Source organism: Marmota flaviventris, chromosome 8, assembly GCF_047511675.1.
Source record: "Marmota flaviventris isolate mMarFla1 chromosome 8, mMarFla1.hap1, whole genome shotgun sequence".
Classification (NCBI taxonomy): domain Eukaryota; kingdom Metazoa; phylum Chordata; class Mammalia; order Rodentia; family Sciuridae; genus Marmota; species Marmota flaviventris.
Window position 1 is genome coordinate 58639279 of NC_092505.1, and position 117014 is coordinate 58756292.

At 39.4% G+C, this 117014-nt stretch overlaps 1 protein-coding gene across 2 annotated transcripts; it reads left to right on the plus strand.

Annotated features, from left to right (window-relative positions):
• Nucleotides 1-48353: 48353 nt before the first annotated feature.
• Nucleotides 48354-108684, plus strand: Gpr156 (G protein-coupled receptor 156). 2 transcript variants are annotated; one of them, XM_027936146.2, is made up of 9 exons: nt 48354-48449; nt 48626-48762; nt 87998-88127; nt 88386-88496; nt 92649-92774; nt 93607-93702; nt 96892-97128; nt 102992-103150; nt 107353-108684. In XM_027936146.2, the coding sequence occupies exons 1-9, from the start codon at nt 48354-48356 to the stop codon at nt 108682-108684; spliced, it is 2424 nt and encodes an 807-aa protein (XP_027791947.2). The 2 variants fall into 2 exon arrangements, with proteins under 2 accessions (XP_027791947.2, XP_027791948.2); XM_027936147.2 differs by having other exon boundaries at nt 92649-92762.
• The last annotated feature ends 8330 nt before the right edge of the window (nt 108685-117014 follow it).

The window sequence follows — 117014 nt, forward strand, 5'->3', positions numbered from 1 at the left end:
AATATCTTTATACTCAGAGACAAGCTCTCCTGAATCACTTTTCGGGTCAAAGCTGGTAATGTCAGTATTTTTCCATACAATATTGCTCTCTGTATCATCAAAAGCACTGGTAATATGACCTTTTCTAAAAGAAAGTTTCATTATTGTCTCTGAGATTTTTTTTTTTTTTCCAAAACTGCTGATATTGCCTTGGCAAGTTTTGATACCGTACTTTCTTGCTGTTGCCAGCAGGTGTCAATGGACAGTTTCAGATGGGTTTACATAGGTACAGGCAATGACGAGTGTGCTGTGACCTCAGCCAGGCCAGCAGCAACTGTCAGCTACACCCTGTGTTTAGAGATGTTGAAACATGAAAAAATATGTGTCATGGAGTTGGTGAAATATGGTAGTACTAAACCTTATTTAGGTTAATCTCACAAATGCAATACAGGCATGAATATTCTAGATACCATATCACCAATTAAAATTGTACAATGTATAAAGAATACTGACCTATAACCAGACCCTCACTTCTGAAGAACAGGTGGGCCACTAACATAGAGGAAAAAAATGCATGAAGATAGTTAAGTTATGAGTGCTCAACATCTGTTTTCAAAAGAAAAACAGTGTTTTTTTCCAGGGGCCTGGATACCTCAATTATAATCCTGGTTTAGTCACTTAGCATTCATGTGATGTGGATCAATCCAAGAAATTCCCTGGTTCTAGTATTTCCAAGTAAAAGAAGGACATACTCCAGGTCATTTTCAGCGCTGGTATTCTAGAAGTTCATGAGTCTGGGACAGTTTCTCAACCACCAATAATCCAGCCCAGGTTTTACCTAGGATCTTGTACAAATCAAATCCTTGGTTACTCAGGAAGAAAACTGGTCACACTGCCCAATAAATCTTCCTGCTCTTTAATTTCACACAACAGTACAGAGTCTAATCCCAACTCAGATGGAAATAAATAATTGCCAGGTTTCCCTTCCCAACTTATTCCAGACAAATATGCATGTCCTGGCTCCTTTCTGGATCCCCCATAAAAGCCTAGGTAGTCCTCCTCCGCAGTAGCCTTTGGTGAGAGTCACAGGACAAGGTGTTGAGCATGTTTTTACTGCCATCGAGGAGCTGCTCCCACTCTGAGCCACTCACTCTTCCTGCAATTCCTTCTCCTTTTGACATTTCTTCTATTTAAAATACATGTACAGGACCTGGGCTGTAGCTCAGTGATAGAGCATTTGCCTAGCATGCGTGAGGCACTGGATTGGATCCTCAGCACCACATAAAAATAAATAAATAAAATAAAGGTCCATCTACAACTAAAAAAAAAAATCGTTTTTTTTTAATATTTATTTTTTAGTTTTAGGTGGACACAATGTCTTTATTTTATGTTTATGTGGTGTTGAGGATCAAACCCAGTGCCTCACACATGCCAGGAGAATGCTGTACCTCTGAGCCACAATCCCAGCTCCTAAAAAAAAAACTTTAAAAAAATAAAATATGTGTGCATTTATTTACTTTCTTATTATGAATAGGCACACATAACACTTACCATTTTAATCATTTTTAAACACAGGATTCAGTAACATCAATTGATGTATGCAACCTATTTACTTTCTTTTTATTTTTATAAAACCCCACTTTCCGGGGCTGGGGTTATAGCTCAGCAGTAGAGGGCTCACCTACCACATGCGAAGCCCTGGGTTGGATCCTCAGCACCACATAAAAATAAGTAAATAAAATAAAGGCATTGTGTCCAACTACACCTAAAAAAATAAATATTAAAAAAAAACACCTTCCCTTAGTAACAAATTTAAACAGCACCTAAGGTGTAAGTGCAAAGTGAAAAATCTTACTGTCATGCTTTCTAATGAAAACTACTCTCAAGTTTCTTAGGGATCCTTCCAGCAATGTTCTAAAATTTATATATTAATATATATGTGTACTCTTGAATATTTATGTTGTATGAGCAGTTTCTATTTTTAAAGATTTGTGTGCATTGTGTTACCCCGTACCTTTTTTCAATAAAAAATTTTTTTAATAAAAAATCTTGGAGCTGTCAACACACACAGTTCTACCTCATTATCTTTATTGTTTTTAAATATGTGATTATGAAACAATTTATTTAACCAGTATCCTCCTGATGGAATTACATTGTTTCCAGTTTTTTTTTTTAATTTCTTACTGTTTTTACTTAGGCTTTTGCTATTACAAATACCATTCTTTTCCATCTAATTTGTCACACATTAGCTACTCTACCTGTAGTTTCAATTCCTAACTGCGGAACTGCAGAATTAAAGGGTATGTGCACATAACTGGTTTATTTTAAAGACTCTCTTCTTGGTGGAGCATAAATGTGATGTGGTTTTGTTTTGTAATCATTGCTTTCAACTATGTTATAGTGAACACCCTTCAGGCTCTTAAAGGAATCTTGAGCAAATTCCATAACTTTCGAGTGCATTAAAAACTTCAAAGCAGCCTTAAAGCTATTCCCTTCCCTTAGAGATGACAAAAACAGGGAATGGAGGTGGAGGGGAGGCAAATACCTCTTGAACTTAAATACCTTTTGTTGGCTATGCTGCTTCTCAGGCCAACGCAAAGAGGTGATGAAGTGATTTGTGTGGCAGGCACCAAGATTTTGAATTCTTTGGAAGGGTCTGGTTAGGGCTACTCTGTATTGCATAGTCACCTGATCTGGCTCCAGCTCAGTCCCTTCTACCCTATCTTTTCCCCCACTGGACCACTAGGGGCCACTTGACAACTGTTGCTGCCCACATGGGTGACCTTCTTGAATAAATAGTGCAAGTAAATCCAGCCCAGAGCACCTGCAGGATCCTCTCCACTCTTTCAACAGTCGACTGTCCTCGACTTGACTAATGCTTTCCCTTTTCCCAACTCTTTTTCCCATTTTAGGTGGCACAGGGGAAGATAAGCCTGTCTATGCCTGACCAGACCTCTGTTAGGAAATGACACATCTATCTCCCTTTCTGGTTGGCACCCCTGCTCTTTATTAATGGTTCTCTGTTCACTTAGATTCAAGGAGGGTAAATCATTCTTCCTTGTCTCTCCCTAAAAATTAAGAAAAAGTCTTTTACCATGATAACTAGTCTTTTCTTATAAGACCCCCACTGGTCAATACTCCCATTCTTCCCCATTCTTTTTTTTTTTTTTTTTTTTTTTTGGTACTAGGGATTTAACCTAGGAGTTTTTTACCACCGAGTTACATCCCTAGCCCTTTTTATTTATTTGTTTATTTATTTTAATTTTGAGACACCATCTCACTGAGTTGCTTAGAGCCTTATTAAATTGCTGAGGCTAGCCTCAAACTTGTGATCCTCCTGTCTCAGCCTCCTGGGCTGCTGGGATTACAGGCATGCAGTCTTCTTAAATGGACTCATCATGTTGGTGGGTGATGTCAGTGACAGTAGTGCCAATTTGCTTCCTTCTAGAGACCCTTGAGAGTTGTTCAACCCCATCTCTAGATCAATTCAAACTCTCCTTAAAATGTATACACTCAGTTTTTAAAAAATCTATTGTTCTGTGGCACCAGATTTGAATTTAAAATGCAATTGAAGAACAGAAGAAACTTCTCTTAATTCCTTTTTACATGCATTTATCTATTTACAAATTGCTCTCCAAAGAGTTGTACCAATGTACGTTACCATCAGCACATTTGGGAATGCCTGTTTGCCCAAACCCTTTCTAACATTCCCCTCCACATTTCTGAAGACTAAATTTTCTGGAAGAACTAAAATTCTCAGTTTTCTTAGTTTTCTAGAAGAAGAAGAAACTAGACTAGGAACACAAAGTATTAATTCCCCAGTTATCATATGAGTGTTTCCCTTGTAGATATTGGACTATGTGTGGGTATGCTTGACCCCTTATAATTATTTATAGAGTAGTATCTTGCCTCTGCCAGTCGAGAACAGCTATTACAGAGGCAATGGATGTATTGTGAATGCTAGGTCCATAGTGGTTTAAGGGAACCAGCACTCCTTGAAACCAATGGTGAATTACCTAGAGAGAAAACTCAGGGAGGGTGAGTAATAAAAATTTGTCTGGCTTTTGTGCCCGTTTCCTGGGAGATAACTTCCAAGTCCAGAGAGATAGGAGTGTCTTTGTTATTCATGGTGGTATTCCCAAATTCCATCTGATGGTTTACACTAATAAGGTGAGTTGTAGGGGGACCCTAGATAGGTATGCTAATGAAATAAGCCATGCCAGAAATATTACTATATGCTTAGGGGTTGAGGTTTAAAACAATGTGATGTCAGCTCCATTTTCAGAACAGGGAAGGAAGTTAGACTGAGTTCAACCACATGGACAATGATTCAATCAATCATGCCTATGGATAAAGCCCAAATAAGAACTCTGGACTCCACACTTGAGTGTGATTCCATGGTTGGATTGGCAATACTCTACATATTGTCACACATCAATGTGCTGCGTAGATAATGCATCTTTCAGGATAATAGGAGATTTACATTTGGGATTCTCTCTAACCTTGCTCTGTGCGTCTCTCCCTTTCGCTGGTTCTGATTTGTATTCTTTTGCCATAATAAAATTGTAAATCTAGTGTTTTTCTATGAGTTCTATGAGTTGTTCTAGTAAATAGTTGAACTAGAGAGGACAGTGGGGACCCCTAAGTTTATAGCCACCTGGTCAGAGTAAGTGTGGTCTGGGAACCCATGAACTTGAACTTGGTATATCAGTGAGGACAGTCTTATAGAGTTCTGTGCCTTTAATCTGTGATGTTTTGGCCAAACTCTAGGTAGTTGGTGTCAGAACTTGTTAAAGAGAGTTAGACTTTCTAGGCTGTGAAATGCAGCTGCCCCTACCCTCATGGAGAGTCTTCTTCCATAACACAAAGAGTTAAAAAAAATTAATTTCCAGCTAGGCTTATTATTGAAGAGTTGAATAACCCTGTGGCTTAACAAATATTCCTATCCACCTGGAATATCCTCACCTGTCTCTATTCTAAAACTTGGGTCCAACAGACTACTTCTACAGCCTAAGAGAAGATATAAGTAGATTCATCAGGGGCTAAAATATATTCAAATTTGTGTCCTTCTCTGAGAACCTATAGCAATGCTTCCCTATGATACATACTCAAAATAATAAATACTATAATACTAATTCAATAGAACTCAGGAAGGTCCACATATGTGGCCATTCAGCTTAAAAATTATCTATCTTTTGGCTTGAAAAAGAATATAGAACAAGCCAAAGCAATGAAAACCAAAAAGAGATATAATAAAAAGTTAGGAAATCATGAAGATGTGGATGAGGTAACCAGAGAGTACTTACCTTCCATTAAATTTCAAAGTATTTAAATCTTAGAGCAGGAAAATTTAACATAAGCAATATATACAATGAGAAAATCCATTTCTCAATGAAGGAGTGCAGGCTGAAAATATCAAAAAGCTTTAGAAGTGTTTGAGTCAGCTTTTGCATCTCTGTCACCAAAATACCAAAGAAGAACAATTTAGAGAAAGAAAAGTTTATTTGGGCTCACAGTTTCAGAGGTCTCAGTCCATAGATTGACTCCTTTGCTCTGGGCCCAAGGTGAAGAAGCCCATAATAGAGGAAAGACCCAGGAAAGGAAAGCTGCTCAGCTCATGGTGGGGTCAGGAAGCCGGAAGTGGGGGCGGGGAGGAAAGAAGATGCACTCTTCCAGGGCAGGCCCCCAGTGACCAATCTCCCCCAGCCATGCCCTACTGCCTGCAGTTATCTCCCAGTTAGTCCATTCAAACTAGAATAGAACTGATTAGGTTACAGCTCTAATATCATTTTACCTCTGTATTCCTGCATTAACAGGAGCTTTGGGGGGCTACCTTATAGCCAAACGATGACAAGAGGAAACTCAAGAGAGAGACACTCCAAAATAAAATTATTTCTCAAGGAAAAAAAATAAAATTCAGGTAATTTATGATAACTTTAGAAAGCCATGGAGCAGAGCCAAGCGTTCATACACTATGTGCTTAGGATTCACTCCAGAAGTAGAGCCCCTCAATGAGATGAATGATGCCTCAGTCTCAACTCCTAAAAAAGAGGAGACTTAATTTCATCAGATCTGGATCTGCCTGCTTAAAGTTCTATGACGCTCATTCAGTTGCTCAATCATGCTGCAACTCTTTGATCTGCCCTAAAATGTCAGTTTACACACCCCAAAGGAAATCATTTAGGTCCCTGAGGTCCTGACCCTGACAAACTTCGATTTCTACTGGCACCCTTGCTTACTTTGGTAGGACAGGATACCTACAAGTCTTGACAATCTATAATTATTTATTGAAGAGCTCCAGGCCAAAATCTTAAGTGTGATCCTCTAGCCCGACCATAGGCAATTACAAGGCTTTTCCTGGCAGGCCTCATGGAGGGGATACTAACTTCGCCATACCACATTTGTGCACTACCAGTGCACTGCAGCTTTCTGGAAGTTGTTTCAGTCAAGGACCTTCTTCTCCTTATCCTAACCAGCCATATTCACATAGTCACATTCCTAGCACAGGTGCCTCCACTCAGAGGTCTCTGTATTGGCTGGTGCATTTCTAAGACTCTTCCTCTAAGGCATCCTTACTGTAAGTGCTGAAACACTTTATGTACTTTTGTTCTAGGCGTCTTGTGGGTAACAGATTCCCTCCACTTGCACTACACTCACCTAAAAATTTTTCAAAATACATGCATTAACAACATAAATGGCTAGCAATAAGGACTATGCAACTAAAATTTGGTGCATGTCTGAGATAAAATATTCTGCAGATATTAAAAATGATAATGGACATAAATGAAAAAATGTTTATTATAAGTGGTTCAAAGTAGCATGTACTCTATATTTGCACACATGCAAAAAAATGCAAACAGAATAGTTACCAGTGCTTACCTCTATAATATTGCCAAGGATTACCTCTGGATGCTAAGGTTATGCACCTTTCATTTTCTTACCTATCTGTATTTCCTAATCTAGGATGACTATATATTATTTCTATAAGAAGAAAAATCATAGCTATTCATATTTTTAATATGCATCCTATTTGAGCAAGCAATTACATATATAGGAATCTTCTTAAAGATATACTTTTGAGCATGCATGCAAAGATTTATCTATAGTAATGTTTATTACAAAGCTGTTTATAATAATGAAATTTTATACATAATTTGTAGTGTTAAGGGATTGAGAAAATAAATTTTGATGTATACATAGATTATAATAATAAGCAGTTAAACTAAATATTTAGTGATCTGGAAAACATTTTGTAATATAGTAATAGGTTAAGAAAAATCAAGTTACACAACATATCCTTTGACCTGCAATTCCACTTCTAGGAAATGCTAGCACAAAGAAACAAGTGTAAACATTGATTGTGCCCATTTTAGTGAAAAATTAGGAACTACCCAAATTTTATCAATGGAGAATGCTAAAACAAATAGTGGCACATTCGTTTAATGGACTACTAACAACTGTTAAAAAGAATGAAATAGTTTGGCATGGTGATGCAAGACTATAATCCCAGCTCTCAGGACACTGAGGCAGGAGGACTGCAAATTTCGAGGGTTGGCAATTCATTGAGACCCCGTCTCAAAATAAAAATAAAAGGGCTAGGGATGTGGCTCAGTGATAGAGCACTTGCCTGGCATGTGCTAGGTTCTGATTCAATCCCCAGTACCTCAAGGAGAAAAAAAAAAAGAGAGAGGTAGAATGAAATGAATTTGTATGAGCAAACATATAAAAGGTCATAATGTTCTTTTCTTCTTTTCTTACTTGGTTAATCCAGTGCTGGGGATTGAACCCAGGACTTCCAGAATGCTAGGTAAGTGCTTTACCACCCCCCACCATGATATATATATATATATATATATATGTGTGTGTGTGTGTGTGTGTGTGTGTGTGTGTATGTGTAATATGTGGGTTTTTGTTTTGTTTTGTTTTGTTTTTGTGGGTGGACTGGGGATTGAGTGCAGGGGTGCTTTACCACTGAGCTACATCCCAGTCTTTTTTATTGTGAGACAGGGTTTCGCTAAATTGCTTAGGGCTTCACTAAATTGCTAAGATTGGCTTTGAACTTGCCATCCTCTTGCCTCAGACTCCTGAGTTACTGGGATTATGGGCATGTGTCACCTCCCTCAGCTCATAATATATTTTTAAGTAAACGTATACTGTGTGAAAGAATTATGAAGTACATTCTAAATCTAAATCTTACATTGCTATAGCTTTTCAGTTGCTTTACCACAAACGTATATAAGTTTTGTAATCAGAAAAAAAGATTTGTAAGTGTATGTAATATGACATTTGTACATATATTGTGCCTGTATGTGCCTGTGTATATAATATGCATAGCAAATACTCTGAAAAGATATTTATCAAAATGTTGGGATTGGTTATTTCTGAGTGATGAAATTAGAACTGATTCTTTAAAATTTTAGATCATTTATTTATTTATTTGGTACTGGGGATTGAGCCCATGGTTTTACCACTAAGCTATATACCATCGTTCTCCTTTGTGTTTTCATGACTGCCTACTCTAGGCACCTCACAGTAGTGGAATCATACAGTATTTATCTTTTTTGAGCCTACTGCCTCAGTCTCCTAAGTCACTCGGATTAGAGGCATGTGCCACCATGCCCTACTTGATTTTTTCTTATTATTTGCTATTCTATATTTGTTGAGATTTTCATAGTAAGTACATTATTTCTAAAATAAAAATTTAAACAGCTTTCAATTGTAAATCTGTCACTTTGTTTTCATTACTAATGATCTCAAATGCCTTCCCTGGCCAGACCTTGTCCACAGGTCCTGGGAAAGGCAGAAAGAAGCAACTGACTTAAAAGTTTAAAAAGAGAGACAGAGAGACACAGTGACAAAAGACCACATATTTTGTGATTTCAATCATATGAAAGCCCTAAATAGGGAAATCTATAGAATCAGAATGTAGATTGATGACTATTTAGGACTAGGGCCAGGTGGGGCTGGGGCTGGGAAAGAGACTAGAAGATGATAGCTAAAGGGTATGAGATTTGCTCTTCTCCTCACTTATTTTCTTTTATGTTTTATGACATTTTATGTTGGAGAGTCAATGCTATAGAGGTGTAACAGAATTTTAGGTTTCAGGAAAGCTCCACACATTCAGAAGTCTGCTGCTTTATGATTCCCATTTTCTGGATGAGGAAACAGAAAGAAATCAAAGAGAACAAGTAGACAGCCTGTTGGTCACATGACTTGCAAGTAGAGGCAAGAAAACTGTCTCCTCTGCTCTCCACACCCATTTTGCACTGCTCCTGGGACCTTTGATGATGCTGGAGACAGTCACAGTCTTTCTTCTCAACAGCCTATGGTGATGGCTCTTAAAAAAAATTATGATAAATATATAAATAATAAAACTAGTCATTTCAAGTGTATACTTCAGTGCCATGAAGTATACAAGTGCCATACCCTTGTTTATCCATTACGACCATCTTCCAGCAGAATGTTTTCATCTCCCCTAACTGAAGCTCTGTGCCCATTTTCTTCTCCTTCCAGCCCCTGGTAACCAGCATTCTCCTTTTTGTGTTCGTGACTTGACTACTCTAGGTACCTCACAAAAGTGGATTAATACAGTATTTATTTTTTTGTGACTGGCTTATTTTACCTAGCATACTGTCTTCAAAGTTTGTAGTATATGTTAGAATGTTCCTTCTTTTAAAGGCTGAATAATATTCTTTGTACACATGTATCTCCTTTCATTTATCTGTTTATCCATTAATGGGCAGCTGGGTTACTTCCAATTTTCACTGTTATAAATAATGGTACTGTGAATACCAGCATGCAGCCTCTCATCAATTCTCTGCTTTCAAATTGAAACTGATAGACTGATATGGCAACACTATGTGTTTTTTTTTTTTTTTTTTTTTTTTTGAGGAACCATACTATTTTCCACAGAAGACTACCATTTTACATTCTCACCAGCTTAGGCTTCTTTTTGAGGAAACAAAATTATTCTGAGATTGACTATGGTGATGACTACTCATGTCCATGAATATAATAAAAAAAAATCATAGAATTGTAAACCTTAAGGGGGTAAATTGTATGCTATATGAATGAATAAATATAGCTGTTCTTTTTAAAAAACAAAAAAGATACATGCTCAAGAGCACTAAGGCTGAATCCTTCTTTGATTTCCATCCCTAAAGAGGGCTTCCTAGCCTCAAAGAACTGTCAGTTTGCATCAGCTGTGTTAGATTCTGGATGTCTAGTTTCGGGAATTCTGGTGCTCTTGTTAAAACTCTCCCTCTGGCTGCATGGGACCACAGTGCTTAAAATACTTGGTGACGAAAGTGGGTTGGAGAATGTTCATTTTATTAATTTAATTATTCTTAATATAGTGTTTACTTCTGTTTCCCACAGGTGTTCTCCTCTGTATCTTGTTCCTGCCTGTCCCATGGTGCTTAAAGTCTGACAAGCAAGGCCTAGGAGACGGGGCCCTGCTAAGACTCATACTGGGAACCCTTTCTTACGGCTTCCCATGCATGCAAGCAAGCACCAACAAAAGATGTCTCTTCCTTTTTTAAAAGGCTTGCTAGGGGTTGAAAAGTTAACCTAAGAGCCATTTAGGTACATTACTGTAACATGAAAAAACAACCTAACAATAATCTGCTAATTACTGTGACTCAGTTCCTTTCACACAAGACCGGCACTCACACATGTAAGGACCAGAATCTTCCCACTCACTTTATAGGAAATTATTTGATTTGTGCTTGAAACAGTTCTCACCCGATTATGTTATTGGAATCCTAGAGGGTGTCTCCCTTCTTCTTTAAAGGTGATATTGTTGATGCTTTTGTTTTGGGAGATAGATTTCTCATATAGACAACATCTCTTATTTTTTAGGTATGTACCTAGTGTTCATATACATATTCACTTCATCTTTCTGAGCTTCTTCTTCATTTTAAAAATGAGGTTGAACTAGAATATCTCTAGGATCTTCGTCAGTTTTAATATTCTGTGATTGAATATTGGGTAAATTGTAGAGGAAGTCCTTTATTTTGGAGACACTTTTCCTTCTCTAAACCGTTTAGTCTCTGTTGGAACAACTCCTTTTTTTCTACTCAGAGTCACTGACACTTAGCCATTAGGCTTGACTGCCTCTACTTAAGACAGCAGGCAAGAAATTTCACACTGGTTCCAACGTACCTGTCCAGTTATCTCCTCTTACATCCCTACAAAGTCCCTTCAGTTCCATTACTTTGGGCATTCCTACCTCTGTGCCCTTGCTCTTGTTCTTTCATGGGGTCAATTTCAAAGTAAAAATTCTGGAACCTTGCTTTCAATTTCAAGTGGAACAAAATGGAAAGGAAATCAGGATAAGAATCCAAGAGGGTGGATAATGAGAAGGGATATCATGGGTGACAAGAAGGGAGACCTGTAAGACTGACCCTGGTCAGGGTATAACTGCTAATGGTCTAATCTTGTCTATTGATTCAGTGTTCTGGGCCTCAGGTAATAGCATGTAAGAAGTCTAAATTAAAAAAAAAAAAAAAAAGGTCTGTCTATACCAAAACATCTCCTCTGCCAGTCTGACACTGAAGTGCCTTTCCTTCTGATCTACCTTGAATTCTCCCAGTCCACTTAAATAAAGCCTCTAATGGCACAAAAACTCAGGCAAGAATTTTATCTTTGGTAAATTTCTGTTAAAATGTGGACAGGTGTATTCTCCAGTTTTCTTACAGCTCCCATTTTAGATCTCACAATTCATAATTCTGCTGTCTGCATGAGTAATTCCAGGTTATAAAACACTTTATAAGTTAGCATCAAGCAATGGTCCAAAGAGTGTGTTAAGACCTAAATTTAAAAACTCTCCCAACCTCTGTGAATAAAGATCTAAATTAAATTCAACATTCATTATCGAAAAAAAAAATTTAATGAAAACAAATTATTCAATAAAAGCAATAACAATTATTCTAACCATGGAAACTATTACACTATTTCCATTAAAATCAGGCATGAGGGCTGGAGTTACGGCTCAGTAGTGGAACACTCGCCTAGCATATGCAAGGCCCTGGGTTCGATCCTCAGCACTACATAAAAATAAATAAAATAAAGGTATTAAAAAAAAATCAGGCATGAAGCAAAGAAGTCCCTACAATTTTGTTGTTCACCATGGCTTTATATATTCTTGCAATACAATGATAAAAATATTTTAATTATTTTAGGTACCAGGAATATATTAACATTTATTTTCTGTAGATATGTCATTTATCTAGAATTTTCAAAATATTTCTTTAAAAATTATACAGTTAACAACAAATTGCAGAAGGTGACTATATATAAAATAAACTTTAAAATCTGATTGCGAATATGTATGTGTATATGTATATATGTATCCTCAAAAAGAGGGACAGAACCCATAAAATATTTAGTAACAATTTAACTAGAGAGGTAGAAGCACTTCCAAAAGAGCAGAATAAGGATCAACAAAAACTACATCTTCATAAATGAAATAAGAATACTGACAAAAAAAGTCAAAATTAACTTTTTTTGTCATGTAGAAATTAATCAAAGACCTGTGACAATCTTAAGGAGTTCTTCTTCAAATATAATACCTAAATCTTGATCAGAAGAGCAGACTCCATGTCAAAGTTAAGTTATAACTTGTTCTATTCCCATTTCCCTCTCCCTAGTTCTCTAGGACTCTTAAAAACCAAGCCTTGGGGCTGGAGTTGTGGCACAGTGTAGAGCACTTGCTTAGCATGTGTGAGGCACTGAGCACTGGGTTCAATCCTTAGCATCACATAAAAACAAATAAAGAAAATGAAGGTACTGTGTCCATCTACAACTAAAAAGAGAAAAAGACAAAACAACAACAACAACAAAAACTCAAGTCTCAAAATCGTGATAGCTGCAGGTAAGCAGCCTTGCAGCCACTAGAGAGAGAGCATAATGGATTTGGAGCTCCTCTAAAAGCACCATCCACAGAGAACTGTCACCATTTGACCTGTTTGGCAGCTTCCTGGAAAAGCTTCATTCATAGGGCTTGTCTTTATCTGGCATGATTCAGTGGTTGTCCACTGAAAAAGTTCTATCCCAGGGTAATTGTCAAAAATCATCTGTGACAATTGTTTAATATCACAGCTCCCTGAGGCAACATACCATTAGGGACAAATAAAGTGCTGGCCAAAAACTTTAAAAGAAAAATCTAGAGGATGAGGTGTCGTTAGGAGAATATGAAAAGCTATGTCACGTGCCTGGGAATGCAGAAGGGCAAGTGCAGTGCAAGACTGTGTTCATAAGCAGGAAAGACCCAAGGAGGGCCTGACTCTCACAATAGCTGATGTGGAAGCTTTGAACAGCAGGAGGCAAAGACTAATAAGACAAAGTTGTAAATTGCTGGAGCATCAAATGTGTGCCCCACTGAGTGTGTGTGTGTGTGTGTGTACGCGCATGCTGCACTGGTGCAGGGGCGCACACATATACACATCTTTAGTAAAGGGTGGAGATGCTATTGGTTAAATCATTAGCTAACTACTAAGCTAATGAAGCAGAAGCTCTAGTGGCTATAGAGGACAAAGACATCACAAAATTAGTTCAAGGTCACTAAACAAACTTACAAACAATAGCAGGAATTACAACAAAATAACAAAAAAAGAAATAATAGCAAACACTGGGGCTGGTGGAGAGGAATCGAATTTTCACAGTTGACACATTACATAATTTAAAATGTCCTATTTTTCAACAAAGCATGGTGAAACATACAAAGAAACAGAAAAATATGTCCCATATATGGAGTAAAGAGGGGAGAAGAAGTCAAAAAGAAACCATTTCTCAAGGAAGTCAGATTTTTTATTTATTAGGCAAAGCTTTTAAGTCAGCTATTAAAAATTATGTTCAAAAAACTAAAGGAAACTATGTGTAAAAATTTTTTTAAAAACTAATGAGAGGGCTGGGGACGTGGCTCAAGCGGTAACAGGCTGGCCTGGCGTGCGTGTGGCCCTGGTTCGATCCTCAACACCACATACAAAGATGATGTGTCCGCTGAAAACTAAAAAAAATAAATTAATTTAAAAAAATAATGAGAATAGTATCTCACAAAATAAAAAAAAATAATAAAGAGTTTTAAATCATTTTTAAAGGACCAAACAGAAATTCTGGAATTGAAAACTACAGTAACTGAAATGACAAATTTATCAGAGGGGCTTAACATCAGATTTAAAAGATTGAAGAAATAATCAGCAAAATTTGAAGGTAAGTCAACTGAGATAATTCAGTCTGAAAAAAACAGAAAGAAATAATACAGAAAGATGAAAACTCAAAGGCTTGTATGACACCATAATAAGCATAATAGAAATCTAATAATAGAAACAGGAGAGGGAGGTGGGGAGGGAGGGAGGAAAGGATGAAACAATATTTCAAGAAATAATGGCTTATCAAATTTTGTTTTTAAAAAATCCAAGAAACTCAGTAAACTCTAAGTATAATAAATACAAAAAGAGCCACACTTTAGTCTGTGCTGCTATAACAAATACCAGAGACTAGATAATTTATAAGTAATAGAAATTTATTGCTCACAGTTCTGGAGGCTGGAAGTCCAAGGTTCAGTGTCTGCTAAGAACCCAGCCTTCTCTTCTCTGTTGCTGTCTCCTCCAGGGGCAATGAACACTGTATACTTACATGGTAGAAAGAGAAAGGGCAAGAAGGCTTTTCCTTCAACCTTGAGTTCTTTTATAAGGAGGTTAATTTCATACTTGATGGCGGAGCCTGCTTGGTTTAATCACTTCCCAAAGTCCACATCTCTTAATATTGTTGCGTTGATATCAAAAGTTTGGTCCTTGTCTTCATGCTGATCTAACAATGGGAATGAGGTTCTGAGAAAAAGGAAAAATGTTTTATTGATTTGCTAGAAAATGAGATAACACAATGAACTTAGGTCTCATAGGCTACAACTCTACCTGCCAGGGGGGAAGAGAGGGCTTTGAAAAAAGGAATATAAGTGCTATTCTCCAGGTGTGCTGATCAGAAGATATAATTCAAATCCAGATGGTAGCCCTGTGGTTAAGGGGGTATATTTATTATGGTATTCCACAGGTTTAGATGTAGATACATGAAAGAAATTGACATGAAAAAATTAAGGAAAACCACATAATTAGTTGGGAGTAAAGGGCAGAGCACTGAGTGATAAAGTCATAGAAGAAAGGACTAGAACAGAAGGCACCTAAAAGAAAACAACATGGTGGGAGCTCATAACCCACTTGAATCAAAGTGTGAAATATGATATATCAAGAACTATGTAATGTTTTGAACAACCAACAATAAAAAATTAAAAAAAAAAAAAAAAAGAAAACAACATGGGGCTGGAGTTGTGGCTCAGTGGTAGAGTTCTTGCCTGGCATGTGTGAGGCCCTGGGTTCAATCCTCAGCACTGCATTAAATAAATACATATATACATTAAAATTTAAAAAAGATCCATTGACAACTAAATAATAAAAAAAGAAAACAGCATGTATGAAATAATTCCATATATGCATGCATGTGTACATAATGAGATGCATGAAATGCCATCACCGAAACATTAACAGTGGCCCTTTCAATATAGGGAGGTTTATTCCCTTTCTTATTATTTTATGTATTTTTGTGATAAGCATGCAGTTTATGTACAAAGAATGGTTATTTATCTAAAAAATCTGTGTGGCCTAATTTATTAAATTATTTATTTATTCTAACTTGTTATGATGGCAGAATGCAATTCATTTCATATTACACATACAGAGCACAATTTTTCAAGTCACTGGTTGTACACAAATTATTTTCACACCATTTGTGTCTTCATACATGTACTTAGGGTAATGATGTCTAATTCATTCTACCGTCATTCCTACCCCCTTGCCCCTTCCCTTCCCCTCCCTCCCCTTTGCCCTATCTAAAGTTCCTCCATTCCTCCCATGCTCCCCCCCCACCCATGGCCATTATGAGTCAGCATCCTCATATCAAAGAAAACATTCGGCCTTTGGTTTTTTGGGATTGGCATACTTCACTTAGCATTATATTCTCCAACTCCATCCATTTACCTGCATATGCCATGATTTTATCCTCTTTTAAAGCTGAGTAATGTGTGTATATATACCAACATTTCCTATCCATTCATCTATTGAAGGACATCTAGGTTGGTTCCACAGATTAGCTATTGTGAAATGTGCTGCTATAAACATTGATATGACTGTGTCCCTGTAGTATGCTGTTTTTAAGTCCTTTGGGTATAAACAGAGGAGTGCGATAGCTGGGTCAAGTGGTGGTTCCATTCCAAATTTTCCAAGGAATCACCATACTGCTTTCCATAATGACTGCACCAATTTGCAGTCCCACCAGCAATGTATGAGTGTGCCTTTTTCCCCATATCCTCGCCAACACTTATTGTTTATATTTTTGATAGCTGCCATTCTGACTGGAATGAGATGAAATCTTAGAGTAGTTTTGATTTGCATTTCTCTAATTGCTAGAGATGTTGAACATTTTTCATACATTTGTTGATTGATTGTATATCCTCTTCTGAGAAGTGTCTGTTTAGTTCCTTGATCCATTTATTGGTTGGGTTATTTGGTTTTTTGGTGTTAGGTTTTTGAGTGCTTTATAATCCTAGAGATTAGTGAGCTATCTGATGTGCTTGTGTAAAGATTTGCTCCCATTCTGTAGGCTCTCTGTTCACCTCACTGATTGTTTCTTTGCTGAGAAGAAGCTTTTTAGTTTGAATCCATCCAATTTACTGATTCTTGGTTTTAATTCTTGTGATATAGGAGTCTTATTAAGGAAGTTGAGGCCTAATCTGACATGATGGAGATTTGGGTTTACATTTTTTTCCATTAGGCGCAAGATCTCTGGTTTAATTCCTAGGTCCTTGATCCACTTTGAGTTGAGTTTTGTGCATGGTGAGAGATAGAGGTTTAATTTCATTTTGTTATATGTGGATTTCCACTTTTGCAAGCACCATTTGTTGAAGAGGCTACCTTTTCTCCAATGTACGTTTTTGGCGCCTTTGTTTAATATAAAATAACTGTAGTTATGTGGGTTAGTCTCTGTGTCCTCTATTCTGTACCATTAGTCTATAGGTCTATTTTGGTGCCAATACCATGCTGTTTTTGTTATTATTGCTCTGTAATATAATATAAGTCTGGAATATAATGCCACAAGCTTCACTTTTCTTGCTAAGGATTGCTTTGGCTATCCTGGGCCTCTTATTTTTCCAGTTGAATTTCATGATTGCTTTTTCTATTTCTATGAGGAATGTCATTGGGATTTTGATTGAGATTGCATTGAATCTGTATAGTGCTTCTGGTAGTATGGTCATTTTTATAATATTAATATTGCCTATCCAAGAACAAGGTAGATCTTTCCATATTCTAAGGTCTTCTTTAAGTAGTTTTCATTGTAGAGGTCTTTTATCTCTTTTGTTTATTCCCAAGTGGTTTTTTTTTTTTTTTTTTTTTGAGGCTATTGTAAATGGGATGGTTTTTCTAGTTTCTCTTTCCAGAAACATTTTTGCGGTATATATAGGTGGCCCAGGTGGAAGATGAAAATATTCAGTGCCTGACAACAGAGCTGTTGAGGAATACTGCAATCTGGAATGAGAAGATTCTAATATCTTACAGAACACAGAGGGCGCAATGAGAATACCAGGCTAAGAGCCTGGAGGAATTCTGAGATAAATCAAAGCTTTACAGACATCAGAAAAGCAAATTCTGAATCTTGAACCACAGAACCAAACCTCTGGTTCTGAACTCTGAAGTGACCCGTGGCTGAGAAAGAAGAACCCAGAAGCCTTCTCAATTGGAGCAACCCCCAAGGCAGAAGCTTCTAGAGACCTTAAATGAAAGGATCTGGCCCGGTACAATGTGAGATCTGGAAACCACCCAAGGTAAAATTTTGGACATAATTCATGTACCTGGGAAACCATCCCCCATTCCCTGCCCTTTCCCTTCTGTGCTGGGGATTGAACTACATTGAACTACATCCCCTGCCTTTTTTATTTTGAGACAAAGTATAGCACAATTGCAGCAATTGGCCGGGAAATTGTGATCCTACTGCTTCAGCCTCCCAAGTAGCTGGGATTACAGGCCTTTGCCAGATCTAGCTTGGGAACCAGTGTTGTTGCTTTGTTTGTTTGCAGTGCTGAACCTGGGGCCTTGTGTGTGCAAGGCAAACTCTCTCCCTCTAAGTTACATCTCCTGCCTAAAAAACGGTATTGTTTTACTCACTGTCATGAGTGAAAACCTTGGCCATCCTTTCTTCTTCATGTTTTCCTCCTCAGTATAGCCTTTTCTGTAAAAAGAAGCCTTTGAGTAACAGTGTGTACAAATATCTAAGAATGTCGCTATAGTGTGGTGGAAGTCTGGAGGCCTTAACTGCCGCTGCCCAGGCTGTGATCCCCTCAGGTTAGTCATTAAAACGCAGTATTTCTCAACTAGCACACATAAGCTGAGATTTTTAAATAAAATAAACGAGAATATAGAAACAAAATGGATCCCCAGGACCCTTTTCAGCTGTCTCAGGCTATGGCTTCTCCTTAAGGGTGTCCTAACTGAACACAGTTGCACACACATTTTTAAGGGGTGGATAGTGACTTGGGTGTGAATCTTATTTGTGGCCTCCTTTCTACACAACTGGAAAAAGTAAAGGTCTTGCCTTTCTGATTATAAAATAAACATAAACTCAATATAAAGAATCCAGAACCCTCAGAACATGTATGTCATACACACGCGCCCATACACACAAACACACACACACACACACACACAATATACTTACATATACTTTTATGTGTATATATAATTTATATATATACACTTGTGTGTATATTTATTTAACTCATGTATTTTCATTCACATATATACATTTGTGTATTTATATTTAATTCATGTACATACTTGTGTGGGCGCACGCGTATACACATATACACACAAAACCAAAAAATGGGTAACTCCAGAAATAAAAATGAATATTGGGGTGGGATCCCTCCAGCCTCATTACTGGGGCACCCGTGGAACCAGAGCTTAAGGCACCACGGCCCAGGGCCAGCTCCTAGGCAGCGGCTGGCGCCAAGCCTGGGCAGGGGCGCGGAACGGAAGGCGCCCACCAAGAGGTGCTTGGTGCGAGGCGGCCGAAGGCGGGGCTGCCCCGGGGGACTCAGGGCAGTAGGAATAGCTCCGCTGGGTCCCGTTGGCAGAGCCCAGCGCCAAGTTGGGACGCCGGGCGCGGGGCGGCGCCAGGGAGCACGGGCGGGGCGGCCCAGCCAGGACCGGGCCAGGGGCGGCCCCGCAGGGCAGCGCGCGCCGAGCACCCCGCAGAGGCCGGCGTCGCGGTCCCGCCGCCTCCACGCCGGCTCCCGGTGGGGCGATGGGCGCGAGTTCCTGTCCGCCCTGTCCCTCCGGGTCCCTCCGAGCGCTGCGAACACACGAGAGACCCGAGGACCTCGGGCGGCCCGCGGACCACCGCGTTGGGCGCTTCTCGGCGGTCCGGGACCCGGTGAGGTGAGCTCGGAGCCCTTGAGGATCCCATATTCGGGATTTTGTAGCACCTCTCTGTGGACACTATATTTCCACAAAACGTCGTATAGTTACAAAATAAAAAGTGGGAAGTGGGGCGGGGTTTTGTCTCTTCTCTAGAATCAGGGCGATTTCTTTGGAAACAGTTAAGAAACTTTCTTAGAAATTTGATGAAAGAGCGGGGTCCCTCCTCCGGGATGCGAGCGGACATCGGAAGGAGAGGGGAAGAGCGCTGGAATTTGGTGTGAAGAGGGTTTGGGCTGGTCTGATGTGTTGAATGGACGACAGGCTGTTGAAAACCAGAGGTCCAAAAACACTTTCCCACCGCCCCAAGATTTCCCAGCACCTCCTCGCAGAACGTATCCCCAAATCTATCTCGTAGAGGTGCGTTCACTCCCAGGGGACAGGACGGGACGCTTTTGAGTTCCCCCACGTAGACTGTGAAGTCTGAAAAGAGAAAATTTTATTGCGCTATGGGCAGTCATACTGCCTTGCTTCTGGGCACAGAGGAGACGTCTGGACACAGTAGCATCCTTGTACTCGGATAAGCAGCCTTTCCAAGTGAGCTCAATCATAAACCGCAGGTTTCTTGTTAGAAATCTCTCTGTATATAGGTGCTGCTGCAGAACAGGATCCTTAAGGTTGTCTTTAAAATCGAGTTATGTTCGTAATATTTCAAAATAGAAATCTGGGGAGGGAAGTCGTGGCGTGGCTACTCTTACCCTTTTGTTGGTTTTCTAGGTTCAAGCATGCATGAGTAATAGGCAAATTATGTTCTACCTTATAATAAAATGTCTTTCTTAATGTAGACTTTAAACAAGGATATAGTGGATAACAATACATTTTTGCATCCCTAGGTGAAAGGGAAAGATTTTCAAATAGGGGTTAAAAACTGGAAGAAAAAAACAAAACTGATGTAGTAGGCAGCAAGGCCTGCAAAGAAAAATTCATTTTTCTCTACCAGTGGCTAACTTCTGTACAGGGAGTCTCCCAGCAGTCTGGACAGCAGTCGCTAGTAAAAACACTAGATTCTTTCATTGTAGGTAGAGCAAATGAGTGTGCAGATAAGTGACTAAGAAAGCTCTTGTCTACGGTTTAGGCAATTTGCTTCTGGAGAATAAAGTACTTGGATAAACTTTGCTTGAGTTAGGGATCTCTCAGGAGAGACTAGAGGTGGCTCCCTGGTCCCCATATTTTGCCAGCTTAATTGCACTTCAGGGCCGCCACAGTCTCTGGGGTCTGCCCTTTGTTTCCCCTCTTCTCTTATCTCCAGCTTTTAGCTCCTCTCTGTTTCCCAAGTCTAGAGTTGGCCCCATCAGAGGTAGAATAATGGCAGGCTGGAGATAGAGGACCTTAAAGCTAGAGAAGGCAAAAAGGAGACCCCTGGAGAGGGTGGGATTAAGCAACTTCCAGCCTAGAAGGTTCTCCAGAGAAGGAGAGAATAACGATTGAAGGAAAGAGCATCTCAAAAAGAAAAGAGGCACTTAACAGTTTGTTTCCTGTTGAGGATTCCAATATTTACTTTTTTAAAATTTAATTTTATTTTTTTCCTGTTTGGCCATAAGAGCATTCAGATGGGGTTGGAAGAAGATGAAGTCTTCTCTGAGAACAACCTCCTCTATCCACAAATTTTATCCCATCCCTTCTAGGTTTTTTAGTTGTTTAGGGCCCTGGAGAGGGAAAGAGGGTCCAGACTCTGTTATGCCATAAAAATGATGAAGCATGGACTTATTTAGGCAGAAAAGTTTGATTTGAGAGTTCAAATTGATGTCCTACATTCAGTAAAAATTCAGAACCTGTATTTTACAGAAAGGGTTGAGAACCAAAATATTCATGTTTTAGTTGCTGATGGATTTGCTTGATAAAGGATGCAAAGCCCTAAGTCTCCTTTTGCCTCCAATGTTTTGTAATGAAAATTTTTAGTTATACAGAAAAGTTACCTGGCTCTCTTTTTATAAATTTATAATTATCTTAAAACATAAACTTGTTAATAAAACTCAGAATTAAGACTCCAAAAATAGGTGATATGGCCTTGGACAGAGTTTGAATCAGAAGGTAATTAAGAAATAGATGTATGAAGGATGTTAGATTTTGAGAAAAAAAAAAGGATCTTATTCTTCTGACTTTTCCACAAAAATTCTGGGCAAATCTCTTAAGTGCTTTTTCTTTTTTCCTCCTTAAAATATCAGTTGAAGCCAGACACTGTGGCTTCAACTGATATTTTATATTACACCTGTAATTTCAGCTAATCGTGAGGTTGAGGCAGGAGGATGAATGAAGCAGGAGAATGGTGTGTTCAAGGACAGCCTGGGTAATTTAGTGAGACCATGTCTCAAAATAAGAAGGGCAGGGGCTGAAGAGGTAGCTCATTGGTAGACCACTCAGGGTTCAATCCCCAGCACTGGGAAAAAAAAACAAAAACCAAAAAAACCCAAAATCTGTTGGATTATATCACTTTGCTTTGTAACACTCTCCAAGGGCCTCCTCTCACACTTCAAATAAATTCCAGCTCTCCTGGCTAAGGCCCTATGTGATCTGGCCCGTGTGGCCTCATTGTATCATGTCCTCTTACTCACTGTTCTCCTTTCTGTTCCCAGTGTCTGAACACTCTTCCCTCAGATACTTCACTAATTCAATTTCTCAGCTCTTTCAGGTCTTTTCAAAATGTGGCCTCCTCAGTGAGACTTCCTAGGCTACCTGATCTAAAACAGTCTTTTGTCACTATCATCTGACCCTGCTTTTACTTTCTACACAGCACTTATTACTACCTGATATTATATATTTGTTTCATTGTTAATTGAGCAGATCCCTACTCAGATGTGAACTCCATAAGGACAAAAGAGTTTTTAATTTTGTTTATGGTTGTGCCCCTATTTAGCATATTATAAACAATAAATATTATTGAATAAGTTAAATAATTAAATGACACAGACACGGCATTGTGTCCCATAAGGACTGTGAAACCCTTGATAAAATACTAGAAGTTCTTTTAGATGACTCAGTTAATCAATATTTTATAGGTAAATGATCTTGGAGATCAGTGGCCTCTTTTATCCTCACAAAGCTTCTAAGCTGAATCCTGTGTTGGAGGTTGGGCCAGTTTGAACAACTCATTCCAAACAAGATATAACAAATTTCAATCCCAGAAATTTCCCTCATGCCTCTTTCTAGCCCCCTGCACCATCTAGAAGTCGGAATGAAATCTTTGTTCTGATTTCTTTAAATATAATTTTGTGGCTTCCTAAACTTGGTACATGTGCAATTACACGCATGCACTCTTGTGTCTGGCTTCTTTTGGCTCTGCATAATATTTGTAAGATCCATCTATGTTGTTGAGTATTTTAGTAGTTTTTTCTTTTCTTTTTATACCAAGGTACTACTCATTGTCTGAATATCTACCGTGTGGTTCTTTGTGCTCTTACTGATGGACACTTGGGTTGTTTACTGTTTGGGCCTATTTTGAATAAAACTACCATGAACATCCTTCAATTTGAATGCTAAATACTTTATTTGAAAATCTTCCTTGTGCCACCAGTGCTGATAGAAGTATGGCAAGTTGATGGAGTCTGTGACTGATGTGGCAGTCTGCTGGCAGCCCCACCAGTAACCTCCCTATTCAGCCCCACTGGGAGCTGCCTGACCTCTATTCCAGGGAATAGCAATTGGAAAATGAGAGCCTATGCAAATTGAAGGAGCTTTCAGGTGCACATGAAATGTTCCTAGGTCCTTAGGAGAGACACGATGCCTCCTGCCACTGCTGTAGCATTCCCCTCCTCTCTCAGCTTCCCCATCCCACTACAAGTTGGCTCTAATCAGCCTCTGAGCATTATGCTACCCAGTGTTTAAACATTTATAAGCAAGAATCTTATTCAGAGCCTGATAAAATATTTATGTGTTTCCATGGGGCATTGGTTTACATGTAGATTTCTGAGACGCTTGTCATAAACGTGAGGTTCTCAGAGACAGATGATACAGCCTGAGAACATCCATGTTACTGAAAACCCCACATTGCAAAGCACCCTGCTTTCTGGGGATAGGGGAGAATGAGCACCCAGAAAAAAATGAGCATTAATTGTGTCTAGATCAAGCAATGAGTATTAAAAATGGCTTGACAAAAGAAGGATCTGTTAATGTAGTACCCTCAAAGGTGCAAATCCAGAGGGGATAGTGAAAAGAACTTGTTCAAATAAGGAAGAATTAATTATGGTGGAATGCCTTCATCCAAAGGAAAGAATGGAGGAGTCAGCCTTGTAAAAGGCACCGTTCCTTTGACATTGACGTGGAAAAGCTTATACAAAACAACTATGCAAAGTGCTATAATTAAGTTATTACATCCTGCCACGAGAGACTGGGGCTGGGTGGAGGCTGGCCAGGGTTTCCAGGTGGAGAACGGCTCCAGGAGTAGACATTTTCCTCCATGGAAGAAGCTGAATTTGAGCTGGGTTCTGAAGGAAGTGTGCCTCTTTGGTAGTTGTGGTGTGGAAGAACATTTCCAAAGGAACAGCATAATTTCAGCAGATATTTGAATTAGGGCCAAAGTACCATTGTGGTTTGAATATGGTGGGAAGGGGGTGAGGGGAAGGACAAAGCAGGGTTACAGTAAGAGAGAAAGCCAGAGAGCCAAAGGCCACCTTATGGATGGCTCAGAAGTACAGATCTGCTTGTCCTAGGGAGTCATATAAATTTTGACCAGAGATTGTGTCAGATCTTGAGCCCTTCTTAGGAAGTACATCCAGCCTAGGCAAGGCCTTGAGGTATGTTTGTGTCCAAGGCACTTCCAGAATATTTTACTATGTGCAGTCCAGTCTAGAGACTCTGTGCAGTCTAGTCTATGTGAGGTAAGCAAGACAAGTTTATATTCATTCAGTATAGCTCCAGGACTGACCAGACTGACCAGGTTGGTGATCTCATTAACCACCTTCCTGCCCTGCAACAAACATACTCAGAATGCTGAGTCACCAGAATCCATTAGCTGCATGTTGCACTCTCCAGTGTCCATCACGACCTCTTTGCCTCAGTGAGGAAAGTTGAGGTCTGAGTACACCATTATCAATTCTGTGTCAGTATACTTCAGATGTGAGTTGCCAGGCAGCAGAAGATTTTAACAAGGAGGTTGGCAGAGAGTACCTACAAAACCCAGACCTGCTTTGCCTAGCCACTGGGCTGGGATTAGAGAGGCAACTGGCAGTAGAGGGTTGAGGTCATGCTCTTTGATAGACAGTCACCTTCCATGTGTGTTCTCCCTTGAGGCTGCCAGTTCCTATACAAAAGGACACACATTTTTTTCATAAACCAGGGTGTTTATTTTATTTATTTATTTAAGTACCAGGGATTGAACCCAGAGATGCTCAACCACTGGGCCACATTCTTTTTTTATTTTTTATTTTGAGACAGAATCTTGCTAATTTGCTTAGGGTCTTGCTAAGTTGCTGAGGCTGGCCTTGAACTTGCAATCCTCCTGCCTCAGTCTCCTAAACAGCTGGGATTACAGGCATATTCCACCACATCTGGCCAGGATGTTTATTTTTAACCCCAGAAAATAAGTAGAAGGGTGTTAAATCTATCATTCATCTATACCTGATGCCTATGACCAGGAAGAGATAATTTCACAAGTAATGGTCTTGGGGAAGTCAGTCTTAAGTGCTGCAGTGAGGAGCTTTGCCTATAAGTCTGTCATTCAGTATCCCTGGGGGATTGATCCCAGCAACCCCTACAGGTCCCTGAATCTGCAGATGCTTAAATCCCTCACATAAAATTGTGTAGTATTTGCTTATAACATACACATATCCTCTCATATACTTTGAATCATCTCTAGATTACTTATAATATTTAATACAATGTAAACATTATATAAATGCTTGTTATACTGTGTTGTTTCAGGAAGCATGACAAGAAAACTCATCTATTCAGCACAGCTTTTCTTTCTTCTGTATTTTCAATCTGTAGTTGGTTGAATCCACAGATGCAGAACCTGCAGATATGACTGGATATAGATTAGCTAGAAAGCTCTGGGGTTCTGATGGGGAGAAGGGATTTCTGGTGGCCAGGAGAGAAAATGGCATGGGAAAGCCTCAAAGAGAAGCTTCACAACTCCCCCAGAGTCTTGCTGGTTGGAATTGCTCTCTTGCTACCGTGGGCAGTATGGATTCCAGAGTTTCTTTGGGAACACCCAGGTAAGTAGGCTCTGGGCCTTCCCACTGCCATCTGCCCCTGCTGGAATATCAGACCATCAGTGGGCACTGCGAGCACTAATCTTGATTTTGCAAGAGTCATTGGGAAGATCTTGAGAGAGAAGGCAGAGAATCTTAGCTAGGGAAATGCAAAGGCCCTGACAGTGTGGTCTGGGCTGAAGGTGTGCTAAGGAACTGGAAGTGCTAGTCTGGCAAAACCCCAGGTCAACAAAAGTTTTCTTGGCCCTGATCTTGACTATGCCTTATTCTCTTCGTGAGGTGGCATCTCTCATTGTTAGGACCACTTTAACTGTGGTATTTCCTCTGAGCTGATGAACAGGGTGCATGCCTTGCTGTGTGCCTTTTCTGAACAGACATTTTGATGGTCCTGTGATTGTGCCTGAGTCTGTGATGGCTGCCAGATGCTTTTAGATGCAGTAGGATAAACCCAGAAGATCACAATAAAGAGAGAGAGGAAAAGCTAATAGCAGGAGACAGGAAAAGGAAGAGAAGAGTGGGGTTGTAGATACTCAATTATCTGCCAGTGAGAAACTGGAATGAAAGAAGATCAAATAACCACGCATGGGACTCTTCACATGCAAATATTGCTGACTTCCAAAGCAGCTGTGAGGAGAAAGGAGGGGAGGAGACACAAAGGCTGCTTGTCACAGTCATTCTGAGGAATATTAATACAGGCTCCATGCACAAAAGCACATGACCATATCACAGCAGTTCAGGTCCCAGCAGCAGTGCTCCATCCAGACCCCTCTTTCACTCTTCCATTTTCTTATATTTCTTCATAATATTAGTTACATATGTGAGACATTCATCTGTATTTGCAAACACACACACACACACACACACTCACACACACATGCAGGCTACTTAAAAGGGTAAATTATTCCAAAATATTAGTAGTGAGATTATACATGATCATTTTTCTTCTTTTCATCTTATCTGTATTTTCCATATTTGCTATAATAAGCATGGATTTTTTAATGATAACTAAGGAAAACTTATTAAGAGGTTAAGTAGAGAAATAGAATAAGAGGTATGGGTGAGGGAGAGTAGCATCATAGGAAAAAAAAAGATATGGGAAGGTGAGTGAATAATTTAAAAGTTAAGTCTTCACAGACTGCTAACTTTTGAATATTTTTCTTTATTTTTTAATGTTCCATGTCTGTGGTCCCCCCAGAAGATTTGAAAGTATCTCTTAGTATGAAACCAAATTGTTAAAACTAAACAAAGTATCACACCCCCATGGCCATTGCCTTGGCCAATGCCATTCTGTGGGTGACAGTTGGAAAGCCCACAGGTGGCTTCCAGTGGTGCTCAAAGTATCTTCTGCCAAAGTGCTAACACAGACCACTTCAAACCTGGCCAGCAGCAGCTCTCCCACAGTTTTATATTTATTCCTGGGGAGGCCAGGCCAGCTTTGTGCTCCTTGCCTCTGAAGTATGGAATAGGAGCCAACAAAGGCTGTCAATAGTTGGGAGTAGTGGGATTTTTCTCAAACAAAAGCCTGTGCTATTCTCGTCCACGCCTTTGCTGGCTGCTCTCCGGCTCAGTCAGCCCTCTGGGAAGCTCTGTGGCTGAGGCTTTGGAGAAGTAGATGTGGTTTTCATTTCATAACCACTGGCTTTTTCCAAGGGCACTGTCGATTTTGTGCTTTAATTGGCTTCTGTTGAGTGACACAGGTGAGCCCTCTCTCCAGGACCAGAAGTTGTTGTCTTTGTCCACCAGGATCAATTAAAACCAAATACCAGAGAACCACACACTGCACTGAACTCTAGGGCTGGCATTACTTGCAATTATAAAGTCTCAAAAAGTCCTTTTAAACTTTTAACTGCATTTTTAAATCATTTATGTAATGCCCACCCATTTAAGTCTTAAGAAAGCAGTATATAAGAAAAATTTTCTAAATCTTTACTTTCTTTCCCCTCCCCTATGTTTCTGAGAAAACCACTGTCAGAAGTTCACTGTCAGTTCCTTTCTATATTCAAACAAGCAAATGTAGAACTATTTTCTGTTTTTTGTGTGACTGGGATTATATACTACTAGTTAATCTGTTGTTTTATTGTGCTAGGAAGATAAAAATTGGAGTGTGGGACCTACCAGGATGGAGGGGCCTGAAAAATATCCTGAAGGATTATACCTAAGTAGTTAGGGGAAAACAAAAATAGACCTAGTTTTATACAGTATTGAAATCCAATTCCCAATCAGTGCAGTCATAATTTATTATATTATGTATTATTTATTAGATTATGTACATTATTCTAGATCAAACATAATGGATCCAATTTATTGTTTTTAACAGCTACCTAGTATTTCATTGTAGAAAGTTTCATGGTTTTTCCCATTATTTCCCCATTGATAAATATTCATGCTTTGCTTTTTTTTTTTTAAGAGAGAGAGAGAGAGAACTTTTTAAAATATTTATTTATTTATTTTTTAGTTTTCGGTGGACACAACATCTGTATTTTATTTTTAATGTGGTGCTGAGGATCAAACCCAGTGCCCCGTGCATGCCAGGTGAGCACGCTACCGCTTGAGCCACATCCCCAGCCCTTGCTTTGTTTTTTAGCACAGCAAATTATTCCACAATAAACATTCTCTATTTATTCATACACTTTGGGGTTTTGTTGTTGTTTTGAAGTGCTAAGGATTGAACCCAGGGCTTTACGCATGCTAGGCAAGCACTCTACCATTGAGCAACATCTCTACCCACTGTACGCTTTGGTTTTTATTTCCATGGGAGAGATTCCCAAACTGGCATTTCTGGGCCAAAGGGAATACACACAATTTTAATCTTCACCATGGGTCTCCTCTACAGCCGTTGTTTCCCTCCCTCATTTGGTCTTTCTCCCCTTCTCCTGCCACCTTCCTGTGGGAGTGCCTGTGAGCATAGGCAGGAGAGCCTGCAGAGAGAGCTCCTCTGTGCCAAGTGTGGATTATATCAGCCCAGTGGGACGGGGCCTGCAGTATCTTGCTTGCATTGTGTCTCCCTTGCTTTTGGTTGGCCAGACTGTTTACAATTCCCCTTGCTCATTTATTCCATGCTGTGGAATTATACATGGTCTTCATCTGTGGCAACCGCATCTGAGGGGTAGCGTGTTGGGGAGGGATGTGCTTTCAGAGAGAACGGGCTCAGTTACAGAATTTTCTCATAGAGCTGTGTCTGGTATGTGGTTTTTGCCATGCCCTTTTTTTTTTTTTTAACAGTTGGATTGAGGAAGGTCATTTGATTCCCATCTCGGTGTACGCCCTCCATTTTGAGGATCTGGGATTTGTGAAGTTTTATAAGCATATAGTTAATCAGCTGTAACTGATTATTTGACATGAGGATAATTAGTTAAGATGGTAGGGGTCTTGGAGCTTCAGGATCAGTGCCAAGCAACAGATGTGAAGCTTTTAAACAAATGATTTTAAACAACTTGGTAGTAGGAATGAGTGTCCCAGGAGTCCTTGGCTTTCATTTTTAGTTTTGCTCTTGTTGGGCTGTAAAACTTTAGTCCCCTAGACTAATGAGGAATGGGACTCCCCCACCACACCAGAGCTGGAGGAAATATCAGAGAAGCATTAAGGGAAACTGGTGAGTACGAACAAGTGAGGTACAATTAATGGACAAATAGCCACAAGTATATGATTTTAAAATCCTCAGTGAAGACTGTGGTGTGATGAGTGGGTCTCTGAGCTAGTAGATACTTTATGGAAATCTGTGGTCTCTAATCCATATCCAAAACACCAGGGTGAGTCTTGTTTAAAATGCAAATATTAGCTAAGCAGGGGAAAGAAATTATCAAGTTCTGTTAGCAAATAGTTTGTTATTGAATTCTGCATGCTGCAGCTTTTGCTTAGTAGCTTTCAAAAGTAAGAGAATGTAAGAGAAACACAGAATAGAAGTTATTGCAATTGAATTCTAAGCATAAGAGTTTAATTTGCACACGTTGTGGAGTAAGCATCACCCTTTGTTAATATATACTTTGTTATGAACTTTCAATTTTCATGTATATACTAATAAAGACAATAAAACTAGTTCCTATAATAGATTTGTCTTTCATAACTTAGGGATTCTATAATGTATCTTAATTGATCTTGTAGTTAAAAGTAAGGATAGTTGCATCTTGTACTGTTTGCACTGCCATTTGTATTTGTAGATTAAGTATATTTTTAAAAAATTGAACTTGTCAATGAAAAAAAATAAGATTAAAGATACTTCAGGACACTGGACATCTGCTTCTAGCAGTAATGGACTAGTTGGTAGTGGACTTGCTTCCATAGAGAACATGTAGAAAAGCTGGATTTAAAGCATTTATTTTAAGGTATGGAAGACATACTAAGGCAACTAGGATTTGAGTGCTCAGAACTCAGAAAGAAGAGAAACACATTGAGTGCACCACATTCTAGACTGCTTTTCCCCTTGAGATATTTATGATTTATTAAGTAGCATGTGAGGAGAATCTAAGAATCCAAACAATAAGCAGCTGCTAAGAGTTGGAGAAACTGAGCAGAATATTCTCCAGTTTGGTAGGGCTTGGGAGAAAATAAATAATTGGAATTCAAGGATACCAAATGAGCTATGACACAAGAGATCATGATCATGGGAAGAACAGAGGCATAGTAGTCAGAGCAATTTTTCTTTTAAGTTATTCACTAATTTATAAGTAGCACAGACAAAGAGATAAAAATCTAAACAGGTGCTAAAAAGGTGAAAGCTAATCAGAGCTACTTGAAGTCTTATTGTGCTGGGAAGATAAAAATTGGAGTGTAGAACCTTCCAGAATGGAGGGGCCTGAAAAATATCCTGAAGGATTATGCCTAAGTAGTTAGGGGAAAACAAAAATAGACCTAGTTTTATACAACACTGAAATCCAATTCCCAATCAGCTCAGTCACTGCTTAGATAAAGGTAATCGGTTTTTATTTTGATACTCTAGCAGAAGCGTTCTCCATATTCTTGGAGAAGAGAAAATGGTCTGGACCCTCTATATTTTTCATACACGGTTTATGATTTTCAGTGAAACAAAACAAAACAAAAATAGGCATACCAAAATACAATTTCCAGAAGATGATACAAGAGGGAGAACTCAGATTCTCTGAGCTGAGAAAACAGAGCTTCAAGTCTAGAGAGACCAGGGCCACTAGAATTCACAGGACAGAGTAATGGAGAAGAGAAAACAACAGAGAAAATTCCAGAGATTTTCACAGGACACAACTCAAGTTTAAAACTAGCTACTGATCGGCATATGCTTGTGAGAAAAATCACCTCGGGATGGAGAAAGGACCACGCAGAAGGATTAAAAGGAGCAATACTCTTGCTTACACAGTACTAGGAATAACACCTGTTTCCACCAGCTAGAAAAGGCCCTTCCTTAGAAGTGGGAAATACTGAACCCTGATTAAGCAATGCTCTGATCCTGTCTAACGAATCAAAAAAGAAAAATAATTTGAGAGGACCAAGTTATTCCCAATGCAGATTCTTAGGACAAAGCTCAAGAATATTTCGAGTTATTTGAGGTAGCAGTATTAGCACCAGATAAAGTATATTGCAGAGCAAAGAATATTACCAGGGAAAATCACTTTAAAAAATAAAAAAGTTATTTCATCAAGAAGATATAACAATAGTAAACATTTATGCTTCTAATAATAAAACCTCAAAATATGCAAAGTAGACATTAATAGAACTTCAAGAATAGAAAAATCTGTAAGCATAGCCCAGAATTTTATTAGTTTCCTCTCAGTAATTGATAAAAAGAAGACAGAAATAATTAAGGATATATAAGATAACAATACCAACTTAATTAAGGATATATAAGATAACAATGAATCAACCTGACTTTGTTGATCTTTATAGGACACTACACACAACAATAGGAAAACACACATTCCTTTCAAGAACACATGGAACATTTATTAAGGTAGACTATATTCTGGACCATCAAACAAGACTTGATAAATTTAAAAAGATTCAAGTCATGCAAAATATGTTCTTAACCACAATGGAATTGAATCAATAACAGAATTCCTCAAATATTTGGTAATGACATTCTTCACAATAACTCATGCATCAAAGAAGAAATCAAAAGGGAAATGAGAAATCAGTTTGGACTGAATGAAAGTGAAAAATTGTATATTAAAAGCAGTACTTAGGTGGAAATTTACAACATTACAGAAAAGTCTTTAATATGTTCAGTTTTCATTTTAAGTAATTAAATGCAGTGAGATTCAAAGTAAGAAGAAGAAAGATAATAATAAATGTCAGAGCAAAAATAAATAAAATAGATTTATGAAATAGAGAAAATCAAGGAGGGCAAATTCTGGCTCATTGGAACAAATCAATAAAATTGATAAAAAAATTGAAAGACTGATCAGGAAAAAAGAGAGCATATATAGTTTGCCAATATCAGGAATGAGAGAAGTGACATTACTACAAATTCTACAGATATTTAAGGATAAGAGAACATCATAAATGCTTTATTCCAATAATTATTTATTGGAATTATTTATTTATAAATAAATAATTATTATTTATTCCAATAATTTCATCTACTTTGAGGAAATGGAAAATTTTCTTGAAAGACACAAACTACTAAAGTTCATTCAAGGAGTATTAGAGAATGTGAAAGGCTGATCTATTAGACACAAAGTCTCAATGAACTAGGAAATCTGTGCAGAATCTGTCCCCAACCTCATATTTAATGGTAAAAGACTCGATACTTTCCTCCCTAACATCAGGAATAAGACATGGATATTCACTCCTACATTTCTGTTCAACATAGTCCTGGAGATCCTAGTTACCACATAAGATTAAGAAAAAGAAATGGAAGGTGTCAGGAAAGGAAGTAATAAAACTGCTTTTATTTTTCCAATATAGACCTGACTTTATAGAATATTCAACCAAATCCACAAAAGAATTACTAGAGCTAATTAAGTGAATTTAACTTGGTTTCAAAATACAGTATCAATAACATACATCAATTGTATGTCTCGATTGCAAATGTTGAACAATTTTGTATTGAAGAAAAAAAAGGATAACATTGAAAGTAAAATATACAAAACAGAGATAAATCTAACAAAAATGTACAAAACCTATACATTAAAAGCAAAAAAAAAATTCTGAGAAATATTAAAGAAGACCTAAGTAATTAAGCAGATATATCTCGTTCATGGGTCAAAAACCTCAAGTAAATTTTAGTCTATAGATTCAATGCAGTCCCAGGAGAATTCCAAATTGCCTTATTATAGGAATTGATTACCTGAAAAATTGGTATGAAAATGTCTAGTACCAAGAATAGCCAAAATAACTTTTAAAAAATAAAGAATATTATTGGAGAATTAGTACCTGGTCATTGTTTTGAAGGAAAGAATGATTTCACAAAGGTGTGTGTATGTGTCAAAACTTATAAAATTAACACTTTAAATGTGTGCAGTTTATGTCATTTATACCTCGTGTTTTTAAAAGCTAATCAATGGAAAACTGAATGGTAAAAAATTACAAGACAGGAAAATAGAATGGATTGCACTAATATCACAAATAGTCATATAATAGATTTTAAACACATTTTAAACACATAATTATCTTAAGTATAAATAGATTACTTCAATTAAAAGACATATTGAGAGATAAATTATAAACATATTCCAAATTATTACTAAATTGTTTGATTGGTGAAAGTTTGTCACAGCCTTTGTCATCTCAGTGCATCATGCTTTATTTGTGGGTAGCCACAAAGAAATATTCACATTTATGAGAAAGAATACTATAAAGAAAATGTTAATTTAAAAATATTTTATCCCTGGTTTCAGCTGAATTGTAGTTTGAAATGAGGCTCTTCACTTGGGGTGATGGGATTGGTGGATGGCCTGTGGTCCCTGCTCATCTTGTATGTGCAATGTTGTGTTTTGTAGACTTTTTCAGGAGAGAGTCCGTACATTTCATCAGTATCTTTTGACCAAAAAAAATTAAGACTCATGGCTTCAAGAACAGAGAATTAAGTGCTGTTCTAAATATCTAATTTCGCAACAGTACTTCCTTGAATTTAATTTCTAGAGAATTATTCAACTCACTTAATCTACATATGTGTGCATGACCCTCATCAAAGTAGCCTGGAGTATTATTCCAAGGGTCTGTGTGATTCAAACTTCAATGAAATCTCTCTATTTCTTATGCTGGACTGAGTTTCTCATGGTATGGATCCCAGACCAGCAGCAGTTGCAGCCCTCCAGGATTTGTTAGAAATGTAAATTCTCAGGCTCCAGTCCAGACCCACTGGACACAAACTCTGAAAGTGGGGACCAACAATAAGTATTTTTAAAGTAGTTCTTTAGCTGATTTTAATGTGCACTGAAGTTTGATAATCACTGCATTAGACTACTTAGGAAATTCTGTTCTCCACCCTGCGTCCAGGCTAGAACACTTTGTAAAGGAAGTGCCTCAAAATGACAGTCTAATGTTGATAGTCTATATTTTCCACCTCTTTCTCTTCAAAGGGCCCAAACCACTGTCACGCAGGCGTCTTGGGTTGCACAGCAACACTGAACAACGGTTTAGAGAAATCCAATGTCCTGCTGAAACTGGAATTTAGAGACCCAGCATGTGAGTTCACTTGTAAAAATTCTGACCAGAAGACTATTCAGGGGTGAACACCAGTAATTCTAAGGGCTTGGTTCCCAGCTCTCAAGGTGGGGTAGCACATTCAGTCTCATGAACAGATAGACCTTTAGGAATGAAGTCTTATTTTTTTCCAGCTCTGTGGCACCATCATAAACATAACTGAATGGTCAGTATCACCCAGCTCAATTCACAAAGTAACTTAATGAATTCACTCCTCCTATGTTCTGTGCACCCAGCAGAGTAGGATCTCAGCTACAGTAGTGGAAAACTTGAGCTGTCCATAACTAGCCTTTGAAACCTTCAAGTGATCCTTCTCTCTGGTCCTATTGTTGCCTGTAGCTTGATTTGTTAGGACACTTGATTTGTTGGGCTGATGAGAAATAGCATAGGGTACTTCACAGCAGTTCTCATTAAAAGAGGGCAGCCAAGTGGAATTCATTCTTGGCTCTTAATAGTTTTCAAATGAGAATTTTATTGCATATTAATGAGCACTAATTGACATTTGTGACTGTTTTTTATGGAAATCATGCATGTACAATTTGCATAATAGTACCTAAGTGCTTTTAGGTAAATCTGAAAAGTTAGTGGTGGTTTGTCTATGGTGCTGCTTTTCTTTTTTTTTTTTTTTTCAATTCTCAAACCTAGCGCCCTGGAATAGTGTAGAATATTAACAAGTCCCTGGGATGCAAATATAAGGCAGTAGGGACTCATGGCCCAGTTTATGTGGTTGTGCCAGTTTCTATCAGAGAGTCAGAAAAATGCATCAGGGCAAGTCTCTGAAAGCAGGAGATGTACACACAAGTAGACAGGGAAATGTTCCAGCCCTCACTTTACCCTCATGAGTCAACTTTCCTGCTTCTCCTAGGTTAGAGTAGCATTCAGTTAGTCTTGAGGATTGTTCCTAGAACTTTATAATATATAATTTTTACTTAACATCTGGGTCATGTCAACAAAACATATTTATCACCTACTATGCATGAGGCCTCATGCCAGGTGCTAGAGCAAGACCATGCCAACTTGTTGCTGGCTATAATCTTGGCTGTTAATTCTATTACTACCAGTTAACAGTTATCAATCAATGTTTGTTTTTTTTTGGATTAATAAATAATCTATGATTTGTTATTCTTACAAAACCTGATTTTAAATGCAACATAAAGATGGTTATACTTTATGTTAGAAGAAACATTAATTATTCAGAACTTGATATTATGTTAGGAATAACTTTGGTTATATGTTCCAAATCTCCTGTGTAAATGAGCCCTGTAAATTGTGAGAATGAGAGAAACTATTTATTGACAATTCAGTATGTATCAGTTATTTTTATATGCATCCTTTATATCATATGATTTAATCATCAATAAAACCTATAAGGTATAGAGAGTGTTATCCCTATTTTAATGAGCAGACAACTAAGACTTATGGAAGTGACTTACCTAAGGCACCACAGTTAGAAAATCATGAAGACTTAAATTTATCCTAGGCTTTGTCTACTAAGGTGTCTCTTATTATGTTAGGTGATTATAGAATATATGAAGTAAAGCACTGGAGTTGGGGGGTAAATTGGCCCTGGGGCCCCCAAGGTGTGCCCTGCATTCAGTTGACCTACTATTTATAGAAAATCTGCTATTACAACACTTTCCTAGGTCCTGTGGGAACCCAAACCTATAACCAACTGGATCACTTTAATTCTGACCAGAAGAGTTAAATAACTGTAGAGCAAAGGGATAAGTCAAGATTTAGCAAAAGAAAAGTTACAAGTGGAGTGAAACTAAAAGGTTGAGTGTAGCATTCTATAGTGTGGAGCAAAAACATCCTCCAGATTGCGACAAGATCGCTGTGAGCTGGGAAGGAGGAGTCCCTAAGCCCCAGAGTCCCCAAGCTTTCTCTGAGACCATAGCAGACTGAAAGAGTGAATCAGATCCACTCCCCTCACCCGCCTGCCTGGGGCCACACAGTGACTCCCTGCAGCTTGTAAAATCCCTCGAGAAGGGTGTGTGTTGGGAGCAGCCATCTCACCTCCCTTGCTTCTTCCTCAGAAGATGAGTCAGAATTCCCTGTACAAACCCTGTTCCAGGGTCCTGGTTCATATGAGGCAAGCGCTCTACCGACTGAGCTATATCCCCAGCCCCTTGGGATAACTATTCAGACATCAGGAAAGTATGTGTAGAACTGTTATGTTCCCCTCTTTCTTTTTTTTAAAATATTTTTTTAGTTATATATGGACACAGTGTCTTTATTTTGTTTATTTATTTGTATGTGGTGCTGGGGATCAAACCCAGTGCCGCACATGTTCGAGGCAAGCACCTACCACTGAGCTACAGCCCCAGCCCATGTTACCCTCTTTGACGAGGCAATCTGAGGTGGGGTTTTGTTTGTTTTTGTTTTGTTGTCTTGGTTTTGTGGTACTGGAGATTGAACCCTGGGGTTCTTTACCACTGAGCTATACCTCCACCTCTTTTTATTTTATTTTGAGACAGGGTCTCACTGAGTTTCCCAGGCTGACCATGAGCTTGCCATCCTCCTTTCTCAGCCTCCCAAGGAGCTGTGATTACAGGTGTGCCTGGTTAAATTTGAGTTTTTGAGGAACAAATTAATTCAGTTCACTTTATATTGTTGGGGGAAAACATACAAGTTACAACATTTATATGTTCCTAAGAAATTTTGTTTTATTGTCCACTGTGTATCTTCTCCTTTGGGGCCTGCTCCACAAACTTCTAAACACAGTCCTAGAATTGTTACCCCTCTCACCTGCCTGCTTCAGTGGCCCCCATTGGTCCAAGACCCACTTTCCTTCCTTCTGGTTACCACCCTGACCCAGCTACCCTCTAAACACACACACACAAAACACACACACACAACACACACACACACACACAGTTTCCATCTTCCCATCCCCAAGTACTGACCTCTAAACCCTGCTATCCCAAACATGCATCTTCTCCTTTAAAGGTCCTTTAAAATAGTGTAAAAAGAACACTAAACTTGGAAGATCTGGACTCTGTTCCTGCAATCATGTGACTCTGAGTCTCTCCCTTAACCTCTGTGGGACTCAGTTTCTTCACCAGCAAAATGAAGAGATTGGACTTTGTGATATCTAAAATCTCTTTGTGATGTCCAAAATCACCTCTAGCTCCAATATGCTGTGCTTCTTCATTTACTTTCCCTGAACGAACTTTTTGTTCTTATATATGCAACACTTTCCCAGCATCATTTCATGCTCATTTCTTCTTAGAAAGCGTTTGCATCTGTGGGCTATGTTCTGTGTTGAGAATCTGTGTGGCAGATTCTGTGGCAGATTTTGGGGGGAAGTTTAAACCCCCTCTACCCTACTCACACTTACTGGCTGTCCCCATGAGAAGCAATGTGTATGATCAGGGAACGGAAATGAAATTTACTATTAGCATGATTGACCAATATTCAGGATTTTTATAAATCCATTACCGAAATATAACACAATGCATTCAAATGCAATTAAAATGCATTTTTACATTCCCCACTATTTATAGTTAACCATGTAATTGCTGCCAACACTAACATAGTGAATTAAGTCCTAATATTTCAGAAAATATTGGTGCCGGAATAAGAATTTGGAGAAAAAGGGACCCTTATACACTGATGATGGAATGTAAGTTAGTACAACCACTATGGAAAACAGTATGGAGGTTCCTCAAATATTAAGAACAGAAATAGAACTACTATATGATAGTAGTTCTTATTATGTTAGGTGATTCTAGAATATATGAAGTAAAGCACTGGAGTGGGGTGGGGGTGAATTGGCCCTGGGGCCCCTGAAATGCCAAAAATAGAACTACCATATGATCCAGCCATACCATTTGTGTGTACATATCTGAAAGAAATTAAGTCAGCGTATGCTGCATGCCTATCCATGTTTATTGCAGAACTATTTGCAATAGGTAAGACATGGAATCATCCAGTGCCCATCAACAGATGAATCTATAAAGAAAATATGATTTATATACACAGAGGAGTATTATTCAGTGATAAAAAATGAAATCATGTCATTTTCAGGAAAATGGATGGAATGGGACTACATCATGTTAAACAAAATAAGCCAAGTATGGCATCTTTTCTCTTATATGAAGAAATTGGATGAGGTAAATGACCTGAAAATAGAAGAGGAATTGAATAGGGGAAGGAGGTTATGGGGAGACGGAGACAAAGGAGGGCAGGTGAGGGTAGAGGGAGTGTAGATAAGATCAAAGCAGGATATATGCATGTCTTAGGGAATTCTTTAATTTATAATCAATATGTGCTAATAACTACAATTTTAGAAATTACTGGTGCCAGAGAAAATATATTAAACATCTAGTTGAATACCATCATTGTTGGTTTGAATGTATGCATTTTAGCATAAATTTGCATGTAGGTTTGTATTACCTCTTTTAAGAGTAACCTAAGATTGAGAGATTTCAAATAATATATCTAGCTGGGCACGGTGGTGCACGCCTGTGCCTGTGATTCCAGCAGCTTAGGAGCCTGAGGCAAGAGGATCTTGAGTTCAAAGCCGGGCTCAGAAACTTAGTAAGGCCCTAAGCAACTCAGCGAGACCCTGTCTCAAAATAAAGTATAAAAAATGGCTGGGGATGTGGCTAAGTGGTTAAGCACCCCTGGGTTCAACCCCGGTACCAAAAAAAATCAAATAATATATCTATTTGTTCCCACTGGGCATAAAAATCCCTATTACTCCAATTGTCCCTTCTTCTGTTTTTAGTATTAAACATTCAGTGCAGCTGGGCATGGTGACTCCTGTCTATAATCCCAGCTACTCCAAAGAAAGAGGCTGAAGGATTGCAAGTTCAAGACCAGCCTGGGCAACTTAATAAAACTCTGTCTCAAAATGAAATGAAAAGGGCCAGGGGTATAGCTCCATGATAGAGCACTTGCCTAGCATGTACAAGGCCCTGGATTCAATCTCCAAAAGAAAAAAAGAGAAGTGGGATGAAAGACAGGTAAGTAAATCAGGACAAAAGAAAAAATAGTCATAGGATAATAAAATGAGCCCGAGATACCTAAGATTGTGCAGCTTTTATAAGTGAGCCACATATTTTATTCTGAGGAGGGGGTTGGGGAGGGAAAATATAATACTATTCCTAACATAAAAATGTATTTGGATACCTGTGTATTTGAGAAGAAGAAAAATTTATACCATGAGTTCTCATGAAGGAATCACTAAGTTAATACTGTAGCCTCCACTCTTAACAATATCCTATTAATTCCTACAATGCTAAATTCAAAATAAGCATTTAGTGAGTGCTTACTTCGTATGTATGTTTCAGTGCCTTGCAGTAATTTTTTTTTGATGCTCAAACTATCCTATTGTTGGCCAGTGGGAACCAATTAAATGGACTCCTGTATCCTTTTGATGTGATTCTGCAGTTTCTGATGCCTTTTTTTTACCTAGTGACAAAATACTCCAGACTCATCTTGTGTGTATCTGCTCATAACTCAAAGTGGCTGTTTTGAAAATTGATTTTTTTTTTTTTTAGTGAAAAGCGGTCTTAAAGAACACAATCTGGGGGCTGGGGTTGTGGCTCAGTGGTAGAGCGCTAGCCTCTCATGTGTGGGACCCTGGGTTCATTCGATCCTCAGCACCACATAAAAATGAATAAGTAAAGTAAAGGTATTGTGTCCAACTACAACTAAAAAAATAAATATTAAAAAAAAAGAACACAATCTGGGCAGGTTGGAATGTTCATTGTTTCTGGGTTGTCATTACTTTCAAGATTCAGTGAACAGATTGAGAAATATTAATATCTTAGAGAAATATAAATCTTAAGTCCATATTGATATTTAATATTTAAATAAAAGTTTTAAAGGCTTTTACTCAACTTATTTTTTTAGTTGTAGATGAACACAATAACTTTATTTTGTTTATTTATTTTTATGTGGTGCTGAGGATAGATCCCAGTGCCTCACATTTGTTAGGCGAATGCTCTACTACTGAGCCACAACCCCAGCCCCCCTCAAATAATTTTTTATGTATAACTCTTTTCTCTTACTTTGAAGTATTGTTTCCCAATGACATCAACATAATTATTTATTTGCTTTTCTCTAATAGATACATATATGTGTATAAATGTGTGTGTATGTACATAAAACAGCAGAAAATACTTACCAAATGTAGTTTAAGACTTCTCTGTGGATTTTTTTTTTTTCTCTTAGAACATTTGATAAAATTACTGTTTCTTAAAATAATTCTTCTCTATGTGTTTATGCTATCAACTTTATATACAAATAGGCTAATTAATTTCTCATTTTGACTTTAAGAACTGCTTCTCTTCTTTTTTTTGTCTTTAAATTATGTAAAATATTTTGTTAACTTCAGAGTCAAAACTACAAACATTGAGAAGTCTATTTTGCCTCTCTGTGTCCTCCCTCTTGTTATTTTACTCCCCTTAGGGGCAATGCTCTTATCCTTCCATTATTTATTTTTGAAAACAAGTTGATGGCTTGTGTGTATCACATCTCCTCTTTTACACAATAGGTAGCATACTATGAACATTTTGCTGCATCTTACTTTTTTGTGTCATTTTATTAACATATCTTAGAAATCATAGCACTGTATAGATATCGCATTTTTTAAAAAATAAAGTATTTTTCACTCTTTAAAAATCAAATCATTTATATTTTAAAAAGCGAATGAGGGTCTGGAGCAAAAGAGTGCTTGCCTGGCAATCCTCAGCACTGCATATAAATAAATAAATAAATATCCATTGACAAATAAAAATTATTTTTTAATTTTTTTTAAAAAAAGCAAAAGAGTGATCTTTTTCAGGGATGGAGACAGGGCAGTAAGTGGGAGTGGGTGGCCTGGAATGCCTGCCAGGGTATTAATGATTAATTTTGAGTGCTTATTATTCTCTTCCCTATACTTTGCTGAGTTTTAAGGATATCTAAGAATCTAAAAAGAATTCTAAACATAACTGCACACCAAGACAACAAAGGAGAACTCTTTGGGATCACTGAAATATGAATATCATATTTGATATGTGATGGGTTAAAGAGGGAAATTTCAGGTGAGGATGTGCAAAGGAAGGCTTTGTTGAAGGTGAAACTGGATATAAAGAGAGAACCCTAAATAGTCCATGAAGGAAGGCTATCAGAAATTGCTGAAGTAAGGAAAAAAAAACAAATCCTCCCAAAATTTGGTTGACTTAGCCAATAATTGTCATTTGAGTATGGTTGCTTTTTTTTTTTTTTTTTAATTTGGGGGTGGTGTTGGAGATTGAACCAGGGCCTCACGCATGTTAGGCAAGCTCTCTACCACTGAGCCACATCCCCAGCCCTAGAGTTACTCTTTGTTATCATTGCCATTCTTGTTCCCTGCAATAGCAAGACAGATTGCTGTGGAAGGCGATACAATTTTCCTTATAGAATCAGCCTATAATATTTTAATTTTTGAGGTCAAATATGAAAACCTCACTTAATATCCTTTTGTATCTCCTCTAGCATTCTCAAATGCTCTTTTCTTGCTTTATCTTTTCCTTCATTGTCTCAATACGTTTAAACAAATTATTTCATTTATTTATATATTGTGCCCATGGATGATTGAATCCCACATTGTAACACACATTCTAGAAAAGTAACAGTCTTAATTTTGTTCAACACTACATTCCAGTTGCCAGGAACAGATTCTGTTGGTGCTTTAAAAAATTCATTGGGTGAATACTAGTGGCAATAAAGGGAATGTGTAACCATGGAGTTCTGCATTAATATACATACATGATTCCCTTATACATTCATCTCATCACTTTCTACCCCAGAACTCTGTCAGGATTCAGTTTTATTGTTAGTAATGCAGGCTCAAACTCAACTGACAATGAGACTATAAACCAGTGAAAGGATATAAATGATAGGGATGTAAAGGAAATTCAATATATGTATATTTTCCCAATAGGTACATGCTTATGAGCTAGTTTTATAAAAGAGCAAAAACAGTTGTTTTACATTTACTTAACATTTACCATTTCCAGAACTTTTAATTCTTTTGCATTCATTCATATTTGCATCTGTTGTCATTTTACTTCTGCCTGAAAATTTTCCTCTAACATTTTTTGTAGTTTGTGACTCTCAGATATTGTCTGAAAATGCCCGCATTTTGTCTTCTTTTGTTCCCCATCAATCAAATATGTTTGGAAGGATCAAGTGTATTATAAAGTTAACTCAGTTAATAATTGGGAGATTGAATTTTTTAACTTTTTATTGTACACACTTTATCTAATCACAGAATTTCATTGCTCTATTGAAAAATATCTAAACATTTACTTAATAATCATTTCTGAATTTTACCTTCATTTCTGAAAGACATTTTCAGTGGGTATTGTATTCTGGATGGCCTTTTGGAGGTACAGCAGCACTTTAAAGATCATTCCATTCCCTTCTGGTTTGCATAGTTTTTCATGAAAAATCTGTTGTAAGCCTTAACAGTGTTCCTCTGAACATAATCTGGGCACTCCTAAAAATTTTATCTTCATCACTGATTTTTAGCAATTTTATTATGATATGCCTTGTTTTTCTGTTTTTGGCTTTGTTTGTTTGTTTAGTTTTTTCTGATTGGGGCTTGTTGAACTTAGAGTCTATATAGGTTTATACTCTCAATCAATTGTGAAAAAATTTGATCATTATTTTTTTATTTTTTATTTTTATTTTGGTAGTAGGGATTGAACTCAGGGGCACTCAACCACTGAGTCACATTCCCAGCCATATTTTGGAAATCTGCAGGGAAGCCTCACTTTTTTTCTGAGTATTGGTCTTAGCATGACTGAGGAAAACTACATAAAGGTAAAGAAATCACCACTGGTGGGCAGTAGCTGAGCAATCCCTGGAACTGAGAATCCTCCATATACCTAGGAGCCAGAATAGAGAGACACCATAATGTATAGTACTTTAGAAGAATCCTCAAAAAGTCATGCCTTCGTAGTAGAACTAAATTAACCCAGCAGGGTTAACCTTAGAGGCCATTTGGATCTGCCCTAATAATGCATTTTAAAAGCCTGAGAATAATCAAAGAACTCAACTTCCTCTTTTCTATTACACTGCCCCCCAAATTCTGGTCATCCCAGCATTCCCAAACTCAAATCAACAAGACTTTACTACTTTCATTTGGTTTTCCCTCCATGTGCTATAGCCCAGAAACTGACTTCAGGCAGCATTAGTTGGAAACCATAGTCCTATCATCTCTATTGTCCAGTGCCTGAAAAGAGTTGTTTCATATGTTTTGTCTATTTTTTAAAGTTGTTTATAGGAGGAAAGCAATTCATTTAGCAGTTAATTCTTCATAAGCAGAAGTCCTACCAACAGCAAAACAACTCGTTAAAGATAGTGGTAGTATGATTCATTTTTCAATGGTCAGAAGTAATGTGTAGAAGAATTGAGGGGATTTTGTGGAAAGATATGGGGCTGTTGAGAGCTGTGAACTTGTAAACTACCATCTTGCATTTGAAACAGTGTAGATGATGCAGCATCTACTTTTCTAATCCTAATCACTGGGAGGGAATCTATAATTTCCATGAAATAAATTGCAAGTACTACTATCTATGGGCTTGGATCTGCTACTGTCTGTAGAATGTTCACCCTAGAGGCTTTTTGTGTAGAGAAGTAGGGGGAAGGTTGCTTTAGAAGGAGGCTGACAGATCTTTCTCCTTGAGCCTTGGATTCTATATCTATGTTATGGTCTGATGTCTCACCTTTACTCCCTAACTCTGATTCTGATTATTCCCCACACACTTTCCCAATCACACACACTTTGTGAAACCATTTACTCTCTCTTTTTAATGACTGAGCCCTTCACTATTTCACCAGCTCCTGTATGTAGACTTCGGTGTGTGTCAAATTTGGAATGGCATGTCTGCCCCATACAGGAAAGAGCCTAATATCATTGTATATAAAGTTCCTTCACTGGATACCCATAGGCTGAAGGGGGCCTCACATTTCAAAATTCTATTCCTATGAATTTAGTCTGTCCAAGGAGACATTAGGAACATATTTATAGAGGACCCTAAAGAATAGGAAGCCAACCAGTGCACATTCTGCAAAGAGGAGGGTCATTGGAGAAGGAAATGTCCCTGATATTTCCAAGAGAAGCCATGTATTGTCAGCCAGACCCTGACCTTTCCTGGCAGATGGCACCACTGGTAGAGGAAAGCTAAAAGAGCCAAGAGGCTTCACACATGTCCCTAAGAGTGATCTTTGAAGAATCTCGGGTGACTCTCACAAGTAGATAGGAACAGGGTCAGTTTTGATCAACGTGGTCCTAAACATCTGGCAGGAGACTACAGCCTAAGCATAGTCCTACATAGACATTTAAAAGGAAAAAAAATGTTTTTAAAAAAATGTAACTTAAACATACATTTGTGTCAGCCCTACTTAAAGTAAGTAAAGCTGGAGGCTATAGAGGAAGGGTTCTTGTGTGGAAGTGCACAATAATAATGATCATAAAGAATTCTAAGGTTGCAAGTTTGTCCTGAGTTAATTTGAGCCTGATCTCATAGACCTACAAATCTTCCTAACCTCCTACATTGATAAACTTGATCTGTTTCCCACTGATATGATTATGAGTTAACTGTTTCATGGTTTTCAGAGACTGGCTGAAATGCTAATTGCTTTTGTGCTAATTAGTTACAAAAAAGTAATGCTTTGCTATCTTGTTTATTATTGTCTTAGCATGAACCTTGCCCTATGTATGCTTTGCAAAGTTACCTGACATCTGCTTCTGTGGACCTCTGGACTTCTCTGATGCTGAATACCCTTAATTGTCCAAGCCACATCTGATAGAGAACAAGGACTTTGGGTTACTTCCCCAAACTTCACCTTCTTTCAGCAGAAAGCAGCTTGGAGATGTCATTGCCCATTTTTCCATAGAAATGGAATGTAGAAATTGACAGTGGGAGAATATAACAGTTGTCTACTTTATGCTTTGAATATATATAACCCTTGCTGCTCTGCCACTACAACTTACTTTTAAATGGATGTTTCTTTCTTTTCTTCTCTCCCTGCTCTCCCTAATCTCTCCCCCTCCCTAATTTCAGGGGAAACAGGATTACCTCCCTTCCCCATTTTAGTCAGATTTATGTATCCTTGAGTATACACCCATCATAGGAACAAAGTAATCGAGACATTGGGTATGGTACCAGAAGATCTCAGAAATGACTATGTCCCAAATTAACAAGTGAATTACAACTCCAACAGAGAACATGTGCAATGTAGCCTTGAATCCCCTCTTAAAATCCCCCTGTTCCTGCTGACTGGCAGAATCACAGCCTCCAGGACAGGAGTCTTCTGTGTTTCTCCTTGGCTAGCAAAGCAGTAAACCTTCTTTTTCATTTTTCTAAAAAAAAAAATTACTCATAAATTTATCCCAAATAAGAATTGCATCTCTCAGAACTTAATGTCCAGATAGACAACCCCATCATGTTCTCAAAGTTTCTCAAAGACGATTTTGGCTCAAGATTATTTCTCTTCTGAGAGTCACAATATCAATCAGCGTTTCTCAGCCTTAGCATCTCAGCAGTTAGCATCTAGGGCTGGATAATTCTTTGTTGTTTGGACCATTCTACGAATGTTTAGCAGCATCCTTGGCCTCTGCCCACTGGATGTCAGTAGCACTCTCCTCCCAATTTTGACAACCACAGATGTCTCCAGATACTGCCAGATGTCTCCTGGAGGTACAAAATTACCCTGGTTGAGAGTCACTGGTATAGATGCAACATGGTGTGTCACACTCCAGGGCACCACAGAAGTGCACCTTGGGAACTAAAGCTGGAGAAACCCAGGTCAGTCTATAGTGTCTGCCCTGTGTACAGTGTGCGCTGGGAAGGCATTGACCTTGGATTGCAAACTACTAGATACAAGTCTGCCTCTGTAGATTTGGAATAAGGGTCTCCACTTCTCTGCTCAATTTATTTATTTGAAAATGAGGAATGGTGTTGTTTATGCCACACAACACTGCTGTAGTGAGAACAAAGTGAGGTTTTATATATACAGGAATACCTATACACAAACACATACTTCTTCCATATAAGGATACAATATGCATGGATTTAATAATGATTCATAGATAAGTGTACTTAATTTGCCAGTATAATTAAAATGGCAGTATAGAAAAAAATATATCTTCTAATTTGTAATGTAATGTGTAATCCCTCCTGTGGTTTGTGATATTGTTCTCTGCTAGAAGGCTTAATAGGGGATGCCTAACTATAAAAAATAAAAAAAGAAAAAGAGTGCCTTTTTAGCAATTAAAGTCATAACTAAATTAGAATACAAAGAGTAAGATTTTTATATTTGATTGTTAATTTTGCATTTAGTAATCTCTCCAGGCTGCACAAGAACTTAAATGTCTTGTCGAGAGATAGTGGATTTTCATTCTCCTGGGATGTCATTATAATGAACCTGGTAAATAATTCAGGAACATATTAGAGGCCAATGGATGGGCAGCACCTGGTGCCATATTGTTCATGCCTAAGCACACAGAATCTAAGATGGCATTCTACACCTGTCACTATTATTCTGGCTTAAACACGGGTCCTATGCTCAGTGACTATAGAAATAATAGTTGTTAATATTTTTATCCCATTTTCCTCCACAATCAAAGAATATGGTGCTATGCGGTTTCAAAAACACAAAGCAGAAGTGGCATCCTCTGAATTGCTTCAGTCAAATTTCAAATCTATTTTCTCTATTAAGGGATAGGTTGCTTTAAAAATTAGTAGAAAAGATTGCTTTTCTACTGAAAGATTTATTTTCTAGTAGAAAAGTTTGCTTTTCTTCTGGTCTTAATTTGAGCCTTTTGGCCTTTCTGCCTTTGCTGTTCAAGGTTGAGTTTCTTTTTAGATCACACTATTTATATTGAAGGCATCTTCTGAGAAAAATGATACCATCCTCGGCCACTCATTTAGAAGGAATTTCTACTTCTAAGTTCTTCTTCCTATTATTACCTGAGTAGCCAACCTAAACTCTGTCAGTATATATTTTTAAAAACAAGCAAACAAACTGGGCATGGTAGCATATACCTATAATCCCGTGGCTCAGGAGGCCAAGGCAGGAGGATTGCAGGTTCAAGGCCAGCCTCAGCAATTTAGCAAGGCCCTAAGCAACTTGGTGAAACTCTGTCTTAAAATAAAAAATAAAAAGGGCTGGGGATGTGACCCAATAGTGCTTAACTACTAGATTCAATTCCTGGCACCAATGAACAAACAAACAAACAAAAACAAGCAAACAAGACCTCTCAAAAACCCCCATTCACTGGACATAGAATGTTCTTCCACACTCTGAGAGAACAAGAGGTAGAGTGACAGATCATGTATGGAGACAGCATGGGCACCAAGCCCAGTACCACCGAGGATCAGACGGAGATTAAACCAGAAGTTACATGGGAAAATCTTAGAAGAGCAGGAGGTTTCCTAGGAGGGAAGGAAAAACAATGTGTCTTACACATCTAATGTAAAGTTTTTACAGTAATGGGCCATGAAAGGAATCTGAAGACAGACTACAGAACTTTTTACCTAGAAATTGCTAGATGTGCTTTATCTTTGTTTTTAAAGTATTATTTATAATAATGGTTTAAAATTATACAAAAGTACTTTATATCTTTAACCTTTGTAATATATATGTACATAATTATACAGTAAAATATAATTGCATATGATAAAATAAAAAATATTTTAAAAATTTGTGTTTGTGCTTGTTAACACAGTTGCTTTCCTTTCTTCAAGGCCCTGCGTGAATGTATTTGGAACAGTGACCGCCCTCTGGTGGTGAGCCAGAATCATCACTTTTTGTGACCTAATGGTTACCAAGATGCCCACTCTTGGCACACATAGTACACTCTAGCAGCGGGGGACCCATTGAAGGATGTCTGATGTTGGAGTATGTCTGATGAAGGAGCCTAATGAAGTAAGCCTTTGCTTCCATCCGAATTTGTTATTTATTCCGGATTTCAGCCAGAAGCCAGCTCCAAAATGGGCTTCTGAAGAAAAGAGTGGAGTTGCTTTTGTGTTTCAAAGGTCTGCCTCCCTTACCAGTGGATGACTAAGACTGTGAATAAGTACACACCAAGAGGGCATGTGGTGACATGGAGCCTGAAATAAACTGCTCTGAATTTTGTGACAGTTTTCCTGGCCAGGAGCTGGATCAGAGACCCCTTCATGATCTCTGCAGGACAACAATTGTAAGTGAGCAGTCAAGGGGCATCAGGGGTGCTCACATTATTGTTGTTGTTGGCAGTGAGGTGGGGGAGGAAGGAGAGAGGAGAAATGCCGAGGCAAGAACATGTATTTCCCAGCGTTGGTGCTGATCTGCAGAAGATCCTTCATTCTTAACAGCTTCTCTTTCCTCTCTCTTCAGACCTCTTCCCAGCATAGCAGTAAGACGGTCACTTCATTGTCTCCTGCCCTCTTGGGTGTTATTTGGACTTTTCTCAGCGGTGGACTACTTTTGATACTCTTCTTCCTTGCCTTCACAATTCGCTGCAGGAAGAACAGGTAAGCAGCCCCGGGCCTAGTTCTTCATCGCCTATGGCCCAAACTGTGAAACCTAGAGTGCTAACATCATTTTGGCACCACAAGCATCCAGCCAGTATCAGCAAAGCTTGTCTCCCACTGTGTGAGTCACATGAGAAGTTCCCTCTGAAATACTACTATACCTGGTAGTACAATTCCCTCCCGAGCAGAGAAAGCTCCGCCCAGTATTGTACCAATTACTACAGTGAGTATCCAAAGAAGAGAACGAAAAATCTCTCTCCATATAAGAGGGATAGTCCTTCAAAGAAAATGAGATACTTGTATGAAAAACAGAGACCCTGTAGATAAAATGTGTAAAACAGTATAAAGTGTATAGAGTTCACAATGGAATCAATCTGGGTTAAGGTTTTCACAGAACAGTGGAGTTTTACCGCCTGGCTGTTCTGCTAGACAGTTTTGGTGGGCTGGGACATCACTGGTGCATCAGGGTAAGCATCTCTGGTTTCAAGCCTGGCAAAAGAAGCAATTGGAGACTTGTCTGAAGGAACACACAGACTCTTGCCTTTACTGCTCTTTATTCCTTCCTTTGGGGCCCACCCCATCTCTCCCACCTCAACACTTATACCTTCCTCTAGCCCCACTGTTCCAGTCTGCTTCTGAAGCCCAGCTTCAGCCCTCTCTCTCTGCCCAGCTGACTTCTGGTTGGAGCCTATAATCAGAATTCAACCCCTCCCCAGAGGCCAAACTCATCCAGTCCCACTCGAGTCTCACACCTGGTAGTGATCAAGTATATTGTACTCCATTGCCTATGATAGATTTGGCACTTAGATGAGGATCTGTCGGTTGTATTTGTTTAGCAAGCATTTGGAGATGCCATTTGCCATTTTAGGCACCACAGACAGGGAATTGCTAAGCAACATTGACCTGATTGGCTGGGTCAGCCTCAGCATGTGACATGTGGCACTCAAACTGGAATACACCCCCAAGCTTCCCCAGCCACTTTTCATTCTGTTTCTCAGACACACTAAGCTTACTTCCATCTCAAGGTCTTTGTGCTTTCTGTCCCTTTATTGTTCCCTCTGTCTGACAGTCTTCTCCAGATCTTTCTGTGGCCCATGCCTCCTCATCTTATAGGTCTTGGCTCTAGTGTCACTTCTTCAGAGAAAACTTCTCTGACCATCTGTTGTAGTCAGCTTTTTCGCTTCTGTGACTGAAATATCTGACCAGAACAATTTTAGGGGAGAAAAGTTTATTAGAGGGCTCACAGTTTCAGAGACCTGAGTCCATAGAAGGCCGGCTCCATTCCTTGGGGCTTGAGGTGGGGCAGAACATCATCTGGAAAGAGTGGGGCAGAACCTCATGGCAGAAGAGTGTGTCAGAGGGAACCAGCTCACATGATGATCAGAAAGCAGAGAGAGATTCCACTCACCAGATACCAATATATACCCCAAATCTACACCCCCAGTGCTCCACCTCCTCCAGCCACACCCCACCAGCCTTCAGTTACCACTCATTTAATTCCATCAGGTGATTAATTTGCTGTCTGGGTGAAGGCTCTCGTAACCCAATCATTTCTTCTCTGAACCTTCTTGCATTATCTCACACATGAGCTTTTGGGTGATACCTCACATCCAAACCATAACACCATCTTATCTAAAGGAGCCTCTCTACCCAATGGCCATCCAGCCCATCTCATTCCACATACCATCACCATGTTTTATTTTATGTAACTATCTGATATTACTGTGTTGATTGAATTGTCTGTTTTGTCCGTATCCCTCTACAGAATGTAAAGCCTGTGAATACACGGACCTTATCTGTCATGCTCACCACTTTTCCTCCAGCAATTAGAACAGATTCTGGAACATAATAGGTACTAAGTAAACAGTGTTCAGTAATCTTGAGAATAAGGATATTTAAATCCTAATATTGAGTGATACCAAGAAAGTGACTAGGAAAATCATTCATTTCAAGGTTAGAACAACAGAGTAACAGTCTCTTGAACTACAGCACATTTCATTAATGAAATTTAAACCTGATTGACAAATAAGAAAAAGATATCATCATTCCACATATCATTTTTCTTCCAGCAAACCAGTAGTTTAAAGCACTCAGGGGCAAGCTCTCTCACAGTTAAAGAGGAAGACCTACACTGAGAATACCATGTCAGCGCCTTCCTGTTGTACAAGTAATAGGTGGCTTAATGACCTCAGAAACTGAGTCTTTGCTGCACATAAAGTTGAATGTATAGATGAATAAGCAGAAGAGACATTTGCCTTATATTTAAAAACTGCAACTGAATGTTGAAGAAAGCACGTATCAGAGCATATTTTTAATTTTAAGGACAATATTATCTATTGGCAATAAATGCTCTAGGACCTATACTTGAGATTGAAGGCTATAGAAGATAGGGGAGATCGAAGGCAGGGGTTGTAGCTCAGTGGTAGAGTACTTGCCTAGCACGTGTGAGGCATTGGGATTGATCCTCAGCACCACATAAATAAATAAAAAAAGATATTGTGACCATCTACATCTAAAAAACGTATTTTTTAAAAAAATGAAAATCAGCTGTCATTCTGGCTGTAAATGGTTGTGGATATTTACTGAGTGCTAATATTTTAATTGGAATATTTATTATTTTACTAATACTCACTAGAAAGTTAAATGTGTTTCAAGCATTAGAGCCCCATCATATTTTTTTTCTAACCCATTATTTTTATACACAGTTTTGCAGAATGCAAGGCTTGTCAAGCATTTGTATATCCTGTTAAAACAGAAAGCAGCTATAAATAGCATTAACATAAAAATATCTATATTTCTTTCTTTTTATTAAAATTTTGCTGCCTGTTGTCTTTGCAGTGGAAGCATGATTTGGCATAAAGAATAAAATAATAGGAGTCACTGTGAATAAGAATACATTTTGTAATTAAGTAACTTACAAGGTCAGACAGGAAATATAAAATAACTCATTTTCAAAAGTACTTTTCTGAGCTATAAAATTTGTTCAAAGGTGCAGCATCACAATTCAATATTCAATGTCATTTAAGTTCTGTGATCTCTAAATTTGTGTGTGTGTATGTGTGTGTGTATGTATGTGTGTACGTGTGTATATACGTGTGTACTTTCTTAGGCATGCATATGCTAGAGGAAAAAACCCTTTTGACAAAATAAAATAATACAATAATATTTAAGTTCAGTTGCAGATCCTGCATTTTTGATAAAAATTTAAAAATGTAATCTACAACAGAAAATCAGTAAAAATATAAGAAACCTGAACAATCCTATCAATCAACTTGACCTAATTGGCATTTATGCAAGCCTTCACCCAACAATAGCAGACTATAAATTTCTTTTCAAGTACACATGGAACATTTACCAAGATAGAGCATATTCTGGGCCATAGAAAATGTTTCACTAAATTTAAAAGGATTCAAGTCCTATGAAGTATGTTCTCTGAATACAATGGAATTAAATTAAAAAGCAATAACAGAAGAATCTCTGGAAATTTTTAAAATATTCAGGAGCTAAGTAGAACACTTTAAAAAAAAAACTCATGGTCAAAGAAAAAACCAAAAAGGAAATTAGGAAGTATTTTGGACTGAATGAAAATGAAAAAGCAACATATCAAAATTTGTTGGGTGACTTTCAAAGGGGTACCATAGGGAAGATTTATAGCACTAAACTTTGAAGTTTAGAAAGAAGAAAGGCCTCATGTCAATGACCTTACCTTCCATCATAGAAAAAGAAAAAAAAAATTAGAGCAAATAAGTCCTAAACTAAATAGAAGAAAGGAAATGATAAAGATTAGTAGAAATTGATGAAATGGAATACAACATGAAAAAAAAATCAGTGAAACCAAAAGCTGAATGTTTGTGAAGACCAATAACGTCAACCACCTCTAGCCAAACTAAGCAGGGAAAGAAACAGAGGGAAGGAGGAGAGAGGGAGATATAATTACCCAAATAAGGAATGAGAGAAGTGACATCACTATAGATTCTACAGATATTAGAAGGGTTATAAGGTAATATTATGAACAACAATCTCTTTGAGTGGAGATTTTGCACTGGATTTACTGATTTGCTTATTAATGGGATGTCACTTCTGGTAGTAGGTTACAAAAGATTGTGGCTTCCACCTTGGATCTCTCTCACACCTCCACTTGCTCACAGCCATATGGTAAGCTGCCTGTGGAGAGGGCCGCATGACAAGGAACTGAAGTTTCCAGGCTGTAGCCTGTGAGTACCTGGGATTGCCAATATCCATATCAGTGAACTTGGAAATAGAGCTTCTAAAACCTGCTAACAGCTATGTGAATAAGTGTGGAGCAGATTCTCCCCTAGTCAAGCCTTAAGAGAACTTCAGCCATGGCTGCCATTATGACTGCATTCTGTGTGAGACCCTAAGCCAGAGGCACACAGCAAACACTTGTGCCTGTAAAAATAATCATATGGAATTAAATTAAAAAGTAATAACAGAAAAATCTCTGGAAATAATTCAGGAGCTAAACTCCTACCCTTCTAAAAAAAAATGAAAATGAGGAAGAACTTCCTACTTCCTACCTCATTCTGTGAGGATAGCAATATGCTGATATTAAAATCTAACAGTGACATTAAAAGAAGAATGAGGAGGGGAAAAAAAAACTCACAGGTAATATTCCTTGTGAACGAAGAGTCAAAATTCTAACAAATTAAATATAGCTAAATATTAAAAAGATAATGCATTATGACCAAATGAAGTTTTATTCCAGGAATCCAAATTTTGTCTACCACCCAAATATTGATCAATATAATTTTACCATATTTACCACCTAAAAAAGAAAACTATATAGTTGTCTCAATACATGCAGAAAAAGCATTTGACAAATTTCAGCATCAATTCTGATAAGATCTCAATAAATTAGGAATAGGAGAGAGTTTCTTAAACCTGATAAAGTACATCTATGGAAAAATCTCCAACTATCATCATTTTTAATAGTAAAAGATGACTACTTTTCTGTTAAGATCAGAAAGACAAGATGTTCACTTTCAATGTTGCTATTAAACATTTTATTTCTTTTTATTACTTTAGAAGAGTAAGGCCCCTGTTTTTATAAAGGAAGAACCAAAATATCTTTATCCTCAGGTGACCTGATTATCTACATAAAAAAAAAAAAATCCAGTGGATTTAATTGCAGTGGTACTTGCCTGTAATCCCAGCGGTTTGGGAGGCTGACGCAGGAGGCTTGCAAGTTTAAAGCTAGCTTTAGCAACTTAGCAAGGCCCTAGGTAACTTAGAGAGATCCTCTCTCAAAATAATAAATTAAAAGGGCTGGAGATATGGCTCACTTGTGCCAGGGTTCAATCCCTGGTGCTCATACACACAAAATCCAATGGAATCTACTTACAACAAAACAAAACCAACCAAACAAACAACAAAAAACAACTGTTACAATGAACAATGACTCTAGCAAAGTTGTGTGATACTAGATCAACTTACAAAACTCAACTGTAATTCTATATACTAGGAACAGACCATTGAAAAATAAAATTAAAGGCAATGCATTTATAATAGCATCTAAAATATGAAATATTTAGGGACAAATCTAAGAACTTTAGAACATTGATGAGAGAATTAAAGGAAACCTAAGTGAATGGAGATAATGTGTCCATGGGTTGGAAGCCTCCATACTGTTAAAACATCACTTCTCTCCTAACTGATGTGTGGACTCAACCCAATCACAGTCCCATCCCCTCTTTGTACAAATTGACAAACTGATTCCCAAATTCACATGAATTTATGAGGGACCTAGAATGTTAAAACACTTTTAAAAAAGAATAAAGTCTCAGGACTAGGACCACTTGATTGCAAGACTTACGCAAAATTAGAGTAATGAAGCAGTTTGGTGTTGGACAAAGGTAGACTTATACATTAACAAAAAAGAATAGACTACAGAAATAAACTCACGTATATATCAACTGATTTTCAGCCAAAGTGCAAAGGCAATCAATGCAAAAATGAAAATCTTCAACAAATTATGTTGGAACAATTGAATTTTCATATGCACAAATGAACTTTGATCTACACTGTGCATTATGTTCAGAAATTAATTCAAAATGGATCATAGATCTAACTATGAATCTTAAAACTGTAAAACTTATAAAGGTAAATATAGAAGGCAGATTTTGTGACCCTAGAATAATCAAAGATTTCTTAGCTACAGCACCAAAAGTATGATCCATAAAATAAAACATTAATAAATTAGACAATAAATATAAAAATCATGTTTTCAAAAGAATCTTAAGAGAATGAAAAGAAAGCCACAGACTGAAATAAAGTATTTGCAAATCATGTATCTGATAAAATACTGATATCCACAATAGTGTTAGCATATACTTCTGGTAAGAATGTAAGATGGTGCAACCACTTTGGAAAGCAGTCTGAGAGTCTTTTAAAATCAACGAACATCTACCATAAAGAAATGAACTATGTAGGTTGTAGCTCAGTGGCAAAGCACTTGCCTAGCACTTGTAAGGCACTGGGTTCATCCTCAGCAGCACCACATGAAAATAATAAATAATTAAAATAAAAAATTAAAGAATTTAAAAAACATGAAGGTATATCTGTACAAAACATGAAGGTATATCTGAACTCCAATGTTTACAGTTCATATTTGCTATAACTAAAAACTGGAAATAGCACAAATATTTATCAACAGTTTAATGGATAAACAAATTGCTGTATATTGCTGAGAATGAATTATTAAATACTGGAATAACATGGATGAATTTCAAAATAATTCTGAGTGAAAGAAGCAAGACAAAAAAAAGATTAATGTACTATGTAATTCCAAGTACATAAAGTTCTAGAAAATTAAACTATTAAATTAAACTAAATTAATATGCAGTGAGAGAAAGCAGATCAACAGTTGCCTGCAGGTAGGTGAAGTTGGCAAAGAGATTGGAAGGAGAAATTTCAAAGAGTCATGTGTAAACTTTTCAAGGTAATAAATACATTCATGACTTGATTAATCACAAGTATATACATTTCTTAAAACTTATTAGATCATGCATTTTAAATATGTATAATTTGTTGTATATTAGATATATTTCAATAAAGCTACTAAAATGTGTTAAAAATGTTCTTATTTTTTGGGAAAGTTTTCAAGGGAAAAAATGTATACAACATCAGGTATCCTGAAACCAATCTAGTAACTTTGCTAGATATTAACAGTTGATATGAGAGAGTGTTTTCTTTTCCCTAGATTCTTCACGCAGGTGAATTAGGACCATAATGACTTAACTGTCATCCTTTTTTGTTAGGGGGGCATGTGTACTGGGGTTGAACATGGGGGCTTTACCACTGAGCTACATTCCTAGATATTTTTATTTTTATTTTGAGACAGGGTCTTGCTAAATTGCCTAGGGCCTTTCTGAATTGCTAAGGCTGGACTCCAACTCATGATCCTCCTGATGCTGGGATTACAGGACTTCACCACCATGCCCAGCTTAGGTCATCCTAACTGTGCAGATATTTCAGGAACAATGGGAAGCTCTCCTGGTGCCTCCTCTGAAATGCACAGAGTAAGGGCAATCTAAGTCCTACATTAAGCTAAACTTGTTCAGTAAGGTCTTTTATTCTGAAACCTTATTTCACTATCACTTGTGATAATGATTGTTGATGGTCGTTGTTCCTGACATATTGTTACATCTCAGAATTAGAGATAGAATTTTCAAATTCCTTAAATCTGGGATATTACTGTCTGGGAAATTAAGAAGTCTGGTTAACAAAGAGTTGTGTAGGATATGAACTTTAGTTTTGCAAACTAACCTGTAACTGTCATGGTGTTAGCAAAAGACACAAGATCTCTGGGTCAGAGACAAAGTACTTCATTTCTCATGACAGAAGCAGTATTCAGAGCTTCATGTTGGGTTTGTGCTGGTTCTCAGGTCCCCAAGTGTCAGGAGGACAATAGAGGATCCATGATGTATGCCAGCACACACAGTGGACTGCCATTCAAGGAGAGGAGCCCTGAGCCTGAAGGATTTACTACTTTGTAATGAGTTATAACAAGCCTGCTTTTTTGTCTGCTGGAGATGTTATCTGATCCCTCAAGTTTGTGCCCTGCAAGCACAATCCTGAAAAAGTAGCCTAGCCTCTGGGCATACCAACTAGACTTTGCAGAGCTTCTCAGGGCTCATGATAGGTTTGCCTCAATACTGGGAGCTCTGCACATAGGCATCTGCTACCTCTGTCTGCACCCTGGCTGGAGGTGATAGACAAAGAACCAGATGCTGGTGAATGGCTAAAATGTGTCCAACCCTGCAGTCTCCTTGTCTACTACAACCTCTTCCTCAGGATCCTCTCACAGGCCTTTTATTGCATCAGGCAGAGATGAGTTTCACACTCTCGTGTACCCTGCTGTGTTTTCCTTCTCTGCCTTCAGAAAATCCAACATACTGCATGAGTCATGGTTCTCAAGCACGTTATTATTGTACCCTTTTCAAATCTCTCTGGCTTCCTAGGTTTTGCATAATTGCCCTTTATTATCAAAATTCTCAAGATCTCCTCGCTTTTCAAAAGAGTTAGATTCATCTTTATTCTTTCCATTCCTGAAAGCCTTATATTATTATTTGAGTGAGATTTATCTATCAATTTCAATAGTAAATATTTACTGAGCTCAATTCCTATGTGCTCAGGATCCTGTGTAAAATGTTATTTAGAGCTTTCTGGGAGTTTTAAATGCATCCCCTGGTAGAAAAACATGAACAAATCAAAATGCATTTGGATTTTTTAAAAAATAGCTTTTTAAAAAAGAGTACTTTGCTGCAGGGATAGGAGCTGTGCTCTTTTCATGTTGTTTCAGGTCTGTTGTCTTTATGATTTTAGTAATTGGAGCTGAAAGAAATGTGACTGGGAAGAAAGGAAAGCAGTACTGATGTTGCTTGGCTAAGAGAAAATGTGTACGCTATTGTGCCCTACAAGGATTTCTGGGATCTTCTCTATTATCCCTGGTTTGATGGTTATTGACCAAGATGGAGGAAGAGGAACTACACAGTTCTAGAATAAATACCAGGCATATAGCTCAATTTGGGAACAGTGTTGCAGGGTCAAGGCCTTGATGAGATAGAGTAGCTAGAAGCAACTTCTGCAAGGCATTTTCCAAAATGGTAGCTAGGGTTATACAAGAGAAAAAAAAAATGTACTTATCAATCCCAGAGAATTGGGCAGGGATCTAAGAATAGATGGTATATCATGAGATCAGAAGCCATTGGTATGCAGGAATGGTGCAAGGAAAGAGGTGCAAAGCAGAAGTGGGGTGGAAAGATGTAGCACTGCGAGCAGGAAGGAGGTCTTTCTTAGGTACTGGTTGTAGGGTGGAATGTGAGTGAGTTGGCAGAAGTGAATGAGGCAGAGTCAGTGTTAATGTGTATGAGTAGTTTCAACATAGGGCTCTGATGCTGTTTGTTCATCCTGCAGACAGAGCTAGATGAATATCAGCTCTTGATGAATTGTCCACACCCTCTGTTACCTACCTAACATCATAGATAGACACAACGATCTTTACCCCATCACAGCGGATTGCACTTACTGAATTTAGAGGAGGGGGCTCTTATCTCTTTCACCAGATAATGAGCGCCTTGAATTTATTCATCTTTGTGTGTCTGTTGTGCCTGGATTTCACTCTATTTCCTGAATGAACAAATTAACTGACCTAGAATAGAATATAATATAATAGAGTATGATGATAAAGGTAGATAAAGGTAGATGTTTTTATTCTTTAACTTGTTTAATATAGTATCATTCTACATGAAATCATGCCATAGTTAAGCAGTTGATTTCCACTGTTTTCTTTCTCCTGGTGGTTTCTACTTGCAGGAGCCCAAAGTATGACATCTAGAATCTCAGATTATCAGTCCTCTTGGTTGTGACCCCTTATTTCAACTATCTTTTAATCTTGTCACACCATTGGAACCTGTCTTCTCTTGATACAAAACCACAGAGGTCTGTACTTTAAGATGGCCTTCTCATAATCTGGTTCTTATGAGTGTACCTGTTGTTTCCACAAATATTTATTGAATTGGTCAACAGTGTACCAGATACTGTTCTAGGTGCTAGGCTTATATTGAAGAACAAAATAGGAAAAAAAAATCACTTCACTTCCCTCATAGACCTTGCTTTCCTAAAGCGTGAGCAGTCAATAAATAAAATATATGGGATATTAGTGATCAAGACAGAAAAGAAAAATAAAATGGGGAATGTGAAGAAGAATATCAGGGTAGTAGCTAGATGTTTGACCAGGGAAGGCCTCACTGAGAAGGTAACATTTGAGAATAGACCTGAAAAATATAATAAATAGATCATTACATAAGGGCCATTCCAGGCAGAGGGAACATAAAATGCAAAGACTCTGAAGTAGGAACATACCTAGTGTTCAAAGAAATACAAGGAAGCCAGTGTGGCTGGTGCAGATTAAGTGAGGCAGAGGATAGAAGGTGACATCAGAAAAATAAAGGTGGCCAGATCACAGGGCTCTCATAGGTCAGTGTAAGGATTTTGGCTTTTACCCTAAGCGTTATGGGAAGCCATTATAGGGTCTGGAGCTAAGGACTGACATAACTTGACTTCCATTGAACAGGAAATCTAGGTGCTACTTTGTGAATTGAACTTTAACATCTTTATTTAACCTTAAATAAAGTCATCTCCTTGAGGTACTTGAATGTCTATAAGTGGAACCCAAGAAACCCTGGAAATGTTTGCAGGAGTCATCTTTGGTTCCCTACTGCTCATGTCTAATGGGTGAGCACCAGCTCCACCCCTTCCTAGGCTAAGGTTCCCTAGCAGAGGAGAGTGCACATGGACTCTTTCTGTGCTCTGTATTTTCTATAGGGATGCCATCAGGTTGGCAGCACACAGTAGGGGCTACCTCAAGGAGCAGCATCCTAATTTACCTAAGGAGATTCAGAAAGATTTAAGATTTATGATTATGCTGCCAGGCGTGGTGGCACATGCCAGTAATCCCAGCAGCTTGGGAGTCTGGTTCTGGAAGTAAATGCTGGCAATGGCACTTCTTGTATATACTTGGAGAGAACATGAGCCACAGAGTAAAAACTGGAGCCAGAAAAATAAAGGGACTATCAGGTAATACTGAGTAAAGATTGGAAAGGAAGAAACAACCTTATTATTTGCAGATAATATTATTGAATGTATAGAGAATTCAAATGTGTGTTCATATAAATTATTAGAACTAATAAGTGACAAAGAATTTAGGGAAGGTGACAGAGACAGGGGCATTATAGATTTTTGTTTGTTTGTTTATTATGGGTACCAGGGATTGAACTCAAGGGCACTCAAACACTGAGCCACATACCCAGCTCTATTTTGTACTTTATATAGAGACAAGGTCTCACTGCCTTGCTTAGTGCTCGCATTTTGGTAAGGCTGGCTTTGAACTTGAGATCCTCCTGTCCTAGCCTCCCAAGCTGCTGGGATTACTGGCATGTGCCACCACGCCTGGCAGCATAATCATAAATCTTAAATCTTCCTGAATTTCCACATGAAAACATATAGAGAAGGTACAGAGAAAACAAAAAAACTTTGTAAGAAACAAAACAAAATCCACTTATAAGAAAACTAGATGACAGAATATTCCCGTGAACTTCAAAATAAAACCATCTGAGAACAGACCACCAATAGCCACAAGAGCTGTTATTCTTGTCTATGTAGGAGAAATAAGGGAGGGGCAGAGAGAACCCAAAACAGTAAAAGCCTGGGGGGGTGCACTTTGACATCCAGATCAGTTAGAAGACTCAATATTGTAAAGACAAATTTTCTTCCTAGATTGATATAAGAAGTTTTTAATGCAATCACAACAGAATCACATTTTTTTCTTTTTTGGTGAAAATCAAAAAGCTGATTCTCAAATTTATATGGAAATTCAAAAGGCCAAAAATAGCCCGGAAAAAGGGACAAAGTGAAAGGATTTCCTTTTCTGGATATCAAGATTTATTATAAAACTAGCAATGAAGACATGTTAAGTATGCTGTTGGGGTAAAGAGAGAAAAATAGTCTGCTAGAACAGAATAGGAAGCACCCATAAGAAGTTGAGTGTAAAACACACTTTTCAATAGGTGGTGCAGAGTCAGCTGGCCATCCACCTGGGGGAAAATGCAACTTGAGTGCTGCCTTAACAGAATCCCTTCCAGGCGAAATGTAAAGCTTCAGGGAAACAATATAAGGGAATATCTTCACAAACTTGAGACAGAAAGACATGTCCAAAAAAACAGAGTATTTTTCATGACAGAAAAGATTGTTATTTTGCACTTCATTAAAATTGAGTACTTCTGTTTGTTAAAACACTCCTAAGACAGGAAAAAGGCAAGTCGTGGATTGGGAATGTATTCACAAAGGATGTATCATCAAAGGATTTTTATCCAGAATAAACACTACTATAAATCAATAAGAAAAACTCAGAGAACCAAGTTTTTAAAAAAAAAAATGGACAAAAGATACAGCACTTCACAAAAAAATACATCCAGATAGCCAATAAAGGGCTCGATTTCATCAGTCATAAGAGAAATGCAAACTAAAGCTACACTGAGATGAATATCTACAATCAAAAAAGAAAAAACAGACATAACCAAGTGTTGAGAAGAATGGGGAGCAATGGGAAATTCTTATGCATTGATGTGGAAGTACAGTCACACACCATTTAATGACAGGGATGCTGTTCTAAGAAATGTATGGTGAGGTAATTTCATCATTGTGTGAACATCTTGGAGTAAACCCAAATGCTATTGTCTACTATAAATCTAAGCTATATGGTACCATCATTATATATGCAGTAAACATTGTAAAAACAAATTATATATAAACAGTGTATATAGTGCTTAACTACAAGATGTAATCACTTTGGGAAACTGTTTAGTTGTATCTATTAAACTTGTTAATACTCTAGGTCCCAGAAATTCCAGCAAAATTGCATACATATGTTCACCAAAATTCATGTACTAGAATATTCTTAGCAGCAGTGTTTGTAATAATCCTATTTGAGTCCCTTTTGTGCTTCTATAACAATACCTGATGCTGGGTGATGCATAAAGAAAAGAGGCTTATTTGGCTCACAGTTCTAGTAACTGTAAAGGCCAAATAGCATGGTGCTAGTATCTGGTGAAGGTCCCCTGGCTGCATCACAACATGGCAGAGAAACCAAAGTGGAAGTGGATGCATACAAAAGAGACCAAATATGTGAGGTGGCCTTGCTTTACAACAACTTACTCATGGCAACTAAGCTAGCCCCACGAGACTGAACTCATTCACATGAGATGGACATTAATCCTTTCCTGTGGTGGTACTTGCATGACCCAAAACACCTCTGAAGATCCCCACCACCTCTCAACACTTTTATTTTGGGGACCACATGTCAGCATGAGTTCGGGTGGGGACAGATCGTATTCAAACCACAGCAAAACCCAACTGGATGCTACTCAAATGCCCATCACCAACTTAATGTCTAAATAGCTCATAATACACTCAATGATTAGGTACTGCTCAACAATGAGAATGAACTAATAAACAGTCTATAACTATATGGCACATTACGTATGACTCATAAAAATAATGTTGAGCAAAAGTCAGACACAATAATTATATCCAATATGATTCTATTTACATGAAACACAAAAATAGGCTAGCCTAATTTAAGACGTCAGAAGACAAGATAGTACTTGTCCTAAGGTCAGGAAGGAAGGGAAAAAGAAGGAATAGTGACCAAAAGAATACAAGAGAAAACCTACTTGAGTATAGGTTATATTTCGTGACTTAGATGCTGCTTACACAGATGTGTTTGTTTATTAAAAGGCAGTGAATTTTATATTTATGTATTTTTTTATATATAGTTTTCTTCAATAAAAGTTTAAAAAGTTATCTTTGGGTTTCATGACAAGAAAAAAAGAAAACATCCAAAAGGATAAACACATTTTATTAGTAAATTCAGACTTTTAAAAGTAACTATTTTCTGAAAAAACTTCTTACTCACAACTGTGTATTGTGGATATTGAATGATATAATGAGTAGTTTCACTATAAATACAGAAGTGAATTTTATAGGACCTGTTCATGAAACCTTTGATAATAATAAAAAATAAGAACTCGTATTTATTAAAACACAATTAAATGACACCAAAAGCACAGGAGCAAGAGAAAAGTAGATTCATTCAGCATCATCAAAATGAAAAACTTCTCTGCTTCAGAAGTGAAACACCATCAAGAAACTGAAAAGAAGGCTGGAGGTATAGCTTAGCAGTAGAGCACTTGCCTAGCATGTACAAGGTCTAGGTCTGATCTCCAGCACTGCAAAAAATAAATAGAATATTCTCACTTTTTTAAAAAGTGAAAAGAACCTACAGAATGAAAAAAAGTTTTAAATCATTTATCTGATAAGGGACTTGTGTCTAGATATATCAATAATATTTATAGTTCAATAATAAAAAAACAATGTTTCAACAGGCAAAGAATCTGAATAGGTATATCTCCAAGAAGGATATGCACATAGCCAATAGGCACATCATTACCCACGAGGGAAATGTAGATCATTATGAGATAGAATTTTGAGATATTTATAATGTTCCCTTTTGACATGGGTTATAGTCACATAGATGTTTTCTTTTTAATAATTCATTGAGGTATTTGTAGTGAGATACCACTTTATACCCACTAGGATGCCTGTAATAGAAAAAACAAACCAAAAACATGTTTTTGTGAGGATGTGGAGAAATAAGGATACTCATATAGTGCTAGTGGGGATGGAAAATGGTGCTGCTGCTGTGGAAATACTTTGGCATTTCCCCAAAATGTTAAACACATGGTTACCATATAACCCAGCAATTCAGTTCCTAGGTATGAACCCAAGAAGATGAAAACATGTCTACATAAAAACTCATAAATTAATGTACATAGCATTATTCTTAATAGCCCCAAAGTGGAGAAAAACAAATGTCCATCAACTGATGAGTAGATAAATGAAATGACACAAACTACTCAATTAAGTAGGATTCAACCATAAAAATGAGTTACTGATTCATGCTACAACATGGATGAAACTTAAAAACATGTTATGTGAAAAAATTCATGAAAGACCACATATTGTATAATTCCATTTATATGAAATACCTAGAATAGACATTTATAGAGACAGAAAGTAGACTAGTAGGTGTGTGTAACTGCAGAATTGCAAATTAAAATAAAAATATAATGAGATACATACTAACAAAGTAACAATAAAGTAGGTAGAGATGTGAAGCTAATAAACTCATCTCCTCTTGGTAAGAATATAAATTGGTACATACATTTGGAAAAATAATTTAACAAATCTGAAACTAGGAATCCATTTACTTTCAGTTTACACGTAAATTATATCCAACAGAACTATGTTTAAAATATGTATAAAATATTCCTGATAGTGTTATTTGTAATTTTCAAATGTCCATCAGTAGTAGAAGGAATAAATAAGCTGTGGTATAATCCTGTGTGAAATACTATATAGAAGTAAAAGTGAACATGCTACAGTGATACCCAGCAACATGAATGAATCTCACAATATCAGGTTAAAAGAGCTAATCACAAAGCAGCATGGGCTTTAGGGTTCCCTTTTATTTAAAAAGTTCAGGCATAATTAAATTATAGTCAATAAAGTATTTTATAGTCAGTGTAGTATTTTACCTTTAGGGAAAAGGGTAAGGGTAATAATTATGAGGTAGAATTTTGAGATATTTGTAATGTTCTCTTTTGACATGGGTTATAGTCACATAGATGTTTTCTTTTTAATAATTCATTGAGATATTTGTAATTTGTGTGTTTTAAAAAAATAACTTTCATTGGAATATTTTCTCTGATGTGTGGAAGCTAATCCAAAATAAAGGGGGATAAAAAATAATTTATTTATTTATTTATAAAAGAATAGAAGAAGGATCAGTGGAGTAGACAATGGGGAATGAAGGGAAGTGGGGAGGGATGGATAGGGAAAGACAGTGGAATGAATCTCACCTAACTTTTCTATGTACATCTATGAACATACCACAGTGAATCTCACCATCATGTACATCCACAAGACACTAACTTAAAAAAAAAACTGTAATAGAAAAATTGGTGGGCTGGGATTGTGGCTCAGGGGTAGAATGCTCGCCTAGCACGCGCGAGGCCCTGGGTTCGATCCTCAGCACCACATAAAAATAAAATAAAGATATCGTGTCCATTTACAACTAAAAAATAAAATATTTAAAAAAAAATTGGTAAATTAGAAGGAAGGGAACAGTGGGAGAGAAGAGGAGAAGGGAAGGGGACATACTAGGGACTGAATTAAAACAAATTATATTCCATGCTTTTATAATTATGTCAAAATTAATTCTATTGTCATGTATAACTAGAAAGAACCAATAAAAAATACCTTTCTTAGCTTAATATTATCTTTTTAAAAGCAAACTATCAGGGAGCTATAATTGTAGGGGTCATAAATAGGAGGTGGGAATGTCTTCAGGACAAAGAGTCAACTTCCAAACACCTTCTTTACATAATTCTAAATGTTATAGACAGAAAGTATTTCCCCAAAATTCATATATTGAATGACTTTTTTCACATAACCCCCAGTATGACTGTATTTTAAGATAGGGTATTTTGGATTCAATGATGTCATTAGGTGAGCCCCTAATCTAATAGACTGGTACCTTAGAAGAAGAAGAAGAAAACCAGAGTTCCCTCCCTGTGCATGCACAGAGAAGAGACCTTGGAGGACCCAGTAAGAAGAGAGGCCTCCCTAGAAGCCAACCATGACGATACCTTGATCTTGGACTTCTAGCTCCCAAACTGCAAGAAAATAAATTTCTATTGTTTAAGCCACACAGCCTATGGTATTTCGTTATGGCAGCCTGAGAAAATTAATATACCAAATATTTGTATTCACCACAATATCCTCTGTTCCTTTGATCAGATTGCTGTGTTAGGATTTATTCCTTAATTTCCTGTTCCCTTTGTTTTCATAAATATATCTGAGCATCCAAATTTTGCTCAAGATTGGACAGTAATCTGACATTAATCAATGCCCAATCCTTCTCTATGCTTTTTTCCCCTCACCATCTTGCTAAAGATCTTGATCTTGTTTTTTTCTTTTCTTGTTTTCCATTATTTCCTTTTGACCAGATAGTGAATGTTTTTTCAGGCATTTTGAATGTCGCCATTGTCAGTGGTGAAAGGTGAAAGATTCTCTCTCTCTCTCCCTCTCTCTGTCTCTCTGTCTCTCTCTCTCTGCATGTATGTGTGCATTGGCGTGTGCTGGGAGGGGGTGGTGATCACGATGCTAATCTATGCATGGTGACCTTTGTTTCTGTTCGACTGAACAGATGTAGGAATTAATCATTGTCACTCCTGGATGATGCGGCTGCAGCTGTCCCCCGCTGCCTTTCTGCCCCTGATAGATTTATTAGTGTGTTTTGTTTGTTGGAAAACATGGCTCAGCACAAAAGAACTGGCAAATTAGAAAAGCTTATCTGTAAGTATAGTTTTCTCAAAACATGAATTCTTTTCTACAAATCTGAGCCTTATCTACTTTGAACATTAAAAAAAAAATAGAAAGAAAACAGAAGAAAGGAAAGAGAAACGGCAAACAAATTGGTAATATTGTTTCTGTAACATCTGAACGATTATTTCCAATCCTGAGAATTTTCACATTGGATTAGTGTCATGGCCATCCAGCCTAGGACTGCAAAGAACAAACCGCCTTCATGTCCTCCTTTATGCAGCTGGCCTTTTAACTCCCAACTACCCCTTAGTCCCTCCCCAGACCTGGGCCCATACATACCTTGGCTCAGGGCACAAAAAAAATCAGTAGTCTGGGTTTACTCAGTAAATTCATTTTATAGCAAGCCCATTATAAACTTCAGACTGTAACTACCACTTTCTGCACCCCGAGCATACCCTCTCCATAGATATCTGTTGAAATCCAGCCCATGGTGACAGTGACACTGGCCTGGATGGCAATCAAAGCAGCTACAACCCTTTGGATGTTAGGATTCAGCCCTGAAACGCAAAAGCTTCCTGGGCCTCGTCTCTTACAAAATTAGGTCAACATGCCCAAGGCAGAGGCTAAAGAGAAGCAGCCAGTGCCTGTTCCAAGTCTGTTCACACTCTTTTCTAGTGGCCCAGTGCCTGCCCACAACCCTAGACCTTGGCATAGATACCCATGCCAGCTTGGGCCTTTCTGGCACCATCTCTCACTGACTGGGAGCTCTGAGAATTTTCTGTCTTCCCTGGCCCTGATTGATAGACTCATTCATAGTTTTCCCTTTTGTTGGCTCTTTCTGTATTTCTCTTCCTCACAGTGTCTCTTGGTCCTAGACATCATTGCGTATTCCACCACTGCTTGTTTCTATTTTCAGGTTCTCAGTGTCTGGCTTATGGGCCTTGCCAGATTCCTGAATCTAAACTCTTCTGGACTAAATTCTTAGCCACCATTTGAGTCTCAATTCTGACCATTTTTCTATCTTTGACAGTGATACCAAGCACCTTCATGGGAGAAGGCAGGTAAATCCTCTGATTTACCTTCATGGTTAGGCCCATCTCCCCAAAAAGAAAAACAACCTCTTACGAATAGCAACTCCTTTTGGCAAATAATCTATTATGGAACCATTTCCTTAAAACTGTATTTCATTGCAAACTGTATTTCATTACCATCTCTTGGAAGATAATAATCACCCTTAAATTACTATGTATTTTGCAGGTTGGTACTTTATTTTTCATATCCTAAATTTGCATGACTAAATGTTATCTTCTCTTTCAAATCTTCTAGGATTTCATTTTGCCATACTTGAGATTTTTGTGTTAGTTGGATGTTTGTTGCTGTGACAAAATATCTAAGAAAAACAATGTACAAGGAGAAAGATCTATTTCGGCTCACAGTTTCAGTCCATAGTTGACTGTTTCTGAGCCTTCAGTGAGCATCATGGTGGAAGAGTGTTGGCAGAGCAGAGCTGCTCATCTCAAGGTAGCCAGGATGGAGGGGGGGCGGGGAGAGAGAGAGAGAGAGAGAGAGACCTGGAACAAAATATGCCCTTCCATAGCACTCCCCAGTAGCCTATTTCCTCCAACTTCCCCCGGCCACCCTACAGTTCCCACCACCTTCTAATAATCAGTTCAACAGTGGATTAATCTGTTAATGAGACTCAGAGTCTTATGACATTCAGTCAGTTCCCAAAACTCCCACCTCTGAACATTGCTGCACTGGAAACCAAACCTTCATCACATGAGCCTTTGGGTGGGATTCAGATCCACACTATCACAATCTCTTTGTAATATAATAGGTTTCGATCACAATGTCATTGGTCTTCTCCTTCCCAGGTTGCAGAATGGTCTGTTCCCATTTAATAGAGACCCTATTATTCTAGTTTTCTTTCTCTGGAATTTATTTCCCTCATATCTAAAGGTGACTGAAACCAGATATTTCATTCTACCACACTATGGAATTAATTTTATGCTGAGTTTTCGGCTCTTAGAGTAAAAGGGAGGAGGTGGCCTAATTTTGCATGAAATATACAACAAGAATAGTAAAATAGAAATGTTATTGACAATGGAGAATCTTGCTCAAATATCCATAAATAAGAATGTCTCCGACACAGAAGATGACCACAGGAATAGAGTTCTATTTTTCCTTTTGAGATATTTTTCATATATTGTCAAAGTCACTTTTTTTAAGGTCTGCAATTCAGTGGTTTTTTAGTATGATTCCAGGGTTGAGTAGCCATCATCACTAATTCCAGAACATTTTCATCACCCCAAAAAGAAACTCTGTACCTTTTAGCAGTCTCTCCTCATTCCTCCCTTCTCCCAGCCTCTGGCAACCATTAATCTGTCTCTGTTTGCCTATTCTGAACATTCCATATAAATAAAACCATGCAAAATGAGATCCTTTGTGTCTGGCTTCTTTCACTTAGCATCATTTTAGTGTGTTTGCTAGGTGCATCCATGTTGTAGCATTAAACAGAACTTCACTTCTTTTCATGTCTGAATAATATATCATTGTATGAATGCTACACAATTTGTTTATCCAGTCATCACTTAATGGATATTTGGTTGTTTCCACCTTTTTGCTATCCTGAATAATATGTTGCTTTGAACATTCATGTCCAAGGTTTTATGTGTAAGTTTTTACTTATCTTGGATGTAAACTTACAAGTAGAATTGCTGGGTTACATGGTGACTGTGTTTAAGGTATGTTTAGGACTCTTTTTCAAAGTAGCTGCAGCATTTTACAGTCCAGCCAACAATGTATGAGGGTTCTAATTTCTCTTCATTGGAGCTCTTAAAAACCCTGATGCCCAGGTTTCACCAAGAACAGTTAAATCAAGACATCTAAGTGTAGGATACAAGCAGCAGTTTTTTTTAAAAAAAAAAAACTCTCCAAGTTGTTCTATTGTTTGAGAGTCATTGATATATACTAGAGTGACCAAGCTGATGATATCTATATAGTAATATTAGAGATTTGGAATCTTAGAAATTGTGTCAGGCATTCAAAAGTGGGAAAGTTAGCCTACATGAAAATTATAAAATGCTTAGTCAGATTAAGAAGTAGAGGTGAACTTTTTAATAAGAATTTGTAAAATTTGTAATGGAATGAACTTTCTTAAACAGGAAGTTTCGAACCCCCTAAAGCTATAGAAAATGTCCTGGCTGTGGCTCTTGCCTAGTGACTAAGAGTCACTTTTATGAGGTAATCATGACTGATTCAACTGATGTAAGTGATCAAGACACAAGTAAATACATAAACCCAGAAAATGTAATTCAATTATTCAATTCTCATTAAGAAAGCTGAAAACATATGATCCTTTGCTAGGAGAAAATTGAAAGGCAGGTGTTCATAAGAGATGGAAACTATTTTAAGAGACTTCATTGGAGGCATAGGGAAAAAGTAACTGATTATTTTAAAAATACAGAAATATAAAAACATGGCAGTCATAGTAGTTATTGTTTGAGGGAAAGTGACATCTCAAAAAATGTAAAAAGCTCTCCAGAGAGAAGCAGAAAGTATGGTAGGTTAGTTACAAAATAGGAAAAAGAAGATAAAAAGACTTTGAAAAACACTTTCTCTCTCTTTTTTTCTAATGATAACTGGGCCCAATACCTTTACTTTATTTGTTTATTTTTATATGGTGTTGAGGATTGAACCCAGTACTTCACACATGCTAGGCAAATCGCTCCACCACTGAGCTACAACCCCAGCCCCTGGAGAAGCATTTTGAAGACAGTACAAAACATAAAGGGATTTCTTAAAATCTACAAGGAGGAAGACACTAGATGACACTGGATCTTCTGTTCTCACAGTGTAGCTCTGGGAGTGCTCAGGTACAAAAAGTCAGTGGAATAAACTAATTATGTGACTCTGAATTTGTTGAGAAAGACAACAGAGTGATTACCAAACTCAAATTGCCTCCTGAGCATAGATTGGTAGTAGTTGATCAAATAGCTTTCTGTGTTTTGCATATTTCCAGTCAGGTAGACAGATAAAGACAGATGGAAACTGTTGGTGTTTCTTCTGAGACTTGAGAAGACTTCCAGAAGAAATTCTTCTCTTGTTTGTGCCTCTCTCTGAAGCTGCTGCCCCAATTCTCCCCATCTTATTGTCAATCTCTTAAAGGAATAGATTTCACTAATCACCCTCACTTTCTAATCTCCAATTCACTCTCAACCAATTCTTCTTACTCTACTGAAAGATTACTGGATCTGACTCCTTGCCAAGGTCCTTAAACCAACAGATTTCTTTTATATTCCATTCTTTTTAGCCATCAAAACACATTGACATTGTTAACCATATCATCTATTCTTTCTTTCTGAAGCCTTTTCTTTTCTTAATTTCTGCCATAGTGAATGTGCTGATTTTACCATTCTTCTTTCTAGCTATTTTTATTGGCTCTAGAATCCTATCTACCTATTTGCATTTTTTTAAATTTTGTTTTTGGTGGTGCTGGGGTTCTGGAGATCAAACCCAGGACCTCACATAAGCCACACACTCTACCACTGGGCCACAACGCCAGCCCTACCCATTTAATTTGATATTGTTTTTTCTCACTTATCACCTGACAAAGTCCCATCCATTATTTAAAATAAACTCCTATCTCTTTTTTTTAAAATATATTTTTTAGCTGTAGATGGACACAATACCTTTATTTTGTTTTATTCTCATGTGGTGCCAGGGATTGAGCCCAGTGCCTCACGCATGCCAGGCAAGCACTCTACCATTAAGCCACAACCCCAGCCCTAAACTCCTATCTCTTAAAATGAGGTTGCTGGCCAGCACCAGCAGTATCACTTGAGAACTTATTAGAAGTGCAGTTTCTCAGGACTACCCTAGTCCCTGATTAATCCAAATCTCTGTGGGATTAGGACCATCAATATGTAGTTTAATAAACTCTCCAAGTGATTCTGGTGCTAGAATTTAACAGCCAGTCTTCCAAGGCATGATTTCATATATATATTTAAGTTGTAGTTGGAAACAATACCTTTATTTTATTTATTTATTTTTATGTGGTGCTGAGGATTGAACCCAGTGCCTCGCCTGTGCTAGGCCGGCACTGAGCCACAACCCCAGCCCCCAAGGATGATTTCCATGGCATTTTGCACGTGCCTATTTTATTTACTTCATTATTTAATAATCATATTTATTTATTCCCTTACTCCTCTCCTGTGCTAAATTTTGAATCCTCAAAGTCAAATACAGTAGTTTGTATTCTAACCCCTGCCACAGTGTCTGGCACATAGAAGGTACTTGATAAGAATTCAGCACATTAAAACACACTTCCTTCCCTCCAGGATTCACTCCAGTTAGAGTACATACAAATACAGGGCTGACCATCAAATGATGTCCAAGGATTCTATTCTTAAAGGCTGACATATATGAACCCAAAGCATATAGACTACTATACCAAATGTTAGCATGATGCAGAGAAACTTGAATCTCTCATACATTGCCATACACTACTATGGAAAATAATTTGATATTTTCTTAGAAAGTTAAACACTTACTATATGAGTCAACCATTACAATTCTGTATAGTTACCCTAGAGAAAAGAAATTTTATATTCACACAAAGCCTATGTACAAAGGTTTATTTGCAATAGTCAAAAAAAATTGGAAATACTGGAGCTGGAGCTGCAGCTTAGTGGTAGAGCACTTGCCTTGCACACATGAGGCCCTGGATTTGATCCTCAGCAACATATTAAAATAAATAAATAAATAAATAAATATAAAAATATTGTGCCCACTACAACTCAAATATATGTGTGTGTGTGTGTTGTATACATATATTTTAAATTGGAAATACCAACAGTGTTCTATCTGAAAAAATTAAAAATCCCATTTACAATAGCATCAAAAAATAAATGGAGTCAGGGGTAGTGGTGAATGCCTGTAATTCCAGTGATTCAGAAGGCTGAGGCAGGAGGATCACAAGTTCAGGTCAGCCTCAGCATTTAAGTGAGGCCTTAAGTAACTTTAGTGAGACCCTGTCTTAAACATATATGAATTGAAAGGGTTGAGGTTGTAGCACAGTGGTTAAGTGCCCCTGAGTTCAATCCCTGGTACCATAAACAAATAAATAAATAATAAATAAATTTAACCAAAAAGATGAAAGATATCTTTCTGATAAAATAAATTGAAGAAGACACAAATAAATGGAAAGATATCCCATGTTCATGGACTGGAAGATAAATATTGTTTAAGTACCCATGTTACCCAAAGCAATATATAAATTCATTGTAATCCCTACTAATATTTCAATAGTGTTACTTTAATATATATATTAAAGTAACACTATTGAAATATATATATATATATATATATATATATATATATATATATATATATATATATATATATCTTTCTTTATTTTATTTATTCATTTTTATGTGGTACTGAGGATCAAACCCAGGGCCTCACACACGTTATGCGAGCACTCTACTGCTGAGCCACCACCCCAGCGCATGGTGTTACTTTTTGTATAAATAAAAAAAAAATCTAAAAATTGCTATGAAACACAAAAAAGCCCTAAAATAGCCAAAGCAACCTTGATAAAAAAAGAATCAAGCTATTAGTATCACACTACCTGACTGCAAAATCTACCACAAAGCTCTAATAATCAAAACAGCATAATACGGACATAAAAACAGACATAGCTGGGTGCTGTGGAGTAGGCCTGTAATCCCAGTTGCTCAGAAAGCTGAGACAGGAGGATTGCAAGTTCAAGGCCAGCCTTAGCAAGGCCCTAAGCAACTCAGTGAGACCCTATCTCTAATAAAATACAAAATAGGGCTGGGGATGTGGCTCAGTGGTCGAGTGCCCCTGAGTTCAATCCCCAGTACAAAAACAACAACAACAACAAAAAACGAGATATAAACTAGTCAGACAGACAAAGGGTCTATTTGTTTATAATCAATTGATTTTTCAACAAAGGTGCCAAGAATACAGAAAAAAGAAAGAACATTGTATTTAGTAAATGGTGTTGGGAAAACTGAATGTTCACATGCAGAAGAATAAAATAAGATCCTTATCTCATACCATATAAAAATCAACTCAAAATATATTAAAGACATGGGCTGGGGTTCTGGCTCAGTGGTAGAATGCTCGCCTAGCATGCACGAGGCACTGGGTTCGATCCTCAGCACCACATAAATGTAAAATAAAGATATTGTGTCCACTTAAAACTTAGGAGATATATATATATATATATATATATATATATATATATATATATATATATAAAAGACTTAAATATAAGACACTATGAAACTTCTAGAAGAAACAGGGAAGTTCCATGACATTGGTCTGGGCAATGATTTTTTTTTTTGGATATGACCCCAAAAGCACAACAAAAGCAAAAAATGGACAGATGAGATTACATAAAAACAGAATCTAAATAACAAACTAAACAGCAAAGAAAACAATAAGCAGAGTTTTCTTAGAGGTAATGTCTGAGAGAAAATATTTGGTAAATATCTAAAACATATAAAGAACTCAACTCAATAGCACGAAAACAAATAAGTCAATTCTAAAAATGGACAGGGGACACAAATAGACATTCCTTTAAAGAAAACAACAACAACAACAAAATGGCTAGTGAGTACATCACTAATCATTAAGGAAATGTGAATTTAAACCACAATGAGATAGAACCGTTAGAATAGTTTTATCAAAAAGATGCAAAATAAGCGTTGGTGAGGATGTGGAGATTGTACAGTGTTGGTGGAAATGTAAGTAAGTACATCAGGGAAAATAATATGGAGTTGCCTCAGAAAAATAAAAAGAGAACTACATATGATCCAGCAATCCCACTTCTGGTTATATAGTCTAAGGAAATGAAATCAGTATGTGGGAGAGATATCTTCACTCTCGTCTTCATTGTAGCATTATTCATAATAGTTAAGATACGGAATCAGTGTCTGCATAAAGAAAAGTGGCATCTGGGTACAAAGGAATATTATTTAGCCTTTAAAAAGAGCTTCCTATCATTTGGGACAAAATGGATAAATATAGAGGACATTATACTGAGTGAGATAAGCAAGACACAATAAAAACAAATGTTGCATTGTCTTATATGTGGAACTTTAAAAATTGAAACTCAGAAGCAGAGAGTAGAATTATGGTTGTCAAGAACTAAGGTTGAAGTGAAGATTGGAAATGGAGAGATGCTGGTCAGGGCAGAGGTTATAAAGTTTCAGCTAGGATGATTAGATTCCGGATAGCAATTGTATAGCATGGTGAGTGTAGTTAATAATAAGGTATTTTATGCTTTAAGATTGCTATAAAAGTGTATCTTTCATGTGCTCAGAACAAAAAAATTTGTGAGGTGATAGATATGTTAATTTAACTTGATTCAATTTCTCAAAATATATGCATTTATTGAAGTAGCATATTGTACACGGTAAATATATAATAGTTATTTGCCAATTATAAATGTAAAGCTAGGGGGAAAAACTGGGAGCAACTCCAATGACCTTCAACAGGTGAATGGATATAAAATTGTGGGGCATCCTAAAATGGAAGACTACCAGGCTGGGGTTGTGGCTCAGTGGTAGAGTGCTTGCCTAGCATATGTGAGGCACTGGGTTTGATTCTCAGCACTGCATATACATAAAATAAAGTAAATGGTCCATTAACAACTAAAAAAATTTTTTTAAATGGAAGACTACCTAGCGATAAAAATGGAACATCTTGATACCTGCAGCAACTTGGATAGATCTCAGGGGTGTTATGTTAAGTAAAATAAGCCAATCTCAAAGTTTTACACATTGCATGCCATTTACATAACATTCTCAAAAGACCAATTTGTAGTTATGAGAGAACAAGTAAATGGTTGTCAGAATTAGGGTAGAAGAAAGGGTGTGACTATAAGGAGTAACATGAGGGTTTTGTGTGTGTGTGTGATGGAACAGTTCAGTATCCTGACCTGATGATTGTTACATTAATCTACACATAGAACTACACATGTGCACATGTGTGTGTGTGTGCGTGCACACACACACACACACACACACACCCCATGTAAATCCAGTGAAATTCAAATAGGGACTATAGTTCAGATAAGAATATTGCACCAGTGTCAGTTTCCTGGTTTTGGTTACATATGCTGATTGTGTAAGATGTTCCTGGGGAAAGCTGGGTAAAGGGTACATATGAACTCTCTGTACTGCTTTTGCAACTTCTTGTGTCCTAAATAATTTCAAAATGAAAAGATTTTTGATTAAAAAGAAAGCACAGGGATTTCTGGTGAAAGTTAAATGAGAAACTACTGCTTTATGTAATGCTGAAACAGGGTCCAAGAAGTGAGAGAGAGCCCACTGCCTGTTGGAGGAGCAAAAGGAGGAAAGAGATGTGGAGATTCTTTCCCTAAAGACCATTTGGAAGAGAATAGCCCAGGGCTGTCCCACTGGCCACTCCTTGCTTTCAGGGAAGCAAATGCTGGGCTGTATATGGAGATGTGTGAGACTTCTCCAGAAGCTTCACACATGGGCACAGAGGAAGGAAGTGTTTCTTCAGTGAACCTGGTTAGGAAAACAGAGACAAGGGGATGAGGGTTCTTCCTTAACAGTGTTTACGACCAGTTACGTGTGTGTGAACAGTGAAGGTTAAGTGGCATAAGAAAGAACTCAGCTATGGAATAAAATCCCATCTCAAATCCCATCTCCTCACTTACAAGGCACGTGGATTGATCACTTTATTGAACGTTGTTAACCCTTTGCCATATTTAAAAACAGAAGTATGATGCTTTTTATCTCAGAATGCTTTGAAGGTTGCATTAGCCTACGTAGAGCGAGCATTTAGCAACTACCTAGTATACATTAAATAGATTACGTTGCCTACTCTTTTTAATATTATTCTACCTCTATTTGTAGAAATAGAAATGACATGCTCAGATGATTTTGACTATAGTGTAATTTCTGATCATTCAAAGGTGCCTCAGGACACTTTAGCACTTCAAACTCATAAAATCAGATCTTAGTTCCTATATGTGTAAACACAATTTAAGATTAATAGTTGCTACTTTCTATTACGTATCTTTTCTATGCTTTGCACTTTAGATATATTATCTCCTAACCTTGATAGCACACAGGAGAAATACTGTTTTCCCCATTTTCAGATGAAGAGTCTACCTCAGAGTAGTTAGGCAAATCACTGAATATGCACAGCTAGTAAATTTAGTCAGTCTGATTTCCACTACACCAGGCTACCTCAGAATTAATCCATGAAAGACGCGCTTGCGTGCACACACACACACACATGCACACACACACATTATCTATTAGTTGTTCCTTTTACATCGATTCTAGCATATAATAAATATACAACTCCTGTCACTGCTGGGGACAACATTGAGAGACACCAGACAAATACAGAAACCAAGAACCCGAAATTGCAGTAAGAATTCAGTCTGAAGTTCTAGCCAGTGTGTGAATCCAGTAGGCAAAATGGAAAGTCTGCCAAGGCCCAAGATCCAAGCTAGCGGACAGAATCTGAAGAGGCAGACAAAAACCTCATAGAAACTACAGAGGCTCTGTGAACCCAGGTCACCCAGGACTCTCCCTCTATGTCCTCTTGGTGACACCAACAGCTGAATGGGGGCCTTTGTGGAGCCTCAGTTGAGGAGGCAGGTGAAAACCCTTGGCCTATTAACACTACTACAGCATGTTAGAAATCTGGGTCAGGAAGGCCCCTGGCAGAGCTTCGTTAATCATTAGTATGAGAACAGGGATGCCAGGCGGCTGGAGTTACCAGGAGGAAGCAAAAGAACCCTGGAGGAACCAGTCAGGACATTTGGATCAGCTGTCCCAGTGTGGTCCCTGACTGGCTCTAAAACCACATGCAAGTCCCTTCATCTTACAATGAGGGAGACGGGGCAGATCACTGGTTTTCAAGTTGTGAGCCTCAGACCTCCGGGTCTCCAATTCTGCCCTATACACCTGGTGGAGGTGGAATGGTGAGGAGAAGGCAGGTCCTGCCTAGCAGCACACTTCCTTTTATCTCTTCTGAGCCTTGAACCTGGAAGACCCCTCAAATTCTAATAGTTTATGCATTTTAACAAATACTCGGTAAGCTTCATCTAGGTTCAGAGTCATACAGAAGGTGCTGATGGGGACAGAGCTGTGTCAGACCCAGTCACAGAATTATGAATTCATGGCTTGTGGCCAGTGGGGAAGCACTCCAACAGCTTTCTGCTTCAGGATTCCTCTCAGGTTTCAAGATCCCCCAAGGCCCAATGTTCTCTGATGCAAAGTTGAGGAGGAGAAAGAGGAGGAGAGGGAGAGGAAGTTTCCCCATATGGCAGGTGAATCTTCCCTCCTGCCTCGAAGAGATTGACTTGTGAGTCACTTGGGAGCTAATGACACTCTGGTCCGGAAGCAGACTCCTGTGATTGGGTGTTTCCTGTGGCCAGTTGTGCTGGTGCTTTATGCCCTACTTAAAATCAGGGCATCTGGTGTGCCTTTTGGGAAGTGCTGCCAGTTGCCTGCTAGGACTTGCTCAAGGCCTTTTCCCACAGCAAAGGGGGGAAAGTTGAAATCACTGCCTCATAAATCACAGCACATGCCTGGATTGTAACTCTAGGGTCTAAGGTTTTCAAAGAAAAGAGGAAAATTTGTGTTTCTATTGTTTTCTCCCCTGGTATTTGAAATATTTCACAGTTACATGTGGAAAAATGCATTTGGAAATGAATTTTTAAAAAATCAATGTGGCATGTGGCCATAGTATTTCTCAGTAAGTTCATACAAGCTTCCATTCCAAGGGTACACTTCGGGGCTTTTATTTCTTTCTTCTCACCAGCTTATATCATGAACTTATCAATATGCTTTTTCTCTACTGCCCCTCAACTTGAGTCGTTATAATGAGATAATGGGTATTTGGTCTTGTTTCTAAATTTCCACATTTCAGCTTTTAAAAGAGTTGAAGAATGTATTTTTGTTTTGCTCCTTAGCACTGTTGATAGTCCAAGAGAGCTCTGAACTCTGAAATATGTGCACTGTAAATTTATATGTATGTTCATGTATTAATATCCATATATTCAAATACATAGATCTTATTAAGTGACCCAATGGATATTGAAGAAATAACATTCATATTACATTGAAATTTTATTTTATTTTAAAAGAGGAAAAGAAAAATGAAAAAAAAAATTGTCTTTGCAGTGAAAAGGCTAGAAACCAAGGAGGTGGTAGCTTTTCTTTTTTAGCAAAGAGTGGAAAGGAACTTTATTTTATAAAGTGTATCTAAATTTTTTAAAATTTTAATTTGTTATATGTGACAGCAGAATGCATTGCAATTCATATTACACATATAGAGCACAATTTTTCATATCTCTGGTTGTACACAAAATAGAGTCACACCATTCATGTCTTCATACATGTACTTAGGGTAATAATGACTATCTCATTCCATCTTTCCTACCCCCATGTCCCCTCTCTTCCCCTCCCTCCCCTTTGCCCCATCTAGAGTTCATCTAATCCTCCCATCCCCACCCCCAGGAGTGGTATCTTAATGAGCTGAGGGCAGAGTTACATTTCCTTTTCCCTCCTATCTCCAGCTCTTAATCCCTTTTTAAAATTTTTTTGTACTAGGAATTGAGCCACATCCCCAACTCTTTTTCTATATATTATTTTGAGACAGGGTCTCACTAAGTTGCTTAGGGTCTTGCTAAGCTGCTGAGGTTTTGGTTTTGAACTTGTGATTCTCCTGACTCAGCTTCCCAAGCCTCTGGGATTACAGGTGTGCACCACCATGTCTGGCTCCAGCTCTTACTATCTTGACAAGTTGATATTTAGGATTTTTCGAATTAATGCTTGACAGATGATGATCATCAACAAGATAGTAAATAGTAAACCATGGGCACACTGAAGTAATTAAAGGGGAAATTTGGGCAAAATATTTAGCAAGTTTTCTTTTGCACTTATATATTTTATTTGGATGATTTGTTGACTGGTTGACTGTTTACCGCATCTCTGCTAACCAGGCCAACCTATTGTCCTAGTTAAGGAAGAAAGGCAGAAATGCAGCATGACTGGCTTATTAATAAATCAGCAATAAGGGGAAGAACTTGGCTCTCTGGAATATCTTGAGAAGGGAAGAACCCGAAGGGACCTTATATATTTCATCGGGTTCAGCTGTGGCTAACCAGGTTGGTATCTGTCCACCTGAACTGACAGACTGCTGGTTAGGAAGCTTGCTCTCTCAATGTAAAACAAAACTATGTAAGCATAATTTAGAGAAGCCAGGCCCACCTAGAGGCAGTGCTGACTATTTTAGCTCATATCAAATCATCATTTGCTAGCTTCAAGTACATAAAAAGAAGTCATGCTTCTTAGCCTAGCTACAAGCGTCAAATCATTCCAGAATCAGCAGGTTTTCCAGACACTTGAGAGAGAGGTGCTTATTATTAACTTCTGATGTCAGCAAAGAGTTGGAAATCTGTGTGGTCATGAAGATGAGGTCTCATCTATCACCAGCTCAGCAAAGGCTCTTGTCATATCTCTGGGCCTGCATAGCCCGTGGCACATGATGTAAAAGACATTATAAAAAGCATTTCCTAGGAGAATTCTCCAGGAAGAATCTGGCCAATAGAAATGGATCTTGGAAGCAGGCTGATCTCATTGGAAACAGGAGAACATATATGTGCACGTGCCTTCATGGATAAATACTCCCTCAGATATTGCCCTTTCCTGGAATCAGAGACTGGGAGAGCTAAAAGCTTCACAAACATCCTTCTAGGATCCTTTCTCTCTTTCATTTTTAGACTCCTTTTAGCCCCAAGGGAAGCCAAAGAAGGGTTCACCCAGACAACAAGTTTTTCCAGTGAGAATTTGGGGTGTATCCATTTTCTAAGTGGTATATCAGTTTTCTAAAACTCAATGTTCGTGGAAGTCTATAGCAATCAGAGTCTCAAAAATATTTCTGGCCTTTTTGTATTCAATAATGCCAGCTAGTTCTCAGCCATTCTGAGACCACAGGTATCTCCTTGGAACTGCTGTTGTCATCCAACATGTGTCCCTCTTGTCTTAACACACAGGCATGAGCCAGACCATGACTCTCAGAGATTTCTGGCACTTTAGAGCCACTGGACTCACCTGCCTATTTCCTATCCTTCATCTAAAAAGAAAATTAGCAAAAACAGTGAGATCAGCAAAAAAGGACAAAAATATGATTAGGCAGGAAGAAAAGATGGGCCTTCCACATCCATTAATAAATTTATACATTCATACTACAAAGTTATAGAAACAGCATTTTCCAAAGACTGTGCTAGGGACTGAGATATAGATGAATTGGAAACAGACTGACTTTTGAGAATGGAAACAGAATGGTGGTATTATTATTAGCATGACAATTTATTAATGCATATGTACACCAGTGGATTATAAGAACATGGGGAATGGCCCCAAACCTAGACTTGAGGACATCATCCATACAGATAGTGCTCTTATTTCTTTGACTCCAATAAGGTAAGTCACTCATAAAGCAAATGTAGAGGAATATTCAGAGAACAAGTAAAAAGATAGGTGGGACAGTAAACTTGGATGATTGATGTTGGAGGTGACTGATTTTGGTGACAGTAATCTGCAAAGTTGTACAATTTTTCTCCAGCAGCCTCAGCTGCCTTGATGTAAAATCAGTTAATGGGTCGTAATTCTTATCTGAGTTTTATTGGGTAGATGCAATGTGTTAGCTTTCCATCACTTTGACCAAAATACCTAACAAGAACAATTTCGAGGAGGAAAAGTTTAGTTTGGACTCTTGGTTTCAGAGGTTTAGTCCATGGTCAGCCAATTCCATTGCTCTAGGCCTGAGATGAAGCAGAACATCAAAAGCTGCTGGGTTCTTGGAAGCCAGGAAGAAGTAGGAGAAAAAAAGAAGAGTCAGAGACAAAATAAAATCCCCAAGGCCACACCCCCCAGTGACCTTGTTCCTCCTGTTACGCTCCACCTGCCTACAGTTATCATCTATTGATCCATTCAAATTATTAATCCATCAAATGAATTAACCACTGATGAGGATACAGCTCTCATAATTGAATCATTTTACCTCTGGATATTGCCACATGAACTTTTTAGAGGACATCACATATCTAAGCCTTAACACGTAGCAAAAGAGCTTGTTAGGATATTGTTGAAAGAAGAGTCCAGGTGACCAACTAGAGATTTAAAACTGGGTAGATAAAGGAAGAGACAGATTTGGAGGAAGTAAAAGAACCAAGGAAATGGAGGTCTGTAGGCTGGCTGTCAGTGAGGAAGGGGTATTAAGAGTAAGCATATAAACCAGATGCTATGGTGTAGCCTATAATCCCAGCTGCTTGGAAGGCTGAGACAGGAAGATGGAGAGTTCAAAGCCAGCCTCAGCAAAAGCAACATGCTAAGCAACTCAGTGAGATCCTCCTGTCTCTAAAGAAAATTAAAAAAAAAAAATAGGACTAAGGATGAGACTCAGTGGTCGAGTGCTCCTGAGTTCAATGCACAGTACCAAAAAAAAAAAAAAAAAGAGGAAGCATATGAGAGGGCTAGAGGATAGGAGACTTTCATTCATTCATTCATCAAGTGTTTAGTGAGTGCTTTGAATATCTGGGTCTAATGCTGGGAGTTCATCATGAGCAATTCTAATTGGGACTCTAGGTTTGGGAGAAACAACAATTAAATGCATTAGGTACTGTATTAAAAGGTAATAAGTACTGTGATAGCATGGGAAGAAGGGAATAAAGAAGGATTAAAATGATTTAAATTCTGGAGGAAGGATATACTTTTAAATGGTGATACCATTATAGCTCTGGTTGAGAAGGTAATATTTGAACAAGATATGAAGACAGAAAGGAGATGAACCAGGCAAATATATGGATGGAAATATCCAGGCAAGGGAATACCTCTCAAAGCCTTGAAGTGTGTGAGTACCTGCTATTTTCAAGAAGCAGCAAGGAGGGAGGGCTCTGTGGCTGGAAGGGAATAGGCACAGGGAAGATTTTGAAAATTAGAGAGAGGGGCTTGGGATGTGGCTCAAGTGGTAGCGCGCTTGCCTGGCATGTGTGAAGCATTGGGTTCCACCCTCAGCACCACATAAAAATAAAATAAAGATATTGTGTCCACCTAAAACTAAAAAAAAAAAATTTAAAATTAAAATAAAAAAGAAAATTAGAGAGATAATGGGAACCAACTGAGTAAGCTTTGGAGACCCTGATAGAGACTATCTTTTCCTCTTGGAAATCAAAAGCCATTTCGAGTTTTGTGCAGAGAAGTGACATGATCCAATTTACCTTCAGTGTGTCACTCAAGTTGCTGTGCATGCTGAAAATAGCCTTTGGAGAAGTTTCAGGTTAGAAGCAAGGAGACCAGTTAGGAGGCTATTGCAAGTAAGACTTTGATCAGGTGGTGGCAGCAGAGGTGGTGAGAAGCGGTTAGGTGCCGGGTGTATTTTGAAAATGGAGCCAACAAGATTTCATGACAGATTGGATGTGGGAAATGAGCAAGAGTCAAGGATGACTCCAAGGTTTTTGGTCCAAGCAAATGGAAAAATGGAACTCCTGTTATCTGGACTGGGTAAGAATGTGGGAGAAGCAGGTTGAGAGAGAAGACTAGGAGTCAAATTTTAGACAGATTGTAGTCAAAGAGCAGCTTACTGATGTTTAAAATTCCTTAAGTGGAATCATTTCCAATGATCATAAGATGCAGGCTATAACACCCACGGGTGGGTGTCAGGAGTGGAATAAAGTGAAGTCATTATAATAGAGAATTTACAAATCTGAAGGTTGAAAGGTTAATGAAATCTCCTGGGATGGCCTCCTAAGATGGTAGCCCAGGCAGGAGAGAAGGGAGCAGGCCAGCTCTTATGATACAGAGTTTAAATATAAATGGCTAGAGGTCACAGTAATATTAGTTTGAGGTGCAAAGAATCTGAATTAGTATCACAATTAATCAGACATTAGAAATAGGCACAACAGCAAAAAGATCAGATTTTCGGGATCACATCAGATAACACATCAGATATGATAAGAGTGTTTGGAGTTCTATATGAGATGAATTTAGCATCCCATTGTAGCACAGATCAAAAACAGGGGGTTGAAAAAGAATTATAATTTAAATCTTAATTATTTCACTAAAAAGCCTTTTGGAAAGACATTCATATTTGGTTTTGGATATGTTAAAGCTCAGTGACACTACTTACATCAATTCATGTAGCATTTTAGAAAGCACAGCCTATGACATCTTAGGAAAATTTTCTAATAGTCACAGCACGTTAAGAACTACCTTCTGCCCCAATCTTAGGCCATGTTTCTAAACCCAATAACTCCCTATATAATGTCTTCAAATTCTGAAACCAATATTTGATAAAGATTTTTTTAAACATCATACCATGAGCTGGTGGATCCCAATTAAGCATCAGAATTCATTAAAGATTATTGAAATGATACTTCAGGATTATAAAAGTTCTGCAGACATAGATATTTTTCTATAGACATCTATTAAGTATTTCTCTACATATACTGAAATCTTACTTAAGAGTAGAAAAATCAAGAAAGCTCTTGCCTTACACTTGAGACAATGAATGAAAAGAAAAAGATAATGAGATAGCTATAACATCTTTTTTTTTAATACCACCACCTTTTTTCAGACTGCCAGTCACCCAGTTCAGGCTTTTAACTCTTCATCAATGGTACACAGTAATGTAGATGGCACTATTTATAATTAAGTATATACTATTTACATCTTATGACTTTGTGGAAATTGTGTGTTTGTGACTGAATTAAACTATTCAGCTATGTAGGCTGAATAGTTCAATAGAAAAATATAAATGACATTGATGATTGAATTCCTATCAGTATAGCAAAGTCATTCCCCAGACATAATTATCCTGCTAAATTAGAGATGATTTACCTTTAAGTAGCTTCACAGGTGTTCACTAGGCCAAACAAAATAGGAAAATCATCTTCTATTCACTTTTTCCTTTTCTGAGGCAAGTTTTTAGTAAAATTTCCTGAGAAAAAAAGTATGAAAGAATATATATGTAAGTCTATACCATGACATTTGAACAATGAATTTGCACCAGTGTCTGAGATATGAATACTATGTAATATCTATTTCATCAAAACTAAGGAGTTCCTCTTAACTAGATCAGAAAAGGGAAGAATTCTAAATCAAGATTCCATGCAGGACTGAATCTCTCAAAGGAGACAGGATTATGGTATTCAGATAAACTGGAGGCAGAGAAGAATAAAGTGAGAAACCTATCTATTAGTGATCTAGACACAACAGATGTGTGGCTGTGAGATCCAGGCAGGTGCTTGGTAAGGAAGTCACCATCAGATATCCATGGCTTATGTGCAGGAGCATTTGAGCAACTAGGGGGTACAGGGGACAGGGGGACATGGTCTTGATTATTGGTCTTGCACAAATTCCCCACTGGTTAAAATCACTGCTCAGGCTTCCAAGTGGCCAACCCCATGGCATGTGACCTCTGCTCTAAGTCAGTGGCAACGTCAGTCTTTCTAAAGTAGTACTTTTCTTAAAGAATGCTTTGTGAAAGTGCTGGTTAGCATCATTCCTATTTATGTAGCTAACATTTACCACATCTTCCCCCTTCTGTCTTAGAGAGACAAAGAAACTAGGGAAGATCACTCTACAGTAAGTCCACAATTAGAAAACATGGAGGCAGAGGAGGCAGACCTGAGAATGTGTCTAGGTAGGATAGGCTAGGTCTTAAATTTGGATAGAGGAAACTTAAGGTAAATGACAGAAGAAAGAAAAAATTTCTTTTAGATATCACAGTTTGGGGGGGCGCAGTATTAGGGGTCAAACCCAGGGCCTCATCCATACTAGGAGAATGCTGTACCATTGAGCTAATCCCCAATTACATGTCATTCTTGCTAAGTGATAAAGGTGGTATTTTAGGAAAATAAAAGTAAGGTACAGGATGTGCTATAACAGGAAAAAAAATGCTGTTGCAGAAAGTGAAAAGTTACACCAAAAATCTAAAACTTAATATTTTTATATCACCTTAGAATTAAGTTTTGGCTCATACTTCTTTTGGGCCCCACAATGACCTGGGGGGTATGAAAGATGATGTTATCTTCATTTCATGGAAGAGGAAACAGAGGCCTAGAGCCATCATCCCCACCTGTCACACCTGACTTTATCTCCTGTCTCTCACATGACTGTGTCTTGGATAAATGTGATAACAGGAATGGAGATGAGAAGAAAGAGTGACATAAGAAAGAAGAGAACTTGGTGATTGAGCAAAGGTGATAACAGAAGAAGAAAAAGATGATTCCTAGGTTACTGAAACATGGACAATGGTGAGATTATAATACTGGTCCCTAATGTTGGTGACATGCCTACTGTGTGCCAAGCTCTGTGCCAAGCACTTTGCAATAGTGCCTCAAAACTCTCAGATAGAAAGTATTATAATTATTATTACCCTATTTTACAAGGGAACACATGAAAGTTGTTCTCATTTTTAGAGAGAGAAAAAAATCAACATTTTTTTTAACTATAAGACAAAGTTAAGCTCAAATGTATATTGGCCTGTGGTGACCAGGCTGAATTTCAGGGTGATGGTACGGTGTTCTGGTGTATGGGGATATATTAAGATGCCAGCCATGTGGCACATGGTGATTATGACACTGGCAAATGCAACATGCCAGACTGCTTGTTGAATGCCTCCTAAATACTGTCATCAAAATAGGTCGCACTGAATGGCTGTTATGGAAAAAAAATTAACAAATGTTGGTGAGGATGTGGGGGAAAAAAAAGGGAATTCTTACACACTATTGGTGGGAATGTAAAGGGAATGTAAATTAGTATACCCACTGTAGAAAACAGTATGGAGTTTCTCAAAAAAAAAAAAGGAAAAAGAAAGAAAGAGAGAGAGAAAGAAAGAGAGAGAAAGAAAAGAAAAGGAAAAAGAAGAAGAAGAAGGAGGAGGAGGAGGAGGAAGAAGGAAGAAGGAGGAAGAAGAAGAAGAAAACTAACAATAGCACACTACCATATGATCCAGCTTTCCCACTCCTGGGTGTACCCCCAAAGGAAATGAAGTCAGCATACTATAGTGATACCTGCATGCCCACGTTTATTGCTGAAGCACTATTCGCAGTAGCCAAATTATGAAATCAGCTTAGGTTCCCATCAATGCATGAATGAATAAAGTAAATATGGTGTGTGTGTGTGTGTGTGTGTAGTAGAAAATTATTCATTGATAAAGAAGAATGAAATTATGTCATTATTTGATTGCTGGATGGAACTGGGGAATCATCATGTTAAAAAAAAAAAAAAAAAACTAAGCCAGACACAAAAAGACAAGTGTCACCTGTTTTCTCTCATATGTGGAAACTTAAAAAACAAAACAAAACAAAAACCTGAAAGTAGAAGAAAGTCTATTAAGGAAGGAAAAGAGGAAGGGGGTGGGGGACAAAGGAGGGTAATAGGGAGGTTAGATATGATTAAGGCATGATGTTTTCATATATAGAAATGTCACTGTCAACCCCATTAATTTGTACAATTAAAATATGTAAATAATTATAAAACAGAATATAAAATAGGCTACCTTAAGTGGATAGTTTAACCTTGTCCTGGCCTTTAAGCCATTCAATCAGGTAACTTGGAGACAGAGAAGAATGCCTTCCTCCCCAGTTATTATATAAAATACAAATATAAAGTGGGGTGTGGTGGCACATGCCTACAATTCCTGCTAATCAAGAGGCTGAGACAGAAGGATCACAAGTTTAAGGGAAGCCATGGTAATTTAGCAAGATACTATCTCAAAACAAAATATAAAGAGCTGGGGATATAGCTTAGTACCTGCCTAGCATGTGCAAAGTCCTGGGTTCAATCCCCAGTACCACACATAAAAAATTATATATATATATATATATATATATATATATATATATATATATATATACACACACACACACACACACACACACACATACACACATACATATATATATGTATATATATCCAGTGATTATCAAATGATTCTTAGTTGTAATATTGCATTTATATAGAATACACTATTTAGACTAAAATGCTTTAAAAAATTACATTCCTTCTTGTTACTTGTTAATTGTATTTGTTTTCAGTCACTATTCAGGAAGCCTGGTTTCCCAGCCTGAATCTCTGCTGGTGCTCAGAGACTGAGACCCTGATTGTCCACATCTCACTCTAATCATCTAACTGCTCTATACCCTCATTTAAAACTACTTGGAGAAAAGATCCTGCCCTAATTTCCTGCCTTTTTCATCCCTGCTTCTTCTTTCTTCCTCAGGTAGAAAAAGAAAAATTTACATGTCAATTAAAGTACAGAGTGTATGCAAAAAATTCCAAACCTCTTTTCAGAGAGAAATTTACCTTATAGCTCATTTCTAAAAGCTCCAAACTGTCTCTCTGGGTATCTACCTGCTAGTTATTTATTCACTCAGCTGTATACAGCAATCCCTTAGCAACCCTAAACTTCATGGATACCATCCTAACTCCTGTCTGCTGCCTCCTGAGTGTAGGTAGTCAGCCTTCTTTGCAAGAAGTGCCAGAATTTAGTTCTTTTTGAAAATAAATTTGAATAGGCCATAAGTTTTCACAGGGCAGTGAAGTGGTTTCTTCCCAGCAGGAGCCTTCACTCTGGGGCTGCATTGAAGATTATGCTGGAGAGGAAGCTTGGATCTTGGAGATCTTTGACCCCAGTGCAAAGAGTCATAGTTTAAAGCATCTTTCTTCCTAATTCCATCTAGGATTGTGAAGATGTCCAGTCCCAATCTGAACATTGTGACCTTACTGGGCAGTTGTCTGACTTACAGTAGTGCTTACCTCTTTGGGATTCAAGATGTTTTTGCAGGGAGCTCAATGGAAACTCTCATTCAGGTAGGTGACATTTTGAAATTTTGTTTTGAATACAATGCTAAAGCTTGGATAAATTTTTCCATCAGCTGCTCCCGAGAGTAGCGGTTCCTCATATCCCTGGCATGGGCACTTTCACAGGTGATCCCTGTCACACTCAGCCACTTAGGTCCATCTTCTATTTGATGCCCTCTATGGACCTGAAGCTTTGTAGATCAGAATGCATGGAGACCGATGAAGATTCCTGTCCTGACTCTTGCTTCTGTCCCCTTCCACCTATAGATAAGACTGTCTCTGCTGTGCATTGGGACCTCCCTTGTGTTTGGCCCTGTTCTGGGGAAGAGCTGGCGACTCTACAAGGTGTTTACCCAGAGAGTCCCAGACAAGAGAGTGGTGAGTTGACAGCAAATACACAACACTGGATTGCAGGCAGCAGCTCCACGTGGATTAAAAGCTAGAGAAACGTGTGGGTCTGTGGACCTTGCCCCTCTTAGGATGATTTGAAGTTCTTGTTCCTCACTTAAAACCTTTGAGTCAGGTGGTCTCAAAAAGCCCCAGGTCTGGAAGGCTGTGAGCTAATACTATTGGGAGATAGATCTTTAAACACAGGCTCTGCTTCATGCACACCCATTCCAGGCCCTATGGAGATTCCAGGCACAGGTGTGAGGGAGAACAAGATGCCCAGAGAGACTATTTCTTGGCACAGGTGTGAGTTAGAAGTGGAGGGAAAAAATGATTAGAGAGAAGCTATAGCAAATGAGCAGAACTATTGCTCTCCCTGGATCCTAGTTCTTTTCAATGAAGAAGGCAGTTCTTTGTACTGAGAAAGATGTGACTAGAGCTGTGAGCAAGCAAGACGATACCCATGCAGCCGATAGAAGCAACCCCAGAACTATGTTAAAGTAGATCACCTACGTGTCCCTGGTGTCCAGCATCAACCTAACCAAATTTCCGCAATTTTCCCCTAAGCACCAGACCTCAAAGCCTGACCATCAGCCTCTTTGGCTAGAGGCTCTTTCCAGACCTAATATAAAATTCAGCTGGAGTCTACTTCTCTGGAATGAGATTTTTTTTCAAACATTATCAAATCATGATGAATATTTATCAAAAGCTCAGCTGTGAGTAACCACACAGATGAAGAAGATTGCCCAAAAGGACGGAAAATGCGTCTATCCCTCCAGAACACTGACTCCTTTTTCAAAAATAGGTTTTGTTTTTTTGTGGGTTGTTTTTTTTTAGGCAAGAAAAATTATGATTTGCAAAGATTTTTCTCATACTTTGTGCCCTTTATTTTATTTGTCATTCAAACAGAAGACATTGCTAATTTTGATGAATTCCAATTTACTTATTTGTTCTTTATGGATCAGTTTTCAGTATCATATTAAGAAATGTTTGCCTAACTTAAGGGACTAAAAGATTTTTTTTCCTGTGTTTACTTCTAGAAATTTTAGCGTTTTCGTTTTTACATCTAGAACTATGATCCATTTTGAGTAAATTTTGTAATATGGTGTGATATATTAATCAAAGTTCACCTTTTTGCACATGAATATACTATTGTTCCTATACAATTTGTTGAGAAGGCTGTTTTTCTTCACTGATTTACCTTTGCATTTCTCTCAAAAATCAGTTGCTCAGAGATGTATCGATCTGTTACTAGACTCTTTCTTTTGTCTCATTGTTGTATGTGGGTTTTTTTTTTTTTTAATCTTGACAACAGTACCAAACTACCTTTATTTCTGTGGCTTCCTATTAAATCTTAAAAGCAGGGAATGTTTACTCTCCAACTGTGTTCTTCTCTTTCAATGTTGTTTTTGTTACTTTAGGTTCTTTGAATTTCATATGAATTTTTTAATCAGTTTTTCAACCTCTACAAAAATCCTACTGGATTCTTGATTTATGTTGAATCTATAGATCAAATTGTAGAGAATTGATTGCTTAACAGTGTTGGGTCTTCTGACCCATGAATGCAGTATATTTCTCCATTTATTTAGGCTTTCTTTCATTTCAACTCTGCAATTTTTTTGTACTTTTCAAAATAAATCTTTCATATATTTTAACAGATTTATTCCTAAGTATTCATATTCGTATGCTATTATACATGTTGTTGTTTTTTAAATTTTACTTTCAGACTGTTTATTTTTATTTTTATTTTTTTGTAGTTGTAGATAGACAAAATGCCTTTATTTATTTGTTCATTTTTATGTGGTGCTGAGGATCAAACCCAGTGCCTCACAAACGCTAGGCAAGCGCTCTGCCACTGAGGTATAGCCTCAGCCCTCAGATTGGATTTTGCTATAAAGTATAGCATACAAATAGAATATATTTTGCTGCAACTTCACTAAACTACATATTATTTGTAGCAGCTTTTTTATGGATTCCATCAGATTTTCTACATAGATGATTAAATTATCTGTGAATAAACATCTCTTCTCTGCTGGCACTGGATAGAAACAACAGTACATTCTTGAACAGAGGTGGTGAGGGCAGATATTCTTGAGTTATTCTTATGGGGAAAGCATTCAGCTTTTCAAAACTAAGCATGAATGTTTCATTGTAGATGCTGTTTATCCAGTTGAAAAATTCTTTTCTATTCTCATTTTTCTGAGAATTTTTACCAAGAATTAATGTTGGGTTTTGTCATAAGGTTTTTCTTTTTTAGATTTTTCAGATGGTGGGTTATACTAAATGATTTGGGATGTTAAATCAACCTTACATCTCTGAGAAACTTCAATTGGTCGTGATGTATTATCCTCTTTTTAAAAAAAAAATTGAGAAAACAATTTATTTTTTTCTAATGTGTATTATCCTTTTTGTTTATTTGTATTCATTTTTGTAAAAATATTGTTTATAGTTTGTATACTTGTACTTTTAGTGGATATTGCCCATCGATTTCTTTTCTTGTAGTATCATTTTCTAGGTTTGATATCAAGGAAATGCTGACCTTATAGAATGAGTTGGGAACTATTCCCTCCTCTTTGGCTTCTGTAAGAGTTTGTACATATGTATGTAATTTGCACTCATGTGTTGTGTAGGCACCTTACAACAGTATGCATTCACTCCTCATCCCCACCTTTGTGTCATTGTTTTTACTTTAATATATATTATAAGGCCCATACAATTATTGTTACTTTTGTTTATACAATCAATTATCTTTTGAGGTATATAAATTATAAATATGAATCATATATTTTTCCACATAGTTATCACTCCAGTGGTCTTAATTTCCTGTGTAGATCCACCATCTGGTATCATTTTCATTTTCCTTTCCTTCTAGTGTGTGTGTACTAGTTTGGAATTCTTTCAGTTTTTGTATATCTAAAGAAGTCTTTATTTTGCCTTTTTTTCTGAAAAATACACACACACACACGCACACATACACACACACACTTATACTTTTCCCCCAGTTCTGGGAGTTGGACCCAGGGCCTTGTGCATGCTAGGCAAGTTCTCTCCCATTGAGCTACATCCCCAGTTCCTGCAAAATGTATTTCTGGGTACAGATTCTAGACCAGGGTTTTCTTTTTCTCTTTCATCTTGAAGATGCCCTTCCACTATATGCTCACTTGGCTTTATATATCTAATGAGGAGTATAATATCTTCCTTTTCTTTGTTCCTCTACACATAATGGCCTCCCCCAATCCCTACACACACACTGGTTGCTTTGGAGAGTTTCTATTTATGGCTGATTTGAGCAGTTTGATTAGCCAACTGATTTATTTTATCTCACCTTAAATCATGTACCTGGTTGTGCCTCTTTCTTTCCATTGGCTATCAAAAGATTAGATCCACTCAGTGGCTTGGGAGACTGAGGCAAGAGAATCATGAGTTCAAAGCCAGCCTCAGTAACTCAGCAAGACCCTCAGCAACTTAGCAAGAACCTGCCTCAAAATACAAAAATAAAAAGGGGTGGAGATGTTGCTCAGAGGGTTCAATCCCTGGTACAAAAAATATAATAATAATAAGCTTAGGTCTCCGATGCTGCCTGTGCTTCCCACCTAGGCCTTCATCAGGCTTCTCTGTTCCCTCATATTTTTCAATATTTTATCCTGTTAGAATGCATGTGTATTTTTTCTTAATTTTATTTTTATGGTCACAAAAGTAACATTTTCTTCATATTAGGTCACATAATTCATATGTTTATGAAGAAAATGTTAGTAATTCCTCCTGTACCTACGACCATCTCTCAATTCCACCCTGAATTAATAGTTACTAACAGTTTAATATAAAAAACCTCCAGATCTCTCTGTGCTCATATAAATGTATCTAGAAACAACAGTGTATTTATTTTATAAGACCCTTTGAATTCTTTGTCAGAAGAAATAGGGTGTGAAAAAGTTAAACAAATGGAAATGTTTGATGTAACAATTATGACAACGATTCTAAAGTCATTGCAAATGTTTGATGCCTGTTTCATGTTTGATGTCTGCATTTGAAGCTCCTTGAGAGGCCTGTCCCTGGAGCTTACTGCTCAGAGCATGTAGGACATTCTAGCCCCTGTGTCAGGTAGCCAACAGACAGAGAACATTTCAATCTTGACTCTTGCAGATTATCAAAGACCTGCAGTTGCTGGGGTTGGTGGCAGCCCTGGTGATGGCTGATGTGATCCTGCTCATGACATGGGTGCTGACTGATCCCATTCAGTGCCTCCAGATCCTCAGTGTCAGCATGACGGTGAGGAACCCAAACTCTGGGGATTCTAATTCCTGACTGGGCTGGCCTCTGTGGTCACAGGGGTCATTTTCCCAGGAGCATTCATTGTGTGGCCATAGTTGAAACAAGTAGAGGAAGGAGAGTGTAGGGTTGGGGCTACCATGAGTGCCCTGCCCCTTTTCCATAGGCTTCAGTGTCACTTCCACCGTGCCTCCTGCCCCTGATGCCTTCTCCTGGCATCTGTGAGATGTCAACACACTGGCAGTTATCTCTGCTTCCACATTGTCCATAATGAGAACTTTCAGCTAAGGGGTAGGTGCCTTCCCCTAACTGTTGAGAGGACGTGGTGGTTTTGGAGGTAGTCTTTGGAGTTTCCCTGGTTCAAATCCCAGTTCTACCAAGCTCATCAGCCATGTGACTTTGGGGAAGTTATTTAACCACTCTAAGTCTCTTTTCCTCCAGCCTCACAAGAGGCTGAGAAGTACAGCAGAATCATGACATTGCAAGATCTAACGTAAGAATCCAACATTTGCAAGTAAAGGTCCATGATGTGAACTAATCTGTAATATCAATGAGGCAGCATATTAAATAATTGGGTAGCAAAGCATATGATTGAAAGGTAAACCCTGCTACCACCAAGCACCTAGTATCCACCCAACTTTATCATCTTTCCTTCCACCTCATAGTCACTCTCATTTAGGTTCTAATGGAATCACCTACATTTTTCCAATTTACTTACTGAGGGGGGGTTATGTGCTCTGGGGGAGTCCATTCTCTAGGATGTTCACAAAGATCTGCTGTGTGATGCTGGTAATTGTGAGTACCCTCAGTCCTGACCCTGTGTCCCTCCTAGGTGACAGGGAGAGATGTGTCCTGCTCTTTCACCAACACACACTTCTGTGCTTCACGGTACTCTGATGTCTGGATTGCTCTCGTTTTGGGATGCAAGGTAGGTAACTATGTCTCAATGAAAGTCTGTCACCAACAAAATGGATATGAAGAGGGGATTACAGGGATTAATGAGGTCCATTAACTAATGATGTCTATAGAGAGTTTGAACTCAGAGGAGATCTCTGTTGGTGCAAACATCTCAAAGCCATGAGCCTTTTATTTCTCTATTTTTTCAGGGGTCACTTTTTTAACTCTTTGGATTTTCTCATTCAGTCTTCTCTACATCATCTGGAATTTATCTATTGTTTCTCTAATTTAGTGGTCTGGTTTTTAAGTTAATTGGACAAGACCCATTTTTTCCATAGCTCCCCTGTAAGAAAAATACGAGACATTCCACTCAGCTTAGTTTGCTCTCCTAATGGCTTCTACTGTGTGTCTTGTGTCTTTCTTCACGACTGTGTCTTGGTCTCCCACTGCCTTTCACCCACCTGACTTTCTTGCTCTAGTTGGGTACAGGTGTGGCTCTAAGACAGCAGCATCCACAGTGTCCCTTGAGGGATCTAGCTGCCTCAGAGTATCTCCCATACTGCCCCAATCTCCCATTCTGAGACTCATGTGTCTCTGTTAGATGAGCAAATGTTGGAAACTCTTTCCAGAGGGTACAGGAAACCTGTACAGGGCAGTTAAGGACAGTCCTCAGAACAGATTAGACCCTTAGTTGCTTTTCAGTTTTGAGGGCCAATGGCAGACCTGCTTCAGTGAACTGGGCAGCCTTACCGGACATGAGCCTGCTATTAACTATCCAGGCAAGGAGGCCTGGGAGGCTGGAGGGAGAATTTTTATAGCAATAGGTGGCTTTTAAAGGTGAACTTGACCCATTCTACTACTAGGAACAGACCTTGGCATGGTGGACTGAGGCAGGGAAATGTTGCTTTTTAACTATGTGTATATACTACTCTGATCGAAATATTTGATAAAAGAAGATGATATTATTGTTTTTGTTCTTCCACTGTTCACCAACAGTTCTGAGAAACACAGGCCCTCTACTACTTCTTCAAGCCCCTGTAACAGAGTCTACGCTCTCCAGCAGGGAAACCCAGCACTTTCCCATAGCAACACTATGTGACCCACCTTGACTTTTTTTTCCTCCATTGCCCTTTATATGTTCTCATTTCCACTTAATTTCACTGTGCTATTGTTCTGTAGGACAAAGAAGGAAAGGAGGAAAGAGTGCTGAGCATCAGGAAACTGACTGAGCCAGACCCCCAGAGGCCAGTCAGTGAGGAGCCAATCCCCACATTAGGTTCCAGGATCCCCCATCTGAGCCTGTCAGCTACCCCTACTCCATCCTTAGCAGTGAAGGCAAATGACTTAAAGGATCAGTTCTGACACACTCAACAGGAAGCATGGATGTATAGATGCTTTATTCATGCCTAATTCCCTTTTAGCAAGAATTTTAACCAAATTAAATGTTTTATTAAAAATATATATTTGAAAAAATAATTTAAAAATAAAAATAAATTTTAAAAAGAAATATATATTTGAACATTTATTCCTATTTTTTTTTCTTTTTTGGTAATGGGGCTTGAACTCAGGGCTTTTGCACATGCTACATAAGCATTCATTTTCTGTTTTGAGACAGGGTCTCGTCAAATTGCCAAGGCTGCCTGGAATATGCGATCCTCCTGCCTCAGCCTCCCCAGTTGATGGGATTACTGGTGTGTCCCACCATGCCTGGCTGTATTTGAATATTTCACATCACAGAATTAATTTCATTCACCTCTGATAAGTTTACTAATGATACCCAATGCTGACAGGTATCACCTAACTGGTATCAGTAAACCAAAAGCCAGGCCCCACTGGTCCCCTAACTTTTGTGTCTCCTAGTCATTGAAGAGCTCAGGGTGGCCACGTTTAGCCTTCAGCCCCATTTGGCATGCTGGGCATGAGAGCTCCAAAGGCTTCTCTGCCATGCTGATCCTGTCCCTCCTGGCATAGCCAATGCTCCAGAAATTATCATAGGGCTGTCCCTGCAGGTGGGGTTGCCTAGATGATTGATTTCTGGGTCACAGGAGTGTCCTGCAGATACCTAACCTTACTATCATTCTTCTCCTTTTGACTCCCCATGTTCCCAGCCCCACCTTGTCCCCTATGGCATCCTCACATCTGTGTTAAAAACAGGGATATCTTGATGCTTCCTTCAAATGTCTCTACCATACTGATTGCTCTGAAAGCTAGGACCATGACCTTTTCTGTAGAGCACTAATTTCCACCAAATACGTAGTGTCATACTTTATATATAGTCAGAAAGGCAAGCATATGTTGAATCTATGTGTTGTGGATTATGGATTGAAGCTTTGATTTCTGTATATATAAAGTTCCTTCTGGGAAAAGCAGCAGTTTAAGGTGCTGTGAGTTATTTTGTCTTTAGTACAAGTGAGCACTCTGAAAGCAGGTTCATATACACGGAAAGAGGAAAAAAATAGTTCCTTGTGGTGGAGACAGGGAATGTCACAAAGCAGCAAAAAGTATAGGGGGAGCATCTGTTGCCTGTTCCTGCCCCATAGTCCTGCCTAAGTCCCAGCCCGCCTTTGTTCTTCTCTTTCCATCCTTCATCTCCCATAAACCCCCCTGGCACACAGCCACCGCTAGCCTATAGAGATCTTTTGTGTAAGTTAGAAAACGCCATCTCTTCTAGGCAGATGCAATCTTGCAGGTGCAGAGCTTGGCAAGCAGATGGTGTCTTTTGGAAAATTAGAAGAAGAAAAAAAGCCCCTCCCTCTGGGCAGTGCCCTGCTGTGGCACAGGACTTGAGAAGCAAACCACTGGTCGATTTCAGCTTCCACGTGTCCCCTCAGCTTCATGCAGTGCAAAACCAACACAATGGATGCAGTAGCCCTCACCACCAGCAGCCCTTCTAGTGCCCATCACCCCTTCTGCAGCGCCCCAATCCACCCACATAAGCCTGTCCTTTGCCTTATCCCAGAAGATTCTTGTCTAATGGCTGACTTGCTGGTCTCTGATAAACTAATTCTCAGTAAAAGAGAGGAAAATAACATTTATTAAGCACCTACTGAGTAGAAAGGATGCCACAAGCTTTTCCTATGTGTTTTCTTAACAAATTCTCATATCAACCCTTTGAGGTAGCTATTATTTACCCAGTTTTAAATGGGGACATCTCAACCCTACTGCTCTTTAACATGTCATTCCACTTCTCTGTGTCTCTGGTTACCCTCTCCTCCTCCAGGGACTGTTCTTGCTGTATGGTGCCTACCTGGCTGGCCTGACAGACCACGTCAGCTCTCCTCCTGTGAATCAGTCCCTAACAATCATGGTTGGGGTCAACCTCCTGGTACTGGCTGCAGGGCTGCTCTTTGTAGTCACCAGATACTTGCACTCCTGGCCCAACCTCGTCTTTGGACTCACATCTGGAGGCATCTTTGTTTGCACAACCACAATCAACTGCTTCATCTTCATTCCTCAGGTATGCTCTAGGGAGGACTTTGCAGGGCCTGTTCTCTTAGTCACTCAGAGTTTTCTCTGGGCATGACAGATTGTTTATTTTGTTTTCTGCTGATACCTTTCCATGCCATTTGTTGGAGAGTCACAAAGAAGGCAAGGGCCCCCTCTGTCCTTCCTTACTGACCTGGGGGAGGACAGCTGTGCTTCCGGTCAGCTAGAAGGGCAGGCCAGAGGGGACTGAGCAATGACATGGTCTGTTCCTTGGTGGTTGCCTGGTTCCTGCTCTTACACCCACTCTGATTCACTCATTCCTAATTCCCCCTTCATCTTGATAACATTAGTTTTTTTGTTGTTGTTGTTTTTGTGTGTGTTTTTTTTTATAGTTCTGGAGGGAGAAAAAAATTCTTTCTTTCTACTTGAGAGTACAGATTCACTGGGAAAATTTGATTTGGAACTTTGTGATTTAAAATGCTTTTCCTTTCTTTTTATTAGAGGAAAATCTAGAATATTCCTCTTTGTTTTACAACAGGGAAAAATCAAAATATGATTTATATTATAGGGATTAAGAAGCAGAATTATTCAGACAGCAAAGAGGAAGAAAGGGAGTCAGAGGACAGGAGAAGGCACACAGAGGCTAGAAAGGAAAGTGATGGTAATTGTTGCCACAGTGCACTAGCAACCCCTATCCAAGCTCACAAACGCAGCAGCAGGCACTTTGCTATTTCCCTCCTGGTCCTCCTTTCCTTTTCCTGAGGCCTCCCCCATCCCTCTCTTCTCTCAAGTCCCCATCTGGTTCCACTGCGGCTTCCAGGTGACTGAACTACTTCCTCATGAGAGAGCTAACCCATCATTGCAGCATCGGCTAATGGCAGATTTCAGTGTATTTATCTAAGAAAAGAGTATACTTTGGGGCATGATGACATGACACAAGCATGAGCCAGTTACTGTTCACAAATTCATTAAAATATTCAACATAATCAACAAATAAGAAAAAATCAACAGGGGCAGCGGTATGAGAATCCAAGGATGGGTGTTACATCTATGTCAGAAATTGGAGGAATTTTTGCTGAATCTTCATGTTGTAAGAACTGGATTGAAGACGCCATTGAGAGACACTTAATTGTCCAGGATGTAGCGGAAATGGGCTCTGAAAAGCAAAGACTGTTCCTCCCTGGAACGTGGGTAAAGGCAACAACGAGGGGCCTTTTTGGAAGCCTCCCCTTGGGCCCTGTGGCCAACTTTATTGATTGGTAACCTCTTTGCCAACACCTTTCTTCCTTGCTTGTCTCCACTTCTTAGGCTGGAAGAGCTAAATATTTGTTTGCTAGGCTCCTAGATAGGCAGAGGTATTTCTCTGATACTGTTCGGAACACTAGAGGCTTTCTAGGAGACTTCTGAGAAAGCTTTTGCTTTCCTAAAAAAAGAAAAAAATAAAAGCAATAAGCATGGTTAACATACCCCTTTTTTCTTCTTCCTGTTTTGAATGTATGTGATACCTGAAGCCATGGCAGCTGTATTGTAAACATTAGGGAAAGACCAGGAAAATATATTTATTTTACTGGAAAAATATAGTTCTTTCCAAGTAACACAAGAAATTCAAGGGGAAGGACCTATGAAGGAAACCTGCAATTCACAAAAAGAGAACCACAAAAAGGGATGGGGTTGTAGCTCAGTTGGTAGAATATTTGCCTAGCATGTGTGAGGCACTGCGTTCAATCCTCAGCACCACATTAAAAATAAATAAATAAAATAGAGGTATTGTGTCTGTCTACAACTTAAAAAATATTTTTTTAAAAAAAGAGAATCACAAAATCTGAAGATTCGTAAAGGCTGCCTTTCTCTGAAGTAGAACTAAAGTTTTTAGAAGCTATATTATTTCTCTCATCAATAGGATTCAAAGGATATGCCCATCTTCAACAAAAGCAAACCATCATACAAAGAACATAGTCTTAAGTAATGAATTATTAAATAGGGATGAAAATATGGTGTTAAAATTTTAAATCCCAACCAAAGCACTGAATAAGCAATTGGACAGTGCAAAATATTGAATTAGTAAATGAGGGAAACAGAAAACAAGGAGACAGATAAAAGTGAGAGACCAGATAAGAAAATATAATGATCAGGTCTGAGGATACAATGTAGAGGTAATGGGAATCTTTGAAAGAGAACAAAATAATTTGGGGGCAGAAGTAATTATCCAGGAACTATCAAAGGAAAACCTTCCTGATCTCTTGGTTGAATCCTCAGCACCTAGGACAGTAGTGACTCCAGGTACACTCCCCCTACCGTGAACACGGTAAAGCAGGATGACAAACAGCAGACGTCTGACTTCCACGTCTTAATTAAGCAACGAGCCCTTGGTTTGTTGAAGTGGGAGTGAGCTGGGATCATGGGGCACAAGAACTGTGTGGATGGACGGACGGCAGTGGCCTTTCTCTTTCCTTCTGCCTCACTAACCCCTTTCCTCCTAGCTGGCTTGAGCTTCTTTTCTCTGTATCTCTCTTCTGTTTTCTTTCTCACGTTCTTCTCTTGAGCTGACCATGATGTGAGACTAAAAAAATATTTTTATTTGAGTCTGTCGTATTTGAGGTTTAGGAGATACATTCTTTTTCGAAATGTAAAAATGACTGTCCCCAAACTGATTTCCCTCCCTGTCCTTTGGCAGAAAAACGACTCCCTCTCTGAGATTTGGACTGTGTTTCCCCAGGACAGTAGGACAGCTGAGTAAACTGGGAAAAGTGTGCGAGGGGAGCTCTACCGAGGGCGGGGTGGCGGTCCGCTCCGCAGTGCGGTGAGTCCTCCTGGCTGTCAGCGTCCAGGCTCCGCTGGGATGGGTGTGGCTTGTGAAAGCGAAGGCACAGATGCCCCCAGTGGCCTCTAGGCGGCGTTAGAGAGCCGGTGAAATAGATGACAAGGAAGCGAGGGGACCCAGCAGCCTTCTACAAGGGCACTCAGGAAATGCCTAAGTGTTTGTGCCAAGCACTGAGGTCATCACCAGCAATCAGCCAACCTTTGCTTTTGTGACCCGAACGTGAACCATCCCCCACCCTCCATTTCCTGTGTGAGGCAGTCGGTCAGAGACAGGACACTGTGTTCTCCGCTAACCCCCAAAGCGTTTCACCTGCTCCTCCGTGAGCATATTTAGGACTTTCTACTCTGCCTTATGGTTATGTCTGTGTCCCAGCACTCCTGTTAGACTGGAGAGCTTCTTAAAGGGAAGCTTCTTTCTCTTATTCTTGTATCCATCCAACCCATTTCTTAGCTTCTGGAAACCTGCGTGAAATGCATGGCCCCACCTCCAAGGTAATGGGGAGCAAACACGAAAGGAATTAAAATCTTGAGGAAAGCTTTACACAGAGCTGGGGAAGGAGAACTCGGTGATGACATCTCAGCAAATGAGGTGTTTGCAGTCAGTCTTGAAGGAACAGTAAGAGTTCTCTGAGCAGATGGGTGAGGGACAGTAGGTGACCTTTCAGATGGGATAACACTGATCCGAGGTGTGAGTCAGAGGATGTAATGTATGTATGTTTGGAATACCCTAAGTCTTTGCTGGTTTTGCAGCACAAATGGTAACAATAGGAGAGTGGCAGGAAGTTAGAGAGGTGCATTTGGTGAGCTTCTGAAAGCTGTGCAGTAACCTGCTGGAGACTAGACATTTAACACACACCCCACCCCCATAGTAGTTTCCTGTTAAGGCTGCAACAAATTACCACAGGCTTAGCAGCTTAAAACAACACAAATATATTATCGTACAGTTCTGGAGGTCAGAAATCTGAAGTGGATCTTATTTAGCTAAAATCAAGGTGTCAGTAGGTCTCACTCCTTCTAGAGACTCTTAGGGATGATCTGTTTCCTTGTCTTTTCCAGCTTCTGAGGGCCACACACATTCTTTGGCTCAAGTCCCTTCTTCTACTTCCTGAGCCAACAGTGTGGCATCTTCAGATCTCTCTCTCTGTCCACCCCATCTCCCTGTTTCCATCTCTTTCTCCAACTCTAATCCCTCTGCCTCCCTCTTAAAAGGACTCCTGTGATTACATTGAACCAACCTGGATAATCCAGGATAATCTCCCTATCCCCAAATCCTTAATCACATTTACAAAATTCATTTTGCCATGTAAGGCAACATATGCACAGGTTCCATGGATTCAGAGACAAATGAGCATCTTTGAGGGGCCATTACTCAGCTCCCACACCCACATAGCCTAGAGGCTGAGAAAACAAGAATGTGCCTGTCCTGAAGGAAGCGCTTTACAACCTGAGAATTATTTATGGCTATAATCCAGAAACCCTGAAGGGTCAAGTTTTAAGTGCCAGGACCTTCGCAAATGAGGAATTAAGCTTAGCTGCACCCATTTCACTTAGGGAGACACCACCCGAAAGCCCAGAAGAGCCCTGATGCCCATATTTACCTATTTTGGCAGCCCCGCAGAAAGGGCTCAGACTCAGAGTGCTGGGGGCAAAGGGAAGAGCTGTGCTACCAAGGAAAGGGGGATGCTGAGAGGAACAGACAGCCTGTGGCACTGCCAGGGCATTGTCTAGAGAATGACTTTAGGAGGTCAGCTCCATCCACATAGGACCAAAGAGGGACATGGGCTCCAGTAGCTGCTGAGTGCAGCAGTGAACCCCCCACTTGGCCCTTTGGGAAGGGCTCCGAGAGGGAGGTTCTTGGCCTGTCCCAGGCCACACAGACTCCTGATACCATGAAGACATGTGCTGAGTCAACACAGGACCCAAGAGGACTTGGGTGAGGAAGTGGTACTGAAATTAGGAGTGAAATCCAGGATCCTATCTGAAATTTATGGAATTTGGGTTAGGCTCCACATTCAAGAGTTTAGTAAATGTTTGTTGAGTGACCAAGGAAATCCAAGGTCTCCTTTTGAGGCTATCCATAGACACTTCAGCAGCATTCCTCAAAATAATATGCCAGAGTCCTCAATGTCCATCACTAGGACACTTAGTTTTGGAGATTCCTTAAGGAAAGAGAAAAGCCTCCACTACTGTGCCCCATCAATCCACATTATGGGCTTTCACAGGTAGGCACATGTCCCAGAAGCTCCAGAGCAAACCCCTATTTGTGAATGTGCACCAGCTCCATCCCTATTAAAGGGAACCAGCCCATGCTTCTACAGATTGTTCTTTAAGGTCAGTCTCTGCCAAAGAATTTCCCCTAGGACCTCACAGCTAACAGTCTTCTCTTCATCACTTGTGGAGGGATAAGCAGTGTGGCTTATTAACCTGGTTACAGCTGTGGGTGTGCCACTGACTTCCTGTGTGAGCTTAGACAAGTCACTCCTACTGGAATCTTTCCTCATTTGTCAAGGGAAAGATTAGGGCCATGTGTCAGACCTAATGTCCATCATTTTTGTTGACTTCTGTGGGTTCCTATCTATTGGAGCCTTGCTCATTTATTAGGATTAGAAGACCACTCACAAGAACTGGGTTCCCAACATCAGGAAGCACATCATTACTCAGCAAATAAAAACTGATGAACAGCAGCTACACACAACTAGAAACAGTTTCATTTGAAACATGCACTGTTTAGAAAGCTTAACCTCCTAAACTCTGGCTTTAAAATATGGTTCTAGGAGTATACATCAATTCTGGTTCTCTTTGATCAGTTTGGCAATCAATAGAAAAGCTAAAGTTATTCATTCCTTGTCATCTTCTTCCTTGGGCATTTTTAAACTGTTATTATAGGTTTAACATTATACTTTCTATCACTCCTGTCTACAAGCCCTCCAGAGCAAAGGACATTTTGAGGAGAGAATGGTCTGTGCATAAGTGTATCTGTGACAGTGTCATTCCTTGGTGTTTCTGAGAAGTGAGGGAATGTGTCTCTGGGTGTGTAATTAAATAAATAACATGTGTTCTTTTTTTTCAAACAGCTGAAGCAATGGAAGGCATTTGAAGGGGAAAACCAAACAATCAGACACATGGCCAAATATTTCAGTACTCCCAGCAAAAGCTTGCATACCCAGTTTGGTGACGAACAGAACTGCCACCTGAGAGGAGAGAAGAGCTCCATGGAGAGGCTCCTCACAGAAGTAAGCTGCACCCTGCCTGGCAGATTCCTGTAAAGAACTCCAGTCATGCACTGGTGGGCCCCGTGTGCTTTCATGGCCAACGTTCCCCCACTTTCCCAAACAGCAAGCAAAACCTCTACATTGTCCCAGTGACTTTGTACAGGCAATGAACAGGTGTATACTTAGTCATTTTTATGTGTCGGGCATTGTGCTAAGCTCTGAAGAACAAAACAAACACAGTTCCTACCCTCATGGAGCTTACAGTCTAGTAGAGGAAATGGATATTGATTAAATGAACGTGTAGACATGAACTGTGGTAAGAATTATGAAGGAAAAATCGGGGTAGTAAGTCAGAATAATGGGTGGTGGGGACAAAGAGACCTATCACTGAAAGTGAACAGAAGTACAAACTGACCAGGCAAAGAGTACAGGAAAAGCATTCCACGGAGAGGGAACAGCATTGTAAAGGCCCCAAGTTATAGTGGACCTCAGCATCAGTGTGATACATTCTTTCTTTATATAGACTATTACCCTCATAGCCAAGATCCCACAGGGCCCTTACTGTCCCTGCCAGGTACTAATGGGAGAACTCAGTCATCCCGTGACTCTAGAAAGCCCGACCTGTCTACAGATATGAAAGGGCACTGAAACAAGGGCCTCTGAATGTCACTACAGCACCAAGGGGGGTTGGACAGCCCCAGCCCTTCTTTCTTCTATTCTTGAGCCAGAGTTGGCCCCTCTCCCAGACAAACACAGTGTGGGCTTGAGGCAAGCACGTGGAAAAGCTTGAGGACTGCATTCCTCAGGAAGAAGGCACGGGGCCCAGGGGAATTAGTCAGTATTTTGACACTAACTAAATTACATTCCATATTTTTTTCTGTATAGATTATACCTGGATAGGTGCTATTTGGCAAACTGTACTTTTTGTAATAGGACTGTCCCTTGTTATTCACAGTCCTGGTGAGAGGATGGTATGTTGGGGACCTAAGAAGCCCCAGAGAAGGAGGGCTGAACCTGCCCAGGCACCCACGGAGCCTGCCCCTCTGGTCTCCCACATCATACCCTGGGCCTTTTCTGTCCATCACAGTAACACTTTTCCATTTACTTACTATTTATTAAACACTCAGGACATTATTTCAAAGCCAGACTTCCCCCACCTGGAAAGGGAGTGACATTGCCTTTGATGCTCTGTGAATGCTTCAAAGAAGCATTTTTCCCCCCTCCGGCTAAACAGAAGGCCAGAAACTTGGCTAGAACAATCTGGATAGTTTTCATTTATGATCAGCTAATGCTGGGATGGCCACATGGACTGACTCTTTAGCCTTATGGTAATTTGTGACGTGCCTTTTGTACCTCTGTCGTGCTGCCATTTCCCATGCAGTGGCTGAATCTGCTCTTCCAAAAGGTTGCCTTGAGTCCGTGGAGGAAGGGCTGGAATGGACGCAAAAGCATAGGCAGTAAAAAGCTGGCCTCCCCAGCACCTGCTATGTCTTTCCAAGAACAGGCCTGAGCACCAGCAGTCTGCCTTGGGCCTGTGGCAGGTGAGAGAGAGAGGGTCTCATGTGGGCCTCCCGGAAGCTAGCAGTGCATGATGAATAAGCACAAATACCTCTGGAAGTACACTGTGGGCACAAGCCCTGACTCCAGCCTTCCAGTTGGCAGTTTTCTCCTTACACAGCTTTCTGTGCAGCCCTCGTGCCTTTCTCGTTCTTTCCCATGATCTAGGCAGTCCATCTTCTCCTTCCTGCATCCTCTTGTTCCAATGGCCAGGGATCCCCTGGCTGTTAGGGTTAACATCTGTCACTGACCACCCAGCCTATGTGAAGGCAGCAGAGAGAACCTTCCCAGAGGCTGAGGAGCCTCCCCTCCATACTCTGCCACAGAGGATACCTGCCTAACCTTTTTCTTCCTAGACCCAGAGATATGAGAGGTTGATTCTATTGCTCCTTATGACCTTCACCCTATGAGAAAACACCTGTTGGCCTTTTGCTCCCTCAGTGCACCAAAAGTAATAATTAATACACTCATTTAAAAACAGTTGTCACTGGAGGTCAGATTTTGGCGTCACGATAGCCTCTAATTAGTATGCAGCCATGGTGGAAAAAGAGTCCCATTTCCTTTTCTGGAAGAAGGGAAATATACTGTTTACCCTGATGTTTCTAAATCTGTCGCCAGCCAGCTTCAGATGTTTGCTTAACTGGGAGGAGAGTATTCTTCCCGACTCAAGGTTTAAACTATTTTCCTACACTCGGAGAAGTTTTCGCATAAGGCACAAAAGGGCAGTGCTCAGCTTTCACCCGCTGGAGTGATGGTCATCAACCGATGACTTTTTCCTGACTCCGTGAGGCAGTGAAGGCCTCCTGAAGACCAGGAGTGCTGGCAGGTGACAGCAGGACAATGTACAGGGTGAGCTTCAGGAGGAGCGGTTGGTGGAGGAGGGAGAGGGTTAGGGTCTCCTGTGCAGCCATCCCAGCCTCCCAGGAGATCCTCAGGGAGATCTGGCACATCCCAGACATCAGGAAGAACCTGAACATTCTCCTGTTACTCATTTGCTCTGCTCTTGCTGAGCCTTGAGTCATCGGCACTCACCCAGCTACGCCCAGACCTTCCCAGCTGCCTGGAGGGAGAGAGAACTGTCAGGCAGGTGCTCAGCTGAAGTCCCTTCCCCCTGATTCACCAGTCAGTCACTGGGCCTGGCTTCTCTCCTGATGGTAACGAAGTAGACTAAACCAGAGTGAAACTGGGAGTGTAAAAAAAAGTCAAAAAAACCTCTTTCCTGTTTACGCACGGGGGTAGCAGTGGGTCTGCCTGGCGGGGGGTGCTGCCAGATTATTTGTCTATTTTATTTCAGTTACTACTCTGAAAAGATCATTTCTAAGCAACTCTTTCATGTAAATTCAAGAAATGACCACAGGCTGGGTCCATGAGAAACTTGTTAGTTATCCTAAAAAAAGGGAATACCCTTTATTTCTAGCACCTGATAAATGGATGTCCAAATGCTCAGCTTTAGCCTCTAAAGAGACAGCAACAAAGAGGCAGCATTTGGGCCTTCAGACAAGCCCTTTCTAGAACACAGCACTTCTGTTACTGCCTTCCCCAAACCCTTGACCCTGTATCATCTGCCCTAAGACCATTCGTTAGGATCTCATCCCTACTTCTCTGCCTTGGAGCATCAGAATTTTCCAAAGATGGAAAGACAATCCCCTGTTGCCCCACAGGCAGATGTCCAGAGTGCAGTCACACCCGGTACACCCACTGCTGATCCTCCTCCTCCTTCCTGCCCCACAAATTTACAGACAGAATGGGTACACCTCTGCAGCTGTCACCTGCCAGCACTCCTGGGCATAGCCTGTTTATCCACTACCATTCACGCAACAGGCAGGCAGCTCAGTTGCAGAACTTCCTTTCCCCAATTTCATTCATCTTCTGCCCTTCATTCTATAGTTACTGAATAGAGCTACCAGAGACTTAGGCCCAATAATCTTTTTGTTTGTTTGTTTGTTTATTTGTTTAAAACTTCTGCAATAATTGTGATGCACATACTCCTTTAGGAGATATTGATGGTTGACCTTGCCACATGGTAGCTTTGGCCTCTTACCCCCAGAGGTCCAGCCTGGGAAGGTGGTCATGACACAAACCTGAGATTCTTCTCATCAGCCCCTCCTGGTCCAGTCAGATTTGCTCAGGAATCTCCTCTCTTCTCCCTGTTATTCCCATTTTCCAAGCTGCTTAGCAAGAGGCAAACTACTTATTTCCCTATTTGTACCTCCCCAGGAGACGTGTTTCAGATTCATCTGTGGTTGACAAAATTGTGAGAAATCCAGAGTGAGACCATCCCAAACCCCTTGAGACCAGTGTCCTGCAGAGTAAGCTGAGCCTCTTGGTTCTGGGAAAGAGTGAGAAGATGCTGCAGCAGCCAGCAACAGACAGATGGGGCTCCTCTCTCCTCACAGTGCCATAGCCTGGGGGATGGAAGGGGAGATGAAGATCATAGCAACAATAAATCACAGCAGCCTTGATTGAACACCTTCTGTCAGTTATTGTGCTAGGCACTTTGCTCGCTTTGATTCATTTCCCCTGTTGGAGGCAGTTTCTTGGAACCAGTACATTGGAAAACCTGGGATTTAAACCAAGGTCTTCGGATGCCCCACTTTTTCCATCATAGGAAGCAGTGTAGAACCTGTAGCATCATCTTTGGTTGATGATTTGCTTTTATTTTACAGAAAAATGCTGTGATTGAAAGCCTGCAGGAACAAGTAAACAATGCCAAAGAGAAGCTGGTGCGGCTGATGTCTGCTGAGTGCACCTATGACACCCCAGAGTGGGCTGTCCCACCCACCTCTTTCCAGGGCCAGGATGCCCCAGCTGCAGCCTCTGCTCATGACCTGATAGCTCAAGGACCTTCAGAATGCCCCTCTGCCTCTCAGGATGATGTGGGCAAAGCTACCCAAGACTCCCAGTGCACCTCAGCGCCCTCCCCACACATGCAGAGCCTCAGGACACCTGCAAGGGACACCAGCTCCTCCCCAGGCCAGAAAATGCCTGACTTGAAAGACTTTTCTGATCATCCAGACTTGGGTTGTAGCCAGAAGCCACAGGCTGAGCAAAGACAAAGTCCAGAAAGAGAAGACCAGGGACCTGAGGCCCCCAGCCAGAGTGTCGTACTAAGTGGAGGGGCCTCTGGTCTCCAGAGACAAAGGCAGGGCTCAGAGGCTTCCCCAGAGAGAGTACCTAGGGTCAGTTCAGCAGTCAGGGAAAAGCTTCAGGAAGTCTTACAAGAGCTGGACCTGGGCTCTGAGGCTCCCCTCTCTGCCTCCCCATCTCGTCCTCTGCAGCTCTGGAAAAGCAGTGCTGCCCACAGTCCCCAAAAGATGCCCCTTTCCAGGGAGCTGGGCTTCAGCCCATATGTAGTGAGGAGGAGGCGGGCAGCTCAGCGGGCCCGCTCACACTTTTCTGGCTCTGTACCCTCCTATGTGTGGCATCAGGCAGACAGGACTGTTTATGGGGCACACAGTGGGCTGAATGTGCAGAGTGGGGACAACCGCAGGCTGTACCTCCAAACTGCTGATTCTAAGGTACTAAGGCTTTCTTCCAGGAAGCCTTTACTACTCCCAGATCCTCAAGGGAGGCCAGGGCCCCTGGAGGGCAGCAAACACCGGACAGAGCCCCAGGGGGCTGAAGAGAGCCAAGCAGCCTTTCCTCACCAGCCTTCTGCCTCTTCCCAGGCACAGAGTCCCACTGCCCCATGCCTTCCCCGCTCACCAGACCTGACTGAGCAGCAGCAGCTTCAGCCCCCAGGTTACCCTGGCTGTCCCTTCCTGTCTTCTCAGTGCAACTACCTTGACACTGAGTCCAGCAGCTCAGATGAGTTCTTCTGCCGCTGTCACCGACCCTACTGTGAGATCTGTTTCCAGAGCTCTTCTGACTCCAGTGACAGTGGCACATCAGACACTGATCCTGAACCTGCTGGGGGGCTGGTCTCCTGGGAAAAACTGTGGGCCCGCTCCAAGCCCATTGTGAACTTCAAAGATGACTTGAAACCCACGCTGGTATAAACATCAGCAGGGGTTGGTCTGGATATAAAGGTCAGACCAGCTGGAGCCTACAGGAGGAAAGCCAGATCCTGGTTTGGGGAACAGACCTGAGCGGCTCTGTGTTTGAGCTGTGCTCTCTGTTACCTTAAGAACTTCTTGATCATACAAAGAGATATTACCTGTCTTGCTACTACCTCACAGCATGACTGTCAATGACTCCAGTTGAGTGACTAGAAGATAACAACTCCTTGAATAGAAAGTTCTAAATGAGCACACAGAGTTTTCTGTCCGGGTCAGCCTGCATTCTACAAAATTCCTAATATACCAGATGAATGACCGGATGGACAGGAAAATGGAGAGATTTCTGCAAAATTTAAGTTGTAGACTGTGACCCATCAACTGACCTTTTGATGAACACATCTTCTAGGAGAATAAATCTCCTATGCCAGGCATCCCAGCTATTTAGAAGGCTAAGGCAGGAGGATTGCGAGTTCAGGCCCAGCCTGGGCAACTTAGTGAAGACTTCAGCAACTTAGTAAGATCCTGTCTCAAAATAAAAATAAAAAGGGATATGGCTTGATCGTGGAGCATCCCTGGGTTCAATCCCCAGTATCAACAAACAAACAACAAAACAAACAAACAAACAAACAAAAAACAGATGAATCTTCTACATCCTTGGTCCTTTCAAACCTGGAGGGTGGGTTTCTTTCTACTGAAGGTTGTAAACATCACCACCCGTGGGTTCCAGCTTCTAATCAGATGCACCTCAGAGCCCCACCTAGCCCTACTGTTCGTTTTCCTTTCCATCCACCATCAATGGCATCTCACTCACCATCATCCCCAAGACAGTCAGGTCTCCATGTGCCCACAGGTGACCCAGTTCTCTTTCCTGGACTAAAGTAGTACCAGAGACCAGGAGTGTCTTCTGATCCTGAAGCCCACCCCCTGACTCTCCCAGTGCTGCAGTGATGTGCTGGGAAGCACATGCAATTTCTGTTGGGATAGGGAGGCCCTGCTGGTCGAGAGGTACTTTAGTCTTATTGGGTTTACATGACCACCAAAGATATATAAACCTGGAAACAAATGGGGATGGAGAGAGAGAGAAATGGATGACAAGAAGGCTAGAAAGAAAACAGGTTGTGAAAATTTCACTTGCGTCTAGCTCAAATTTCAGTAATTCCTACGATCATCCCGTGAAGTAGACACTCTTATTTTTACAAATGGGGACTATGAGGCTTAGATAAATGAGATGATTTCCCCAGTATCACGCTGCTGGAGAACTGACACACAGCTCCTGAGACTCCATGTTGGTGGATTTCCCTAGGGACGCGTCCTTCACTCAGTCTTCTGGGAGTGGCAGGTGAGGCTCGTCAGGCAGACAATCAAGCAAGGGTGGTGTGAGAAGCTGAGATGGGCTCACCCCACAGTCCAGGGTAACAAAACTGGGTCTCTCCCTCCCTCCGGAAGCAGGCCTCCACTTCCTCCCTGCTGCAGGGCACACCTGCACCTCTGAGGGACTCAGAGAATTGGTAAAGGACAAGTGCCAGGAGCTCATCCACCACCAAAGCCACAGGGAGATCACAGCTGGGTCCACTTTGCTTGATGCTGAACTGGTTGATGTTTACAGGCCATCCCCTGCTCCCGCGCCCACGCATGCATCTGTGGGTGTGCACAGGTTTTCATGAAGGAGTTTGGGCCTCAGAAGGGAATGTTGGGCACTAAATTTCTCACAGATTTATCAGACTCTAGTGGCCTGCAGATACCTCATGACCCCTCTGATGCTGGACTTCCTGTAGGCCCTCCTGGTAGCACAGCTTCTTTTATTGCCTACTTTTAAATACAAATTTCATAATTTATTCTGTGTGTGGGTTTGTAGTTTCTGTGTGTGCTGTTTGTGTGCTGTCAAGTGGTGCCTTAATAAAAACAAACAAAAAGGAATGACTCCCAAGGCAAGTCTCCTCTGAAATTGCAGTCTTGGGCCAGGGAGGAGGGATCTGAGTAAGACTCAGCCACCCAAGGAAGAGGAAATGGAGAAGCCATCAGAGTTGCTGCTAGGTCCCCGTGGTTCCGGAGTGCTACTTCTGCCAAACGTCCAGTGTAACAGGTTCTGTGTGGTATCCCTGTGTAGCTCCCTCTCCCAGAAGTGCCCCCCACCCCTCCCAATAGAGGAAATGTTGGAGACCCTAGACTCCTCCCAACCACTGGGGGTCCTGTGACTGGCTTCACCTCCTTCAGCTCCCCTCCTCCCAGTATGCCGCCACTCGAGGCCTATTGGGGGTTAATATGGAACCTGCAGTCTCAGCCTGGCCATCTTTTAAGCCACCTTACTCTGCTTCTAGACCCTCAGTCCCACCGTCACAGCCTTTCTACATCTCCATCTTTCTTCCATCTAGAATTTTTTTCCTCACTTTGTGTACCTTGTGAATTAGTTCCCCTTTAAGACTTAAATGGAGCATACGTCTCTCTTCGGTCTTTCCTGAGTATCCCCTAATAAAATTGACTGATCCCCTGGTGAAATGAGAGGGATGTCTGAGGGTTCATATTTTTGATTCAACTGTATACAGACTTGTATCACCTATTTCATCTAGAATGACTTTGTAAGCTGTGCTAGATCTGATTGAAAAGGCGGGGAGTCCACCCCACATATTCCTTATTTGTCATTTGGTTCAAAAGCCATGTACCAACCACCCTGCCTACCTGCCCCAAAATATACCACCACCACCTCTTCTCCTTTCCAGCTCCCTTTCTAAAGCTTCTGCCCAAGACCGGCTAATCCATGATGAAATTCTTAAAGGGATGAGTGTGCCATGACTTTTGGCACACTCTTGGTTATGCTCTTGAAGAAAGGGCAGTAAATTATGTGAAGGAATCCTGGGGATGTAAACATTGCCTCTGCTGCCGTCATCCAGGCTTGTCTCTGTTGGTCCTGAGTGTACCATGGAGCCAGGCCTCATTCTGACCCCAGAAGATGTTCTCTGCTGATTGAAAATCTTGGGGTTCATAACAAAGTCTCTCCCGATCTCCTGGCCTGTCCCAAGCCCTCTTTCCTTAAAGGATCAACTTACCCCTTTTAAATACAGTTCACAAAGGAAGAAAAAAAGAATCAGATGCGGGAAGCATGTTTTTAAAGAAATATATCATTTTGAAAGTGGTAAAAGGAAAAGTCAATGCACATTCCATAAAAGTTCTTCGGTGTCTGTATTTATTACATTATATTTAGATGGGTCTCCTCCACGAATTGCAAGTTCCTGAAAGCCTTGTCTTCATGCGTCTTCATGTTGTCTCTCCTCTAGAGCAGCCATCAGAGAGCTTTGCGTAAAGTATAAGCCCAGCAAATATTCAGTGGGTGGCTTTCTGTGTAGACAAACAGGTGAAGCAAAGGAAAGCAAGGAAACAAAGGAGGGAAAAGACCCTGTTCTGGGACTAGAGCTGAGCATCAAAGGGAGCAGAGCTTTCTGGGTTCTCTGCCTTCCAAAGAGTTCAGAGCATGAAACATCACTAGCAGACTCTGAAGCAGCTGGCTTCTGAAAGTGGTAGTACTCCAAATCTCCTAGCAGGAGGGCTTCTCCTAAAGATGCCACCTTCACAGGCTTGTTCCTGGGTAACAAGCAGTATTAGCTGGAGGACATCTTCACCTTCCTCAGTCTTGCCTTCCTCAGCGGTTTCCCCATTACCTCTCGCTGCTACACCTTACCCAGGAACAGTGTTTGGGCTTCCTTAAGGGGGATCTGATGCACCAGTGATGTTCAGGAGGCTGACTGTCTTCTCTTCAGACTTTGCTCTCCCTCACCTCTGGTACCCACTTTGATCTCTTCTTCTCTAAAATGTTCCTTATCTTAAACTGCATTTGAAAAGGAATGCCTTGGGTGTTCAGTTCACTATTGAGGCCACTGAGGACAGGAAATGTTGGTGTCACAAGGCAAATAACCTGTTGCAAGCTTGGCGAATCTGGGTCAGGGTTTCCCAAGATGCGTGGGCTTGGGAGAGACCTAGAAAGAGGTCTGTCAGTTCTTAAGAGAAAACCAAAAGGATAGAAAAAAGAAGGAAAGGGAGACCATCCCAAAGAATGGAACAAGACAAGAGGGAGATTTGGGGATGGAGGAAGCCAGGCAAAGAACACAGGGATTCTACTTGGTTTGGTCAGTAGGCAGTTCGCAGCAGTGGCCTCTCCTGGTAAATCAAAAATGTGCTGGTTTCAGTTGCGAGGTGAGAAAGAATGAGGCTCACTCCTGCAAAGAGAGGCAGAGATACCCTTGCAGAGGCCCTTCTTTAGTACATATATGGCTATGGGCTCATTTCTGCATCTCATTTCAGTCCCCACTAGACTGTGAACTCCCCGAGCCTGGAACATGTTGTAATCATCCTGATGTCCCTCACACCCACTGCTGTACCTCGTACATGATTGATGCTCAGCAGATTTTGGCTGAAACAAATAAATCCAGGAAGAAAGGAAGAGTAGCCAGAATAGTCTTGAGGCAGCTCTCAAATGGCCACATGGGAAGCCATACATGACTGTCTCTCTCATCTACTCACATGAAGGACAGCAAGTTGCCGACTCACCAAAATTCTCTGTGATATCTGAAACTTTTTTTTTTCTTTTGGTCAAGCAGGAATTTTATATGGGTTTCATTCTCTATTAAATTTTGGGCAATAATTTTCTATTCCCATTGCAATGCCTGGCTCAAAGTCCCCCACATGTCTGTGTGGTCTCAGCAATTTGTCAAATATGTTTTTTTTTTTAAGTTGTTTAACATTTTTATGACCCACTTTCACCAACTGTTAACTGGAAAAAAATAACACCTACCCCATAAGGTTGCTATGACGGCTGAAAGAGTTAATGTGTAAAATAGCTTGAACTGTGCCTGACACACAGCAAGCATTATTAAAGTGTTTGTTTAATAAAAATCAGATGAGAGAGGGGATGTTATGCTTGAATTCGGGACCCCCAAAGACCCAAGATCGATGCAAGCAGCAAAGAGGTGTTTATTGCGAGCTAGCTCGGTCCTCCGCACGCACAAACAGCAACTGGTGACGCTGAAAGGCCCCAAGCCCAGGGTTTGCAGCATTTTTATACATTTTTTGGAGAGGGCAGGGACTTCACATACATCATAGCATCCCTTAGCAAATCATCACATACCGCGGGAAAATCAAATAACAACTCTAAAACATGATTAGCACATTCACTGGCGGGAACAAGTTGGGTAGGAGTGATTGGTCAGTGCAAAAGGGGTATTCGTTTGAACTGATTGGTTTAAGCCAAGAGGGGTGTACATGCTGAACTACATGGTTTCCCAATATGTTATCAACCACCATAAACTACTGGGAGGGTTATCTGGCATCCCAGGTATTTCCCTGTCTCATGCTGATTGGTGGCTGCTAGGGGGCTGCTATGGATCCCCACCTAGCCTGACTGAGTCAGGGACACCTGGCGCAGCAGATCTCTCCTGTTATTTGTAGATAAACAACTTAGCAGGGTGGGAATGTGCCTAGGAGTGCTCTGTGGGATTTTCCAAGGACAAAGGTCATGTCCCTTTCTTGGACAGGCTTTGCTCTGAGATAGAGGCTGGTTTTTCAGGGAGAGGAGACACATGAAAGGGTAGTAGTGTAGATAGGATAAAAGCATGTCATTTGCATATATGAAATATCACGATGAAACCCACTAATTTGTACAGTTAATATGTGCTGATAAACATATTAAATTAAATTTTATACACATATTAAATACAATTTAAACAAAAAGTAATAATAAAAAGCTGATAAAATGTCTTAGAAAGGTATTTGGAAAACACAAATTTATTTATTTATTTATTTATTTTTATTTTTTATTTTTTTAATTTTTTATTGTTGGTTGTTCAAAACATTACAAATTTCTTGATATATCATATTTCACACATTGATTCAAGTGGGTTATGAACTCCCATTTTTACCCCATATACAGATTGCAGAATCACATCAGTTACACATCCATTGATTTACATATTACCATACTAGTGTCTGTTGTGTTCTTCTGCCTTTCCTATCCTCTACTATCCCCCCTCCCCTCCCCTCCCCTCCCCTCTTCTCTCTCTACCCCCTCTACTGTCATTCATTTCTCCCCCTTGTATTATTTTTCCCTTTCCCCTCACTTCCTCTTGTATGTACTTTTGTATAACTCTGAGGGTCTCCTTCCATTTCCATGCAATTTCCCTTCTCTCTCCCTTTCCCTCCCACCTCTCATCCCTGTTTAATGTTAATCTTCTTCTCCTGCTCTTCGTCCCTACTCCGTTCTTAGTTACTCTCCTTATATCAAAGAAGACATTTGGCATTTGTTTTTTAGGGATTGGCTAGCTTCACTTAGCATAATCTGCTCTAATGCCATCCATTTCCCTGCAAATTCTATGATTTTGTCATTTTTTAATGCAGAGTAATACTCCATTGTGTATAAATGCCACATTTTTTTTAATCCATTCGTCTATTGAAGGGCATCTAGGTTGGTTCCACAGTCTTGCTATTGTGAATTGTGCTGCTATGAACATCGATGTAGCAGTGTCCCTGTAGCATGCTCTTTTTAGGTCTTTAGGGAATAGACCGAGAAGGGGAATAGCTGGGTCAAATGGTGGCTCCATTCCCAGCTTTCCAAGAAATCTTCATACTGCTTTCCAAATTGGCTGCACCAATTTGCAGTCCCACCAGCAATGTACAAGTGTACCCTTTTCCCCACATCCTCGCCAGCACTTGTTGTTGTTTGACTTCATAATGGCTGCCAATCTTACTGGAGTGAGATGGTATCTTAGGGTGGTTTTGATTTGCATTTCTCTGACTGCTAGAGATGGTGAGCATTTTTTCATGTACTTGTTGATTGACTGTATGTCCTCCTCTGAGAAGTGTCTGTTCAGGTCCTTGGCCCATTTGTTGATTGGGTTGTTTGGGAAAACACAAATTTATATTCCAAAATCTTCTTTATGTTTTCTTGCTTTACACCTGAATTCCCTGTCATTGTCTTCAACTTATTTCTGGGGGAACAGATATAGCCAAGTGAGGATGGCAATTTGGCTCAGCCCACTTTTTAGGCAACAGAATTTTCTCCTGAACTCTTCTTCCCAGTCAAGCACACTTTCTGTGGGGAGCACATCCACCTGTAGGACTCAGATATCAGGGCAGGGCCAAAGGGAGTATGGTTGGAAAATGAGGAAATTTGATTTTTTTTTAAAGGTAGAGCCAAGAGACACAAATAGCTTCCTTTGTAGAAATATTGTGCATTTTGCTATAGAAAAAGATCCACATATAGAATACCTGCTGTGTGCCACTTAACACTTGTCTCATTTAAGGCTCATAACCACACTACAAAGGAGTCATTGTCTCTTGTTTCACAGATGAGGAAACTTTAATTGGGAGAGGTTGGGTAAAGAAGAAAGAAACACAATTGGTTAGAGGCTGAGCCAGTGTTTGCACTGAACTCTAACTTGATTCCTAAGCTCTTTTTGGATTCCCCAGTGCTGGTTCCAGAACACGTGCTGCAGGTGTGCTCTTAGAGCAGAGAATGAACTTCTACCTGGTGGGGCAGGGGCTAAGGCTAAGGTTCTCTTTGGACACCAAGTTCTCCCTGGGAAAAGCCAGCTGGGCTGGTTCTGGAGATCTATTGCAAAACGTTCTGTGCTGAGTCATTGAATCAGCATCCTGGAGGTTGGAAAGCAGCTTTCTGAAGCTACCTGGTCCTTTCCACCCACTTCAGGAAGTTCAATGCTGAATACGCATTACACGGAAAACAAACAAGCTATTTGTTTAAAAATACCACAGCCAGTCACCCAAGCTGAAAATGTTTTTTTTCCTCAAGCATTGGCACAAAAAGAAATGTTAAACAAGAGACTCAGGAGACCCCACGACAACTAGAAAGAGCTAGAAGGAGTGCAGACCTCAGGTCTGCTGAGACTGGGGTAAAGCCACAGAATGCATTTTCAATTCACACACCTACTTTGCTGAAAAAAACCTTCATTGCTCCCCACTTCCTGCAGGGTCTAACCTCACTGGCTTGAGGTTTGAGGACCCTGCATATGGAGCTCTGCCCTCCATCAAGTTCCACTTAACTACAACTCTCCTAGCTCCTGCCGAATGGGTGTGCTATTTGTTTCCAGAACATACCCCGGTCCAGTTCAGGCTCTACACTCTTGCTCACAGAGCCCCTCTCTCCTTATTCAAACTACCAGCCTGAAATGGCCTCCCTTTCCTCTGATCAGTTCTAGCTGTCCTCAGATTGACTTATTAGGCATATGTCCCCCCCCCATAGATACATCCCCTTTATTTTTAACTCTTCACATGCTCATAGCTTGTCCTTCCAAATAGATTATCATAGTGTGGATGACAAAAACCACGTT

Coding starts and splice junctions, on each gene's coding strand:
- Gpr156 (XM_027936146.2), top strand. CDS start 48,354: ATGGAGCCTGAAATAAACTGCTCTGAATTTTGTGACAGTTTTCCTGGC. Junction 92,775..93,606: donor TCCTCAGTGTCAGCATGACG/GTGAGGAACCCA, acceptor TGTCCCTCCTAG/GTGACAGGGAGAGATGTGTC. Junction 103,151..107,352: donor TGGAGAGGCTCCTCACAGAA/GTAAGCTGCACC, acceptor TTTATTTTACAG/AAAAATGCTGTGATTGAAAG.